This window comes from Canis lupus, chromosome 34, assembly GCF_003254725.2.
Source record: "Canis lupus dingo isolate Sandy chromosome 34, ASM325472v2, whole genome shotgun sequence".
NCBI lineage: Eukaryota > Metazoa > Chordata > Mammalia > Carnivora > Canidae > Canis > Canis lupus.
Window position 1 is genome coordinate 16,832,978 of NC_064276.1, and position 144,179 is coordinate 16,977,156.

General features: G+C 42.7%; 4 protein-coding genes and 1 pseudogene across 8 annotated transcripts; 4 read left to right on the forward strand and 1 right to left on the reverse strand.

The window, feature by feature from the left end:
* Nucleotides 1-8,778: 8,778 nt before the first annotated feature.
* On the reverse strand, nt 8,779-98,811 carry ABCC5 (ATP binding cassette subfamily C member 5). Of its 5 annotated transcripts, none has more exons than XM_049105665.1 (30): nt 98,512-98,803; nt 94,883-95,066; nt 68,409-68,566; nt 68,062-68,217; nt 67,237-67,384; nt 62,084-62,317; nt 61,760-61,933; nt 61,014-61,161; nt 58,757-58,905; nt 57,835-57,942; nt 54,093-54,449; nt 50,714-50,785; nt 48,222-48,346; nt 48,028-48,100; nt 45,310-45,513; nt 44,289-44,432; nt 41,751-41,853; nt 39,275-39,459; nt 38,548-38,694; nt 38,126-38,255; nt 36,737-36,890; nt 36,523-36,651; nt 34,504-34,690; nt 32,623-32,712; nt 30,463-30,652; nt 25,128-25,287; nt 14,876-14,954; nt 13,769-13,882; nt 13,001-13,165; nt 8,779-10,247 (listed from the first exon to the last, which is right to left on the reverse strand). In XM_049105665.1, the coding sequence occupies exons 2-30, from the start codon at nt 95,009-95,011 to the stop codon at nt 10,146-10,148; spliced, it is 4,314 nt and encodes a 1,437-aa protein (XP_048961622.1). In that variant the 5' UTR covers nt 95,012-95,066; nt 98,512-98,803; the 3' UTR covers nt 8,779-10,145. The 5 variants fall into 5 exon arrangements, with proteins under 5 accessions (XP_048961622.1, XP_025307379.1, XP_048961625.1 ...); XM_025451594.3 differs by lacking the exon at nt 98,512-98,803 and adding an exon at nt 96,335-96,548; XM_049105668.1 differs by lacking the exons at nt 8,779-10,247; nt 13,001-13,165; nt 13,769-13,882; ... (19 more) ...; nt 61,014-61,161; nt 61,760-61,933 and adding an exon at nt 64,697-64,771 and having other exon boundaries at nt 62,201-62,317; nt 98,512-98,811.
* An 11,625-nt stretch (nt 98,812-110,436) lies between these two features.
* Nucleotides 110,437-114,107, forward strand: LOC112662830 (5-hydroxytryptamine receptor 3C-like). The gene is made up of 9 exons (XM_025451466.2): nt 110,437-110,457; nt 110,832-110,876; nt 111,325-111,434; nt 111,708-111,877; nt 112,071-112,195; nt 112,654-112,656; nt 113,019-113,223; nt 113,423-113,638; nt 113,769-114,107. Exons 1-9 carry the CDS (start codon nt 110,437-110,439, stop codon nt 113,996-113,998), a joined length of 1,125 nt encoding a protein of 374 aa, XP_025307251.1. The 3' UTR covers nt 113,999-114,107.
* A 7,547-nt stretch (nt 114,108-121,654) lies between these two features.
* HTR3C (5-hydroxytryptamine receptor 3C) lies at nt 121,655-128,150 on the forward strand. Its single transcript, XM_025451428.3, has 9 exons — nt 121,655-121,721; nt 123,031-123,197; nt 123,619-123,663; nt 124,133-124,242; nt 124,522-124,691; nt 126,296-126,456; nt 126,983-127,187; nt 127,574-127,789; nt 127,921-128,150. Exons 1-9 carry the CDS (start codon nt 121,655-121,657, stop codon nt 128,148-128,150), a joined length of 1,371 nt encoding a protein of 456 aa, XP_025307213.3.
* A 1,140-nt stretch (nt 128,151-129,290) lies between these two features.
* LOC112662805 (ATP synthase F(0) complex subunit C2, mitochondrial-like) lies at nt 129,291-129,787 on the forward strand (annotated as a pseudogene).
* Nucleotides 129,788-135,014: 5,227 nt separating this feature from the next.
* Nucleotides 135,015-140,832, forward strand: LOC112662694 (5-hydroxytryptamine receptor 3C-like). The gene is made up of 9 exons (XM_035710188.2): nt 135,015-135,081; nt 136,559-136,725; nt 137,154-137,198; nt 138,221-138,330; nt 138,618-138,787; nt 139,118-139,278; nt 139,640-139,844; nt 140,058-140,273; nt 140,388-140,832. The coding sequence occupies exons 1-9, from the start codon at nt 135,015-135,017 to the stop codon at nt 140,588-140,590; spliced, it is 1,344 nt and encodes a 447-aa protein (XP_035566081.1). The 3' UTR covers nt 140,591-140,832.
* Nucleotides 140,833-144,179: the final 3,347 nt, after the last annotated feature.

Genomic DNA, 144,179 nt, shown 5'->3' on the forward strand with positions numbered 1-144,179 from the left:
TGGGCAAAAAACCATCTCCATCCAACAGTCGGCTCATTGACTTCAATAGAGAACATTTTTGGAGTAATCAGAATGTCAGGGAATGTGGTAGAAAGAGCTAAAACTTTGGAATCAGAGGGAGAAGAATTTGAAACTCAGGTAAGTCAGTTAGTTACTGTGGGTTTGGGGCCCTTACCTGAGCTCTCTAACCTGGTTTCCCTGTCTGTAAAATAAGAATAACAGTAACAACAACGTGTAAAGGATAACATTGTTAAGAAGAAGAAATGTGTCAGCGTGCCCAGGTGGCTCAGTCAGTTAGGCATTTGACTCTTGGTTTCAGCTCAGGTCATGATCCTAGGGTCTTGGGATCGAGCCCTACTTCAGGCTCTGTGCTCAGCGGGAGTCTGCTTGAGATTCTCCTTCTCCCTCTCCCTTTGCCCCTTCCCTCCTCAAATAAATAAATAAATCCTAAAAGAAGGAGAAGAAGAAGAAAATGGAGGCCAAAAAAGAAAGCAAAAGACAAGGACTGAAAACCCAGGTTTGTCAACTCCCAGTGCAGTGTTCTTCTCACTGCATGAGGAGCCTGGGGACCAGTCATCTAGTATCTTCAACCAAAACTTAATATTAAAAAATATTTAGTCAACATTGATTGAGAGCTGACTGTTGTCATGGGGAAGGGAAGAGTCTCCTGGTATCCAGAGTTCTCAGCAGCCATTCATCTCTGACTTGGACTTCAAACCCCACTCAACACAACAGAAGCCCTCCAACTGCTGAGATCCACTGGCCCTAGAAGGTGGCTTAGTGTAGCCATTGGTACTTGGGTGTGCCCATTTCCCCCATCTCCCATCACAAATGGCTTTTCAGAAAACCCCTTCCATCCACACACACAGTGCTCCCCTAGGCATGGTTCTGTTAGTTTTCCTGGTAGTGTCACGGTCAAGGGCAGTAGGCTTCTCCCTCAGAATCCTCTTCTGGGCAGAGATAGGCTCTGCACAGTCTTTTTGTTTTTTTTTTTTTTTAAGATTTTATTTATTTATTCATGAGAGGCACAGAGAGAGAGGCAGAGACATAGGCAAAGGGAGAAGCAGGCTCCCTGTGGTGGCCTGATGCAGGACTCGATCCCAGGACCCTGGGATCACACCCTGAGTCGATGGAAGACAATCAACCACCAGCCACCCAGGTGCCCCTCTGCACAGTTTTTACCTTCAATTTTTTGCAATTCCTCCAACATTCCTGCATTTGACAGATGCGGAACTGAAGGAAGCTCAAGGCCACAGAGCTAGTGAGTGGCAGGACCAGGATTCACCCCCACGTGTCTGAGCCCAGTTCCTTCCTTCTAGTGTCCCGGCTGAGAGAGGGAGGCTCATCTGCCTACCCCTTCAGGACCTCCAGTAGAGGACCGAATTCCCACCTAGAGCAGTGTCTCTGGGTATAGCTGAAAGCTTAGCTGCCATGGGTTCTCGGATGGGAAGGGGAAGGAGCCAGGAGGAAGCTCCCTTTTCAGTAGAAGGTGCCAAGTTTCCAGGGCAGGAAAGTGAGTAAAGCCAGCCTGCTGAGCAGAGGCAACATTTGGGCCTCCCCATACCCCTCGGATTCCCGGTCCCAGGGTTTCCAGTGCAATCCAGCCTTCTCCTTAGCCTCCTCTGGCCACTCTCCTCACCCACCCTGCCTGACCTCCACTTTTATGTCAGCATTCTCAGGCAGCATCACAGAGGGACACAAGTTCCGGGAGTCTTTCCCAATGGAGTAAATCCATTCGGCCGTGCCAGTCACAATGAGGTCCTGCTGCTCAGCCTGGGACGGGTTGGGATACCTTCTCTCCCACAGAAGCCTCAACTCTGGCCCATGGAGCTCAATGCCAGTCAGGCTCCTTTCAGCCTCTGCCTAGGACTCTCAGAGGACTACATGGGTAGGTTCAGCAAGGGATGGGGGACAGCCCCTGGAGTGGCGTCGTCTCCCCTCAGGATATGCTACTCCAACTCAGGATACGAAACTGGAACTCACACTTCCTGCCCTTCTCTGTCCAGGCACTAAGCAGCCTCCGTGGAGGCCTCCCCAGCATCCAGTCACTGTCCTCCACCTAGCTCCAAGCTCAGGTCAGGTTTGGACTCCTCCCTTGCCTGGGGTCTCCATTTGTTTGTCCATAGTCAAGCTCTGTAGTCTTTGCTTTTAAAGTTTCATTTGTCCTCAAGCCAATCTAGATCCTAGCTCTTCTTTTACTGGGTGAGTGACCCCAGGCAAGTGATTCAGCCTCCACTGGCCTCAGTTTTTGCATTCGTACAATTGAAAAAACTATCTGCCCCATAGAACTCTATACCCTTACCAGTGCCAGCAGGAGGTAGATGGTGCACTCAAGTTGAGTAAATTAAGGATAGTCTAATAAAGAGATAATTTACAAAGATGTGTGGGCAGGGGTTAGGGGAACCACAAAGCATAGTGCAGTGCTCAAGCCTAGCCACAGTGGGGAGCTTTTACCACTCAAAAAAGTCAAGGAACATTGTTTAATGGGTAGAGTTTCAGTTTGGGCAGATGGGAAAATTTTGGAGATGCTTGCTGGTGGTGGTTGACAACAGTGTAAATGTACGTAATGCCACTGAACCGTACACATAAGAACAGTTAAAATGGAAAATTTTGTGTTATGTATATTTTACTACTTTTTTTTTTTTTAATGTAAAAGGATAGAGATGTTGGAAGAACCTGGAGCCCCTAGCTCGGTGGAGAGGGTCACTGGCAAGAGCTCAGGCCTTTGCTAGCCAGATGCAGCTGGTTTATGGCAATTCTACGGGGATAAATACCCAACCTTTACTTTCCTTCACTCTCTGATCTCTGTCAGTGCCTCCCACTGGTCAAATCCAATTAGCAGCTGGAGGGTAAAATATCCCATAGAGAACGTAAAATGGTGCAGCTCCTTTGGAAGCGGTTCCTCAACTAATTAATTATAGAGTTAACATATGGCCCAGCAATTCCACTCCTAGGTATATACTGAAAAGAAACGAGAATATGTGTTCACACAAAAACTTGTGCACATATGTTTATAGTGGCATTATTCATCAAGTCCAAAAAGTGGAAGCAACTCAAATGTCTATCAACTGATGAATGGATAAATAAAATGTGGTATAATCATACAGTGGAATATTATTTGACAACAAAATAGAATGAAGTACTAATATATCCTGTAACATGGACGAACCTGAAAACATTATGCTAAGTGAAAGAAGCAAGACACAAAGAACATATTGCATGATTCCATTAATGTGAAATGTCCAGCATAGACCAATCTAGGGAGATGGAAAGGAAATCAGTGATTGCCTAGGACTGGGGACAATGGGGGGATTAGACAACACTCCATGGAAGGGCTGTGGATAATGTTCCATGCTTGTACAATATTTGTTACTGATGCCATTCCCACAAAACTGCTACCTGTTTGTTAGAAGTTGCCTTTCCCTCTCCAGAAAATCATGTTCCTTCCTCCTCATAACATTTTTTTTTCAGAAACTTCACCCCTCCAAAATCTTCTCTAGTCAACCCCACCAATCCCTCGCCACTTCCTGAAAACATGCCAGCTGTCTCCCGTGGTGGTCCTTGCCTTATTCTGGATTGATTCCTTGGTTTTGTTGTCTACGTTTTGTGTCTACGCCATCTTTCCCACAATATGTCAAGCTCCTAAAGGCAACCAGATCTCCCTTTCTTCGGGTTTCTGCTCAGAGTCGTGAGTAGCCATTGAGTGATGTGGACTCACTGACAGAAAGACTTGGTGGCCCTGGGATCCAATCCCACAGTGCACAATCTTCCTCTCTTGTGAGCACACCAGTGGTCCATTTACAGGAGCTTCTACATGGGGCTCCTTTCATGCATGCCCAGACTCTTGGACCGCCTCCTCTCCCCACTGCAGTGTGAGCTACTCGAGACCAGCGACCATTCTCAACAGAAATATGTCACCTAGAATAACGGTCTAGCCTCCAATTTAATTCAGATGGTTTGGCAGTTTGGGTACATGTGGATGGTAGTTTTGGGGTGCTGGTGGTCATGAGGGTTTTGATAGAGGCTTTAGCACAGATGAAGGTAGTTAGGCAGCGCTGTGACTCTGCTTTTGGAGATGGGGGTAGTTTAGAAAGATGGGTCTATTGTCTGCCTGTGATCTCAATGACCACATTCCATTTGGCTTCAGCTGTCGTCTCTGTATCTTGGCCAGGAATGCTGTCCAGAGCCTCCTCCAAATCAGCTATGACATTTGAGGACTTTTCTTGAAGTTGTAGAAAGGTATTATACAAGTGGAAGACTTGTCTGCTCAGTGCTTCCAAGTGTGTTGAACCCTGAACTTGCCCTCCTCCCTCTCTTGCCCAAGGTCACACTGGCTGCTGAGGATGGGATGTGGCTCCTAAGCCAGAGACATCCAGCACACAGGGCCAGATGACCACTGGATTCCAGGGATGGCAGATCCAGGGATACAGATCTAGAATGGAGGCTCCAGCAAGGTACTAACTTCTTCTTCATTGCTGGGCCAAGCCTTTGTTGTCAGATTGTGAGGTGGGGGCTCCCAAGTGAGATGTTGGATGTGGACCACAAAGCTCCTACTTAAAGGGAAGCCCTCATGCAGAGTATGTCTGCCCCTCCAAAAGCTCCTTCATAGGCAGTCTCGTGATTCTAGCCATCATCATCACCCAAGCCATGGGGTTCCCTGTTTTCTCTTTCAAATGCTAAGCTGAGGATGGATGAAACTCAGACCCCTCTCTCCTCGTCCTCTAGGAACAACTTAAATCAATAAGATGTTTTAGTTGAGCACCTTCCTTGTATGAAGTAATTTCACATCAAATTTCTAAACCAGTCCTCTCTAGGATACTGTGAAGAAAGTTATTGCTTCCACTTTCCAGATGAAGAAAGTGAGGCTCAGAAGGTGAGCTGATTTGTTTAATAATCCAGGTTTTCTGTCTCCAAATTCAGTTTTCCCATTCCACAGCTGTCTCCCAGGTGGGACAAGCCAGCATACTCAAAAGGAAGCTTGCTAAAGGCAAAGAGAAAACGGGTGTGAAACACTCAGTCATGTTTCCAGAGGTTCTTTTTTTTTTTTTTTTTTTTAAAGATTTTATTTACTTATTCATGACAGACACACACATAGAGAGAGAGGCAGAGGGAGAAGCAGTCTCCATGCAGGGAGCCTGACATGGGACTCAATCCTGGGACTCCAGGATCATGCCCCAGGCTGAAGGCAGGCGCTAAACCACTGAGCCACCGGGGCTGCCCTGTTTCCAAAGGTTCTGATGCAGCTGTAGAAGCCTTCTGTGCAAGGGCTTGCTTGGCTTTGGGTGTGCCTTTGCATCCTCTCTGATGCTGACCCAGGAACCGTGTCTTCAGAGCTGAAATGCCCTTTCCTCTCCTCCTCCCTTCTCTGCCCACAGGCCCCCATCCAGACCCTCTTCTGTGGCCCTTGGAGAAACAGTGGGTAAAGACCACATATTGCAGCTTCGGCCCAGGGGCCTATGCCCCAGGCAGGAGCCATGTCCCATATCACACTGAACACCAGTGGAGATCTCTCAGCTTCCCCCAGTAGGCGGGGCTCAGGTGGTTTCTCCCACTTCCAGATCTACCCAAAATCAGTGCTAAATCCAAGCTCAGTGCCTGAAGGATGTTCCATCCCCCCAACCCCCCATCTCCATCCACTACAAACAGGAGAGGAGATAAATATCAAGAGATACAGAAACCACTAGAGATGGAAGAAATGAGAGGTGAGGCAGGAGAGGTCCCCAAACTTCACACACCCGAACAAAGAGGGGATTTTATTTCTTATGCTTGTGTTTAATTTGTACAACGTGCCCCAGTAATTCATGGAAGTGAATGCAAACAAATACATGTGGCCTGACTGCCTCTGGACAGTTAGGTCAAGTCCTCAGGGGACTGTAGCTGTTACTAGGGAGGGTTGGGAGACCCAGGAATCCCTAACCAAAGGAGGATTCTAGACTCAGACACCACATGCAGGCACTCAGGGCAAGGGCCAGTGCTAGAGCACAGAGCACTGTTTTGTACATTTTATTATTAATTGTGCCTTCTTTCACTCTTGCAAGTATCCCAGTTTGCTCCCCATCAACACTCCTCAACTGCTGACTCTAGTCTCCAGGCTTTGTAGAAGAGGAAATGATACTGTGACATCTGACAGTTGCAATAAACTTGGCATCTAGAATTCTGCTGAGTGTCCATTGGGGTTCCCACAGGGAGCCGCTTTCTTTCAACCTCAGCTTTGAAGGGGGGGTGGGGAGGACAGCCCTATTCAAGAGTCAGCTGAGTAGTGTGATACTTACGAAGCATCTACTATACGTAAAACATAATATTTAAGCCAGGAGTTATAAGGTACACAAAGATGATTTACTGCCTTTAAGAAGTTTATATTCATGGGCAGATATACGAAAATAATGTTATAATATGTAAGGAAAAAGGAAATAAACGTAGATGTGTAAGCAAAGGGTTATAGGAACCCAAGGGAATCTGAAGAGAAAGGCTAGTAAAGGAGATAATAGTTGATCTGAGTTTAAAAAAAACATGGCTTGGGATGCCTGGGTGGCTCACCAGTTTAGCATCTGCCTTTGGCCCATCTGCCTTTGGCCCAGGATCCCAAGATCGAGTCCCACGTCGGGCTCCCTGCGTGGAGCCTGCTTCTCCCTCTGCCAGTGTCTCTGCTTCTCTCTTTCTCTCATGAATAAATAAATAAAATCTTAAGAAAAATAATAAAAATAAATAAATAAATAAATAAATAAATAAATAACCATGGCTTATTTATTTAAGTGCACTCAATGCCCAATGTGGGGCTTGGACTCACGACCCCGAGATCAAGAGTCATACCCTCCACCAACTGAGCCAGCAGGTGCTCCAAAACATGGCTTTTTAAAATTTTTTTTAAAGATTTTATTCATTTATTCATGAGAAGCATACAGAAAGAGGCAGACATAGGCAGAAGGAGAGGCAGGCTCCCCGAGGGAAGTCTGATTCGGAACTTGATCCCAGGTCTCTGGGACCACGCCCTGAGCCGAAGGCAGATGCTCAACCATTGAGCCACCCAGGTGTCCCCAAAACATAGGTTTTTTAAACAAGAGGATTGGGGCACCTGGGTGGCTCAGTCTGTTAAGGGTCAGACTCAATTTCAGCTCAGGTCATGATCTCAGGGTTGTGAGATCGAGCCCTGAGTCAGGCCCCACAATGGGCATGGAGCCGGCTTGAGATTCTTTCTCTCTCCCGCTCTGACCCCCACCCCATCCTTCTCAAAAAAACAAACAGGAGAGGATCAATTGTTTCCAGGCTAATAGCAACGACTTCAAGGTGTGAAAATATTGGACTGTTTCTAGGAATACCGAGTAGAAATAGAGGGTTGGAGCCAGGTAATGGACACCGCGAATGCCAACCTAAGGAATATGGGCCGTTTTACGAGCAACTGTCCCCTGAAAATTTTTGCTGGGCAAAGTATTTGACCAACTTGCATTTTTGGTCAGCATTTTGACAATAGTATATACAATGGTCCGGAGAAGGCCACTGAAGCAGGGAGACTGGTTATGAGCTGTAGCCACAATATGAAAAAAGAAGGGAGGTGGGCCTGAATTAGGGCAGAAGCAGAGAAGAGAAGGGGGTGGTGGTGGGAATGTGTAGGCCCTGGAGTGACGGATTTTATCAGGAAGGGACAGGAGAGCTGAAATCATTCAAGGTTTCTAGACTTAGTCTAGAGACTAAGGAGGCCAGAGGACTGCTGATTGAGACAAGGAGCCCCGTTAGACTTTTGAGAGGCTGTCTGAGGCCCCCAGAAGATGCCGCTGGAGGCGCTCCCACTGAGGAGGAGACAGGCCAAGCCCGCAGCTGTGTCTGTAGGAGTGAAAGATCCATGGCGGGGGAGGCAGTGGGCAGAAGGTAGGAAGTGCCTCCCTTTAAGGGGCTAAGCAGTGAGAGAGGTGAGGGAGACAGACGGGGAGATAGAAGAGAAGGGCAGTAAAGGAGGGGCTCCTTAGGGGGGAGTGTCTCACATGCAGCAGGGACTCGCTCGCTTGAACAGGACAAGCACACAGGAGCTCTTCCACTGATACCGTTACCTTCTTGGAAGGCAAACCCAGGGAATCAAAAAAAGTGGCTGTTTACCTTAGTGCCGTCCAATGGGACATTGTGCAACGATAGGGACGTTCCATACTTGCACCACCCAGGACATGTGCCACGGTCACAGGTGCCTACTTAGCACTTGGTACATGGCAAGGAGGAACCGAATTTTAACTTCAGGGCCAGCCCCCTGAATTTTTAAGATGGCAGTTTACAGAAATGGCTAGGTTTAAGATATGATTTCCACTGATGATCAGCAGAACCAATACAAAGAGTTTAAAAGCCTTCTTGGCTGCACTCGACACGATATATTGAGAAGCTTTAGAATGAGTACCTTTGGAATGGTGTTTAATTCTCAAGGAGTTCATCTGAATGAACTGGCTGAAAGGGCAAATGCATTGTTTGAATCACTGAGAATTCTCAACAAACCGCTCGTTTAAAGTATATTTCAGCACAACTGCCTGCCTCCCCACAACCATTCACACACCCCCGCCCCACCCCCCATTAGCAGCAGGGCAGCTTTATCTGGTGACTAGGCCCAGGAACACAGGCTGAAGGGACTAAAGCCCCTGCCATGATGATTCCAGGCATGCTGGAACGCTGGTAACCAACCTGCTCTGGCAACCAACCTGCTCTGTCACTGGTCTTTCCAGCATGGGACTCCATCATTGAATATTCAGAGCCAAGGCTCTAGGACCCCAAAGCCATTCAAAGACATCTTTTAAACACCAAGAGTGCTACAAAATCCAAAATAATTTTATTCACTTTTTCAGATTTTTGCTTCCACAAGGTGTTCAGCAAACATGCTAAGGCGACAGAATGTCTAGTTGGTCACGACATGCAACGCTGACCATTCAGTTGATGACAGCAGCGACCACGCCCACCTGAGCTACTGGTCCCACAGCACAAAGGGGGTTTGCGGGAACACACGGAACCACACAGCAATCAGCAACCTGAGGTAGGTCTCTTTACAGTACAAAAAACTTCTACACCAGTGTGAGACACTGATTAGCAAGAGCTGCTTAAAGTTGCAGACTTTGGAGGGAGACAGACTGTGTGACAACTGCAGTGAGAGAGAACAGACCCACAAACTCCTGAACCCTGTCACTGAACTGCGGAGGTGCGGGACCAGGCAAATGAAAAAAGTACCACTGACGAAAGCAGCAGCCGGCCCCGGGGTTTGGAGCCAACAGGTGTAGGAGCTGGAGAGCTCTGTGCATTGGCCAGCGTTAGGAACCTGAGGCAGTGGGACACTCTGTGAAGAAGAGACTTGATTCTGGTTAAGAAACAACAGCAAAAAGAGGAAGGCAGGAAAGAACCTCCCCCCGTCCAAGGAATGTTCTTCCATGATTCTCATTCCTGACAGAGGGAGTGAAGGGGGTTCTGGGGGTCTGGGGCTTTGCCCCACTGCTCTCCCGACGGAAACAGTGAATGACAACAGGACAGAAAGCAGGAGCCCTGAGAATTCACGGCGCTCTGCGTGGCCTCCAGCAGCCCCCTCCACCCGCCCTGGGTGTGGCTGTGCGGGGACACAGAGGGGGCCCTTGGAGGGCCCACTACTGCCACACATCTTCCTGTTCAACACCCACAGAGCCCGGCACCGTGAAACCACCAGCCGAAGAAGAACAGTATGCTACCCTTCCTACAATCTAATAGCAAAATCAGATCTCTAGTACAGCAAACTGTACAAAAATGATAGAAAGGAATTTGCACTGTTATCAGGACAGTGCTTATTTTAATATAAAATAAACAGCTTACATTTTCACTGTAAATATAGGCTATGTACAGAATTATATATAGATATAGCTACACGTATAAAGCTTCATTATAGGCCTCTGATACATTTATAATAACGGTTCCCTGAACCTTTTAGAGTGCAATTAAGAACAAAAACTAAATTTTGTTTACATGAATATGGAATAAATACAATAATCAAAATATGACTCTCCCTAAAATTGAAACACACAAGCCAATCCTGAACTGCTGTGCGAAAGATAAAATTGGGAAAGGCAAGGTTTCGGCAGGAGGACGCGATGAGGGGCCTGCCCAAGGCAGGGGATGGCAAATGCTCCAAGGAAAGAGACGTTGGTGGCGGGGAGGAGTTAGCCCTTGACAGCAACCTTGTTCTCCACAGCAGCAAACATGGCATAGAACCGGGAGCTGTCATTGGACAGAAGGACTGATGGGGTGTCGAACTCCACCACCTGCAAAGGAAGGAGACACGTCACTCAGGGTCATTCAGAGGACCACTGCCCCAAAGCCCCCTGGGGGCAGAATCACAGTGACACACAATCCGATGAGTCCTGCCATGCCCCTGTGGGTTCCACTTTTGATTTTTTGTTTTTACTAACCAGGGCATAAGCAAAGGGTTAGAGACAAAGACATCCAGATCTCCTTCACATCAGTCTCAGGGGGAAAAAAATTACAGCTCAAGTCAAGGGCATAGTAGGCAAATGTCATCTTGTGTAAACTGACCCACTATAGATGGAAAAGGAACAGCTCAAAATACCCACTTCACAGAATAAAAAGGAAGTAAGTCATTTGGTCAATTATCCATTCCTATGATGGACTTCTATGCAGCCACGGAAAATCATATTGCAGTAAAAAAAAAAAAAACAAAACAAAACCCTGAATGATTTGCTGGTAGAACCTGCATTCCATGATAGAGGCAGAAAATGTCACACACTCACTTTCCCAGCCTTCTTGCTAGCGGGCCAAGGCATGGGGCACAGCCTTGACCAAGGAGAAGTCTCTGAGATGCTTCTAGGAAAGGCTGTTCTGCCCAATATAGGCATGAGGACAAAGTACACTTCCCCAGGACTGCTTGTGTGAGGATGTGATGTTGGGTGCTAGCACAGACATCCCACACCATGAGGGGAGGGAAGGTGGGCCCTGGGTGGAAGCTGACACAGAACCTGACCTTGCTGAGCTGCTGAAGAGCCACCCCTCTGGCCTCTGGCCATGGGATGACAGACTCCTACTATTCACCTCTTTCATTCCAGAATTGTGCGTCCACAGCAGAGCACATCCTACCCACTAGAGTCTGGGTATATAGGGGCATGAAAAATGCTGGCAGGGGATAAATTAATCTATTATGAATTACTGATGCTTGTCCCTGAGGAGGTAAATGACTTAACTTATTTTTGCCTTTATGCTTTTTTCAGGTTTTCCTAAAATTACAAGGCAATTTCAATTCACGAGAAACAAAAATTAAGGGAAAAGAAGGACAGAGTCCTTCATAAAGAGCCAAACAATCCCCATTCCAAAACATTAGGCCACTCGTAGAAACAATGTGGTCTAGATGTGCATCTTTTTTTTTTTTTAAGATTTAATTTATTTATTCATGAGAGACACCGAGAGATAGAGAGGCAGAGACATAGGCAGAGGGAGAAGCAGGCTTCATGCAGGGAACCCGACGTGGGACTCCATCCCGGATCTCCAGGATCATGCCCTGAGCCCAAGGCAGACGCTCAACCGCTGAGCCACTCAGGGATCCCTAGATGTGCGTCTTTAAGAAAGAACTTCCCAACTGTTCTTGGTCCCCTCTACTTTATTATATTCTATTTAATACCTATGTACAGAGCAGTAGCTCTGTGTATCTAATGCATAAGAATCACAGTAAACATTTAGGATAATGCAAACAAAGATAGTAACAAAACACACTAACATTAATATAATTTCAAAATGAGGAGAAAAATAATGAATTCCTATGTTCTCTCAAACTCCACTCTGAAGCCCAGCTTACACCTGTTATATTAATTGCTTTTCTCAGTACTTCTCCACAGAAGGACAGAGTGGTCCTGCAGTGTAAAACACTGGCTTTGGAGTCACTGGCCTAGCTCAGCTCCAACTCTTCCTTCCTGTGTGCTGGAGATAGGTTCAGTTCCCTGAGCCCATCTCCTCTTTTGGAAGGCAGGGTTAAAACATCTGTATCTTTCTCAGTGGTTGTGATGATTAATTACATGTTGAGAGACAGTATGTAAGGCCCCTAGCATGGTGCCTGACACGCAATAAGCATTTGATGGAAGTGGCTATTTTGGTGGCCATTATTATTAATCAGAGTCACACATTGTAACTGGCTTGTTATTTCTGCTGAACCATTAATCTATTGCCATCCCAGGTGCACACAAAGGAGGTATCTGTTCAACATAAATTTACTTAACGTCGTGAGTGACATACTTAACATCTACCATGTGCAAAGAATGTGGTATGGAGCCCTGCCCTAAGAGAGTTTACAGTCTAATAGGGGAGATGGGGCATTAGCCAGCTACCATCAGAGGAGGCAGAGGAGCTACACGAGAGGGACATATCAAGTTTAAGGTGGCAGAGGCAAATCAGGGTATTTAAGCTGTGTCTTTCAGAGAGACAAGCAGGCTGTAAGCAGACAGATGTGGGGATGTAGAAGAGGGAATGAGAGGAAAAGGCATTGGGGGTAGATGGAACCGAGTGAGAAAAGACCTAGGGGAACCAGCTTAGGGAATGCAAGATTGTCTACAGTCATTGGCACCTGCAAGGAGAGAGTGGGAAAGGAAGGCAGTGGGGCTGGGCCAGATTGTGGGAAAGCTTGGAACACCAGTGTAAGAAGTTTGGCACGACCAAATGATTGCAAAAAGCAAACATGAGGTGGCCGGACTCAATACACCTTGGGCAATTCTTGTGTACATGAGTTAATTAGTCAAGTGCTCGAGCTCTCTGACCTAAGTCAAAATGTCACTTTTACAAGCAACAAAAAAGTAGGTATTAAAGCAAAATGAGAACCCAGTAAGAGTGCCCCTACTCAATCTCTGGCTTTGGAGGGCTCTGTCCCTCCCAGTGGCAGCCAGATTAGAGTTGCTAAGGCTGCTTATCTGAAAGCTAAGAATAGCACTAAGATGGCAATCAGCCCAATCCTGCCAGTGGCCAGTTTTCCTCCCAGATGAGGCCACATGCCAGCCTCAATCCCCCAGGGGCTCAGTACCTGTCCCTGGGCCAGCACCATAATCCTATCAGAGCCTAGGACTGTATGTAGGCGATGGGCAATTGTCAGCATGGTGCAGTCAGCAAATGCTTCTCGGATGGTCTCTTGGATTAGTAAATCTGTCTCTGTGTCCATGGCAGCAGTGGCTTCATCTAGAATCAAAATCTGACAGAAAAGAGGAAAGAAAGAGAGATCCAATCAATTCCTTAGGCATTCTACTTAATCTAGGTTTTGCTGAAATATATTTCATTGCTTGAATTTTATACCATAATCTGTCTTTCCTAAGTAGGTACACACGTGTAAAAGGATCATTTTGCTTAGAACAGGTACAACTCCAAACCCATGCATTTGCCTTCATTTCCACAAATAAAAGGCTATGCATGTGATACTGATCTAACAAAGTGCTTGCCCCTACTTGTTCTGTGACTCTAAACATGAATAATCTTTCTGGATCTTCCCTTTCTGGTTTACAAAACAAAGTGACTGACTGTATTTGATAGCCTGGAGGTCTCAGTCTATAGTTTCTAAGAGTACTACAACTACTACCTGGCCAGAAACAAAATTCACCCTTTGGAAATTAAAGGCTCAGGGAAGTCTGAAGGCTCAAAAACACCTGTATACTCAGATTGGGTCAAGGTGAGTTTAAAAACATCTTTGGGCATGCTCCTAAAAAGCTCCACTGGGCTTGGAGCCAGGAGTCCCTTTGGACCTCATGCCGCAGGGAAAGGCCATCCTTCTCCTTCCTAGCCACTCCACAAACCACCTTACCTTACAGTGACGGAGCAAGGCTCTTGCTATGCACAGGAGCTGCCGTTCCCCCACTGAGAAGTTATCTCCATTCTCCATCACTTCAGATTCAAGTTTCAGAGGTAGCTGAGCAATCTAGGGAGAAAGGCAGTAAAGACTAGAAGAGTCAAAAAGTAAATTTTTGGGGAAAAAAAACAACTAAATTTTGTCAAAAATCCAGTGGCAAAAATAAACTATTTTGAAACAGCTGAAACAATTAGCCAAGAATCTGGCTCATCTAGTAAGAAGGTACAGGCGTGATGATCACATGTACTAGGACTCTCATTTTCTATGACATTCCATATTTCAAATATACTATTCTGTTAGCCTCATACCATTAAAAGGTCTTAGAAATTCCAGTATTTTCATGTCCCCAAATCCTGTCAGATTGTGGCCCTAATTTTTGGTTCTGAAAATACGGTCATGGAATAGGAGATGGAGATAGCGAGATTGCTTTTCCTGTATTCCAAGGTTATAGGTTTATGGCTGTCAAACTTGCCTTTATAATAAGCTATGAGCTTACCCGTCAAATGAAATTGTTTGAAGAAGCCCAATATATAAGTGATTAAGGCAGAACTGACCTAGTTGAATCAGGACAGGGGATCCTGAGCTTGACTCAATTCAGGGCCATGAAAGATCCTATTCCAGGTCAGGGATATCATGTAGACTGTGGCCTCAGGAAGGTGCGTGCTGAGTTACTCTAAGAGGTTAATGACTCCCTTTGCATGCTGCATGCTTTCTGTAGGCTCGGTGCATATACAGATGTTTCAAAAAAGCATGTTATACTGTTATGATGACTAAAATAGAACTTAAAAGAATTATGGAATCTGAGTGTTGGTCATTAATATCTTTGTTAATCAATGGATAGCAAAAGGGCAATATGACCATGGTCAAGAGATATCAACTTTTATGCCCCTTCTGAAATGCCTGGGAAGCCTTATCTAAAGTGATCCTACACAGCTATCCTGGAAATAAAGGGACAGGCCAGGCTAGACAGAGGCAGCCAGAGAAGCCTGAGGAGTGACCACAGCATCACTACATTTCCACTCTTGAAATTCCAGCAAAGCCCTTCCTCATTGCTTCACTTACACATTCTTTCATGTGTGTCCTTTCTAGGGCATCCCAAATCTGGTCTTCAGTGTACTGGTTGAAGGGATCCAAATTTGACCTAGAGAGAAGCACAGTAGAAGTTTCTCAGTGATCCAATACGTAAGTGACCATACCACAAAGGCTGTCTGTGGTATAAGTTGAAACACACCTGGGAAAAGGAGGGATCAAAGTCCTCAAAGTCACAGAGGACTCACTCCCCAGCCAGCCTTAGGTAGACGTGCGGCTGTTTGCCTGTTACAGGAATGTATCTGAGAACAGGTTAGGACTCTCTGTCTTCTTTATAAAACTTCTTTTTAAAAGATTTTATTTATTTATTCATGAGAGGCAGAGAGGTAGAGAAACAGGCAGAGGGAGAAGCAGGCTCCCCACAGGGAGCCGTGGGACTTGATCCCAGGATTCTAGGACCACACCCTGAGCCAAAGGCAGACGCTCAACCGCTGAGCCACCCAGGCGTCCTCTTCTTTATAAAACTTTAACTTTTATTACTTTTATTATGTAAATAATACATGTTACAGGAAAATTAAGAAATACAGATACAAAAAAAAAATACAGATACATGAAACATAAAACCGAAACCAATGTTTTAATCACCTCTAATCAGACCATCGGAAGCAAACACAGCATTTTGGTATATACATGTTGAAATACATCTTTGTGTATTTGGAAAAACAACTTCTTTCTTCTTGATGCACCAGGGTGAGAGCCTATCACTGTGAACAGACTTGAGGGTGACTGGCTGACCAGGAGGAGGAGCTGATCCAGCAGAGCAGAAAGGAGAGAGTCAAGAGCAGCTCAAGAGGAAGGAATTTACTGGTACAGAAAATCAGTCTGGGAACTATTCTTGCTTACTGGACCAATAGGGGCTATATCAAGAACATCAAGGATGATACCAGAAGAATAGAACTAGACATTTCTGGAAAAGGCTCTTTGTCATGGAGGATGAAAGTGGAGAGGTGGTAGTGGAATAGATAATTGGTGGAAATTGGGAGATTACATTAATTTTGGGGTGTCTTGTTTTCATCTAAACATGGCATTTACAGGTTTTAGGTGTAATTTGCTTAGTTTAGAAAATTATACTTCCCATATGGGAAACAAAGTCTTTGGGAGAACTTTAGCTCCATGTCTCATTTGTCTCCATGTCTGGGGTTACTAATCCCAGGCAAGGCAAATGCAAGCAGGACATTACCCCAGAACTCCACCTGACAGGAGGAAGAATAGGCTGGCACCTACCTTGCCCATCCCTTTGGGCCCCCTCTGGATTCTCCAGGGAGACTGTAACTGGCTCTGTTTTCTTGTGCCTCTTGCCCTTTGCACATGAAACATGCACCTCACCCCCATCCTTTTGCTTAAGAGACGCTGGTGAAAGCAAGGGCTCTGGGGCCAGACTTACTGATTCCTACACAGGTTCTGTTACAAGTGTGTGACTCTGACCAAGTTAGCCTAACTTCTTTATGCTTCAGTGCCCTCAAAAGGTTGTGACAGCTGCATGTCACATGTAGAAAGTATTCAGAGCTGCGCTCGCTGCATGGTTGTGTGTGCAGGAGCTACTATTAAGATGCTATTATTGTCATTGCTGTGACTCCTTGCCTATGATTCTTTCTTGTCCTTCAGGTCACAACTTAGATGCAGAAAGCGTCTCCTGGCCCTTAAAGCCTGATTTAGGTGTCCTCATGCTCACTCTCATTATGGCACTTGTCACTCTGTTCATTTGTCTCTGCCCCCATTGGATCAGGATCCTTGTCTAGATCTTATTTACTGTTGAATCCCATGTACACGGTCTAATGTTTGTTGTAAGAATAAAAGAACATATGGCCTTACTTGACTTCCTGATAGGAGGCATCAGTATGTGACAATTTAAGCATTTTCTGTAATAACAGAGGAAAGGAACAGTGTGGTGGAGCATATGTACATGTAGATCCAGGCAGATTGGGCTCAAATCCCCACTCTGCTTCTTATTACCTCCACAACCTGGGGCAAACCACTCCTCAGTCTCTTCTATACAATGGAGATATAGTGACATGACTCAGTAGTTTCCTGTAAACATTTCAGACAGGATGTACAGTACCTGGAACACAGCAAACATTTACTCAGTGGCAGCTATTAAATTCACAAGGTACATGTGGACATGTTAGCTGCCTGGTTCCAATGCTTGATGGTTTTCTGATTCATATATTCAATGTACTTTCCAAAGTACATTGAACTTTGGAAGAGTTCAACTCTTTCCTTAGAAAGAGTTCTGATAAAGTCCTATCTGAAAAGTCTGGATGGGGAAGACCAATTTTCTATAGGCATACCATCTAATATCTAACATCTTTGCAGGCATAATTCTTAAGAAGGTGGTCCAGTTTACTGATAATCTAAACTGTGAAATGACAGACCATGGGCTAAGTCTAAGGAGAAGTACACCTGTTTCTATTCACACTGGAAGCCCCAACCCTCCCTAACACTCCAGAGTCTATCTGCACAAACATCCGGGTTGACAAGATTAACATTTATTGTTCTGTTTGTTTTTTTTAAAGATTTTACTTACTTGTTTGAGAGAGAGAGAAAGCACGAGCAGGGGGAGGGGAGGGCCAGAGGGAGAGGGAGAAGCAGACCCCTCGCTAGGCAGGGAGCCCAGTGCAGAGCTCCGTCCCAGGACCTTGGGATCATAACCTGAGCCGAAATCAAGAGTCGTTTGCTTAACTGACTGAGCCATGTAGGTGCCCTATTGTTTTGGGCGTTTTCTGTTGCCTCTTAGGAGAATCTTCTACACTTACACACTATCAGTTTAGGGACAGACTGAAACCCATGCTCGCTGTCCCATGTCTGAAGGATAAAAGATTAATTATACTTTTGCCTGGTTCAACAACGACTGCTGAGAATTCTCGTGGGGCAAAGTTAGCAAGACAACTTTCTGAGTGACATTTATCTATGTGATGATGCAAGTTTTCACAATATTCTCTCTCCTATTTGTGTGGCCTCATATTCGACCTCTTCATGTTCTATAGCAGAATTCCTGACCTTTGGGGTCATAACAGAGGTCTCATTTTTGAACCATAAACTTCAGAGTTCTTTAAAAAAACTCACTTTATTAACTTATCATTATTATTATTGTTCTACCTTTAAAAAAAAAAAAAGTTCCTCAGAGCTCTTTGTAAGAGCCTTTTGTAAGTTCTTACTAAACCTAGAAGGAAGGGTACTCCACCAAGGGGAAATTATGACCAGTTACAAATAGAGGTCATGTTCTAGTTTGCTTGGTCTCCTGCTCATCACCCGCACCATGGTCTACATGCAGCCAAGCCACAGACCCAAGCTGAAAAATCACCCTTGCCCTTTATAGGGAATCAACTCTGATCTTTGACTGTAAGAGCTGAAGTCAGGATTAATATGTGCTTTAGTGCTGGGCTGCTCTACATCTGCATTCTGCTCTGACTCTAGTTCTCATTTAGAGCTTCTGGTCCCTCTTCATGAGCCTGAATCTCCTCTTGGCAATCCAGTTCCAGTAATTCAATTCCTGTTGTGCTTCAATGTACCGAGTTCTCATCTTGACAGTCTGCTCAGGCTCCCAAGGTTTGGGGCACACACCTTGCTCTGGTTCTACCCCTAATCTCCCTGCTTATAAATATCTGCCTTCTTTGGTCTCTGAATGCTGTTCAGTCTCCACTGTTGAGGTATAGTTGCCTGTGGAAAATCCATATTACTAAAGACTAGAATTTCCAGCCCCAGTAACTTGATCAATTGTCACCTATGGTTTGACATTTCACTTTCTCAATTTCTAGTTGAGCCCATCACCTACTGCTTAAATCTGCCCCTTCTTTACCTGTTCCTGGCAGGATTGTTTAATTTTAGGTTCTGGATTTTACCACTCGTTCAGGTTCCTTCTACTTCTTCTAAGATGAGTCCTTTGCACAGAGGAAGACTTCAATAAATATATGCTCAAGACCGAAGGAGTCTATAATGCTAGTTTCCAGGCTAGGAACATGTAGATAATTCTCCTAGACTTTTAGTCTAGGAAGTGTTCTTTAAAACTGCACAGCAATGCCTATTGTCATGGGTTGAAGTATGTCCTCCCCCAAAAGAGAAGTTGAAATCTTAACCGCCAGTATCTTTTTTTTTTTTTTTAATTATAGTCACACAGAGAGAGAGAGGCAGAGACACAGGCAGAGGGAGAAGCAGGCTCCATGCACCGGGAGCCCGACGTGGGACTCGATCCCGGGTCTCCAGGATCGCGCCCTGGGCCAAAGGCAGGCGCCAAACCGCTGCGCCACCCAGGGATCCCCAACCCCCAGTATCGAAGAATGTAATCCTATTTGGAAATAGGGTCAGTACAGGTATTAATTCATTAAAATGAGGTCATTCGGTAGAGGGGAGTAGAGTGGGCCCTAAATCCAATATGACTGGGGGCACCTAGGTGGCTCAGTGGTTGAGTTTCTATCTTTGGCTCAGGTCATGGTCCTGGGGTCCTGGAATCAAGTCCTGCATCAGGCTCCCTCCATGGAGCCTGCTTCTCCCTCTGCTTATGTCTGTCTCTCTCTCTGTGTCTCTCATGAATAAATAAATAAAACCTTAAAAAAAAATCCAATACGACTGGTGTCCTTATAAGAGAGGGTCACATGAAGGCAGAGACACAAAGGGAAAAGGCCATGTGATGATGGTGGCCGAGATTGGAATAATGCACCTATAAACCAAGGAGCACCAAACACTGGTGGCAAACCACTAGAGGGTAGAAGAGGCAGGGAAGGATCCTCTCCTAAAGGTTTCAGAGGGAGCACAATCTTGCTGGCATCTTGATTGCAGACATCTAGCCTCCAGAACTGTGAGAGAGTAAGTTCCTGTTGTTTTAAGCCATCCAGTTTGTGGCACTTTGTTGTGACCTCCCTACGGAACAAATATACCTAGGAAGCCCATCATGTACCTCTTACCAGACACAGTACACACGCAGTAGCCTGCTCACTGAGGAGCCTGCCCCTTCAGATTCTCTGTGGGTGACGACTCAGCAGACAACATGGATAGGATTGATGCTCAATCCTCCTAAGCCCATCATACCAGCGGAAGGAGCCACCATAAACCAAGCAATGGGTCCCAGATATATAAGGAATATTTACACACACCAGGAGGTGCCATACACACATTAAGCCACACCAGACTGATCTCAACAGGGAGCTCAATCAGGAATAGAAGAAAATACACCCTCTTTACAGAAGCCAGATGGCCCGGAGTCTGATCCACAAACAGAAGTGAAAGCAAAGTTATGCATCCATAACATCAAGAGTTTTGGCTGGGTGGATAGATAGAGAAAAAAAGGCATCTGAACAGGAAGGCACCTATTTTTAGTAGTCTGAAGTCCTAGGGTCCTAATGTTGCCAGAACTGCATTTTCATCTTTGGTCCTTCATATTTTATTTTTAGCAGTATTCTATGCTTGCCTTTTGGCCACTGCAAAATGAGGCCACGAATCTCTCTGAAAGTATGAGAGGAAGCAGGAATGCCTCTCTGACACGTGGGGAGACACTGCTGCACCACACTGGCCTGTCATCATGATGGGTGCCTCCTGGACAGCCTAGGGCCTCAGAGCAGGAGACCTGGGACCCACAGTCCTTCTGCTATCCGGGAGCAAAAGGGGAGCTCTAAATAGTTATTCAGGAGATTTTGAAGATGCCGGAGGGGGAAAAAAGGTAACTAAAAGTCAGGCCCTGGGGAAGCAGGCTTACCTCTGGCTTTGGAAACACAACCCCTCCCATCACAGGGTTGTGATGGAGAGTGGGGGTCATGAGAACATCAGGAGGGGATACAGCATGTGGTGTGTGAGGGCCCAGACAGCCCAGGTTCAAATGCCTATCTTTGGGCAAATTATCTAACCTCTCTGGATTTCCATTTCTTCATCTATAAAATCAGAATAATAGTACCTACTTCATGGAGTTTTGAGTATCTGAAGAATTAATCCATTAAAATGCTTAGGACAACATCTGCCACATACTAAGTTCTCAATAAGCTTATCTACATTCATTACTGTTGTTCTTTAGAGCAGCAGTGTCTGGCACAGAATGACCTTTTCCCTTTTTTTAAGATTTTATTTTATTTATTTATTTATTTATTTATTTATTTATTTGACAGAGAATGAGAGAGAAAGCTCACAAGCAGGCAGAGTGGCAGGCAGAGGGAGAAGCAGGCTCCCCGCTGAGCCCAATGTGGGGCCTGAGCACCTCTTCCCTTTTTTTAAAGAGCCAATTTAGGTTCACAGCAAAACTGAGAGGAAGGTAAATATTTCTCATATATCTTGCCCAGAATGACTTCAGCAAACGTTAGAGAACACTCTGTGTTCTTGATACAGTTATTCTAGACTTTGTATTATTTTCTCATATTAAGACTAAGAAGCTTTTGGGAAATCCCAAGTTCCAAAGAAACTAAGACTATCAAAAACAAAAAGAAAAAAAAAAGAGGGAGAGAGAAAGAAAGAAGGAAATAAAGAAAGCAAAAAAAAAAGTTAAAGGGGCCCCCTTCAACAACAGAATTATTCAGAGAAAACCATAAGACCTTGAGGTTCTTTTTTTTTTTTTTTTAGGATTTATTTATTTATTCATGAGAAACAGGGAGAGAGGCAGAGACATAGGCAAAGGGAGAAGCGGGCTCCTCACAGGGAGCCTGATGCAGGACTTGATCCCGGACCTCAGGCCCTGAGCCAAAAGTAGACGCTCAACTGCGGAACCACCCAGGTGTCCCAGACCTTGAGATTCTTTTTTTTTTTTAAGATTTTTATTTATTTATTCATGAGAGACACACAGAGAGAGAGAGAGAGAGAGAGAGAGAGAGAGAGGCAGAGACACAGTCAGAGGGAGAAGCAGGCTCCATGCAGAGAACCTGACGTGGGACTTGATCCCAGGACTTTAAGATCACACCCTGGGCTGAAGGTGGCGCTAAACCACTAAGCCACCTGGGCTGCCCAGACCTTGAGATTTCTAAGAAAGAAGCTGCTTCAAATTTAGAACATCTTCCATTCCCCCTAGAGTGCTAACTGCTTCCATGTGAAGGCGTGTGGGCCCAGAATGAACCAAAGAAGAATGGGTCAGTTGGGCTCAATTTTGCTACGATTTTGAGTTAGGAACTAGAAATATTCCTCAAAAAGTAAAAATTTCATGGGTAGATCAAAAGGGAGAGAGGGCATCTGAATAGGAAGAAAGAACACTGCTTCTTGCTAATGAATGGCCACCAACAGAGATGCTCCAGGTGATGAGAAGATGCCCAGCCCCTGGAAGCAGAGTGAGGCTCACAGACAGTGATAGCTGAGGACACTTAGTCTTACTGCGAGTCAGATTCACTGCCAGCCACGCGGAGCTGTCAACTATCTCAGAGGGTGGAATACACTGCAGGAGGGGCTGGTTAGGGCAGAGGGGAAGGCTCTCAGGAAGCACAGGATCCTCTGGGGAAAGGAAAGGAAGGTACCATCAGAGCCATGAAGGAGGGAAGGTCGGCAAAAATGTTTAAGGTCAAGATGAGAAGAAACCTCTTGTCTTGGAGCCAGCTATCACAGCAAGAGGCACAGTAAAGGGACTAGTCACAGAAACATAGGCCTTATAGCTGGATAAGGGAGGGCTAGATGCAGCTATTGTAATGGACAGAGAGTCCGGCTAATCTAGGGAGCAGTATGGCCCCAAATGATCTGGTCTGTAATTTAGATTATATTTGTATGAGAACAATTAGACATTTTTATTTCATCACCTTAAGTTTCATTTGATTTCGGTTTCATCTTGCTTTCACTCTGAGAGTTCCTTATGTTTTTTTTTTTTTTAAGATTTGTCTTATTTGTTTTTTTTAAAAAGATTTTATTTATTTATTTGAGAGAGAGAGAGCAAGAGAGTGAGCATGAGTGCGCGAGGCAGAGGGAGAGGGAAAGAGAATTCCAAGCAGACTCCGTGCTGAGCACAGAGACCCAATTTGAAGCTCAATCCCGTGACCCTGAGGTCATGACTTGAGCAGAAACCAAAAATCAGATGTACAATTGACTGTGACACCCAGGTGCCCAGAGAGTTCTTTATGTTTTAACTGCATGTTGGTATCTCAAGATGAGTCCACCCTCAATGCTGGTTAATGGCAATAAACATAGTTTCTCAGTTCAGGGTCTCCAGGAGACCTCTGAGAAACAGCCGGTCTACTCTGTCCTTGCCTTGGGAAATTTGTCATAGGCTTTCTAATTTTCTAAGAAAAGCAAAAGAACACCAAAAGCTGAATGTTCTTTGGGATTTGTATGAGGCCTGAGAGAATAAAAGGAGGAAGATGATAGGTCTGGGATTTAATTTGTCCTCAGTCTCTACTACCGATTTAAAAAGCCAAAATTACAGCTAGCAGAACATGAAACTTACGTGATTTCCTAAATTTGTGCAGCTGACTGCCCAAATAGTACTCTGAGCTCAATAACTAAAAACTCAGGGCAGTAGCACACCAATTATAAGCTTGTCCATCAAGTAACATCATGTCTCTAGAGCCAATAACAAATGGCCCCAACTCCCATGAAAGCTGCACTTCCATGATATTCTACGAACACCAGCTGCACATTCCAGCAGGTCAGTTCTTAACCATTAATGCTAGTATATGTGCTGCCAAAACAAGCGCTTATCCATTAAGCCTCTGATTCACAGCCCCAAATGAAATGCTATAAAATTTAAAAATGAAAAGTGAGGCTTCTGGGTGGCAATGCATTTAAGAGTCAAGTTTAACAAACTATGTTTTTAATTCTTTTCCAAATGATGACTAAAAAATGGTTCTTTTGTCCTGGCCAAAAACTGTAAGGCCAATTATATTCTCCAAGGCATTCTTCTGGCATCTAAAAATAGAGATTTATGGGAGGGAAGAGCAGATTTGGCGACACCTCTCGATTTCTTAATTTTAAAACCGAGTCTTCAATAAATTCTAATTTTCTTCTGACATTTGTTTGACCTTGTTATTTCAGTTCCCAAAGGGAATGACTGAGCATCATCAACAGATCCAATCTATGCCACCCAAACTAATTAGTGTTTGGAGAAAATGCCAAAATAAATAAACCCAAGAGTGTCGACCCTACTTGCGGGTAGGTGGGAATTCATTTTATCTACCAGACCTCCTTCAATCAGTGAGTTCAGGTGGCATTTCCAAAGGAAGGGAGGGGACCTAATTTTAAAGACAAGTCTGTGCTTATCTGAAATTAAGTTGGTACCAATTTTTTTGAAGACTGCTAAAAATTAAAGAAATTTAATTTAAAAAAAAGAATCCAATTTAGGTCAGCTATATAGTTAAAGCTATTTTTAGTTCAAAGGAGAAGCAACTTGAATAGACATGGACATGAATCATAGAACTTCATTGTTTCAAGAAGGCAAAAGCTGAAGTCTAAGGGTGAGGAAGGATAAGGTATAGAGAAAGTCAATGGGATTATATTTCCTTCTTCATGACTACTTTAACAGATCAAGAGGAGGAATTTTATCTTAGGTATCCTGGCAGATTTCAGAAAGAGGCATCATTCCAGAGTCAGAACCAAAGGTGGGGGAAGATAATTGGAAAATAAAAACACATGAGTAATAACAATGCCTGAAAACCACCGTGAGGACTGCAACTTAGAGCGCACATGACACAGATGATAATATGGAGGAGGAAGATGAAGGATGATGGGATGAGGCTGCCAGTTGCTACTGCTCACTGAAGCTCACCATTGGCCAGAGTCAGTGTGTGCATAATCTGTATGAACCTATTCAATCTCCACAACCAGAGTTCTTTTTTTTATTTTTAAGATTTTGTTTATTTATTCATGTGAAAGAGAGAGAGAAAGAGAGAGAGAAGCAGAGGGAGAAGCAAGCTCCATTCAGGGAGCCTGATGTGGGTCTCGATCCCGGGTCTTCAGGATGACGCCCTGGACTGAAGGCGGCGCTAAACCGCTGAGCCTCCCGGGCCGCCCCACAACCACAGTTCTTAATAATATCCCCACTTTATGGATGAGAGAATGAGCTTAGGCGGGGTCAGGTAACTTGTCTGAAGCCACAGAGCAGAGATCTGAGCCCAGCTCTCTCTGACTTCTTCACCACCATGCTCTGGGGCCCTCAGCCCCCGTTTCATTAATGAGGTGGCTAGTATGGTGGAGCTGCCCCTTACTTCTGCAGGAAGAAGCACCCAGTGGTGGGAAAAGCACGAGATCAAAGGCCACTAGATGGTAGTCCCACACAGGGGCTCTGAAGTGCCCATCTGGCCTGAACTGCAGCACAAAGCACACGCACACTCAAGATCCTTACCTGACAGTGCCACTGAACAGCACTGGTTCTTGAGGAATAATGGACAGCTTGCTTCGGAGGTCGGCAAGCCCAATATCACTGATTCTCACTCCATCAATCTTGATGCAGCCTCCAGATAACTCCACCAGACGGAAGAGGGCCATCCCCAGAGAGGACTTGCCTGAGGAGTGAAAGATATGCAGAAAAGTAGTTCAATTAGCAAATTTTGTGACAACAAAAACTGGTTTATTCTCCTGGGACAAAATCATCTGTTTTTCAAGTTCTATGCAATTATTTCATCTGATTAACTAAGATAATTGACTAAGATAACTAAAATGATAGCCAGAAACAGGAAAAAAGGCACTCTACTGAGCTACCGAGTATATACATTCAAATCTCACAGCTTCAGCCTGAGAGGGAGTCTGAGGTACTACCATACTTTCATGAGAGTAAATAGGAAAAATGCCTGCTTTTCACCTTAGGAGTGGGTACACAGGCTTTAACACATCTCAGGCAAAGTAAGAACAGAGTTCTTAGAGCAAGGAGCTAGGGGCAAACCAGAGGACAGGATGTTTTCTCTCTCTTTTATCCTCTTATGGTAGCTGAAAGAGAAATAAGACAAGACCTTCCACAGTTCTAGGGAAAACACACAGGGAAGGAGTAAATAAATGGCTATAAATGACTCCACCATGATAAGGACCTGTGATAGAAAAGCAGGTCTGAGGGAGAAACTGATGAGGGCAGTGTTACAGTGATGAGCAGGACAGCTTCTCGTAATTGAATATTTTATTTTATTTTATTTTATTTTATTTTATTTTATTTTTTTAAGATTTTATTTATTTATTCATGAGAGACACAGGGAGAGAGAGAGGCAGAGACACAGGCAGAGGGAGAAGTAGGCTACATGCAGGGAGCCCGACGTGGGACCCGATCCCGGGACTCCAGGATCACACCCTAGGTAGAAGGCAGGCGCTAAACCGCTGAGCTACCCAGGGATCCCCTGAATCTTCATCTTAAAAGTTATATAAGAAGGGGGGCACTTGGGTGGCTCAGTCAGTTAAGCATCTGCCTTTGGCTCAGATCAAGGTCTTGGGGTCCTGGGATAGAGCCCCACATTGGGCTCCCTGCTCAGTGGGGGGCCTGCTTTTCTTTCTGCTCCTCCCCCTTGCTTGTGCTCATGCCCTCTCTATCTCAAATAAATGAAATCTTAAGAAAAAAAAAAGTTATGTAAGTAATCCAAGAAGATAACATCAATCTCCCATAATCTCACTACTGTTACTTTTGATACATTTTGTTTCAGTCCTTTTCTCTAGTGTAATTGAGATTACACTAGAAAAATTGCCTTTTTCTACTTGACATTATATAACAAGCACTCAACCATATTATGAAAAATTTTACAAATTAAAGTTTTAGTGGCTACAATATATTCCATAGTAGGGATGTCCTCCTACTTATTTGACCAGTCCTCTAACGTTGGACACATAGTTTATTATAATAATGTTATTGCATATGCGTTAGTACTCAAATTGTGCTCTTGCTTCAGATGATTTCCTTGGGATAGATTCTCAGATCTGAGATTACTATGGCCAAGGATATAAACATTTAAAAAGCTATCTCTATAGTGCCTCCACCCCTGCTCCCCCATCTAAAAATTAGACATAGTTGGGTCTGCCTTTCTGCAACTCAGATCCATGGTTTAGATTTACAACTATAGGTTTTTAAGGATGCCTGGGTGGTTCAGTGGTTAAGTGTCTGACTCTTGATTTTTGGCTCAGGTCATGATCTCACAGCTGTGAGTTCAAGCCCCACGTTAGGCTCCACCCTGGGTATGGAGTGTACTTTTAAAAATAAAGAGAACTACAGGTTTTAAGCTGTTAGACAACTTTACCTTAGCTAGATGCCTGGTTCTCAACCTTCCTGCTCTTCTCCTGCCTCCATGTCCTGAAAGTCCTCTTGTGAGAGCCTCATGACTTTGTCTACTCAGTGTCTATTCAAATACCCTGCCTTGCCCTCACTATTTACTGCCATATCTCCACTGTTGGGATTTGTTCCCTGGGCAGACCCCTGTCAAACAACTAACGGGGACCCTGAGAAATGTCCACGTTCCTTTTTTTTGGTATATCAATTTATTTTTTATTGGTGTTCAATTTGCCAACATATAGAATAACACCCAATGCTCATCCCATCAAGTGCCCCCCTCAGTGCCCGTCACCTCCACCCCCTGCCCACCTCCCCTTCCACACCCCCTAGTTCGTTTCCCAGAGTTAGGAGTCTCTCATGTTCTGTCTCCCTTTCACTATTTTTTATATTCGCCAAATGAATGAGACCATATGATGTTTGTCCTTCTCCGATTGACTTATTTCACTCAGCATAATACCCTCCAGTTCCATCCATGTTGAAGCAAATGGTGGGTATTTGTCATTTCTAATGGCTGAGTAATATTCCATTGTATACATAAACCACATCTTCTTTATCCATTTATCTTTCGATGGACACCGAGGCTCCTTCCACAGTTTGGCTATTGTGGAATGTCCACCTTCCTAAAGCAGCAATCCTTGCAACCATCTATTAGAAATGAGCTGGGAAATCAAATCCATGCAGCAGGAATCTTTTATTTATTTATTTTTGAAGATTTGCTTATTTGAGAGAAAGAGGGCATGAGATGGGAGTGGTGGGGGCAGAGGGAGAAAGAGAGAGAGAGAGAATCCCAAGCAGAATCCTCACTGAGCACAGAGCTTAATGCCAGCTGGATCCCAGGATCCTGAGATGACCTGAGCTGAAATCAAGAATCGGGCACTTAACTGAGCCACCCAGGTGCCCCACAGCAGGACTCTTAATGAGGAGTTTTCCTCATACAAGTGAATGGCTTTATTCAGAATTGGGGGGTCTGGTTAGTGGCCCCCTACCCTCATTTAAGGGATGCAATGGGACTCCCTCACTGCCAAGGCAGTGCTTTGTTTTAAGATCTGAACTAAGGAAGGAACTGTCCTCAGATAAATAGACCACGCTGTTCCACTTTAACAAAAGATGTCACCTGGACTGGAAGACTTTATAGTTCTCTGGATCTAGATAGCATATACTAGTAAAAGAGGCCATGAAGTCCTCACAGTCATGTCCATGGTCTAAGAGTCTTTGAAGAAGCTTGTTAGGATTAGTGTTTAGACTTTGTAAGTCAGGCTATTTATAATCTTTTTTTTTTAATTTTTCTTCTGTCACTGTTTATAATTTAATAAAGTCTTTTTAAAAAGATTTTATCAAAAAAATAAAAAATAAAAAAATAAAAATAAAAAGATTTTATCTATTTATTTGAGAGAGAGAAAGTGTGCACACATGAGAGAGGGGAGGAGCAGAGGTAGAGGAACAAGCATACTCTGCTCTGGATGCAGACATGGGGCTCGATCTCATAACCTGAGATCATGAACTGAGCTGAAACCAAGAGTCAGTCACTCAACTGACTGTGAGCCACGCAGGCACCCCTGGTTTAATAAAGTCTTTTTTTTTTTTTTAAGACCTTATCTATTTATTCATGAGAGACACACAGAGAGAGAGAGAGGCAGAGACACAGGCAGAGGGAGAAGCAGGCTCCATGCAGGAAGCCCGATGCAGGACTCGATCCCGGGACTCCAGGATCACACCATGAGCCAAAGGCAGACGCTCAACCACTGAGCCACCCAGGCGTCCCAGGTTTAATAAAGTCTTAATAGTTCAGTCTGTCTTACCCATATTAAAGGGAATCACAGGAGATATCAGTCAGAGCTTTCAGGAGAGCAGTGTACCCCCAGGAGCCAATGTAGCGGAGGGAATTTGAGGGAGAAAGCAAAGGAAGAGCTTTGAGGACAGCCACCCTCTTTGGCTGACCATTATCCTTCCAGCATAAAAAACTTACAGTGTATTGTTTGGACATGAAATAACTCCTTCAAATAGAAAGCAAGAAATGGCTTTTTCTTCTCATCTTAGCAAGTTCTTTAAAGTAAATTGGCTAGAAACGATACAAGGCTTTCTTTCTTCTTTTTTATAATGGAGAGAAACAAAGCTAGAAGAGTTTTGATGCCAAAGAAGCATGGAGCCCAAAAACTGATGAGGAGTTAACCAGAGGAGACTTCTCATACCAAGTAAACCAGTTAGTAAAAGAAAACAAGACTCAATCTTTGAATTGAGGAAGGTAAGAGGGAAAGAAATGAATTACTCAAGTCTTGACCCTAGAATTCTAAAGGGCATAGAAGTAATATGAGAAGCTTTCTTTGAAACTATTATTTTAAGAAAATAATTTGTCTTAACACAGGTTCCTTATTTAGAGCTGCATTAGCATCTGATAAACATGAGGCAACACTAGCAATATGTCACAGATGACTTAAATTTTTTGTGTATTTTGACCTCACAGAAATAAGCATATTCACTGCAGTACTACTCATAATAGTGAAAAATTGACAACAACATCAATGCCCTACAATCGGACTGGTTTTGTGTGTGTGTGTGTGTTTTTTAAGATTTTATTTATTTATTCATGGGAGACAGAGAGAGATGCAGCGACACAGGCAGAGGGAGAAACAGACTCCCCATGGGGAGCCCAATGTGGGACTCAATTCTAGGACCTCAGGATCACACCCTGAGCTGAAGGCAGACACTCATCCACGGAGCCACCCAGGTGTCCTGGGGACTGGTTAAATACAAATTATGGTACATCCATAAAATGGAATTTTATATCATGCTGTGTAGAATTCATGTCATAGGCCACTAATGGACATAGAAAAATATTTGAAAGATTTAAAGGCACACCATGAGACAGTGTTTGTAAAATGACCTCGTTTTTGTAAACATACTTGTAGATAGAAAAAGGCTGACAAGAGGTGCCTGGGTGGCTCAGTTGGTTGGGCAGCTGCTTTCGGCTCAGGTCATGATCTCTTGGTCCTGGATCCAGCCCCACATCAGGCTTCCTGCTCAGGAGGGAGTCTGCTTTTCCCTCTCCCTCTGCCCCTTCCCCTGCTTGTGCTCTGTCTCTCAAATAAATAAATAAAATCTTCACACACACACAAAAAAAGCCTGACAAGATACCCACCATTGTATTAACAGTAATTATCTCTGGGTTGTGGAGATAGGGTGCTTTTCTCCTTTTGTACTTTGCTATATACTCCCAAGTTTTCTGCACTGAGAATGTATACTTTTATGATCAGAAAAAACACTAAGTGTTACAAAAACAAAGTTGAGAATACACTGAGAAAATTGGCTTCAGAGATACCATTAATACAGAGCTGCTTTGAAGCAATGAGAGTAATATTCAATACACAGCAAATCACAGACCCCAAACTTAACTCAGATAGGTTCAAACATTTCCACAGAGGCCTCTGCATACTCTTACCTGATCCGGTCCGCCCCACGATGCCAATCTTCTCCTTGGGTTTGATGGTGAAGGACACTTTCTTTAGAACCAGAGGGAGATTCTCTTGGTACCTCATCTCTGCATTCTCAAAGGTCACCTCTCCCTCCTGGGGCCAGTCAGGAGAGGGAGCCTTGTTCTTAATTCTGGCAGGTGCTTCCAAAGAGAGAGTCTGGGGAGACAGAAGTGACTGGGTCAGACTGACCAGATTCTGTGGGAGTTGAAGGCTTCTGAAGAGAAATAAAACCCAGACAACAGCCCACACAGAAGCAGCTGCTGCTCTCTTCCCTTCCTATGGGAGATGCTCTCGGCAGTAAGTGCTTCTTACTGCTAAACTAGACAGTATGATAGTGACTAACTTTACACTTAGCAGTTTACAGTGGCCACCAAGCAGCATCTAGGGGAGGGCAGTCGGCTTTCAAATTGTTTTCTATCTTACAGAATTTCTCCATAAAACTGAAGGTCAAGGGTGGCACATGAAGTCTTCCATGAGCTCCTCAAACACACCACTTTTTATCGGAATTCTTTCAAAATATTCTACTTGAAACAAGATTCCACCATTTGAAAGCCAATGGCCCAAACCCAGAGGAAGGAAACTACCATTTACTGAGCATTTTATCAGATCCTGGCATTTGGATGTTATCAGTCACCCCAGGAGATATAGGACCTAATTCCAATTTGCTACCAGTTGCTGTGTGATCTGGGTATATCTATCACCTCTTCACTCTAGGTCTTAGTTTGTCATCATGGGGACTGGATTAAAGAATCATGAAAATCCATCCAGCTTTAAAATGCTGTGTTCAATGTAACTGGGTAGTTTTTGTTACCAACACCTTGCAATGTTTTGAAATTTTCTGGCGACTAGTCATAGGGCTTTACAGCCTTATGGGGAAGTGAAAGCCAATGGCTACGGTGCTCTGGGCAGGGGTAGGGGTGTGGGTGTGAGTGCAGGTGGAGCCTGAAGTCTTGAACTCCAAACTGGAAGGGCTCCATGTTGGCAGTGGCATCCAGGCTAGGAACTGGCAGTGAGAGCCATTCCTCAGAAATGTGACTGGTTTGTGCAGGGTCCACTCTACTATGGCTGACCATCACCCTGACTTCTCCAGCAAGAGACTCTCACCAACAGCAATATTAAATGCTACATACACATATCGTCCACAGACATGAGCACTGGGCAAAGAAGCCAATGGATAAATAAAAGGAACAGCTATTAGCAGATATATTAGATAGCCATCTGCCATTCTTTCTGAAAATAATAATAATTTGTAAGCTTAAGAAATATCCTACAATTAATGAGGTTCATTGTCAAAACAATTCAGTGAAGCATGTCTGCTGGAAAATGCAGTTTACATAATACACTAGTTCTCAGCTGAACATAATATACTAGTTCAAAACCATGTTTTCATTATTCAATTATTTGGAAATTGATGATAAAGTCTCTGGGAAATCCACAAAATAGGTAACTCCTATGAACTGAGTTAAGTTGGAGAATCTTAAGTACTCGTGCCTCTGCTTCTCTCTATAGAAAACGGCCTTCAGAGTTCCAGGTAGGACATGCCATGGCAGCAAGATGCTGTAACCCCCAGCAACACTGCAGGGGTCACTAAGGCAAGGTGTGGGAAGAGTCAGTTCATCTTGGTATCAACTAAGTTAACTGGTTTCTAAACTATGAATGCAGTTTAGAATTGGCTATGGAGCTTTTAAAACTTCAGAAGCCTGGGTCTCACCCCAGACTGACTGTATCAGAATCTCCAGAGATGAGTGAGGCCCAAGCCTATCTCTGCCTAAAGCTCAGCAGGGAATACAGATGGCCAGCCCCAGGTAAGAACAAATGAAGTAGAGTAAGATTTAAAACAATACATGGTTTTAAACGATGTTAAGGAAAATGTTACAGTAGTCAGCTAACAAAATTCTAGACATTTTGTAAATTAGCTGATGAACCCACATCCTTTAATCACAGTTCACAAGAACGTTTAGAAACCCTTAGGATAATCTCTTCTCCATTCCACACATGTTGAAGAGAGTGCTGGTCCTCCCTTGTGAGAAAAAAAGCATCCTCCTTGCACAGCCCCCTGAGGAAGCCAAAGGGTGAAAGGACCCTGTGAAGGGTCGGACCACAGTAATAGGCTTTAGCATCCTGACCTTGATGTAGTGGTTGATCCTCTCCACTGAGGTGAAGCGGGCTTCTGTCTCGGATGCCAGTCTGACGGTAAACTGGAACAGCCCCGTTAACTGGTTAACAAGAAGCAAAATCCAAGAAAGAATTCCTTATGAACACATGTCAGGACACCACTAGAAAACCTCTTCCATCTAGAGGATGACAGTTCAATATATGAACTGAATTGGGCACCTGCAGCAGCTGGTTTTACAGACCAAGTCATTCTCTAAATGTTCAACACAATGCTTATTATCCCCCAATCAACTGTAATTCTCAGTGAATGCAGGTGGCATTGTGGTACTGCTGGCACTGGCTTCCCTGTATCCAAAGGCTTTCCATCCATTCTTACATTTCCAGTACACATATCTGCAGCTGAGTAACTTCTGGGCTTCATTCAGAGAAGCCTGCACCTGCTCTGGCTATCACAACAAATGGAGATATTTATCAACCTGTGAGCAACTACTGAGAATGCAGAACCCCTGTGTGCTTCAGACTGAGGATCCTGAACCACAGTGCATACAACATATATTCTCCCCCTTCAAATAATCAACTAATAAATAAAGAAAAAAAAAAAAAAAAAAGGGATCCCTGGGTGGCGCAGCGGTTTGGCGCCTGCCTTTGGCCCAGGGCGCGATCCTGGAGACCCGGGATCGAATCCCACGTCGGGCTCCCGGTGCATGGAGCCTGCTTCTCCCTCTGCCTATGTCTCTGCCTCTCTCTCTCTCTCTCTCTGTGTGACTATCATAAATAAAGAAAGAAAAAAATATTAAAAAAAAAACAAACAAATAATCAACTAAGTCTGTGTAACATGGACAGACATCTTTGGGAATCTGTAAAGATACATATCTCTTCTTGGTTCTCATGGCTACTTATTTATTTTGATCTTTCTGATATGGAAAAATATCAAACATAAACAAGAGTAGAAAGGGCAGTATAATGAACTCCCAAGTACTTAAAAACCTGTCAACCTATAGACAATATTGTTTTATCTATAGCACACCACCCTCTGTATGTGAAAGCAAATCCTAGACATCCTATCATTTTATCCTTATTTTAGCTTGCATCTCTCTAACACATACTTTTTTTTAAATTTTTTTACGATAGTCACAGAGGGGGGGGCGGGCGCAGAGACATAGGCAGAGGGAAAAGCAGGCTCCATGCACCGGGAGCCCGATGTGGGATTCGATCCTGGGTCTCCAGGATCGTGCCCTGAGCCAAAGGCAGGCGCTAAACTGCTGCACCACCCAGGGATCCCTCTAACACATACTCTTTAAAAACACAATACCATTGCCCAATACCAGGATGATATCTAAAAAATTAATCATAATTCTTTAACATCTTCAAAATACTTAGAGTTCAAGTTCCCAATTATTCTCTGAGCTATTTAAGACCATATACTATCCCTAGGGGCTGGGTCTGCATATGTAACAGTTTTGGGAAAATCAGAGGCCTGATAATAAAATGCATATAAGAAGCATATTGAAGACATAGTATTTCTTAGAAGACCAGGAAGAGGCCAGAGATGAGAGGGTGGTGAACACAGAAACCCATAATTAAGAAACTATTTTCAAAATCATGTTTATTTCTAAATACATAGCACCTATTTCTTTTGTTTTTGTTTTTTTGTTTTTTAATTTTTTGCACCTATTTCTTAAACACGTGCAACAGCCTTAAATCCCTTTGTTCCTACATACCACCCGTACTGTCTCCCATCCTCCCCACCCTAGCCAAGTCCAGGATGTTACTAGCAAAGCAGGTGGGCAGAGGCTCTAGGAGTCAAAGACTTAGGGAGAGCCCCCTACCGTGCTTTGCAGAGGACTCAAGCGAGCAAAGGTAATGCTCCAGCCCCGGGCATGGAGACTGACCTGGACAGCATAAGAGATGGCAAGACCCGAATAGGCAGGGGGAATCTGTCCGTGCATGAGAACGATCATCAGCCCAGTGGTGGTGATCAGGGCAATGCTAATGAGGTCCAGCCGCACAGCCAGCCACCGCATTGCACACGTGAACAAGAAGAAAGGACCTTGGTTGTTATCCAGTAGCTCCTGGTACCTGTGAGGGAGACAGAACACCTAAGAGACAAACAAAATACCACAGTACCCTGGGAGTGAGTGATGTCAGAGCACTGGTGAATTACGGATAGAGCGCTTTCAAGTATTTCCTGTTTGTCACTAGGAGGATATGGGAACCTAAGGACTACAAAGGATTCCAGGTGCCACACATAGGACAACTTGAGGTTTTCTAGTTTTACTAGTCTCTAGTTTTCTTAGTTTCAAAGAAACATGTTCAAAATATTAGTGGAAAAAATATCTATGTTGAAAGTACAACAAATGCACAGGGAAAGGAGACCAAATAAAGAGGTTGGTTAAGCTTTAGAAAAATATCTTAGATCTGGGGTGATTTCCTCAAAGAGACAGGCTACATAGGCAAATTGCAGAAATGCCCTAAGACCTGGAAAGATAAACTTGCAGACTGAACATTGTCAAGTAGAAAACATCTGCTGAGGCATTGCTGTTGGGTAAAATGGTACTTGCTTCCAAGACCATGGAGCACAGAACCAGAAATTAAATGACAGTAAAAAAGATCTGGACAATCTTTGCCACTGAAGGAGCAAGACACTACTGTCAGCAGGGGTCCTAGGGAGCAGAACAGACCCCATCCAAAGGCTTGGGTGTCACATACACATATAACTAGAACTCCCTTTTTTTTTTTTTTTAAGATTTTATTTATTTATTCATGAGAAACAGAGAAACAGAGAGGTAGAGATACAGGCAGAGGGAGAAGCAGACTCCATGCAGGGAGCCCGATGTGGGACTCGATCCTGGGTCTCCAGGATCATGCCCTGGGCTGAAGGTGGCACTAAACCACTGAGCCACCCAGGCTGCCCATAATTAGAACTCCCAAGCAGGAAGTCTTGCCAGGCAAATAATGCTTTGCTTTAAGAGAGACAGATGACCGACAGACACACAGACAGATAAAACCACTTTTCCTCTTCATATAAGATGTTTGGAGAAAATTTAGGAAATGCAGTAAAGAAGAAAATGAAGTATTCTCACCACTCAGTTAAAACCAGGGTTAATATTCTGCTGTATCTTCTCTCAGCATTTTTTTTCAATACACTTCAATGTATTCATATGTATGTATGTACATATACCTATTTGGAGCTTATTTTACTGTATTTCTCTTAAAGTTAGGAATATTTTTTTGAATTGTTTAACCTAAACTCACTTTCTTTTTTAGAGAGTGAATGTATGCACAAGTGGGTGGGACAATGGAAAGAGAGAATCCCAAGTAAGCTCCAGGCCCAGCACAGAGCCAGACACGGGGCTTGATCTCAAGATCACGACCTGAGACAAAAATCAAGAGTCAGATGCCTAACTAACTGAGCCACCCAGGCACCCCTATCTCATTCTTTTTAAGGGCCACATAATAATCTATATGGGTATACCATAGCTTATTTAACTAGCTCTCTCGAAGAACATTTAAGTTAGTTCCAATCTCTTGTTAAAATAAATCTCCACAATGACAGTCTATGTATATAAATTTCTCATCTAAATCATATTCAGTAGCTAATATGTCAGTCTAATGTCAATGACCCTCACTATTCCAAAAAGAAAAAGAAAAAGAAATTAAAAGAACCTCCTTCAATTATAGCCATTTAGAGTCCAAAGCCAATAGACTCCAAACCTATATTTTTGTCTTCTCATTTGCTTCAAAAGGACTTCTGGGAAGTGAGTGAATTTTAATCAGAGACCATTAGATCACTAATCCTCTCGGTAACAAGCTTTCCAATCCCCAACTCTGGCCTTGAAAGGCCTCTTAGGCTTATTAAATGCTGGGATGTTGACTCCACTTGGAGCCCTCCGGCCACCATCAGCACTGACCTGTGCAGAAATTCCTGCCCTTTGTTGTAGGCATGAATGGTGGCAAGGCCCTGTATGCTAGATGTGATGTGGGAGAGGAAAGGCGACTGTGTGATATTGTCCAGACGCTTCAGCTCTCGAATCAGGACCCTGGAGAGAGAATGAGTTCTGTGTCAGAGCAGTAGACAAGCAACCCTGGCTTCATCCCTGGGAGACATGAACACTTCTTCTTTACCTGGAGACAATGTGCAGAACTGAAAAGAGGATGAAGAGGGGTCCCACTGCCACCAGGAACCACGGGAAAACTCCAGCGATCATTCCAACACAGAAGAACACCAGGATGACATTCTGGATGAACATTTCGGCCTGGAATGGCAGGCGTACATCCACTGGAGAAACCATAAAGGAACAAATGTCAGACTGTTGGGATCCACAAATAGGAAAAATGAGGCCAAAATTTTTTTATAAACACAAAGAGATTCCACAAATTCTCTTTCTGAAATGTCTGTTGTCTTTTAAATCAAAGAAAAATCTAGAAATCTGGTTGATCTAATTTTCTCTTGTTCCAAGAAAATCTAAATGATCTTTCTCCCCCAGGCCCCCTCCTGGGTTTACTAGGCTACCCAACCCCTTTGGGTTTTCTTCATCTCCTCTGGGCTATCTCCTATTCCCACTTTTTTTTCCCACTTTTGGCTGGAGTATTTTCATAAAAATCCCAGACATGTTGGTATCACTGATTTTTTTTTCTTTCCATCTTTTCTCCATTTGTGTGTGTGTGTGTGTGTGTGTGTGTGTGTGTGTGTTTAGCAGAAATGGGATTATATCATGCATCAGTTCTGTGTATCAGTGATGGTTCTGATCCCTTGTTACCTCCAGCCATGGCTTTCTGTTGGCTTATCAACATCTGAAACAAACTCCTGTGGAGGCAGCACAGGGTGATAGTTAAAAGCATTAGCTCTAGGGTGAAAAGATCTGGGCTCAATTCCCAGTTTTGTTATCTAATAGCTGTGAAATCTTGGGCAAGTTATTTAACCTTGCTAGACATCAGCTTTCCCATGTATTCAGTGGGTGAAACAATACCCATCCAATAGGGCTACTGTGAGGATTAGGATAATGTATCTGGAACATTCAGCACACTGCTGGTTACACAGTAAGCCCTCAATAAATATCAGGTGCCATTATTATTATTATGGGCCATGAGAAGTATTTAAGTTCTGGTGCTGGCACAGCCCATGCAGCATCCAGAAAACCTGCCAGAGGTTGTAGGTGTCCAACATCCAATGTACTACCCTCGAAGTAAACATGTTTTGGAATCTCAGATGCTCCCATCCAAAGCATTTATGCAAACTCAGTCCTCTGAACTTGTTTTCAGGTTAAATGAAATCAAACGAGAACTTAGACAACAGGTGAAAACAATCAGATGGGTCTTTAGCCTAAGTACAAGCTGTAACCCAGAGAAAGTCCAAAAGCAAAATGTTCCTGGCGTGGATGCCAGCAACTACCACACTCTCTCAAGAGTGTAAAGATGGACAGATGTGTACACCTGGCGAGTCACCTAGAAGGCTAGAGAGCACAAGAAGCTGCAGCTTGTGCTCCAGAGCATAAAAGAAGCAGTGAGAAATACCTTCATCCATGTCTTTGGAAAACCTGTTGAGAATCCTCCCCGTGGGGGTGGTGTCAAAAAACTTCATAGGGCTTCGAAGGATCCTTCGGAAAAGTTCATCATGGAGCCGGGAGGAGGCTCGCAGTGTGCCCTAGCAGCAGGGGACAAAGTGATCAGAGCACAGAAACTCAGGGACTCAGGAATACTCAGTTCCTATTTATCCAGATCACAATTCCATAGGACATCCACTCCCAAAGCTGGAGAGGGGCAAAGGGTCATGGAAGAAAGAGGTGGGTACTAAGAAAAGGCTGAGACTAATGGGCTACAGATCATTTCAGCTACAGCCATCCTGCTTCAGAGGAGCTCCCCTGTTCAGAAATAACCTGAGAGAGGCCATGCTGGAGCCTCACCACATAGTCACCACTGAAGCCACCACTGCCTACCTTGACAAAGACCACTCCTCGAATGGCTTTCAGGATCAGCATGACTGCCATGGAGAGGGCGTAGATGCTGGCATAGTACTGCATGAGAGGATTGTCCTTCATGCTGCTGCTCATAGAGGTCTTGTTCCCCTGAGTCACTGTGGTGTTCTGTTTGGAGGCAAGGCTCTGTGAGGCAAGATTCCTAAGGGCAGCCAAGAACTCCTACTCAGGGCCATTCTCAGCTCAAAGGAAGGTGCAGGATAATGACTGTGCAAGCTGGTTGTGGCAAACACAAGGCAGGCTTTGCCCCCCACTTCTCTCTTTTCCAGTGGATGAAGGCAGACAACCTTCAGGTGTCCTACTGCTCCATGAGTTGATCAGGGAGCAACTATTTTTTTTAAAGATTAATTTGTTTATTCATTAGGGACACACACACACAGAGAGACAGAGACACAGGCAGAGGGAGAAGCAGGCTCTTCGCAGGAGCCCAATGCAGGACTTGATCCCAGATCCCACGATCACAACCTGAGCCAAAGGCAGTGCCCAACTGCTGAACCACCCAAACGTCCCAAGGGAGCAGCTATCTTGTGAGATTACATTAGGGGCTTGTGTTTTTCATCCCGGGTAATCCTTGTTCATTAGTTCTTTCAATTGAAAACTAGAGCGGTTTTCCTAAGAACAGCCAGAGAACACAAAGAAACAGCCACATTCTTAGGCATATAATTTTCCAATTAATGAGTAACCTTACCCCACTTCCTTGCTTGATCCAGTAACTCAACCACCAATTGCTGAAGGCGGTGCTGCCCACATTCAGCATGAAAAGGGAGATAATGACCAGGAATGCCAAGGGGCCCCCAGCAGCCTGGATGTAGACACCATACACTGACCAGGGCACCGAACCCTGCCCCTTTTCTTCCAGTTGTACCAGCTGCCCTAAGTAGGAAAAACAAAAACAAAACACATGAACTCAGCAAGAAAAGGCTACTTTCCCAAAACTAAGTACCTATAGAAGAGCAGAATCAAAGAAAACCTAGTTTCACATGGATCTAAATTAGAATTACTTCATCCTTATTAGAATATTCTTCCATTTAACACCTACTAAGCACTACCATGAACCAGGCCCAGGATGAGGCCTTGGAGCAGTAAAGACAATTAAGATTATGTCCCTGCCCCTTGAAATCTGGCGGAGGACTCTTCTGTAGGACAGACAGATAAAATAAAACAGATAATTATAATAAAATATGCTAAATACAATGCTAGAGATATATGCAGGGCAGCATGGGAACATCCAGGTGTACCTAACCTCCTTGGGGGAGCTGTTTCAGGGAAGACTTTCTGCTTTCTGTATAGCCTCAAAAGGCACAGCAGGTTTAACCAGGGAGGGCAAAGGTGATCCCCGAGACAGAGGTGGGAAAACAGCAGTATGTACAGCCAGCCAGTTCAGCAAGCTAGAACATGAAGTGCACCTGAAGAGTGGCAGGAGATAAGGATGACCAAGGAGGCCGTGGTCAGAGGATAAAGGTATCTGAACTTCATCCTTCAGACAAGAACTTCTTGTGGGCTCCACACATGTGAAAATCAGACTTCCAGGCTGTGGTTGGCAGGATCAGCCACCTCTAGCAGTGAGCAGCCTCATCTATGCATCCCAGTGTCCCATACAAATGATGACATTTTTCTATGTGTGCCCTATCAGGACCGAGATTAGAAAGCACTGCTTTGAAATGAGAGGCTGCCACAAGACTTCCTGCAGGAGAGTGAGTCGGTTGGTCTCAGAGAACTCAGTTCTCTGCATAGAGGACAGATTTAAAAGGAAGCAGCAGGAACACTCTAGGTGCAAGATAATGGCAGCCAGAACCAGGGTCATGGCAATGGGGCTGACATTTCGGGAGGTAAATTCAGTAGGCCGTGTCAATCAGCTGAGGAGGGTACCTCCTGGAGGCTCCCTGGGATGGTCAGGTGACTGATGCTGATGCATTAACCCAGAGAAACAGCCCTACAAAATGCCAGTGCCTCTCTATCACGGGCAACATTTAATTATCTTGGAACAAGCCTCACGTGCCTGGAGTACCTGAAGAGTTGTGAGTATCCAGGTCAGGGGCTCTGTATGAGAACAAATGCTCCCTCAGGGTTTTCTGGGGTTTTTAATACTGCCTTTGCCAGGAACTGACAGATGACTCAGCCTTCTGTGCGGAGTTTGTGTGCGTAAAGGTATCTTAAATCACACCTAATTCAAAGTCTCATACACGGTTTAAGGAAAGAAAGAAAAGTGGCAGGGTGTGCTAAATCAGGATGGTCAACTCTTAACAGCAAACATCTGTGCAGTTTTAAGAACAAGGAAATGAAAACAGGCCCAGGGTCAAAGCAGCCACAAACTCAGAAGTCCTGGATTCATAACATGAGATGACATGGTGACACAACAAAAGGAGAGCTTTAAAACAGGGCTGCATTCTTTTTTCTTTCTTTCTGGTAAACTGATAGGCAACTTAAAGTTCACAAAGGTGATATTGCCAGAGGTATTATAAATAGCCTTCCTAACTCAGTATTTTTTTTTAGTTGATAAGATAAGGGATTTAAGAAACCAGAGCCAGGACTCTGGCTGGGGAAAGTCAGAAGGGAAAAACCTGCGCTGTAACTCTTCAGCCTGGTCCTGCTGTAGCCTCATCAGAAAAAGCCATGAGTGTATCATTCTAACAACGGAGCCATTGAAGATATAGGCATTGCTGGTGCTGAGCATCTCTGCCTAGACTAGCACCAAGTTTTATTTTATTTTTAAGATTTTTATTTTTAAGTAATATCTACACCCAACATGGGGCTCGAACGAATAACCCTAAGATCAAGAGTCGCATGCTATACCGACTGAGCCAGCCAGGCGGCCCCATAGACTGGCACTGACTTTAAAAGAGCAGAGGTCAATCACAGGAGGAAGGGTGTACCTCAACCCATCATTCCGTTTTTCCTTACTCAAGATGACTCAGCTATGATTACAGACACCTGACCCACAATGTGTAGAGAAGAGGATTAAAGGTCATTCTTACTGCTTTGGTCTGTTTAAGCAAACAGAAAGCGCCTCATGGTCTCCCAAAGTTATACAAGAGTTTGTTATTCCAGAAATATAAGGCAAGAGACTCTACAACACACAATGCTGTCAAACATTATGAATTACCACTTGGCATACTTTCTGATAAACTTGAATGATAATCTAAAATCTTGAAAAAGGTCATTACCTTCTTCCGGCTTCACTGCTTTCTCCTTTTTTACTGATCCTGTTTTAGGACCCTTGTCTTGTGATTTCTTCTGTGAACCACTGGTTTCTTTTTTTGAATTAATCTAATATTAAAAAAAAAAAAGTGTCTCCAGTTACAGTATGGCCATTCAGAAAAATGCCCACAGGACATACTGGAGAATGATCTGTCAAGCTGCTGCTATTCTTGAGAAAAGATACATCAAACCTCTTAAAAGGGCCACCGCCTCGTACTTTCTCAACTTCTCCAGTCTTTGAGATTTGGGTTCCTATCCTGTTATTCCATTGACACTGCTCTCTCCAATGTTCTCATCCACTCCAACTTGCCCAAAGTTTTAGGGCTGGGGTCATTTCCATTCCTCTCATCTCTGATCTCCACATTACTCAATCAAATCCTAGATCTGATCATTTCCCACTGCTCCCACAGGATACATTCAAACTCCTCAGCCTGGTTTTGCAAAAAAACTCCACATTCTGGCCCTTGCCTGACTCCACATGTTCCTCTCCCACTCCTGTGGCTTCTACTCTCCAGCCACACTGGATTTCATACCATTCCTCACACCACACTGTCATTCTCCACTTCTGGACCTTTGTCCACACCGGTTCTTCATTTGGAATGCCCCTCCTCTTGTCCCAACTCAGTTACAGTTGTTCTCATTTGGAAGGATTCAAATCTTATATCCTCCCTGAGGCAATTTAAACTCCTCTAGAACTCACCCCTCCCCTGTTCTCCCAGGCACTTGGTTAGTACTCCATTATAGCATGTTGCTGCAAATGTGGCCTGGTGTTTTACAATTGCCTGTAAAAGCATAGAGCATCGGTCTTTCCTAGGAGATGGCAAGTCTCTCAAGGACGAGATGATGTCTGATGCGTGGTGGTAACCTCTACCAGGCATAGCACCAAGCACTGACTGTAGTAGGGCACAAAGGGACTTAATAAACATTCATCACTGAACCTGAGATAATGGAAGCTGCTTAATGCTCTCCTTTTTTTTTTTTTTAAAAAAAAAGATTTTATTTATTTATTCATAGACACACAGAGAGAGAGAGAGAGGCAGAGACACAGACAGAGGGAGAAGCAGGCTCCATGCAGGGAGCCCGATGTGGGACTCGATCCCGGGTCTCCAGGATTACACCCCAGGCTGCAGGCGGCACCAAACTGCTGCGCCACCGGGGCTGCCCAATGCTCTCCTTTTGAAGTTCCTCTTATTATCTTTATATAGAAAATTCCCTTCTATAGTTTACTTCATTTACTTCTTAAAAGATTTTACTTTTAAGTGATCTCTACACACAGTGCAGAGCTCAAACCTATAAGCCTGAGGTGCCTCAGTGGAAGTTGGTTGAGCATCTGACTTAGGTCATGATCTTAGGGTCATGGGATTGAGCTCTCCCTCTCATTTTCCCCTTCATGTCTACAGTGAGGAGGAAAACTTCTGAAGAGTCCAAAGTACTCTGAGAGTCATAGGGAGAGTTATAAAATGGATTCAGGTGTCTCTATGGAAGTTCCTGGTGACACTCTAGAATGCTTGTTATTCCCAGAAGCCTAAAACACATCGGTCACAAACAGTTAGTGGTACTGTTTGTGAAATCAAATAAGATGACACCCAAAGACTGAAATAGGACTCCCAAGAAGTCCTGATACTCTGTTTTTATCCTGTGCACACATCAAAATGACCTGGTAGCTAAGAAGTAGCTTTTAGCCTAGCTTGAGTGCACCCCTAGGATCCAAGGTGACCACAGAATAAGGAGCTCAAAATGAGAGCAGGTTGGCAAGAAAAAAAACAAAAAAAAAACTCTTTGGCTAGCTCTACCTAAAAATACTCTATTTTTTGCCTAACTTGGAGTCTAGAGTAAAGCTCTGGTAAGCTGTCATCTTTCTGTGTTGCCACAAGAGGCAGGATAGCAAGGCAGAAGGAGCACTGTGGAGTCAGGCCGCCCTTTCAGCAAGCAGCTTACTTTTCTGATCTTCCATTCCCTCAGCTTGTAAAAGTGGGGGATAATCCTACTTCACCACAGAGCTCTGTTAAAATGACTAAATGGGATGACATCTATAATGTGTCTCATCCAGTAAGTGGGACACAGTAGGTGTCAGTTAATGAGTGCCAAGTTAGCAGCCAAGGCACCAGGGATCATTTTCAAATGTATGCAGTATTTCACTTCTCTTCCCCCACTCTTTATTCACTTGTTTATTTAAAAAGGAGAGTCATAATGCTTCAATCAGGAATGACGGAGTTTACAAAGCTAGGTTATGACTAAACAACAGCACACACTGAACCTATATCCTTCTCCCTGTCATTGCCTCAGTAATTTGTTCTCAGTGGCAGAAGACATCAGCTCAACCAGCCCCATAATCCTGCTCTCATAGAGCAGCACCGGTATGTGACCTAAACATAGGACCCTGGTCGCCAGAAAATAGGGCCCCTGCCATAAGAGTTCAGCTGAGATCTCTCCATCATCTCGCTATGGTCATGTCTCCCTTGCTAGAAAAGAGGAGATGCCCACGAATGCCATGAGAATCTTACCTCAACAGGTGGTGTCTCTCCCAGCAACAGGTTATTAAAAATGGTAGCATAATCACCATTTAAATTCATCAGTTCCTCATGGGTGCCTCTTTCTGTAATACAGCCCTCTTTCATGAAGATCACTTCATCACAATCGGCCAGGTACTGGAGACAAAGGCAGGGACAACACAGTGTGGCTGATATTGTGCAAATACGCTGAATGCCCACACCCTCCTTCAGAGGTTCTCATCTGGAGGCAACTGAGCCTCCCATGGGACATCTGGCACTCTAGGAGACCTTTTTGGTTGCTGGGGACGAGTATTGCTGTCATCTAGTAGATAGAGGCCAGGGATGCTCAGGACAGCCCCCCACAACAAAGGGCTATCTGCCCCAAAATGTCAATAGTGCCAAGAGTGAGAGAATCCCTGCTTTAGTTTACTGTGCCTTGTGATGCGGTTCAAGGAGCATCACCTCTAGTGTTTGACAGAAATCTGTTGACAGAGCCACATGAGCCTTGCATTAAACTTCACATCCTTTCGCCGCAACCAGAAGTACATATGACTACAGACTTTCTGCGGCAGAGTGGGGGATTAGCCCCCTAAACTTGACAGCATATGCAAAGCAGATGGCAACATCCTGGAGCTGCTCTCCAAAGTGGCTGCTTGTCTTGGCATGCCAGAGGGAGAAGAGCTTGTTTTCCTTAAACAGTTCTCACTTGCATATAGATATTAACACAATGCTTTCCAAACCATCTCATACCCAAACTCCAGTTGCAGCCTACTCCTCTCAGCCCTTTTACTGACTGATTTATATGCAAAAAGCTGACAGGCTCCAAGGCTCTCTCATTCAGATGGCCATCTGGTACATGGGTACAGTGAGCTTTATTGGTACAATGGGCTGGGGGCTATTTGCTGAGGAAATTAACACTGATGATTCCAGGAACCTCTAGGGAGTTCTAGGGAGGGACTCAAATCAAGCCCACCTCCCTGTTCCTGATTTCCCAAGCCAAGGTGGGCAGCCTGGGAAAGGACCCGCCCCATACCTGTAACTGGTGGGTAACAAACAGAACCGTCTTAGACTTGAGGTGCTTCTGGATAGCACTGTTGAAGATATGGTTGCCCACATGGGCATCTAAGGCACTGAGGGGGTCATCCAGGATGTAGATGTCCCGGTCACTATACAAGGCCCGGGCCAGGCTGATCCTTTGGCGCTGCCCACCACTCAGATTTGCTCCTCTCTCACCAATCTATAGGAGTCCAGAAAGCACAGTGAGTACCTCCAGCTCAAGTCCAGTACCATGCTCAGTGATCACCGTGGTCACTGCTCCTCTCAAACCAGCTCCTTCTACTGAATTCCCCACCTGGAGGAATTGCCACTCCAATCCTCCAGGGTTCACATTGGAACTGGGGGAGCCAGACCAGAGGAAGACAACTCCTCCTCTCCCATAAACAGCTGGTTACTCATCTTACCTCTGGCCTTACACTCCCCCTGGACATACCACTCCAATCCATTCTCTGTGGGCAGAAAGATCTCTCCAACACACAAAGCTGACCATGTCCCACCTAAAAAGTCTAACAGCCCTAAAAATAGAAATCTAAACAAACATGTCATAGAAAGCAGGCCCTTTACCATCTGGCTCCATGGCAGTTTTTTAGCCTCCATGGCCAACCAACCTCTCTTCCACTCCCTGGGATCTAAGCCATTTTTTAAAAAAAATTTTTTTTATTTATTTATGATAGTCACAGAGAGAGAGAGGCAGAGACACAGGCAGAGGGAGAAGCAGGCTCCATGCACCGGGAGCCCAACATGGGATTCGATCCCGGGTCTCCAGGATCGCGCCCTGGGCCAAAGGCAGGCACCAAACCGCTGCGCCACCCAGGGATCCCTCTAAGCCATTTTAAATTATGTGTCTATTATGAACCTTTGCACGACTGCCATGCCATTTTTTTTTTTTAAGGATTTTGCAAACTTTTATAAAAAATTTATTTATTCATGAGAGACACAGGGAGAGAGACACAAAGAGACATAGGTAGAGGGAGAAGCAGGCTCCCTGCGGGGTACCCGACGTGGGACTCAATCCCAGGACACCAGGATGGTGACCTGAGCTGAAGGCAAATGCTCAACCACTGAGCCACCCAGGTGCCCCTTCATGCCTTTTCTGTACTATACCTGCTCAGCTCCAGAATCCTATCCTCTGTGAAACCTCCCCCACTCTTTTCTTTACTACTGCCCAAAAGAAAGGGTGCTCTTTATTTTCTTTTTTAATTTAAGTTTTGAAAGTGGACTCTTTTATCAGCTTATTTTGTGCTTATTTTGTCAAGTATCTTATCCTTTCCACTGTAAGCTCTTTGAGGGCACAGATCATTATCCTATTCCGTTATATTCCCAGTGCCCAGCAGTTCCTGCACATGGGGCTGGCACACAGCAAGCATCTGATAAAAGTTACTAAATAAACACATGGATAAATCAATTGTCAAAAGGTAACTGGCTCTATAATTTAAAAACAACTTGTCCTTAAAAAAAAAAAAAAATTCATCGAATTCAGAGATTTCAAATTTGAGCATGTATCAGAATACCTGCAGGGCTGTTGAAACAGATGGCTGGGCCCTGGCCCTAGATTTTCTGATTCAGTAGCTGTGGGGTGAGGCCTAAGAACGCATTGCTAAACCACTTCCCAACAAAACTGTTGCTGCTGGTCTACTATGGATCTGGGGACTAAGATCTGACAACAAGTGAACGAATGAAACCATTCACCAAATCTGGTTTGAAGGATTTCATTGAAATCAGCTGAAAAAAGTGCCAGCCCCCAGAGACCTTCAGGGCACGTCATGGGAAAGAAGTGTCCAGCCAAAGAACACAAACCAGTGTTAAAGACGCACCTCTGCAAACTGTTCCAGGGCAGAAAGCCAAAGGAAGATAGACTTTTGCTAAGGCCTTTTCCTTTCTAATTGAAGAGGGCTCTTCTAAAGACTGTATATGGGTAAGGAGGCTGGCTGACAGAACCAAGTTCAGAGAAGAACAAGCACATACTTGACTTATGGTTTTTAAAATGAATAGTGTAGAAAACATTAACTCCGAAGCAACAATGGGATGTTGTTTAAAACCCGCATGACATATGGAGCGCCTGGGTGGCTTAGTCAGGCAAGCATCTGACTCCTGATTTCAGCTCAGGTCATGATCTCAGGGTTGTGAGATCAAGCCCAGCACTGAGCTCTGCAACGAGTGTGGATCTGCTTAAGATTCTCTCTCTCCCACTCCCTCTGTCCCTTCTCACACCCTTTTGTGTGTGTGCATGTTTGTGCACTCTCTCTTAAAAAAAAAAAAAGATTAAAAAAATCCACATGACATATGAAATATTTGGGGCAGCCCAGGTGGCTCAGCGGTTTAGTGCTGCCTTCAACCCAGAGCGTGATCCTGGAGACCCGGGATTGAGTCCCATGTCAGGCTCCCTGCATGGAGCCTGCTTCTCCCTCTGCCTGTGTCTCTGCCTCTCTCTCTCTCTCTCTCTCTCTGTCTCTCATGAATAATTTTTTAAAATCTTAAAAAAAAGAAAAAATGTATATGCTTCAAACAAGTAGCGTTGATAACCCTGCCCTAAGGATCAAATGCTTTCCGATATAAAGTCCCAATGAAAGCAAAACACCCTGTGTAGGCACTCCCACACTTAAGATACATTACTAAGGGGTGGCTCTGGCACAGGCCTGCCACCTATCTTCCTCTCTGCTAAACACATTGTCCATCAGGGGCAGAAGGTCTGTACCTCAGTCAGGTCACTGTTGGGAAGAATGGCCAGGTCAGGCCTCAGGCAGCAGCTGTTCAGCACAGAGTTGTATCTGAAGGACATAAAGAGACTTAGCATCAGGGTCATGGTTGGAGGAGAGCGTGCTGACTTGGGCTGCCTTGCGTCTCACACGGCCAAGACGGAAAGCATGACAGAAACCAAACATTCCTTGCCTTTCTTCATCAAATTCCTTCCCAAAGAGGATGTTGTCTCTCAGAGTGGCATTGAGGATCCAGGCCTGCTGGGCCACATAAGCGAAGGTTCCACTGACTGCAATGCTGCCCTCTAGAAGTGTCATCTAGGGAGACAGACACCATCCAATGGCATCATGATGCAAAACCACCACCCTAAGCCAACAGAACCCCCCACAATTCCACAATGGAGTTCAACATTTGGGTAATTTCCTTGGATGCTCTTTGGACCCGAATCCAGACCTTGCCTTCATTCCACAGAGAGCTACAGCAGCAAAGAAAATAAAAGTACTCCTTGCTAAAGTGTGATACAAACCCAGCATAATCTATGACTTGAATGAACAAACAATTCATTCAGCAACCCATAAGCTACTCTATATCCTTTCTTCCTAATTGCAAACTATTTTAACTGAGGGAAGCACTAGAGCGGAAGGCCCTTTCAGAAGGCCCCTGGGGAGGATGCTGCAAGGATTTAGAGCTAGTTCCTGCCTCAATTCATCTATAGAATTAATTAATCCAGGCTGTTGGCTAAACCAGCTGCTTCTGCAAAATGAGGACCAAAGGGGAAAAAAAATCGTTAGACATCAACTAGTATTATGGAGTATCCATATAATGAGGATGGACCCTCTGGTTCAACATGAAGAGACTGCATGATGAGCCGTGTGCTTTGAGTTGTGTTTTCAGCCACAGTGATTGATATTATTTATCCATTTTATCCTGTCGGGGTTCCTTTTGGGACAGACAGTAGATATCTGTCTTGGATAAGGGATGTTACAGCTTGAAACAAAGTTTTGTTACCCATCCTGCACATCCAAGCTTGCCCTCTCAAACACTGTTAACACACAGTGTACGTACATGGGTGCACCCACCACACATCATAACAGCGGTACCAACTGCCCACAAACTGGTAAGTGCCCTGCTTTGCACCCAAAGTGCTCAGAAACCCATGGAGGGTCTACTGCAGAAACTCAACTCCTCTGGCTGTAGCAGCAGGAACACCCACACTGCAGACTGCCAACACAGAATTAAACTCCTAAGAAGTGAGGCCAACCAGCATTACCAGCCTCCCTGTCAGAGAGATCGCTGTCAGGATTTGATCTAGAAGCAAAGCCCCACTCATTTTCAACCTAACCATCACCCACTCAATATCACTTCCCCGTTCATTTCCCCTGTGTCTCTTATCATTGACCCTTAAATCTGACGCCGAAATTATCAGAACACCTAGGAGGTTTTGGCTGTTTCCAAAGCCCAACCAATGAAGAGTCTCATGAAGCAGTGGGGTGGGGGCGCTATCACTCCAGATGATTTGAATCCAGCTTTCCTCAGACCACACTGGGTATCACTGCTCTGGAGGAGAGCCACACTCTACCAACTGTGACAGTGACACTGAACAAGACAAAATATTCCATAACCAGGACACCACAAAACAATCTTCCGCAACTCCCTCTTGCATGTGTTTAATTTCCTCAATATGGATAAATAATTCATTGGACCTTATCCGCAGGCAGATAAGAATAAGTTCAAGTTTATCTGCATCTTGATCATCTAAGCCAAGCTAGTTTAATTCAAGATTAAAAGCAGGTGGAGGGATCCCTGGGTGGCGCAGCGGTTTGGCGCCTGCCTTTGGCCCAGGGCGCGATCCTGGAGACCCGGGATCGAGTCCCATGTCGGGCTCCCTGTGCATGGAGCCTGCTTCTCCCTCTGCCTGTGTCTCTGCCTCTCTCTCTCTCTCTCTCACTGTGTGCCTATCATAAATTTAAAAAAATAAAAATAAGAAAAAAAATAAAAGCAGGTGGAAGTACCTTGTTCCTTTTCCCTATTATTTGGTTTGAAAACATAGGAAGACACACATTTGTCTTAGCTGGATGACCCTTGCACCTGCCCCACTCTAAATGCTGACAGCCCTCTGCCGGCCCCTCTGCAAACCATTCACATTTTGCCTTGTGCTATGCTTGTATGTCTAGAAGCCATAGCTCCCAAGCTAGTCCATCAGCTCCCAAGGGCATAATTCTTTTAATGGTTAGGTTGAAAACAGAGTGGTGCTTTGCTTCTAGATCAAATCCTGACAGTGATCTCTCTGACAGAGAGGCTGGTAATGCTGGTCAGTCAGTTCTTGGGAGTTTAGTTCTGTGTTGGCAGTCTGCCTCTCATCTCTGACATTTCCCAACACGCTGTCTGGCATACATGCGGCACTCAATAAATACATGCTGAATAAAAGAAGGCAGGAGGAGTAGATGGCTCCAGCTATGTATCAATCATTCCTTAGGTATCCACTGAACCCACTCCCAGATGCGATGCTGCTAAGGGATGGGAATGTGGTTGGGGGGCAGGGGGCATAACACAGACCAAGGGTTCATTTTGTTTCTACCTTTCCTGACTCCCTTCGGGAAGTAAATTCATTCTTCCCAAGACTCTTGTTAAACAGATTACAGAGAAAGAAGCAGAAAAGGCCAAGGACAAAACAAAAATATTACCTGGCCTAAAATGGCTGAAATGAGAGAGGTTTTTCCACTTCCCACACTGCCACAGATTCCAACCAGTTTACCCTGGACAAAGCACATAGAGAAAGGAAGGTCATTAAAGGGCCACTGACCACTCATCTCTAGGTACTGCTACTTCTTCGAGGAAAAACACATTAATGACAGTCCATCTAGAGGGGAACTATCCTCCTGATGACCCTGCAAGTCACTTACCTGTCAGCCACCTACTTCACAGGGTTTTTGTGGGGATACATAGGAGAAAATATCTGTATAACATGTAACATGTTAAATGTTATATGTAAGCCATTTAGAGAACTTAAATATGCCACACACAGGAAGGTATCCCACATCACTTTTAGAGAGGCCCAGCCTCTTTCTTACTTTTTTGGCAACCCATGGTTTTTTTGATTCTTTATTTTTGTTGTTTTTAGAAATGGGGGCAAGGCTCTTGAAAATTACTGCTTTGCATTTGATTTTATAGGATTTTTTTCTCTAGGGCCTATGAATTATTTTCAATAAAAACTCTGTGCACCACTGTTTCCATTTTTCTACAAAAGATTTCCAAGAAGTCATCAATCTCACTTAAAAATTAAAAGTGAGGGGAAAGCCTGATTTCCCCCTGATTCAGTAATTAACTGAATCTCCCCAGGCAAAATAATGAGTTCTTAATAGGTGGTGTTGAAAGTTTTCAAGAATGGACAGGCAATTTCAAAAGGGCCACTCGTTAGGGCAGCTGGGTGGCTCAGTGGTTGAGCATCTGTCTTTGGCTCAGGTCATGATCCCAGGATCTTGGGATCGAGTCCCACATTGGGCTCCCCTCAGGGAGCCTGCTTCTGTCTCTGCCTATGTCTCTGCCTCTGTGTCTCTCATGAATGAATAAATAAATAAAATATTTTTTTAAGAAAAAGAGTATGAATTCTGGAGGCAGACAGGTCTTGATTTGAACCCCCAGCTCCAGGAGCACCTGCTAACTATGTGATCATGGTCTGGTGACTTACAGGGTTTCTCACTGGGCTAAAAGCAACTTCAGGGAAGGAGTGGTCTTTATAGACAAAGTACAGTGTCTTGGACAATATTGGACAAACGAAGTTTCTGACACGGTCCCAGAGTTTGAAAGATTACAGCCTTGTAGGAATGAGGAAACCAAGTCAAGGGTTCAATCTCTACTTAAATCAGTTAGGTTTTATAGATCTCTACTTAAATCAGTTAGGTTTTACAGAGAGAAAACTCTGTTCTCATGACTCGGTGGTGACTAATAGAGATAACAACAATGAAGTGCCCCGGGCCCAGAGGATCTCATGCAAACATTAACTTCCCTTCCCCTCCCTGAAGAGGGGGGGCTGGAAGAAGTAAGGGTACCCCTCTCCAAATAGCTAAAGGTCTATCATGTGAATGTGGGCTCTAAAGGGTAGCATGAGAATCAAAAGAAAGAAGAGTACATTTCAAAAAAAAAACAAAAAAAAAAAAAAAAAGAAGAGTACATTTCAGCTGAATATAAGGGATAATCCTCTAAGAGGGCTGATTATAAATGTAATAGAGCTGCCTCAATAATCAAGAAAACTCTTATTAAATAAGAAGCCTGTTGTTAGAAGTTAACACTACACTAGTGGTTTCAGGTGCTCTCACTAAGGACCATCGCCCGCTTTTGTTTACAGCTTTCAAGAGCTGGGAGCTTTGTTGTTCTCTCTCCAGTTTGGCTCTGGGTCCATGTAACATACCTCAGCTGATATTGATATACGCTGCATTGAAACCCACCACTCCCTAGCTCAGTTATGTAGGTAAACATGTCTCATCACCACTCTTGGTCCAAGATATGCTTCTCCTGGATTCACTGTTCTCCTACCTTGTTTCCCTCCATACTCTTCTGAAGCCAGGAGCTAGAATGTTTCTCTTCATATGTAAGTCAGATCTTATTCTTTTTTTTAAGATTTTATTTATTTATTCATGAAAGACACAGAGAGAGGTGGAGACACAGGCAGAGGGAGAAGCAGGCTCCTTATGGGGAACCCGATGTGGGACTCAATCCTAGGACCCCAGGATCATGACCTGAGCCGAAGGCAGATGCTCAACCACTGAGCCACCTAGGCGTCCCAGATCTTATTATTCTTCTCCAAACCTTGCAATGGCTTCTCTTCCCACTCAGAGTAAAGGCAAAGTCACTACGGGAGGCTCTGGCACCCCAACTGCCTCTCTGCCCCCAGCATCTGCTATTCTGTCCCGTGCTCACTCTGCTCTGGAAGAGGCACACTGCAGACTTCAGGGCCTCTGTGCTTCTGTTCCTTCTGCCTAGAATGATCTTCCCAGATATCCATATGGCTCTCTCCTTCACCTCGTGGCTTTTGCTCAAATATCACTTTTTAAATGAGGCTGCCCTCAGGCAGCCTGTTTAAATTGCAACCACACCTGCTGCGGGTCCCAGCACTCCATCGTCCTCAGAACTCTATCATCCTCACAGCCCTTATCACCATCTGACATACCATATATTGTGCTTGTTTACTATCTGCCTTTGCCCACTAAATCATAAGCTACAGGAGCACAGAGAGTTTTGTCTAGTTGGTTTTCTGCGGCTCTAGCCCCAGACCCACAACGGGGCCTAACATAAAGCTGGCATTCCAAAAACAGTCAATGAACAAATAGATATACATCTCGGACCTTCTGAATGGTGCAGCTGGTTCCCTGTCACAGACTATCTGCAAAGGCCTGACCTGGAGTCTGTTGTTGTCACTCTGCACAGAAGCCCCTCTGAGAGACGCTAGTCCTCTGCTACCCGGGCTGTGACATCATTCATCATAATGATCCTTCATTATTGCCAATTGTTAAAAATAATTACAGAACCAATACATTGTACACTAATACATTGTGTACTAATGTACACATGTAATGTAATGTACACTAATACATTGGCTATTAATTATGCTTCAATAAAAATATATAAATAATCACATAGATTTGTCCATAACAGCATGGAGAGTTCTTATATGGACCAGAGTCTATGCTATGCACAGCCTAGTGGTAATGAGAAGCTCACCCAGAGTTATAATAACCAGAAATAATTATTAGAACTTATAGGCAACTGTAACAACTAGAATCTATTCAGGGCAAAGTCTTAGAAAATCTACTTGAATGCTTCATTTCCTTGCTTGTAAAATGAGCATCTCATGAGATCAGTTGGTATTAAGTTCTCCTATTAGATGCCTAAATATTCCTTTGTAGAGTTGGAGCTGGCCAGATTTGCTCTTTAGTTCAAAACCAGTCCCAGCCACAAGGTACTCAGGTGTAAGGAAAGCAGCCACCGGCTCTTGCGGAGGAGATGCCCTCAGATACCTGCAGACAGATGGGTTGCACGTGGGGTATGGGGAGGCACAGGGCTTACCTCCTCAATTTCCAGGTCGATGTTGTACAATGTCCTCTGCAGGCGGAGGTTCCCCAGGTGAATGTGCTTGCCCTCATCCTCCTCGGGACTGGGCCGCTCGTCACTGTCCAGGAGGAGATGGCCTTTCTGTTCTGCCAGCACTGCCTGCTGCTCAGCACGCTGCAGCTGTCTCACCTTCTCTTTCTTGCCCCTGGCAGCCCTCTTGTCTTTTTTCGTTTTGGGGGTCAGCTTGGGTGAGTTCTGGATACTGGAGTGGGAGGAGTCCCATGCCAAGGTGGCATTTTTCACCTCTATCTTGATGTGAGGGCTGGCTGGTTTTTTCTTTATCATGTGAACCTCTTCCATCAGAAACAAACTCTGATAGGAGTTGTGAGAGAGGTGCAAAGATGAGACACTGGATCAAGACCAGGGGGACAAGCCTAGGGCGCACACTCACGTGGCAAAACACATCAGGCTATACAGTGGAAGGAAGCTGAAGGGCAAAAGGTAGCTCATTAGTGTAGCCTAGTCTTGGGCCCGGCAAGAGGTCATGGGGGTGTGGGGACACCCTCAGGAAGGACAGGGGCCTGCTCAGTGGCTCAACTCTCTATGCTACCAATCACATCCTAATCTGCCTTTTCCTTTCTACCAATCTACTGTGGTCAAAGTGCACTTAACTAACCCGTATATGCAGCCCTTTGTTCTCACCCATGACTTGCTGAAAAGCAGGTAGTAAAATGCAAGCAGAAAAACCAAAAGGCATGTTGCTCTCCTAGACGGGCCCTCAGCACACCATTTCCCTTCCAGAACACTCCTGCAGAACCTCAAAGTCTGTACACATCCCTTACCAACAACGTGACATGTGTGTATGGGGAGAAGCAAGCTGAGATGTGGTAACCAGACCTAGCTTGCTTGGGTTAGAAGGGAGTACCAAAGGTTTTATCACCAGCAGAGTGCCTCTTTTTTTGCCAAGTTCTCATGTCTTCAAAGTTCTGCTTTGGAACTTGTGAGGATTCAAACACCCAAAGGAATGGACTTGGGAGGAAGTGAAGGATCTCTCTCTCTCAGAAACATCCTTGGGGAGACAACAAGACTTTCCATCCACTCATTCTCAGAGTCCCTTTGAGTTATGTTAGGGAATAAAAGTGGAACGATTGAAAAGCTAAGTATTTCTGAAATTAGATTTGAAGCACTGACCATAATAAACCTAATTATTTGTGCTCATGATCTTGAACCCAGTTCCAACAGCTCTCTAAACTGCAAATCTCCATAGAATGCTATCCCAGTTGGATTCCCAATATGATTTTTAAAAATTTTTAATAAAAAATATTTTAAACATTAGACTTTAGATAAAAGGTGACTTTCAGGGTCAAGACTCTGCTTATTTACTGAGAACCCTCAACTATTTTAAAGTTTGAAGGTGTTATTAAATGTAACATATAATCTCCTTCCCCTAGAGTAAGCCCTTTCTCCTACATCCTAAACTTCAAGCTTTGATTGCCACATTCCTAATCTCCAATCTTCCCAGAAGTGTCATGGTTCTAAATACCCTCGATAACCTTCACTCTTCATCAAACTTAGGTTTAATTTTCCAAAACAACTGTTGCTTTCACTCATTCAGAGCCTTCTGGAGAGACTGAGCTAAGAATAACCTGCCAAATATTTTGACCACCTTCACAGAGTAAAACCATACGCTGATAGAATTCTCATCATTTGTCTTCTACAAGGAGTTATTAAAGGGATCCTTCAGGCCTCAATGGACTATGAAAAAAACAAGCCAGTGCTCTACTTTGCACAGCTCCTTCTCCACATTTCCTTCCCATGGGCTCCTTGCAGCTTGACTTCCTCTTGAGACATGCAGAGGCATACAAGGGCCTAACAGCACTTGAATTTATATCTACCTGGACTGGACTCTGCCAGGACAACAGAATCTTAGATGTCCATAAACCATAAACCTCAATTTTACTATAGAATACCGACTATCAAAACACAACCCTCATTCACTCAGAGTGTATCTGTTGAGCAGAAAAGAGGACAGAAAGTTGCAGATAAAATACAGGACATCTAGTTACATTCTGATTCTAGAGAAACAATGAATAATTTGGTAGTGTAAGTATGTCCCATGCAGTTATTAACTAACTGGGTGTCCTACCTGTCCTACCTTTTTATTTGCTAAAAATGAGCAACCCTATACTGACAACAATCTTAACAGAAAAGTCTCAAGGTGGCTTCTTACTGTCTTTCTACATGTTATCATCCTCCTGATAGAAGGCGGAGAAAGAAGGGGAAGGGGAGAGAGAGAAAAGAAGAGAGAGAAGAGAGGCAGGAGGAGTCTGCCAAGAAGAATAAGACAGAATGGAACTGAAGTCTCAAGGGGCATATAATACAGCTATGGGTGATTTTGCTTCTATTATTAACTCTGAAGTTTCCTGGATAGAGGAAGGAGCAGTGGTGTGAAAAGCCACCTGCTAATGCAAGTCCTCATTAGTAAATGAAGAGAAGCCTGTCCTTGAGAAACAGGGAAAACAAACCTATACTATAAACCCTTATTCTTTCATCCAAAATATTACCAAATCCCTTCATTAACAAGGACAGGGGGACAAACTTATGGTCAAAACATATGCTTTCTTTCATGACTAGGTATTGTAGGTTTAGCAAAATAAAGCTCTGATTACAATTAGACCATTTCTTTTATATGGCTCTGGCTCTTAGCCTTCTAGCAGCCAGCCTGGAGTGAGAGAGGGCACAGGGCTGGGGGATGCATTATTGAGGACTGGCTTTCTTGCCCAAACAAAATTCATCTTGTTAACTATAAATAAATAGCGTATAAACAAATCTTGGAAAGCTATTCTCCGTTCTTCATATTCTCCATTATTCTCAATTGTTTTCTCCTGGAACATGTAAGGTGAGGATGTTAATGCCTCAGACACCTGAGCCTCAAAAGCCTTCAAGTGACCAACGTTGCTTTTGCATTGTTCTCACTAGTTAAGAAGGCTTGGCAGGAGTGTAGGAGCTACTCCCTATAGGGGCATTGTCACAGAATTCTAGCCCATACAGGTGCTGCTCCTTTTTAAAAAGTATTAACCACTTTCAAATATCCTCCCACCCTCCAGAATCTATATCTCTCTTATATCATCTATTTGTATTGTTCTGAAGGCATAAAGAACACAGTTGAAGTGTGATCAACTAACCACCTCTAGAAAAGACCTGATACTTTCCTAGCTGCACTTGCGACATGATCTCATTGTATGACTATTCCCAGGTCACTGCATTTCCTGCATCATGAGCAGCAATTACAGGGAAGGAAAAAGAAAGTATCGTAAACGGCTTAGCATCCTGACCAATCAAAATGATGACAGCATTTTGGTAGAGGTTGACAACAGATCAAGGTGAGGAAAAGCTGACAGTCACCTAACAGTTCTGTTCTTCAGGGTTTGAATTACTGAAAGTCCCAGGAAGTTAGGACATGTACCCATGTCAGGCCCAAGAAGGGCCTGCCTCTGAAGGGGAACACAAATCCTGGGAGCACAGAATTGATGGGCTGTCCACAAAAGGTAAAACTTCACATTCACTTGAAAAGTTAACTAGCCCCCTCCCTTAATTCACTCTCCTCCACTGCTCCCTTTCTTACCAACTTGACTGAAGGCTAAAAGTGAACAAAAACCAAGTTTGGCCAGCCTTGTGTGGCCCATTGGAATAAAGGCAGCAGTTAGTTTTGCCAAGGATGGCTCCTGCCACGAAGGAGGGGAAGGGAGCCACTTACCTTAAATCTGTCAACAGCAACTGATGCTTCCGAGAGGGATTTTACAGAGAATGGTGTTACTTTCAAAGCAAAAGTCATGGAATTGAAGACAGTCACCACTGTGAAAGCCTGAAAGTAGGAAAAGAAAAGAAACTAAACTGGATTAGAGTCTGCAACAAAAATAACAAAACATCATCAATTTTCTTTCAGATTTAAGGAAGGCTGCAACTTTATGTCAAAGTTGGTATGAGTCACATATGCTTTTTTTTTTTTAAGATTTATTTATTTATAGGGAGGAGAGGCAGAGAGAGAGGGAAAGAGAATCCCAAGCAGACTCCCCACTGAGTGCGAACTCAGTGCAGGGCTTGATCTTGACACTGAATCATGACCTGAGCTCAAATCAGTAGTCGGATGCTTAACTGACTGAGCCACCCAGGCACTCCACATACACTTTTTTTTTTTTTTTTAAAGGTACAGCTTTTATGAGACCTTCAGTTAAAATTCTAGTAAATCTGGGACACCTGAGTGGCTCAGTGGTGGAGCATCCACCTTTGGCTCAGGGCGTGATCCCGGGATCCCAGGATCAAGTCCCACATCCGGTTCTCTGCAGGCAGCCTACTTCTTCCTCTGCCTGTGTCTCTGCCTCTCTCTGTGTGTCTCTCATGAATAAGTAAATAAAATCTTAAAAAAAAAAAAAATTCAGTAAATCTGAACCAAAGGATGGTCTGAATTTTCAGAATTAAATCCAAAGTTGGGTTAACTTAAAACAACCCATATGTTATTTATATTTAGGGCTGAATCTCCACTCTTCTACTTCTTGGCTTAATCCCATGAAAGAAAAATAATATTACTGGTAGCACCTCCAAATCCAGAAACAAGAGGACCAGAGCATCTCTATGTGCGGTATTTCTAAAATCTTCCCGAACCCTGAGAATCCACTGACCTGTGCTGCTGTGAGATCAAAGCCAAGGGTCATATGAACAGAGAAAGTCACCACACTGGCAATCACCATCACAATGGGAGCCACACCAACAGTGATGCTCTGAAAGTACCCAGCTTTTTCCAATATCCGACGTTCCTCCTCTCGGATTTCTAAGAATAAAAAGCAAGCCAATTGCTGAAAAGCAAGCCAATTTGAAAGCAACTCAAAAGAAACCATGGGACATTGGTCCTCTGTCACTAAAGAACACTCGGTAGGTCTTCAGGCACATAGGGTTTAAAACAACTCTTTAAAACCTGTGATGCAAAAGCTAGGTCAACATGACTACCAATTATTACTACTAATACCAGTACATAAGCCTGGGGTTTGAAATGGAATCAAGTCACAGAATGAACCTAACAGAAAGCAGTCCCTACTTATCAGTGCAATGATCATCCGCCTTACTCTGATTTTGCTTGCAAACATCTTCCATCTAGAAGGAATGAACACAGTAATTGTATCTGCAGTTGGCAGTTTCGTTTGCTTGCCTGGTTGTTGTGTATTTCTGGCCAGGTAATCACAGAAAAGACCATACCACGGTAATGGAGAATTAAAAAGAACTCAGGTTAAAAAAAAAAAACAAAAAAAAAAACTCGGGTTTATGACCGTGCCTACCATACATCAGTGCTGGGTAGAGGCTTTCACACAAAAAGCAGCGAGGATGATTGACAGAAGGTGAGTGAAATACAATTTTTGTAGGTAGAATGATTTTTCTGAAGTATTTGCAAAACTGAGATCCTTATTAACAGAGCAACCCTAGAGTATTAAAGACCATGTTGTAGGAAGTAGGACAATAGTGGCGAGTTTTGTATATGTGTTTTTTTAAGTTTTAAACATAAAAGCAATTCTTCTGAGCAGCTTTGCGCTCACCTTAAAGGTATTACCACTGCCCAAGAAGTTGGGAACTATCTTCAGAGCTAGCTCCTAAATCATATTTGAAAAAAATCTAACCCATTGTTTTCACATTTACCATATACCTTGCCTAAGTCCATAATGAGAAAGAATACTCTTTTCAAACTTACACAGGTAAAGATACCAAATTCAGGGGCTGAAGGATAAGTAGACTCTCAGAAAGAAAATTATAAAACCATAGAATAAGAGAGGCAGAAAGGACAGCTGCCTACAACATGCTTGGCAGATATCCAATTAACATCCATTGGTTCCATTCTACTGGCAATGAATTCACTACTTAACAAGGCTGCCTAAACCACTGCTGGACACCTCTCAGTGGCCACCTCCTACTGATGACCACTGATAAATAAAGTTTATGAACTGGACACAATGTTCCTGAAGGTTTAATCGACAAGCCAAGCAGTTAAAATAAAACAGCTTCCTTGATCTGAAGGCTGGATTTCTATTCAACGGAAAACTCCATTAACTGTTGCATCCACCACGTATTGAGTTTAGCTCACTATGAGGTGGTCAATTAACAGCCCATATCTTTTATACTTAAGTTTAAATGTAAATATGTCTTCTTTTTTCAGTTGTGAAGTGTCTTTAAATATACCCCTCTTAAATGTCATCTTTTTTAAGGCCCATCATTCTAACTTTTGTTGAGACCTTTTTGAATGTTCCAGTCTCTAATTACTCCTCCAATCATTGTGGCATTTACATATTAGACATGTTTATGTCTACGTTGAATTTACTGATAGGATAACCAGGATAGGCCTTGTTACTCAACATAAGTCTATTGTTCGAAGATAAAAATAAAAAACAAGCCAAAAGCCCCAGTGGCTGAGCAGCTGAGCTAGGCCGAGTCCAGCTGTTCTGACCCCTAGTGTGGCACTTCTTCCGCTCCTCCAGGATCTCACACTTCACTTACTACCTGTGATGCACATATACCTGTGGCAGGGAGGAAAGGGTGGAGCTCTCAGGAGCCACTTGATATTGTTTTCTATGATGTCTTCATGGCCAGGCTACAAAATTATGGGCAGGATGACAGTATAGATAGGGAGCTTTGAAACTGAATGTGTTGCTTATAACTAGTGTAGTTATCTTGGGAAAAATCACAATTTTCTGGTCTTAGTTTTCTCCTGTGTGAAATGAGATTATGAGTTCAAGTCTCTAATATCCCTTTCAATATAAAGATTACAAGATATTATAATAATATCTGTAAAATATTATGATCCTATGATATTAGGATTCCTAGCAGCTAACATGCTCAGGAAGCAAAGACATAAAGCTCTTCTACCACATGCACATATGAAATCTGTAAACTCACTTTGAACAATTTGAGAAAATGCTTTGACCCAGGCATACATTTTAATAAATTTAATATAAGTGAGAACTTCATTCATCTTCTGGACACGTTCATCTGTGGTAGTCACACATTTTCTCCTGAAATATGCAGTGATTCGTGACACAAACATCTGAAAGGAAAAGCGAGGTCATGCCAAGTCAGAGTTTATTCAAACTTAAGAACTGTCTAGTCTTTCTGGGAAATAAATTTGCTCAAGATTATTATAAATAAAATGAGTATCTGTAGTTGTACTGCCCTTTAGTAAAATTGGTCTATTAAATTATAATAAAATATTTTTAAATTCTTATATCTTTGTAAGGAAGTTAAGATAAGTATTTGTTCTCATAGTAATTGTGGATATTGAGTGCTACCAAAGGGAAGCAGAAGAGCCATATCAGTTAGCATCAAATTGAGACAGACTCAGACACTCCCATGTTCTCAAGGGCAGAGTTCACCTGCTGGCCTCCTCCTTCTCTCAGACTCTCTTTTTAAGTCTCAGTGAGAGTCTGGGCCTTTATTCACAGGACACCTTCCTCTCAGGACAAAATTCTGCCAACATGGACTGAATACTGTATAGCTCTTTTCAGACTTTTCCAAACCAGGTACCTGCTCTGAGGAAATTTCCAATCAGAGATGTGATACCTCAGCAATGTCTACTATATAAAACCTAGTGGAAGTTAACTCATGTAAGGAGAAGCTGCTGTGATACAGCAAGGAGGCTTACTCACCATTGCTGGATAAAAGAGGATAAAAACAGCTGATCCTAGGAAGCCTGTTGGTCCTAGAATAATTACGTTATAAATCATGCCTAAAATGGCAACAATGGGTCCTCCAGCCAATAAGCTGCCAACTGCGGCTGCTTCGAACATCCTCTGCCCGTCATTGGAACACAGGTTGATGAGCTATAAGACACAAAGGGCAATGAGAGGACCCTGAAAGAATGCTGGCCACTGGCCTCAGGAGGAAGAAGAAAGACAAAGCAGAGATCCAACAGAAAGGAAGAGCTCAAGCAGGGAGCTCTCTCTGTTCTGAAGCAAACACCCTTTACTCACCTCACCCACAGACTTCTCTTTAATGTTCTTTAACTTAAGGATCTTCTTAAACGCCATGGTGAGGATGGCCCCCCGCAAGCGGACACCAGTTCGGTAATTCAATGCCCAAGTCAGTGCCAGTGACCAAGAGCGCACGACTTCTGTCAGGAGGAGGCCCAGGACCAACAGCAAGCTGTACTTGAGGTTAGAATCTGTGACCTGGGTGTATTCCAAGAGGTGTTTCACCACGAAGGCCTACAGGGAGAAACACATGCTGCTGTCAACATCTCCACTGCACCCACACACCACGCCACAGTTTTATGTTAAGTTAGAAAGAGAAAGCAGCTCCACCGTACAGTGGCACATACAATATGCAGAGGAAGACCCTAAAGGACCAGGTACGACTGACTCTATGCCTGCGGATATTTATTCAGGGCGTTTCGCAGGAGGTAGGCCTAAACTGAGTTTTTCTTCCTTAAGGACACCACCAAAACCGTTACTCTTTCTAATGTAACATAAACCTGTCCAAGAGCTGAAATTAATTCTAAACACCGGTCATTAAAAAATATATATTGGACCTTATTCCAGTATCTCCACACATTGATACATGTCTTTAAAGGAAATTAAGACCTTTTTTTTTTTTGGATCGTTTCAAACGTGCTTATTTGATAAAAAGGAACAGTGTACCTACAGTTGGACTGGGGAAGAGTGAGAAGTGCATTTGCAAAACATTCCTGAAAATAAACATCGGCAGTTTAATAGTACAGAAGAAAGCAAACAAAGCAGACTATCCAAAATCCAGAAACCCACCCGTGTGCCCTCCCCCGCTCCCCACTCCCTCCCAAAAACAAAAACATGTTACCTCAGGTAGCATATGTCTAACACCACCTGCAGTGAGGGAAGGCAGCCAGCCCCCAAGAACCACCGAGTGCCACCTCCAGCTCTGAGGTCCTGCAACGCCGGAGCACACACTCACACAAGGCACATTCAGCAACAGGATTAAATACCAGGAAGTGGGAGGTAATGTACTTTTATTGAAAATGAAAAAAAAATAAAAGTACCATCTTCAAAGAGCATCTCACAGACACTGTACAACAGGAGGAGCATTGCGGTAACATACATGGGAACATACAGAGTCGAATTTTACAAGGCTAGCCATCTAACAGGTCATCTGGCCTCCGACTGTCGTTTTAGCTACACATAGTGGAAATACAGAATAGAACCGATATCTGTTTCCAGAGTCCGGAGTAGTACATCAAGCTGACAGCACTTAATCGATTAAGGCTCCTGAAGCTGCAGTGAGTCTGCAATGGAGTAGATTCTCCAGGAATAAGACCTTGCTGCTTAAGGAAAGAGAATTAAAAAACAAAGCAAAACTAAAAACTCCCCAAAGCGGTAACTCTGCTTAAAATCACTGGGTGCTACTGGTTCAGCAGGCTGTATGACGAGTGACTTCTGTTCAGGACAGAATACAAAAATCTAGGCCTCAAGGAAAAACTGGCGGCATCCTTCAAGAGTCTTTTTTCAAGTCCTTGCAGCTAAAATTGATCTTGCCGAAAATGAAATAAAAACAAGCCACAACAAAAGAAAGCCAAAGCGATCCCCCACCCTGAAGGAAGGAATAAAAAAAAAAAAAAAAAAAACGAGGAACCCATCCACCCAACTACCCCGGATCCTCATAGCACAGGGTACTGTAGGTGGAAGCCAGCTCTGAGTGACAGACAAAAATGGAGGCCAGACACAATTGTCCTGAGGCGGCTAATGCTGAATTCCAGAACCCAGACGCTCTCTGGGCTAACTGGCATTTCTCATTTTTTCCTGAAAGGAAATTAATACCAGATGTCCGCTAGATCCTAAGAGATCCCCACCAATCAGATTTCTGTCAAGCGTCGGTTAAGTAACCTGATCAAATAAATAGGAGGTTTCAGATTCCGAGAACTATTGTATTCCACCTCTCCCCTCCCTCAGATTTTTAGGTTTATATCCACTGTTTGGGTCACCACTGCATACAGCTGGGTTGTTGGTTTACTAGCAAGAAGATTGGCTTCTTTTCCAGTATGCAATCCAAAATGTGGAACTGAGTCACTGAGTGGCAAGGTCAAGACCCCATTTTTCCTCACGTGAAGCAACTCAGTAAGATGGCGGTGCCGTAAAGCATTTTCTCACACACCTCGGCACTGATGGAACAGTCTCCAGAGGAAGGCGTGAAAGGACAGCAGGTTGTAGTTTGGGGTTCCTTCCTTCCCATACCTTTACAGTGCCATTTTTCAGCACTGGGTAATAGCATTAGTACCTCCCAGAGGTGGGGAGCCCGGAGGGAAGGTAAAAAGACATAATAACGAAGGCTTACATTATGTAAAACTTTCAGGGGTGGGGGAGGGGAAGAGGAAACAGCAGATTAAAAAATTTCCAACACAGAGGGTTTTTGTTTTTTTTTTAAAGAAACAATTACATTTCAAACCATTTTGTATGGAATAAAGAAAAAAAGGTTCTCATGAAAAATCCAAGCAAAATTTAGCTTTAAAAAGTTACAAACTTAGCATTTAAATGTAAATAAACTGGGAGAAAACTCGAGATTGTCAGCATAGCTGTCTGGCTGTGGAAAGCATTCCCAGTGAATAAACATTACCTTACCTGAACTCTTGGCGAGAGATTCTGCTCAGCTTGACTCTCTCATTCTGACCGCAGAATACAGCCATCCTGAAAATTCTAAAGAACAGCTTCTGTCACTGGTTCCACTACAGAGAGACTCCCCCCAAATCCAGATCCTGACAGCACCAAGCAAGCTGCAGCTGGGGAGAGGTTGGGAAGGTGGAAAACTTACCTCTCTAGAGGCTATTCACTGCTCTTTCCCCAAAAGGCCCTTGAGCAGAGTTAGCATTCACCAAGATATAGCACTGCAGGAGGTAGCCTTCTCTTGCAGATCTACAGGGTGGATGCTAATTCTTTACACAAAAATCAGAGGTCAGGCCTGGTCTTTTTAAACTGTTCAAATCCAAGAAGGCCACATATCATCTCTGTAACTTTAGCAAGTCTGGCCACTCTTCATGTTAGGTCAGGACCATACCCTTATACATTCTGGAACTCCATTAACACTATTGTGACCTCTGGACACTGCACAGAGCTCTGGTCCACTGGCATCACTAAAACCTCGGATCATCTTGATGTACAGATGTCTGGCCAGTTAAAAAACATACATACACACTAACTTGGTGGTTTTATATATTCTGCATATGGCTATCAAGGTTCAGCGATGCCTGAGGGGAGAAAAGAACTATCCCCGTATTTGGAGAGTAAGTTCTTTACATGGATTTCTGTAAGGACAGACTAAGCCAGTTGGAAAGTTGTGCCATATTGGAAAATGTGCAGAAATCTAAAATGGATGTCCTTTGAAAGGATTTAAATCCACAGAACAGAAGGTACGCTCATTGCTAGCATGAATCTCAAAACCAGGCTGATTCTTTAATTTCCAATTAAAGAGAAATTTATTAGAATTGGTACTCCAAAAAAAAAAAAAGAAGAAGAAGAAGAAGAAGAAGAAAAAGAAGCTTGCTTTGCTTATAGTTTTAAATCTTTCTATCATTTAGAGAGACTATGGATGGGACCATTGCTTTCTCAATTGTTCGAGGATGGCATCCCATGAAATAACACAGGCCTTAAGTTGCTCTTCTCCAACAGGGTGGAGAGAAGGAAAAATGTGTTGCTGTTTTCCTATTAAAGGAAGGCTCTCAGTGTTTCCCTGGCATCTAGAAGAGTTTACTAGAGTAAGCATTCCAGTATGCTGTAGCTTAAAAGAGAGAAAAAGGAATATGCAGATGCTCCAGGGAGTGACTGTAGGCCCCCAAACTGAAAATGCATAGGTACGTTTTATTCCCAAATAAAAAATTAAAATCTCAACAATCTTTGGAATTTCTTCCCTTTTTGGTTTTGTTTTTTGTTGGTTTTTCTTTTTCTTTTTTTCTTTTTTTGGCATGGGGGGAGCCAATGAACTTCTTGCACTGGCCAAATGGAATCAAGAAAGCCTACATATTGTGCTACCCAGTTCAAAGAATTCTACAGAAGATTCAGAGCAGCCACCAGCCCTGTAGTGAAACAATGACAGAAGCTCTTCTTGGGGGAAGCTGGTCCTATGAAAATGTTTGCCATTTTGGTCAGTAACATAATATTCACTCACATGGTCTCTCTTACTTAAAACTTATACAAAAGTGTGTTAGTTGGTCAATTAATATAGAAACCTAATACCAGAAAAGTAGTGTTCTCTGCTTGAGAAAAGAGATCAGAACTTTTAAAGGCATCAAACATTTAAAAAACAAAAAACAAACAAACAACAACAAAAAAAAACAAAAAACTGCAAATTAGTTTTACCTAATCACCATGCATCTTAGGCATATACTTACCAAAACCATGAACCTCCAGCTTACCCACACACGGAAAATGCACAGTATAAGTAGTACTACTGCTCCGATGCCTCAAGGCAAATATGTAGAAAATAGATTTAATCAAAGTCTCAAGTGTAAAGCAGCACAGCAGGTGTAAGAAACAGGTGTCCAGAAAACAGTGTGAACATCACTCTCTTACCTACTCTGCTTCAGTACACGCTAGGAAAAAACCACGGCTGCCACCCCGACACCTGCCACACAGTTTACACTATAAACCAAAACTTAAAATAGACTCCAGGTTGGACTCTAAAAACCTCAACACTCATCTAGTTTCTTCGGGCTCATTGGCCACAGAACCACCAAACACCTGACAACTCTGCCTCCAGGCATTCAGTGTGTCACCAGCACTAGCTCAGCAGCCTATGCCACACAACACTGCTCTCGCCCACTCACAGCACCACAAGACACATCTTCCCAAACCAAGACTGTCGTTTCATGTCAACACACAGCAAAGAAGCACAGTCCTGCGCGGAGCCAGAATCATTCATCTTCACCCGCCCCAGGAAAGCAAGCCAGTTCCAGCTCTTCTCTGGCAACACGGCCGCTCATGCTTTCAGCTGCTGACCAGCTACCATTCATTCCAAAATCAATGGTTCCCTTCCAACAGACCTAGAGGCATCTCTAAGGCTGCTAACTAGCCCAACGGTGAGCACAACCCCTGCAACAGAATAAGAGTGTTAGAGCTGGCCATGGCCGGGCCCCTGGAGACTGTCAGAAGGGATGGTTAGAACTTACTGGTCCACTGAAGCCAGCCAGCTGCGTGATCATCAGGCACACGATGGAGAGGATGAGCCTTGTACGGCAGAAGATCCACACAACCCTTCGGAGGGAAGCAGCGTCTGGCCCAACTTCATTCAGCTCTTCTTGCCACAGTCTCTCTAGTCTTAACAAGGGCACATGTCCTCTGTTACACATCTCCCCAGGTGATCAGACACCCTAGTTTCCCTCTTTCCATTGCTTTTTGTCTCCAGGCTTTGACACCACTCACACCAGCCTCTTCTTTGAACTAATGAACTATGTACACAGACTTCACCTTCTGGGGAAAAATATCCTTCCTGGGCAACTACATATTTACCCTCAGGAGCCTCTCAGGAGACAGGAAATGATGAGAACAAAAGTCCTTCCTTCCACCCAAAAAAATTATCCCTGAATAGAATTCATTTATGGCTAAGAACTTCCTTTCTCAAGGGTCCCCAACTCTTTCTGAAGGATCCTATGGTCAACTGCAAAGTTGCAAACTAAATTTTAATCATGATAATCAGCTACCACAAAAATGCATTCTGTCACAAGGCAGCAACATAATTTCCCTGTAGACTCAGGAAGAGAAGCAGGGCTGAGAGAGAGAGAGAAAGCCCGTGGTTAAAACAGGATTAAAGGTGAAATAGGAGATAAAGCAGAAGAGCAAAGAGAAAGTCATCCCCAGGCTACCCTCCCTCCACAGGACAGCTCAGATCCTAAAAGAACACAGAGCTGAGGGCGTCACACTGCTGGACTCCCCCTGCTAGCTCAGGCCCTATACACCCGGTATGTGGGAGACGAGGGTGGACCAGAGACGCCTACCTTCTGCAGTTCACGTCAGAAGACTCGTGCTTGGACAAAGACCACACATCCTCCATTGAGAGCTCCCCCTTCCTGTGGGCCATGCGGGCCAGAGGAGAAAGCCAAGAAAATGTCATGCAGGAGAAGAGCCCAGCATTGTCCACTGGGTGCTGGTGTCTAAGGAGAGAAAACCCAAAGCACGAAATTGTCAATGACTGAGAGAGGCTAGCCAGCATTTATAATACACTGTTTATTAAACAGAGTTCCTGACTAAAAACAGGTCTTCCCCAGTAGTCGAATCCTAGCCCAAATTTTCAAAGATGCTTTTGATGCTTCACAGCAAATCATTAACCGGCAGAGTCTCTTACTTGGAAGTGGTCCGGATGGGCTTCAGAGCACTTAAGCTATGATGGTACTTTCCCTTGGGATGTTCCTCATCCAGGATTCTGAGCTGAGAATGCATGGAGGCATCCAGAGAAAGGCCCTCAGCTCGGGCTGCTGTTTCCAAGGCATCTTGGCATTCCAACTGTTTCAACAGATAGCGAAGGCAAAAGATAGAGAGAGGGGGCAAAAAAGCACTGTTAATGAACGTTAGAGGAACAGAGGGGCAAATCTACCTGATGTAACAGTTTCAAACTGCAAACCAGATTCCCCTCATCTGAGAAATCCCAAGGGTCAGGGTTAAACATGAATTCATATGCTAAGAACTTACTAAGGAACATTTAACCACTTACTTAAAACTTTTCTTTTTTTTTTTTTTTAAAGATTTATTTATTTATCAGAGACAGAGAGACAGAGAGAGGCAGAGACACAGGAGGAGGGAGAAGCAGGCTCCATGCCGGGAGCCTGACGTGGGACTCGATCCCAGGACTCCAGGATCGCGCTCTGGGCCAAAGGCAGGCGCTAAACCACTGAGCCACCCAGGGATCCCCTTAAAACTTTTCAATTCTTGAGCACTTTTAGGTTCAGAAAAATTGAACAAAATGTATAGAGAGCTTCCATAGACCTCCTCATCTCCCCGTCTCTTCCCCCCCATTAGTGACATCTTGCATGAGGGTGGTACATTTGTTACAACTGATAAACCAATATTGATATGTTACTATTGACTAAAACTACAGTTTACATTGAGATTCACTCTTTGTGTTGTACATTCTAAAACTTATGTTTTTATCACCAATGTGTTTTATCTTTCATTTCCCAATGTGGAGTGAGAGTCAATCATTTCACTAACTGCAAATTCTATTGCCCATTTTCTATGACAAAAACTTCACAATCACCCCCCAATTAAACAGCTCTGTCACAGAGAAAAGCCAGTATGAACACATATCTCCCCTCTCTCTTCTTTATCAGCAACAGGGACAGCAGAATAGGGGCCCACACCCTGGCTGCACAGCTAAAGAGCTCCAACAGTTAGATGTCTGCTCCATGAAGCAGAGGGTCTCATGACCTGAAATACGAAGTTAACCATATTTACCATAAAGCTTAAAATACCAATAAATCACATTAACAAAAATACATATAACCCAAACTCTAACTGAAGCAGAAGAGGGTGGGCCAAGAATCTGAACACTTCTCCCCTTGTTTACTCTAAAAGTACTCAAAGTTTACCCCTTCTTGTTGCGGAAGCAGAAGCATTGTTTTCCTCAGATAAGGATTATAAGTACGCCATCATTTTTCTCACATTATCACAAATATTTCCAGCAATGACTGGAAATAGCAAGAAAGAACAAGTCCTCAAATCAAGAAAAAGTTAAATGGTGCAGCCCTTTCCACACTGTGTCTTACACAGGCAAAGTCTCTGTTTTTATGCACCACCTCTTTTCCACACAGAGCAGAGGCCACTCAAATATTAGCAGAAATGGATTTATTCATGGAGGTACCTATATGTCTAGGTGGCTCTCTCCTCAAACACAGCAGCTTTAGTTCATAAGACAGTTATGCATCTTAAGATAAGGTATTGCTTAGTATCAGTAAAGTACACAGCCTTGGCAACTGGGAAACACATTTTTGTCCTTCTGACAAAGGCAAGGTAGACAGTTCAAGAGAATAACAACACACCATAACAACAACAACAAAAAAGTCAATATCAAGAATTAACTCTTACATAAAGTCCTTAGGCATAAGGTGAACACTTATTTCGTGGTTAGGGACTGTGGTACCTAACAATGAACTAAAGGTTGCTGAGAGTCAAGAATACAACAAAGGTAGATTTTTTTCTTTTTTGGTTTTGTCTGTTTGGTTGTTTTTTTTTTTTAATATTTTATTTATTTATTCATAGAGACACAGAGAGAGAATGAGAGGCAGAGACACAGGCAGAGGGAGAAGCAGGCTCCATGGAGAGAGCCTGACGTGGGATTCGATCCAGGGTCTCCAGGATCACACCCTGGGCCGCAGGCAGCGCTAAACCACTGTGCCACTGGGGCTGCCCTGGTTGGTTGTTTTTTGAACCTTTAAGCTGCCTATAACCACAAGGAGAAGAAAATCATTGGATTAAGAAAGGAGAAAGATACACTAAAAATACAAACATACCTATTATAAGGAAATAGAAACTGGGAATATGTACAGAGTAGGTACAGAATGTTGTAAGGATATCAAAAAGATCTCCAAATATTTAGAAATTATGTAGGGGTGCCTTTTTGGCTCAGGCAGTTTGGCAACGGGCTCTTCATTTCTGCTCAGGTCATGATCTCTGGGAATCAAGCCCTCCAACAGGCCCCACGCTCTGCAGGCAGTCTGCTTGCAAATCTCTCTATTCCTCTTCTTCTGTCCCTCCCCCTGCTTGCACACTCTCTTTAAAAAAAAAAAAAAGTTTTGCAACACACTTCTAAACAACATGAGTTAGGGGCGCTTGAGTGGCTCAGTCAGTTAAGTGTCTGCCTTTGGCTCAGGACATAAACCTGGGGTCCTGGGCAGCCAGGAGTCTGCTTCTCTCTCTGCCCCTCCCCCTGCTCCTTCTCTCTCTCTTGTTCACTCTCTCAAATAAATATATAAAATCTCTAAATAACATGAGTTAAAGAAGATGTCAATTGGAAATTAGTAAATATCTTGAACTAAATGGTAAGTAATTATAGCACATCAGAATTTGTGGGATAAAACTAACGCAGAACACAGTACAGATGTGAACTCTTCAAAATAATATATTAGAAATGAAGAGAAAGTGAAAAATCAATGCTCTAAACTAGGGGTCAGCAAAATTTTCTGTAAAGGACCAGATAGATAGTAAATATTTTAGGCTTTGTGGGCCAAGAGGCAAAATCAAGGGCATTATGTAGGTATTTATATTACAAAGGAAAAGAAATTTCCACAAAATGTTTGACAAAATTCAAAATACAGTAATAATTGAAAAATTTTTGGTAATACAGATCTACTAATGAGAAGAATGGAGGACTAATATTTCACTTAACTGGGGTTTAAAATAGTTTTCCCAAAAAAAAAAAAAATAGTTTTCCCTAGAATTAAAATCGATCAAAACTTTCATCTCTTAATGGCTGATTTGTAATAAGATTTTACAATTTCATCTTTGAAAATGTCTTTTCACAGAGACAGGTACTGCTAAATACTGAACATCAATCCACGAGTACATGATTTTAGTTGAGCATATTTATCTTTTGGAAGGCATAAGAGAATTCTATTAGACTTTTCTCTTGACATTTGCTTTTATTATGTCATTATATTCAGATTAATCACTTCCAATTGAAAGGTAGAAGTTTCTAAAAGACATCATTAAATGGATTTGTTTATTGTGGTAAAACATATATGAAAACTGCCATTTTGACCACTTTTAAGTGTACAGTGCAGGGGCATTAATTATATTGAGAATGTTGGACAACCATCGTCACTATCTCTAACGTAAATGGATCTTGAAATATGGAAATTTCCTTTGTCTTTTATTGAGGGTCTAAACACACTGCCAGAACCGTAACTTAAACTTGGCAAATATAGCCACTACCTATCTGTATGGGAATGGAGATCTCATTTCTTATTTTAACTTTGAAAGTATAAGAAGCATATAAAGCAGCTTGACATTACCTGTGATTCAAACATAGTTGTCACTGAAATTACTTTATTGCAGAATCATTTTACATTCCCACTCACAATGTATGAGAGATCCAGTTTCTCCACATCCTCACCATCACCTGGTATTATCATTATTTTTTTTTATTTTAGCCACTCATTTAGGCATGATTCGATATCTCATTTTGATTTTGATTTGCACTATCTTAATGGTTAATGATGTGAAACATCTTTTCCTGTGCTTATCTGCCACCTATACTTCTTTTTTTGGTGAAGTATCTGTTTACATCTTTTGCCCATTGTCTAAGTGGGATGGTTCATCGTGTTGAGTTTAGAGAATTTTTTATCTTCTATGGACTCAAGTCTTTTGTTAGATGATTCGCATATATTTTCTTTCTTAATTTACAGAGCACGAGTTTTATTTTTTATTTATTTTTTTTCAGAGCACAAGTTTTAAATTTTGATCAAGTTTAATTTGTTGATTTGGTTTTATGGATTGTGCTTTTTAATGTTATGTCTACAAATGCTTCATCTAGCCCTAGGTCATGAATATTTTCTTGTATGTTTTCTTCCAAAAGTTTTACAATTTTTACACTTAGAGCAATATTTCACCTTGAGTTAATTCTTATACAAAGTGTAAGATTTAGGGCAGCCCCAGTGGCTCATCGGTTTAGCGCCGCCTTCAGCTCAGGCATGATCCTGGAGACCCGGGATCGAGTACCACATCAGGCTCCCTGCATGGCGCCTGCTTCTCCCTCTGCCTGTGTCTCTGCCTCTCTCTCTGTGTGTGTCTCTCATGAATAAATAAATAAAATCTTTAAAAAAAAAAAAACAAAGTGTAAGATTTAGATGAAGATTCTTTTTTTTGCCTATAAATGTCCAATTGTTCCAACATCATTTGTTGAAGACTACCATCTCTTCATTAAATTGCTTTTGTACCTATGTGAAAATCAGTTGCCCATACGTGTGTGAGTTGATTTCTGGACTCTATGCCACTGACCTATTTTTCTCTCCCTCCAATGATACCACTAACTTGATTACTATAGCTAGATAGTAAGTCTTAAAACAGGGTAATGTGATATCTCTAACTTTATTCTTCTTTTTTAAAATTGGTTTAGCTATCCTAGTTCTTTTGCTTTTCTAGGAGAATCAAGTTTAAGAGCTAAGGGAGTTTTGTAAAATCTTTTTTTTTTTTAAGATTTTATTTATTCATGAGAAACACACTGAGAGAGGCAGAGACATAGGCAGGGGGAAAAGCAGGCAGACACTCAACTACTGAGCCACCCAGGTGCCCCGTAAAATCTTTTGACATTGCAGCATCAGAAAAGGAAAGCTTGGTATGCCACCTCTTACTATTCTTACATGAGAATGGCACAGTAGCATTAAGAGGAAACAAAAATCTTCACATCTTGTTTAATGCATTCTTTCAAGAAATGACTTACTGAGCACCTATGTACAAGACTGTTCCAGATGCTGGGAATAAGAATATGCCAATTTCTATGTGTATAGTACACTAATTTTTCTTCATCTCTAAAATGCCAACTTATAGTTTTCAACAAAACCTATGAACAGAAAAGTGAATGGACTTAACAAAATCCTCTTGTTGCATGAGTTTTGTTCCTTTGATTATTCATAATGATGTCATATTCCATCACCTCCTGGGTCATAAGTAGCTTTCCGTGATGGAGAATGTCAAATACAGAGCCTTTTTTTAAAGACTCAGATGAGGGATGCCTGGGTGGCTCAGTGGTTAAGCACTTGCCTTTGCTCAAGATGTGATCCCAGATTCTTGGGATTGAGTCCTATATCGGGCTGCCCGCAGGGAGCCTGCTTCTCTTCTGCTCATGTGTCTGCCTCTCTCTGTGTGTGTCTCATGAATAAATAAATAAAACCTTAAAAAAAAAAAAAAGACTCAGATCATGGGGCACCTAGGTAGCTCAGTCAGTTAAGTGTCTGACTCTTAATTTCAGCTCAGGTCACAATCTTAGGGTTGTGAGGTCCAGCCCCACTTCAAGCTCCACACTAGGTGTGAAGTCTGCTAAAGGCTCTCTCTCCCTCCCTCTTCCTCTGCTCCATCCTCCTCCTTCTCCTAAATAAATAAATAAATGAATAAATGAATAAATGAATGAATGAATGAATGAATAAATAAATAAATAAATAAATAAATAAATACAAAAAGACTCAGATGAATGTTGACAGGAAAGATTTCATCGCCCCAGAAATACCTTGAGTACCATTTAGCATTTAGTAATTTAGCGTTACTAAATATCTGCAACATAACAGCCACTGAGAGCTCTTCTACTGCTTTTGATTTTAGAACAAGAAACTCAGTATAATTTTACCCTGACAAAAATTAAACTCCCATTAATATGGTTGAAATTGCACTAATCCTCAAATTTTCACATAATAATAAAACAGGGAGGAGGAATTCCCACAGTGTAGATACAAAGAAGTCGACATTGTTGACCTAAGAGAATCAAAAGCTGCCACTCTAAACCACCCACTTTCCAAATCATATCCCATTTTTCCTATACTGCTTCCTATACTGTCTACCTTGTCATATCTTACCACCTCAGTGAGGATAAAGAAATATCTGCACCTAGCTCCTTCTCTTGAAGGTCTCTCAAAGCAATAAGCAATAGATGTTGTAGCTGATGGCAAGAATTCTTGAATGTTAAAATAACATTAGCAAGAAATCAAGAGAAAATCCTCTTACTCCAATAAAACTATTTCTCTTAAAGTAGTATTAATACCTCCATAGGTACACTTTCCTCACAATTGGACGTCATTGTGAAGTATAGTGACTTTGAACATGGATGTTAGAAGACAGACGACATGGGTTCATGTGCTGATTCTGGTGCTGATTCACCAACCTTCAGCATGTTACCTAGCCACTTTAAACTCGTTTACTCATTTTTACAATGGTGCATGCACCTACCACATAGTGTTGAGAGGAACTAATGAGATAATGAAAAGTGCTTAGCAAAGTATGTGCATATAGTAAACATTTAACACATACTAACTACATTACCAATTTATTCATCTGATAAATCTTACAGCCTATCTCAAATATTTCCTCTCTTCTTTAGCTTTCCCTGACTCTTTTATTTATTTTTGCAGTTGTTATTCTTTTCTTTCTTTCTACAAACCCTTGTGTCAAGTGCTGACTCTTCATAGATCCCAGCAATGGAGGTGTTCTACTGGATACAAACCCAGACCCAGAAGCAGCTTGTCTACGACTGGTTTAGCTCAGGTGCCCCACCAATGTGTGTGATAGGTGAGGGAGTGACCCCCTTTCTGGCCCCACCCTGTTTCTCCTGAGGAGCTGCAGTCTCCATGGGGTGGCCCTCCTGCAGGGAGGAAAACCAGTTACCCTAGTCCAACCAAGGCCTAGCGGTGCTGTTGATCCTTTCACCTGAGCCAGATTCTGACTTAGAGGAATTCAGTCATAATCTCCTGACTCTTCTAGGATCAGAAAGTTTATTTCCTCCCTCCTATGTCTTTTCTGTACCTGTGGTTTTCTAGTAGGAGCTCCTGAGATATAGGCTCTTACTCTTGCTTGTATCCGCCCTGTGTGTGGCTCGGAGTTGAGCGTAGAGCCTGCATAGAGACTCTCTCTCTTTCTCTCTCTTCCTCTGCCCCTCCCTCCATGAGCTCACTCATGTGTACACTTTCTCTCTCTCTCTACATATATATATATATATCAATTAAAATATCTTTATGTTGACTCACAATCTACATTATTATCATTTAATGCTTCATGATATACCACTGAGGAAACTTCTTAACCATCTTATTTCTGTTTAGATTCCCCACTGTTTTTGCTTATCATTAACAGTATGATAAATAATTATAACTTATTTTTCTCTTTCTGAATTATTTAGGATAAATTCCTAAATAATGGAGGATTACAGGATTAGAGAGTATAGCTCCTAGCAATTAGACATCTATCCCATTTGCCTGATTAACCTTATTACAGAACATGTAATCCAGAATTATTGCAAAAGAACTGCTGTGTTGCAAACTGGTCCCTGTACATGCAAGGCAAGGGGAGCCTGAAGAAAGAGGCAGATCACTTCAGACTGGTAGGTGGCAAGTTCAAGCAGCAAGGGAATTTACATGAGGCTTATCTTAGGCAGCCGCAAGACAAGTAGATCTCTGTGCCTGCCCACTAAACATAAGAGTTTATGCAAGGGCCTTCACTGGGTCTAGTCACGTATATCATCCAATAGTCTCAGCAACACACTACCATCTCACAGCAGTGTCCTAAGAATAGCTTTTTGGAGTGGGTAAGACAAGTAGAAGCTACATTCCAAGGACAGGGGAGTGGGTAAGGAACCTGTGATTGCCTAGGTCGAGCTCACAGGTCAGCTGGCAGTCATATCCTCCTGATGACCTTCCCCTAACACTCTAGCCTTTACCTCCAGCTCCTACAATCTCACATGTCCCTTCTTCCACAATGTGCCCTGAGTAGTAGTCAGCAAGGACTTTCCTTTGCATGGTGGTAGCCTCTTTGATAGCTAACTGGCTGCAGTGAAGGCAGATGCCACAGCAATTACACAGGCACATAAAAGAGAAAACCCAAATTAAGATAATGACCAAAATCAGTGCTAACTTTTCCACCAAAAGCCCCATGTTCCAAGCCACTGATTTATTAAGTCCCCTGGGCTGGGGGTTGGATCACTCAGGGCATTTACATGTGCCTTCATCTGATTTAATAAAAATGATACATTAGAGACTCATCGGGTATGCACATGTAGCATTCTGTCTGGATAATGGTACAGGTGCCTCATTGCAAGGCAGTAATAATGTCCAAGGCCATTCTATTTTGGAGGACAGCTTTTCTCATTAGAGACATTCAGTGTTCAATAAGGATGGGCATTGTTGGCTATCATTTCCTTAATGTCCTCCAGGCCAATGGAGGGAACAAAGAAGGTGGTCAAATGATTGTGTCAGGGGAAAAGAGAACCTACCCACTGAGCCTTGAGGAGAGGGAGGCTGGCAGCCTTAGTAACTTGACCTTGTTATACAGACTATATACCTGGCCAGGGAGGCATCACTGTTAGGCATGAGGGAATGGACTGGGGGTGGGATATACCAGACCAGGATGCCCACCTCTTTCCTTCTTTCAATGGCACAGGTTCTACTCTAGCATAGTGGGTTTCAACAACAGGATCCCAGTGGAAACTGAATAGTTCCCCATCATCCAAGGATATGAACTAACTTGCCAATCCAGGTGAGACATCTCATTGCAAACTCCAGGCATGATGGGGCTTGGTGTTCTCAGTAGCACAGCATGTTAATCCATGGTGAAAGTTGGACAATGGCTCTTTACCATGTCATCCATACCTGTACAGTGTTGGGTGCCTGAGCAGGGGTCCCCAGTCTGGCATATGGGACAAGAGGGCCTAATGGCTGACCATACAAATGTATTAAAGCCTGGGGCAGTACTTGAGTCCACTTGGCCGAAGTGGTTTTATCTATTAGTAATTATATCTGCTGCTTTAAGATTCCATTTTTCCTTTCTACCAACCCTAGTACGTGCAGGCAATAGGGGCGATGGAACATGAACATGTCCATTCAATGTCATATTCTTTTGTTCAGGCTGAAACACCATGACCTTTGCCATGTGACCTCTGATCACTGTCTAGTTGATTGAGTATCTGTACATGGTACTCAACTTCTCTAATCCCCTTCTCTAATTCCCTAATGGTGGCAGCCAGTTTGTGTGGCAACAGGGGAAAGCTTGGGTGAGATCAGATGCAGGGTTCACACAAACCAAGGCATATTTAGAACCCTCACTCTGACGGAAGCTCAATAGAATCAATTTGCCAATCTCTCACAAGTTGAGAACTACAGTGGATTGCCCCAGATTCCTTTGGCAGTTGCCTTGGGTATTGTTTGGAACACAGAGAACATGCTGTTCTTACATTAACCAAATCACTGTATTTCAAGAGCAATCTGGCATCCTGAGCAATACAGCATCCCACCTGAGCACAATGGTGGCTCTTCCTTCTATGCACCTAGTCTGCTATATCTACTAAAGGGCTCATACCAGAGTTAGGGCATCAGTTTCTTAACTGTAAGAGGGTGTCAGTACCTTATAAGCTGGAAGAGATTGAGGATTGTCTCAGGCTCTTGCAGGTGAACCCAAATGTACCCTCGCACATCCTGACCACACAAAGACCCACTTATAATCATCTACTTCTCAGCTTCCTATTGTCCAAACCACAGGGCTAATTCCTTTAGAATAGCCCAACTGTTGATGTAAAGGGTTAACAGTAGGATTCAATGAATGACCACCAGCCAAACCACTCTGAGTTCAGCCCACTGGCTGTCACATTGGCTCCTGTCTGAGATGCTCTACCTGGAGGAGTGTTCTATACACTGCTAGAAACTATTGGTGTAAGGGGTTATATCAGGTTTCTGTTTCTTTACACAGCTGGGACCAAATTCTATGGGTACTCTCTGCTGTTGTCTTTGCCACAACACCTGACTCACATCTTCCAGAGTCACAGACATATCTAACTCAAATGGCAGTCCTCTTTGGGAGATGCCCACAGCTTTAATCTACTTCATTAGGTTTTTGTCATCTCAAAGGAGGCTAGCTACTCTGTCCCACACTTGTCTTTCCAGTCCCACACATGTCCTTTCTTTACCAGGTAGCAGTGGTAAAGGGGTAAGGGGTGGAGGCACTGTGTCAGGTGGGGAATAAAAGTCCTCTGAAATTCTCAAACCTCTACAAAAGTTTATAGCTCTTTCACATTCTTAGAGGATGAACAGACTTATACCTTATCAATGCAGTTTCTGCGGGATGCCTGAGTGGCTCAGTGGTTGAGCATCTGCCTTCGGCTCAGGCATGATCCTGAAATTTCGGGAATGAGTCCCACATTGGGATCCTTGCATTGGAGCCTGCTTCTCCTCCCTCTGCCTATGTCTCTGCTCCTCTCTGTCTCTCATGAATAAATAAATAAACTCTTTATAAAAAAAGAATACAGTTTCTAGGAATATGCCCATCTTGACTCCCAAAAATTTCACAGCCAGTGCCTGGGCCTTAAATTTTCTATAGGTACACTCCTATCCTCTCCCTCACAGATGTTCCAGCAAAATCTGCAGAGTGTCCTGCAGCAGAGGCAAGTCTTCACGTGTTAACATTATATCATCAATATAATGGGCCTGTTTTACTGATGTGGAGAAGGTGAATAGGGTCAGGTCTTGGACTACTATCTCATGACATATTGTGGAGCTATGTGTGTAGCCTTGAGGAAGCACATGAAAGGTCCATGACTGCTCCTCCCACTTAAAGGCAAACTGATCATGGCTATCAGAAACCTGTACTTGTCAGTCTTTTCCGTGAATCTCTTTCAAGATGAAGTACTTTTGCAGGAACACTTTGGCAAAAACATCAAAATAAAACAATAAATGTCTGTAAATGACAAAAGACTTAGAAATGGCCATGGTTAAGGATCTGATGAGAGTTCATTATAACATGATTGACATGAAAATTTGGTTATTTCTGTGACACCCTTTTGAAAATAATGAGAATTATGACTGAATTTATATCAGATTTTTAGAAATGTACAATTCTGGAACAATAAAAAAAAAGAAAAGAAAGTTTAGCATCACTTATTTGACAATGCTTCCCATGAAATTTAATATACCAAATAAGCCCAATTAGTTCAATGTCTTCCTTTCACAAGGACAGAGAACACATCTTTTGCGATGTCGCAGGGATCCTCTGAAAAATCCCAAAGTTAGTTCATTCAACATCAACAAAACTTCATTAGAATTTTATTTATGGGAAGTTTGTCAAAAATACCAAAAGGTTTAAAACACTCAATTAGATTACAAGCCACTGTGAAACAATACTTAGTTATCTGTTCTGCCAAAGTGACAGTTATAGACTTCAAAGTCTAATACAGAAAGTTACAGAATTGTAAAAAAGAAAAAAAAACAAACAAAAAAACAAAAACAAAAAAACAAAAACTAGCTCTTTTAATAGAGAAGACTCCGTTTTCTAAAATAATCAAAGACCTGATAAAGATAACATGAGGCACAGGAAATTATTTCCAAAAAAACATAGAATCTTTGTTCTCTAGGCAGATTACTTGAAAAGTAAAGAAAAACCATTCACAGTCTCATCAAGAACGTCAGACCAATAGTCCTAGAAAACTTTGTCCTTTTAGCAAATGAAATAAAATGGTTTCAGTTTTACATGAGTACATTATTGATGTTAAAAGTTATTTTTCCTTAAACCAATTAAATAGAACTCCCTTTACATAATAATTTTGGCAACGCCCTCGGGAGATTAAAAAAAATCACATATGTAATATATATCCAGAGACATACATAATATGCAGACAGACACAGATATCCGATAGCTTTCATTCCAAAAGTCTAGCCATGAATCAGATATCACTCACATGGCTAAAGCTTTTTGGGGCAAGGGAGCTTCTACAGCAGTTTGTATTTTGAAAAGTCCCTTTTTCCGCATTTATAAATTCAGTCTCTGTGGGCAGTATTTATTTTGGTTATCTCTTGGGGTGTTTACATTTCAAAGACATGATAAGATTTACAACCTCAAGGGGGGGGGGTGGCACAGAAAGACTGTAAGTTTTCTCCTAGGAGTTTTTTGAGTAATTGCTATTTAGAGCTTTCTTCTGTATTAAGGGTTAGACAGCACTGGGCATTTTGTCTGTTTCACTATCAAACACCACAATATCATCCCTTTCATTCTATTCTCTTCACTTTCTAGAAATCCCACTCATAGAGTCCTAATCAGGCTTTGTCACAAGAGCTTAGACTTCAATCCATGGCAGCCCGTACCCTCCTAGCTTTGCAAAATGGCACACTATGGTCTCTAACCCTACTCATCTTGTAGCCACTCAAGAACAGTCCCATATGTAAGTTCCCTTGTTTATTAAACCACCTACCAATCTGGAGTGGTCTGCCTCTTTCTTTGGTGTCTTCTTGCCCTGAATGTATGGGGGCTGGTTTACTGCAGGAGAAGCCAGCTCACTGTGACAGCCATTCTCTTCCCTCCTTTGCCAGAGTGTGCTATGTGTGGTTTCTCAAACATGCATCAAACCTACTGGCATTTTCAGGGTGTCCCAGGACTCATGTGGGGGTCCACAAGCATCTAAGATATGGGTCTTCACTCCCTATATCAAGGTTGATAGCCAACCAGGGTTCTATCCCAAGGAGGATGCCTCTTTCCCATTGTCATTTCTTTGGTCTCCTGGCTGGCTTGCCAACTGTATCAGCCCCAAACCAAACCCGCACCCCCAAGGAGACACCAAAGAGGTGTCAGGTTTAACAAACCAGGGAACTTACATACGAGACTTTTCTTGAGTGGCCACAAGATGAGTAGGTCTCCATACCCACCTGCCAGAATCTTAAAAGTTTCTATAGAAGCCATAACCAGGTTCAGTCCTGTATACCATATAGATGGTTGGTCTCAACAACACATTACTATCTCAAGCCTACTGTCCCTGGGGCAGCTTCTGGGAGAGGGGAAGGCAAGTGGAAGCCACATTCCAAGGGCAAAGGTTGGGGTGAGGAGCTTCCAATTTTAAGGGTCCAGCTCATGGGTCAATTGGTAGTTGCATCCTCTTGATGACCTTCCCCCAACAGACTATTAGCTTTAGTACTTTCAGGTTTATTTTGTTGACCTGAAGCTACCTCTATCTAACCTACCCTGGGGCTTTAGCAAGAAATAGAGGCAGCTAGTGTAATCTTTCTTGTTTGTAGCCAGATCTCATGACTAACATGTATCTGTAAAGGCAAACTGCTTACTCGAAGATGACAGATTATTTGGGCAAATTAATTTATAACAAGCCAACACAGCACTTACTATATGCCAAGCATTATGTCAAGTACCTTATAGATATCACAATGCCACATTCCTTTCAAAGAAAAAAACAAGCCAATAAACCACCACTCTACAAGATGACCTTAAATGTACCTTTATAGACAGCTCTCCTGTTTTCCCCAGGATGAGTATCAGATTAAAATAAACTATGACTCTAACTCTGACTCTTTCAACTAACCTCATGATAAGCAAATGGTAGTTTCCAAAGTCAAAGTCACAAGTACATGATTAGAACACTAGAATGTACATAAACAATTTTACTTAATTGCAAAAGAGTACTTCTTGTTTTTAAACCAAAGATAAACAGGTGTTAAAAGATAGATACATTATACTTATATTGAAACATAAAATTAAAAAAAAAAAAACATAAAATTATCTTTATATCACCCTGCCAGTAACTGCACAGATGTCTCATCCTCCTAACTATTCTACTGGAGGCCTAACTTCTCTCTAGGCTTCCCACAAAAGTTTATGTGGCCATGCAAGGCAGGAAAAAAAAAAAGTTTATCTGTTTAAAGGTAAAGGAAAACTAATCCTACCATATTAACAGTCTGTAAAGTGAGTTGTCAACATTCTAAGGTTGAATGGATTAAAAACGGAAATGAAGCAAGAGAAAAGACTTAATATATTCAAACTATAAGGGCTTACTATGTGAAAGTGTAAATAATATAATAGAGAAAAATGATTCAGTGAATATTGTGGGACAAATAACAGATTAAAGATGAATAAACTGAGATCCAGGTTTCACACTGTGATACTGTGATTTATAAGAAGTATATATCTGGTGACTTAGATAACCAAAATATATTTCTCCTATGTATTTGATCTTCATCCACAGCTATTGGATCATGGCTCCAAAACCTCTTAGAATTTTCTCAGTGCTGAGAGTGATAAAAGCACCTTTTACTGTCTTAATCAAAGTGACTTTTGGCACCCAAAGTTGGGGGCTGGCTGCTGAGAGGACCAACCATGTGATTAAAGGGTTGGAACGTTCAGTCTTGCCCCCACCATGGGGCTACAGGTTGAATTAGCCTATGGCCAGTAACTTAGTCAATAATGACTATGTAATGAAATCTCCATAAAAACTCAAAAACCACTGGATTTGGAGAGCTTCCAAGGATGGTGAGCACATGGAAATTTGAAGAGACTGACACACCTGGAGGTCCATGCCCTTTCCCCATATCTCGCCCTGTGTTTCTCTTCATCTGGCTGTTCATTCAGATCTTTTATCATACCCTCTACTAATAAACTGATAAATGTAAAAGTCTCCCTGAATTCTGTGAGCTGCTGTAGCAAATTAAAAGGACTTTAAGGAGGAGATTGTCGGAACCTCCCATCTGGAGCCAGCCTGTCAGAAATACAGGTAACAAACAACCTGGGGCTTGCGGCTGGAGTCTGAAGTTGTGAGGTGGGGGCTTGTTTTGTAGGACTGAACCCTTATTCTGTAGAATCTGATGCTGTCTCTGGATAGTGTCAGAATTGAGTTGAACTCTCAGACATCCTGCTGGTGTCCAAGAATTACTTGATGTTGTGTATAGGGGATGCCCCCGCCCCCCATGTTGGAAACTGGGAACACCAACATCTAAAGGATATGCCATACATTAATCCATTTGGGATTAACTCCAAAAAGTTACATTAAAAAGATGAAATAAATAGAAGAAAAAGAATTAAATAGCTCATTTAAGCTGAGCTATGGGAGAGAGGTAGTCTCCATTTTCGCCCAAAGCCAGAAACTTATCAAAGGCAAAATGGATGGTTTTAAATATAAAAAGGAAAACTTCTGCAGAATGAAATTTACATTAAGGGGAAGGGAAATAAAGCTAAAGAAATGACAAGGTAACATATATTTGAACAGCCCACTTTTATTGAAAAATATATGATTTTTTTTAACCTATTCATTCAACAAGCATTTATTGAAAGGCCTCCTGTGTGCCAGGCATTGCTCTAGGTGCTGGGGATGCAAGAATGAACAAAGAGACCCCATACCTCTATATCACTACCCTCTAGCAGGTTACTTTCTTGTATTTATAAAATGTCAAAATGCAGAATAATCTACTAAATTGGTTCAAAAGCTTCTATCTCTCAGCCTCTAAATTCAATGTCACCAACTAAAAATTCTAAATTTTAAGATACAATTCTACATACCTCCAATACAAGGAGGGAAGTGTTAAGACAAACATACATCATCTGAACATGATCTAATTTTTAATATGCCACCAGCAGAGGTGGTACCCACCAGCAGGTACTCAGAAGAGTAAACTGGTAATATGTAGCACTATACAAGCTCTTTGTCTTTATAATAGTAATGTATGAAGGAAAATTTACCAAAGAAAAAAATAATTTAAATCCAATGGTTCTATAGGAACTAAATACCTAAAACAAAATTAATGGCTAAAGTACATTAGATCAAGTACATCAGGCTCATTGCTGTCCAATACAAATACAATGCAAGCAACAAATGTTAATTTAAGTTTTTCTAGTAGCCACATTTTTTAAAAGGTGAAATTAATTTTAATAAAATATTTTATTTAATCTGATACAAAATGTTTTCTTTTAAATATGCAATCAACAAAATTGTAATAATGTAAAATTATGTACATTTTAATATATGTAATAAATAGTTCATTAATTACATAATGTGAAAGTGTAGTAATTAAAATTATTAATGAGATGTTTTACACTTTTCTGTCCAAGTCTTTGAAACCCAGGGTATATTTTATATTCTAGCACATCTCAACTTGGACCTCATATATTTCAAATGTTCAGTGACACATGGCTACAGTATTTCACAGTGTATGCAGTCCCTTAGTTCTCAAGTAAGGGTGCTTTTGCTTGCCCCAGGGGCATTTGGCTATGTTTGGAGACATTTTTGTTTGTCACAACTATGCATCCAGTGGGCAGAGGCCAGGGATGCTGCTGAACATCCTACAATGCACAGAAGAACCTCCCACAACAGAGAACTAACTACCTGGCCCCAAAATGTAAGTAGAGCTAGGGTAGGGTAGCCCTAATTAGCTAACCAGCTCATATAGTATTTGATATATGATGATCTAGGGGGATGTCTTTTATGAGGCCTATTTATTTTTTATGTTAAAGTATTTTAACAGGAATTTAACAGTATTTTTAAGGTATTTTTTAAATCCTTTTTAGAAGTAATTTTTTCAAGTTTCTCCTGAGATGGGATAAGGGCACCTATTTCTCTAAATGTGCACTGCAGACTGAAAAGACTTTCCACAGCCAGATGACTCGGCCAGAGAGAGGCATCTGCAGCAGTTGATTCGTTCCAAAGGGAAAAATACTGCTTGATCCAGGAACTGAGAAAACATTAAACAAGGAAATACTACTGCCATTTATATCCTCCTGAGGCTTTTGTAGCTAGGAGATGCTGAGCATTTTCTGTCCTACTAAGGCAATGGTGAGGGGGCACAATGCGAGCTAAAAGGGGTCCCTGAAATCCAGGTTCTGCTCGGTTCAAATAAAGGTCAGGGAAACACACAGTGATATTCATGTCCATCTGGTGAAGTAAACAAGGGAAATTTGATCCATTAGCAAACGGAGATACTTGCATAAGAGACTTCCCCACCTCTTTGCACTCTAACACCATCCCCATGGCTGGGATAATTGGCGCACCTATCGCACAGCATGACCACCGTTTAACTGGTTTGTCCCATCCCATTTTAATAGGCTGCCACAGCGGAATGCCTGCTGACAGGGCAACCATGGGCTTTTCCCTGCATGGAGGCCACTGGGACAAGATACCAGGGGCCAGAAATCATTCCCCAGACTGAACAATCCCTTCCTGACAGCAGGACAACAGCAGGACAGCCTTCCTAAGCCAGGGGGCTGAGGATTCATCCAAGTTGTCCCTGAATGCAGGGATGGCAGGAATCAACTGGCAGTGCAGAGGCGCCTCTCAGCTTCTGAGAGGATTAAAGGCTGCAACACTCCTGTCTGGCACACTCCACAGAAAAGAAAGAAAGAAAGAAAGAAAGAAAGAAAGAAAGAAAGAAAGAAAGAAAGAAAGAAAGAAAGAAAGGAAAGAAAGAAAGAAAGAAAGAAAGAAAGAAAGAAAGAAAGAAAGAAAGAAAGAAAGAAAGAAAGAAAGAAAGGTATTTGGGGCACAGTCAGAATAGACTGGCTTCAGATCTTACAGCACATTCTCCCTCTCCTCTCCTTAATTCACAAGATCTTAACACAACCACAGAATGGGCAGCTTCTGGCCCAAGTAAAAGTTTTTTCTTTTTTTTTTTTTTTTTAAGATTTTATTTATTTATTCATGAGAGACACACACAGAGAGGCAGAGACATAGGCAGAGGGAGAAGCAGACTCCCCACAGGGAAGCCCAATGTGGGACTCAATCCTAGGACCCCAGGATCACGACCTGAACCGAAGCAGACACTCAACCACTGAGCCATTCAGGTGTCCCCCAGGTAAAAGCTTTTCTACAGATGTCTTGGCCCTGTAGCCACCTTTATGACAAACATCTAGAGAGACAGACTTATTAAGGGTACTCTTGTATGAGCACACATAGATCTCAAGAGACTCAAAATACTGAAAATTAAATTAAAAAGAAATTAACATTTTCTTTTAAATTAGCAAAGAAATTTAAAAAGTTGATACCCTCCCAAGACTAGCTAACTTCAAGTGTTCACATCCTCTCTACCTCTAACAAGGTAAAGAAAACTACAAAGGAAAAAAAAAAAAAAAAGAAAACTACAAAGGACATTTCCTTTTTTTTTTTTTTTAAGATTTATTTATTCATTTATGATAGACATAGAGAGAGAGGCAGAGACACAGGCAGAGGGAGAAGCATGCTCCATGCCAGGAGCCCGATGTGGGACTCAATCCTGGGACTCCAGGATCGCGCCCTGGGCCAAAGGCAGGCGCTAAACCGCTGAGCCACCCAGGGATCCCCCAAAGGACATTTCCTCTCCCAGTTCCCATCCCATCCTTATTCCAGTGGGTTAGGGACATGATCTTGACTATCTCAAGCTCTTCCTTTAAGAATTTCCAGATAGGGGCAGCCCCGGTGGCTCAGCGGTTTAGCGCCGCCTTCAGCCCAGGGCCTGATTCTGGGGTCCTGGGATCGAGTCCTACGTCGGGCTCCCTGCATGGGGCCTGCTTCTCCCTCTGCCTGTGTCTCTGCCTCTCTCTCTCTCTCTTTTTCTCTCTCTCATGAATAAATAAATAAAATCTTAAAAAAAAAAAAAAAGAATTTCCAAATAGTGGCCACTTCAGTCCAAAGGGACAGCAAAATTCTAGAAGGCAACGTTCATGGATTAATCCATAAGACCAATGGATAGAACTTAACACCAACACCATGGTAAACAGGTATTTTTCTACAGTTCATAACCTAGCATTATCCAATAATCAGCAGGAATTTGAGGGCTTTCAGTTGTTTCATAAGCTAAATTCCAAGGAACTTATTCAAAGTTCCTATTACACTGGGGTGTGAGATTAACGTTGCTATTACAATGATAAAGTCTTAAAGGATTAAACTGAAAAATCCATCAGAAGAGAAAAAAGGACTCAGGAAACACTTGGAACCCCATTGGTTGAGGGGATGGAAGAAACTTTATTCCATGAGATCTACAACAGAGATTCTCTGCAATGGCTACATATTAGGATCACCAGGGCAGCTTTAAAACATGAGGGCAGCCTGGGTGGCTCAGCGGTTTAATGCTCCCTTCAGCCCAGGGCCTGATCCTGGAGACCCGGGATTGAGTCCTGCATCCGGCTCCCTGCATGGAGCCTGCTTCTCCCTTTGCCTGTGTGTGTGTGTGTGTGTGTGTCTCTCTCTCTCTGTGTGTGTGTGTGTGTCTCTCATGAATAAATACATTAAAAAAATTTTTTTTATCTTTAAAAAATAAAAAAATAATAATAAATAAATAAAACAACACAAGACCTACTCCAGAGATTGGTTTAATTGGTTTGGGATAGGGCGCTGTATTGTTTTAATATTTTTCAAGTGATTTTAACATGCAACCTAGACTCGGATTTAGATTTAGATTTAGATAGAATTTTGCTCTTTTGCATTTGACAAAATCTCATCAAGACTGTCAGGCTTTAGCTTTCAAAGAAAAAAAAAAAACAGAATCCAAAGTAAAATCTGTACATAAGACTTCCCTTAGTGCTTAGTACCACACATACATCCACATCAGATCCTTAGTGTGAGACATTAGCAGTTCCGTCACGTGACCCCAGTACTGCAGAGCAAGGCTGTAACCGCCAACCATGATGAGAAACAAACACAAAAATAAAGATTTGGGCAGCTTGGCTACTTTTCTGCTCAACACTGTATCTGCTTTGGTAAGCAGAAGTTTTCACCTGATATCTAATAACAGAATTAAGTTGATTCCCTGAACAGCTAATTCACAAAATAATCTTAAATAATTATAATATATATAAGATCTAATTACCTAAATAGGCTAACTCCCTAAAAAAGAGGATAAAGAAGGGATAGACAAGCTTAATTCTGCTAATTAGTGAATGTTGGTGCACCAAATTAACTTCACATTAATCTGTAATTTTGATAGTGAGAGGTTTGACCAATGCAAAGACTTCTAGAGGCCTTGTTTCCTGTTCCCGGTATTGACCTTTTTATTTTTGATTAAGAGAAAGGGAAATAATGTTGAGACATTAAAGAGAGCATCAGCAGAAGGCGACCTAAAAGCAGAACCAAGATTTCACTGAAAAAGTTTTCATTAATCATTTGTAATGTCCAAATTATATATCTTAACACAATAAAGACGTCGGTATTTAAAGCTGCTTAAAATACAGGAAGCTGTTCCAATACTTTTCTTCCACTTTGACAGAAAGCTTCCTTAACTCAAGCCAACAGGCTATATTTATTTCCCTTAAACAGCATTTCCTAGGAAAGAAGCAGCAGCCCTACTGCAGACAGCATAAAAGAGCTCATGATCATGGCAGCAGGCCAACCTCAGGAGACCCATGGCACTGTAGATTCATTTCACCATGCAAGAAAGCCACTCAGGCTCTGAACCAGTAACAGTGCTGTTGTCACCTCCACCAGAGGACTCTGGGCTGCTATTGAAAACCAACATGTGGCACCAAGCCAGATAACCGTATCACACTTGTACTGAGCTTTATACAGCTTTATAAATGCCTACAGGGAAAAGAGGAAAAAAAAAAAAAAAAGCAGGTGTTCTTACTCATCGTATCACTGACTGTCCAAAAAATCTGCTGAGTCACTAAGTACCAATCAAGAGAAAAATAATGCAGAGACTACAAATACTAATCTCCTTTATCCTGCTCTCCTTCCTAACAGCAAGTGGACTCACAGGTAATATTCTTGACTCTGAAAATACAAGGACATAGACAAATTCACATACCCTTAGTCCATACAGAAAAGCTTTCAGAGTCAAATCTCTCATAACAGTAGTTGTTCTAGGTAGAGGGGTTAAGGGTAATCTATGTTTTCTGCTATCACCTTCTACAACTTTGCACAGTTTCTACAGTGAGGCTATAATTCTTTCTTAATAATATGTCTTAGAATCATATTTCTCAGTAAGAGATTAGACTCACATCCTTGACCCCTAGGATACAACTTCAGCTCACCAAAATACTTCAAATCACTAATTATGAAAACTCCAACCAAGGTTAGAGGGCCAGTCTCACACGGAACTAAGAGAAACACAAGTGAAGATCACTGGACTTCATGAATACTTGCTTTGTTACCTTTTCTACAGGCAAAACATTCTAACTTGATAGAAAGAAAATTCCACCACAAATTTCCACTTGAGAGAAGGGAAAAAAAGAGTGAGCAGCCATAATGGCATATGAACTTGAGTTAACTTCTGCTTATTTTCCGTTCTTCCTCTTTTCCTGGATTAGACATGTTTTGTGAAGAACAAGTCACCCTTGGCTTTGGCTTGAGAGCAGCAAGCAAAAATGACTACCTTCAATAAAAAAAGCTTATAGAAATGCCAAATAGCTTTGTCTTGCTCAAATTCGAATTTTAAGCAACTAAAATCCAAACTCTTTGGCCTATGATTCAAGAACACACATCATCTGAAACTCACTGACCCATCCCTCTACATCTGTGACTCTACACTTCATGCATAAAGTCAACAGGGCCTAGTCCTCTGTATCTGCAACAATTTCTTCTGCCAGTTCTTTACTTCTCCACCACATTACCTATACCTCAAGTACCGGTGAATGCCACCTTCTCCTGAAGTATTCCCTGACCTCAAAAACCGAAGCACTCTTTCCTTCTTATTAATTTCCACAGCACCTAAATTACAATAATCTGTGTATGTGCCTATGAGTTTCAGGTTCTACAGCAGGGCAGGCAGGACCCACACCAGTTTATTTTCATCTGTACCAGACCACTTTGTTCAGAGCTGTGTGTGCAGCTTGGAGAGTGCTGAATAAAAAAATGAATAAACATCTCATCTTAAAACAAACCAACCAGCGCTTGTGGAGTGGCGTGATCTACATGTGCATACTGAAAGCAATTGTAAGAAAAGGAGCCATGCCAGGAGAATCATGCTTCAGACACAGTCAGTGTTTAGGAGCAGTCTAGACATAAATCTTCATGTGGGTTCAAATAATGCCGGCCTAATGCCAGCCAAGGTTAGGACTTAGACTCAAAAAATTTACAGCAGCAGAAGACATGCCACATGCACTTCAGGATTCAAGGATGTCTGCTAAACATTAAATCATGTGTGGCCACAAGCATTAACTCAATAGTCCTAAACAAAGGTAAGTGTAAAGATGAATGATTTTTACCTGAATTATCTCTATGCTGATGGGATACAAATATTTGAAGATGTGACTGATGAGAGCATTTTTTCCAAAGGGTATTCCAAAAGTTTCCGCCACAATATTAAGAAATGGGCAAACTGTGTACTATGACTTTGTTTACAGCTTGAGAAAAAAAATCACTGGCCAGTTCAAAATCACAATTTGTTCCTTGGTGCTTTGCTTCTGATTTATGGTTTGACACAGTTTCATGTTTCCATGTCAACTGAACCCATGAAAGGCTAATGGTGGTAAATAAAACCTTGTTTGCCAACTAAGAGCCACAGATGTATCCTTATCTTTTGTTACTCGGAGGTGCTGTTTTTTATTTCTGATGGATACCTGGCATCGGAGAGGCCCTATCCCAGATTTCCTCCTTAACAGCTAATACAGAAATGATAGTTAGCAATCAAGTGACATGAAATTGTAATCTCTAACCAATTAGCTCCTTACATTTTTAAAAAATGTATGTTTATATAGCCATCCTGCTTCCCAACTACTTAAATTATCCATTTTTATACCATCTCTGAGCCAGAAACTTTTTATCATCTTGCTAGTTCTCTCAGCAAACTGCTAACATATGATGTAAGTTCAAGATAAACGTGTCTAAGAAATTTAGGGTTTCAACAGGTAATAAGATCCTAGGGGGAATGTGAACTTTTAAAAACACCTGATAGTTATATATTCATTTTAATGTATATAAAAACCAGCCTGCATAAACCTATGATTTTATTGCTTAGGTCAAGGATGAACAAAAAATAGAAACCTGGTAGATTAAAAGAAATACTTAAAAAAAAAAAAGTTCAGAGGGTACAAGGATAAGATAAAAATCATGAAAACAGAACTCAAATTTAAAAGTCTGGGAAACATGAAAGGATAACGAAAACGAAATTCATGTGGACTTCCGAAATTTTATCAAAGTGGTATTAGCCTTCCTGTTTCTTCAAGATAAGACTTAATCACATGAAGGAAACTTGCTGTCTGGGAGCTGACTTAATAATTCAGGGGACAAAAGGCACAACAGTGTCTCTATTTCCAGCTCTTCTCCACCTGCAGAGGAAAAGCTGGGCTGTCACTACCACATTCTAATGTCAATTTTACTCTAACCAACTAGATAGAGACCCTGGCCCCAGAAATTTCACCAGACCACACATAGCTTCCCAGGTTCCACTTCTCTCTGGTCTAGAAGACATCCTTGAGCAAGCTTGCTCACTCTCAAGGTTTCATCTACATGATGCATTAATGACTTCAAATTTTTCCCCCTACTCCTTGCCTGTGTTCTATCTACTGATCACTTTATCTGGACACACTCAAATTCAACTTGTTCAAAGCAAACTCATTCTCACCTCCTGAATCTTCTTTTCCCATACGTTAGTTTGGGGATTCACAGTTTTAAATTCTTATCACCAATCCCATGCCCCAACCCCAGTACTTCCTTCTCCTTCCAGAGATGTCCCTAAGTCTCTCATCCATCCTCACTATTATGCTTGGACACAGACCCCTGGCCTCTCTCATGTAATTTGGCATAGGAGCCTCCTGACCACTCCTTATATTTTTGTCTCTCCCTCCCATATGGTTTTTTTCCACACTGTCTCAAAACTAATCTTCCTAAGATAAAAATCAAGTCTTAAAAATCCCTTCTCAGCTTAGTATCATTAACCATCAGGTAACACAAATGAAAACTACAATGAAACACTACAATGAGATATCAGACATACCCATCAGAATGCCTAAAATATAATAATAATAAATAAATAAATAAATAAATAAAATAAAATATAATAATAATAACACCAAATACTGGCAAGAATGACAAGAAACTGGATCATTCATACATTGTTGGTGGGAATGTACAAGTGTATAGCCACTATGGAAAAGAGTATTGAAGTTCCTTATACAACTAAACATGCACTTACCATATGACCCAGCAACTGCATTCCTGGGCATTTATCCAAACAAATGAAAGCTTATTCACACAAAATCCTATACACAAATGTTCGAGGCAGCTTTATTTGTAACAACTACACACTAGAAATAACCCAAAATGTCCTTCAACAAATGAATGGTTAAACAGACTATGGTTCCTCTATAACATGGAATAGTACTCCCAGTTAAAAGGAAAGAACTATCTATAGCATAGAATGCTACTCACAAAAAGCACGGATATGTACAACAAAGTAGATGGATCTCAAGGGAATTATGCACAGTGAAAAAAGCCAATCTCAAAAGTTATATACTATGTGATTCTATTTATATAGCATTCTTAAATGACAAAATTACTGAGGTGGAGAACAGATTAGAGGTTGCCTAAGGCTAGGAGAGAGGGGCAAGTAGGTGGCTGTGGCTCTGAGGAAGGTGAGGGTAGCATGAGAGATCTCTGTGATGCTACTGTCGTGTGTTCTGACTACAGTGGTGGTCACACAAATCTACACATGTGAAAAAACTGCATAGAATACACATACAAACCAGTGCCCACAAAACTATAAAACCAGTTAAGTCTTAATAAGGTAGATGGATTGTATCAATGTTGAGATACTGTACTACAGTGATGCAAGAAGTTACCATTGGGGGAAGCTGGAAAAAATGTATATGGAATATTGGGGCACCTGGGTGGCTCAGCTGGTTAAACATCTGCCTTCGGCTCAGGTCATGATCCCAGGGCCCTGGGATTGAGTCCCAATTTGGGTTCCCTGCTCAGCGAGGAGTCTGCTTCTCCCTCTCGCTCTAGCCCTCCTCCCTGCTCATGCTCTCTCTCTCTCAAATAAATAAATAAAATCTTTTTTAAAAAAACAAGTATGTATGGAATCTATTTGTATTATTTTTTGCAAATGCATGTGGATCTACAGTTATCTCAAAATAAAAAGGGGGAAAAAACCCTCCCCAATAACTTCCAAGAGCTCCCAAATGGCCATAGTAAAACATTCCTTAGTATGGCATGCAGAATTTTCTCCTTCACACCCTAAGCTCTAGAAAACTATTCTAAGATCTAACATTTACTGAGCACAGGCTATGTGGCAGGCATCATTCTAAGCATTATGTATGTATTATCTAATTTAATCCTCAGTGATCCCATGAGTTTGGCTCTACTACTAGTACTATTTTATTCATAAACCACTAAGCACAGATGACATAGTAGCTTGAAAGCATCTCCACCCAATCATTCTTCGAAACCCATTTCTAATGCTACCTTTGTGACTTTTTCCAGAGTTAAGAGCTATACTAACAGTGCCTAGCACTCAGAAGATATTCAAAGATGTTTAATATAAGGCCCTGATAAATGACACAAATCAGTTACAAAACTGGCATCTTAAGGATTTGACAGTGATTACGTTGACTATGTTTCTCCAAAGTTAAGCTTGAATAGGAAAGCACTGTATAATATACACTGTGGACAGAAAACACCTATTAGTGAGAAAATGTTGATTAATAAAGCAACAGCTTTCATATATCAAAGAGGGACAGATAATGTCAGGCTAATGAAACTCCAGTGTCAGCTGCAAAGTCACATGATTCTCAAGTTTTCACATAACAAATACATGAACGCAAACTTCACCTTCCCAAATCCAATCACCCCCATCTTCCTTATTAGTTACTTTTGCAATTGAAGAAAAGGTATAATTTTTTTTCAGAAGAAAGATATCTCTTCCAGTTTAAAATGTGTATTTCATTATTTCCCTTGGAGAAAACTAGATTCTTATCTAAAGGCTCCTTCACATTCACGGATTTCCTTAGAAAACTTAAGAATTCTACTACAACAATCTAGAATTGTTCTAATACTCTGAAATCTGACTGAGTCCCTCCAAAGATTCACATTTTAAACACAGAAAACAGAGGTAGAAGGAAAAAAACAATTTTAAGTACACTCATGAAGTTTAACGGTTCATATTCCCTCTGGTCCCTCCCCAGCACCTCCACCCCCATCCCCATAAGCTGACTTCTCTTAAGCAAAGCCTTTTTAGAAGGCACCAAAGGGCAGTATAAGCCAGAGAGAGAACTCAGAGGAAGAAATAGGTGGGAGGCCGAAGCCAACCTCTCCTCCTTCACATGCAACCATAAATTCTTACCAGTGACCTAGAGCCAACAACAAAAATGAAACTTCTTTTTAATGATGCATTAAATGAGAAGAAAAAAAAAAAGGTGTGGTCTAGTATAGCAAGTAGGTAAGAAAAGGGATTCAGGAAAGGAAATACTGACCGGTCGAGTTCTCTTATATTTGGAGTCCTCGCGGTCTCTATGCTGCCCAGAAGTACTGGTTCTCTCCCTCACATTTCTATAACCAGGACTGGGGATGATATACTCTTTTCCTATGTCGATATCCTTCATCTTCTCTGAGTGGAGGTGCCAGGGCTCACAGACTTTTGGTTTCACTTGAGAATTTCTGAAATTAAAAATCATCAAGGAATTACACTGTATGTTAATTATACCAGAACTTTCAAAATACTTTTAAGAACTTTAAAAAATTTCATCAGAGAAAGATATTTCCTATGTTTTGCATGTTCCTATGCAAAAATACTTTAAAATAGGAAAAAAGAGGGATGTCTGGCTGGCTCAGTCAGAAGAGCATGCAAATTCCAGCCCCATACTGAGTGTAGAGATTAAATAAATAAATAAACTTAAAAAAATAGGGGAAAAAGGACAAAAGTTTTCTTATGGTATCTACAAAAAATAATTTTTCAGAACTTTTTCAAGTGCCATTTCATTTTTTAAAGAAAGAAACTTCAGTGTAGGAGAATCAAGAATGACTACTTCCCACCTCTAAAGGGGGAAAAAATTAGAAAAAAATAAACACATTAGTAAAGAGATACTGACCCCTTCGAACTAAGCTCAAACCCAATGTATAGAGAGAACTTAGATAAGTCTCTAAAAAAAAAAAAAAAAAAAAAAAGGCTTTAAGCCTGTTCCAAGCATTCCAAACTCCACAATTTTAAAATGGATATCATTCCTTCTGCTAAATGTTACTAAATGAAAACTTGCAAAGCAATTATTCTACCAACGATAACTCAGCATTTTTATAATCGGGTAACAGATTTGTTGATGTTATTTTAAAGCTCCATGAATTTACACGGATAAAATACAAAACAATATTGCACCTTAACTTTACAAACAAATTCCCCTTGGGGTACTGAAAGTGGTCTAAAATTAGACCGTGGTGATGGTTGCACAACTCTGTGAATGTACTACTGAAACACTGAGCTGTATATTTTAAAGGGGTGTATTTCATAGTATATAAATTATAACTCAACAAACCTGTTATTAAGAAACAATAACAAAAACAGATTCCCCATCCTGTCCTACAAAATCTTAACGTAGTATCTCCCTGAAGCTGTTCTAAACCCCTGCTTGCCTGCCTAACTTTAATCAATATCCTGTAATGACTCTGGTTCCTTCCGAGAAAATAAAGCACATACATGCCTCTTGAAAACGTTTTTCCGACTCAGAGACTGTTCAAAGTTTCCCAGACACAAGCTGAGAAAACACCTTTCGTACCAGCCTCACGAACAATTAAAGAAGTGTAGCTGTCTGTGCTGCCTTTCGGATGCCATAAATTCCTACCTATCACCACGTCTTAAAAGTACTACTCTGCGGATAAAATTCTGACAGCTACGATTCATTTTTCAAGATATCAGAGAAAAGGAAAATACTTACTAAACAAAAAAGGAGTAACTCTCCCCCATACAGACACACTTCTAGCACACAGAAAGCTTGACTTCTGGCCTCTCAGAAGTCTGGTTCATGTACCCTGAGTTGATACTGCGAGGTTACTTATCTTTAAAAAAAAAAAAAAAAAAGAGTCACCTTGTCCAAGGACAAACTGCAACATAAAGAACACCAGCTCACCATCGAGAGCACAGCAATCACGTCACTGAGACCTCATTAAGCCTAAACTATAAACAGACCTGGCATCTGCCAGGGTCCCTGATGTCGGATGCAGCTGCGGATCAGAGTAATCCCTCTTGTTTTAAGGACCACAGAAGTTCAGCCTTCCTATCAAAAGGTTCCCTAATGTAGCTGATTATGTGGAGGCTGACAAGATTAGACCTCCTTTGAAAAAAGGCAGGAGAGAAGTGAGTTTGAAAGGGACACAGCCAAACTAATTCACAATACCAAATGCCATGTCAAGAGGAACATAAAGCACATCTCAATTGTCTAAGAGCTCCTGATACCCAAAATGTGTTTTCAATCACTTTATTCGAGTTCTGTATGTACAAAGGGGGTGGGGAACAGCGTCCTATTAACTCTAACACTCTGGTTTCCTTAGTGTCCTGGGAGAAGAGGCATAACAGTGAGAGGGGGCAGGCCTTCAGGAGGTACAAAGTTACTATCTCTTGGCCTTGAACATAAGGAGGATTCCATCTTCTGTGTATCAGGGTTATAACCAGGGCACCCCACATGGAGGCCACCCAAGAGCTAGGAATCCCTATAGGCTGTAGAAAGAAACAGGCTCAAATCTGAAGAAAGCAACCAAGAAAGGATCAGTAGGCTCAACTATTTTTTATTCTACCTGTATTTCTCTATTTTCCTCTCTTCTCCCTCACAGTTGTTAAAAAGTTGTTTTTCAATGGTAATTTGCTTCAGCTTTCAAGAAAGGAAAAAAGGATTTTTTTTTTTATTTTAATGTTGGAGTCACAGCTATACAATGGCACTAGCAGAATAACTAAAGTGGGAGAACCCCAAAGAAGTGACCAGACTCAGAATCAATAGAGTGGAGGCCATCCGGTCAGCTGCTTTTTTTTTTTTTTTTTTTTTTTAACCAAGGCTCTCTTCCAGTGGTAAACGTGTAGACATTCACCCCGCACAATGATGCAGAGGAAACTGCATGGGGGGGCGGGGGGGGGGGGGTTCCACAGGACGACAGGAACTATAACCAGCCAGACTGGTGTGTCCAAATTGCCTTCATTACAACATTCCTTAGGTATCCGACCTTAGGAATCTCATTCAGGCCCTGAAGCTGCACAAGAAAACCTGAAGCTATTTACCACCCTCCAGTACTCCACTTGTTGTGCCTCCAACCTTCCGCTCCTTTCACTCAGGCCACGGACCCCATTAAAACCCCTCCATCTCGCCCTTCAAAGCCTTCTGAAACTTGGCCAACCATCCCTGTGCCCCGCTGCCTCCCGCCTCCCCATGGAGCCAGATGACCCCCCACACACACCCGTGCAATGAACGCAAAGCAACATGCAGCCTTGTGTGGTGGGAGTGGAAAGCGACTGATGACAGCCAGGAGATTTGGATCCCATTCCGGGGGCTCTGCCCGGGGTTTGCTGTGCGCACTTAGGTCACGAACCTCCATTTATCCATTTGCAAAAAAAAAAAAAAAAAAACACAGAGGAGGACTTCTAAGGTCGCTGGCAGCTCAGAGTCGCCGGCGTGCGGCCTGAGCACGGTGCCCCAGGCCTCCCTCCCGGCGAGCATGAGCGTGGGGGCTTCTCCGCGACCAGCTCGGCCTGGGATGCCCTGACCCTGGGGCGTTCCCACGGCCGGCTCGGGCGCGAGGAGGCCACAGCGACCCACACCCACGGGGCGCGGGCGCAGCACCCCCTGGTGGCCGCAGCCCGGAATGTAGCCAGCGCTCCGACCACTCATCCCACCCCACCTGCCTCCAAACGCCAGGACCTCGCCGCGAGCGCTGGGGTGGGGGGGCTGCATCCCGCGGAGGGGCCGGCAGCAGACCAGAAGGAGGCCAGACTGCGCTTACAGGTCTCCGTGTCCCCGGGACCGCTCTTACCCCCGATCCCAGCCCGCCACCCCCGGAGGGAACACGCAGGGGTGACCCCCGTGACAAGCCAGGGAGACGGAGGGGGTGAGCGGGAGCAGATACCTACCCGTGCCCGGCTCCAGGACGACCGCACCGGCCACTCGACCACGCTCCCGAGCATCAGCCCCGGAGCAAAACAAGCCTTTATAGCGGCATTGGCCGCCGGACTGCGCAGGCGTGCTGCACAAAGACTCCCCAAGACTGAAGGGAATTGTAGTCCCCCTTCCCGAAGCCCGAGGCTCGACACACTGCAAAGGACTATATTTCCCAGAAGCGCCGCAGAAGCCCCGGAGGAGGTGTAGGCTGCTCCTCCTTTCCAGCGCGTTCCTGGCTCTGCACCATCCTTCTCAGAGCTTCTGCGAGCCTGTCTGGAATCTTCTCCGAGGCCGTGTGCCCCAGTGGGTGGCCCGGAGGCTTGACAGTGGCCGTGAGTGGGCGGGCAGCTCGGTGTTTGTAGGCAGGGCGGACCGACGGTGTGCGGCCGTGTCTACACCAGGAAACACTGTGAAGGTCATCAGCCATCAGCCAGCCCCAAATCTTATCTTCATATTTTAACGATTGTTTGCTCAGGGTTCGATACTGCATTCTGCGCTGATACCACCTTTGTCACTTTTATTCCATTGCCCTTCACATATTCTTGGGCTACCTGGTTTCTAGATACCAAAAGGTGAGGATCACAGTCTCTAGAGTAGCAAGAGCCTTAGACTCCTTTTCGTAAATCAAACTGAGGTTCCCAAAGAGTTTCATCACACTATTTCTCTTTGTGTTTCATCAACACGATCATAACATCACTAGTCTGTTGAGTGCCTACCTACACGTATGTGGTGCTTTACATGAAATTCTTGTTTCCTTTAATATCCATAACAACACTATGTGTAGGTATAGATTTTCCATTTCAAAGATTAAAAAAAAAAAGAAGGTAAAGTGACTTGTCCATCTTTATACAACGGGCTAGTGTGAAGACGCTAAAGTATCATAAAGCTGAATTAATTAACACGGTGTTCCTGCATAAGGATGGATTAATAGGCTGATCCAACAGAACAAAGAGGCTAGAAACAGATTCATGCATATATGTAAACATGAACTGTGATGGAGAAAACATTACAGATCAATAGAGAAGAGAAGTTTGGATAAACAGTGCTGGACAACTGGTTATCTGTATTTTTTTTAAAACTCGGGGAATTACGTTAGCCCACATAGAAAGATCAATGTAAGGTAGATCAAAGGCCTACCTGTGAAAGGCAAAACTTTAAAATGTTTAGAAGAAAATGTAAAATATCTTGGTGAATTTTGGAATAGAGAAGAACTTCTAAAACAAGTTGCAAAAGCAAATCATGGAAACGTTGACATATTTTTACTACATTAAAATTTAAACTTCTGTACAAGAGCCATAAAGTGAAAAGTGAAACCACAAGTTGTAACTGACAACATTTTTTGATAACAAAATATATAAATAATTTCTACAATTCAATAAGAAATGGCAAATAACCCAGTACAAAAATAGACAAATATGAGGTACCTGGGTGGCTCAGTCGGTTAAGCGTCTGCCTTCAGCTCAAGTCATGATCCCAAGATCCTGGAATGGAGCCCTGCTTCGGGCTCCCTGCTTGTCCCTCTCCCTCTGCCCCTCCCTCTGCTCACCTTTGCACTCTCTCTCTCTCTCTGCCAAATAAATAAATAAAATCTTTTAAAAAGAAAGGAAAATGGTAGTAACAGTTTACACATAGTAAAGAGATCTGAGCAGCTATTCAAACATGAAAAGATACCCAATTAGGAAAATAATCAGGGAAACTGAAGTTAAAATATCAATGAGATACTATTTTAGGCCTATCTTATGGGAAGACATAAACACCTGACAAAACCAACTGTTGTCCAGGATCTGGAAAAACAGAATATTTCACATGTTGCTGGCAGAGTGAGTATCAATCAATAGAACCACATTAAAGAGCAATTTTGCCATACTTTGTAGATTGGAAATGGGCTAGAGGGCTTTACTGTTAGACCCCTAGCAAATGCCCAAAATTTAGTGGATTGAAGTCAAGTTTATTTCTCTCATAAGTAAAACTTTAGGTAAGTATATCAGATTAGTACTATAGTCCTGCTCCTTGCAAGCAGTCAGAGACCCAGGGTGTTGGTGGCTCTCTCAGGGTCAACATATAGCTCCCACAGTTGTCCTACTCATTGCCACCACCAGTCACCCAGGTAGAACGAAGGAAAAATAGAATATGAAGAAGCGTGACCTGGTGTTGAGGCACCAGCAGGGAAGCAACATACATCATTTCCATTCACCTTCTTTTAGTGACAATTTAGTCGCATGGGCACATCTAAGTGAGAGAGAAACTGGAAAATGCAATCTGGTTGGGCAGTTATGAGCCATCTACAATTCCATTACAATGGAAGTAGGAAAAGACTAATAGTTTCCACCTCAAAAGCCTGTCCTTAAACCCAGCAATGCCACTTCTACATATATGCTGTAGGGTAGCCTTTCTCAATGGAGGCTTCTGTAAGTGAATAAGTTCTAAACAAAATTATCAGAGTTGCTCTTTTCTTAATTCTAAGGATAGCATATCTAGTATCATTCTAGATGTCCAAGGGAGAAGTTAATTCATTCCACACAGTGAATACCTTAGGGCATCAGGGCTTAATGCTATTAGCTGAGAAAAGCCGCTCTAAAGAGCCTCCCCCAAGGAGGTATATTCATTGTGCATTGTTTGTAGTAGTGAAAATAAGTTCCGTTAACAAGAGAACAGATAACTAGATTATGGTATTCGTACAATGAGATACTATGTAGCAGTTAAAGAACAGAGGCTATAACATATCAGTATGTATAAGTCTCAAAAACAATGTTGAACCAGAATAAGTTACAGAAAGACTCAAATTGTATAGCCCCATTTGTCTTAACTTTGTAAATATGCAAAAGTGTGATCTGTTGTTTATGGATACACGTATATGTACTTAAAAATATAAAATATACCTGGACACGATAAACAACAATTTCAAGGTATAGTTGGAGGTAGAGCTGGTGTTGGAGGTACAAGAATAAGATCAGAGAGGGATGCACACAGGCTTTGTCTGTTTCTGTAATATTTTATTTCTTTTTTTTTTTTAAGATTTTACGTATTTATTCATGAGAGACACAGAGAGAGAGGCAGAGACATAGGCAGAGGGAGAGGCAGGCTCCCTGTGGGGAGCCCGATGCAGGACTCAATCCCAGGACCCCAGAATCACGACCTGAGCCAAAGGAAGACGCTCAACCACTGAGCCAGCCAGGGCCCCTATTTTATTTCTTTTTAAAATAACTTGTAGATGGGGATCCCTGGGTGGCGCAGCGGTTTGGCACCTGCCTTTGGCCCAGGGCGCGATCCTGGAGACCCGGGATTGAATCCCACGTCGGGCTCCCGGTGCATGGAGCCTGCTTCTCCCTCTGCCTGTGTCTCTGCCTCTCCCTCTCTCTCTGTGTGACTATCATAAATAAATAAAAATTAAAAAAAAAACAACAACAAAATAACTTGTAAATGTTAAAATTTAATAAAGCTTCGAGTGGGTATACAGGTCCTTCTAATATCTTTTGCTATATTTTTATTAGCCTTTAAGAATTTCACAATAAAAATGTTTTAATATCATAGAAACAAACCATTTCTCCTCTCAATGGATATATGTGCAATTAAACAGAAGAATCTTGCAGATACCTGTATTATATTTATATCTACTGATGAGGATTCCTGAAGCACCTCTGGCCATCTGGTTGGATAAAAAACACTTTTCCTCAGCACACCTCAAGCCACCTTGCCGAGGTATACTAGTACTTCCAACCAGGCCTCAAACACTGTAGAACTCAAAAGCTGCATATCTGAGACCCTCATATCAAATGAAAAGTTTCTAAATTCTCCCTGAAATACGTCTAATATACTGATTATATGTTAAAAAAAAAAAAAAGCAGCAGATGAGCATTATGCAGCCCTGGTGCCAGGCCTCAATATGCTATGATACTGTCTATATACTGTCAGGCCAATGGCCTGAGCCAAAGACTTATTTATAAGTATAACAAGATTTATACTTATTTACATGGTATTGATTACAAAGCATCCCCTCCTATTTTAAGGGGATGCAAAACACATTTTAGTGTTTGTATCGTAAAATGTTTTGGGGGATGATATTCTCCAACCCTCAGGCAAGGCACTAAAGTGGAGAATCTATGTAAATCCAGACTTGTGCATATATTCTAAAATAATATTTATGTTGTGTAATATACTAAAAATATTCATTCAATATTTATGGAGATACAATGGACTAAAACATACAAGTTTCCTGCCCTCATGGGGCTTAGAGTTATAAGTAAACATTAATCCAAATTTAAATTATAACCGTGGTAGGTACTAGACAAGGAGGGTATGAGTTGCATCTGAAGGGTAGTAGGAGCTAGTGAGGTGAAGACAATGGAGGTGGGCAGAGCATAGAACACTCTGCACAGGGGGAAAAACAAAAACCAAGTGGTAGGAGAAGGAAGGGAACGTCTCCAAAGGCATTACAGACCATGTTACAAATCTTAGAGGAAGAGCAAAAGGCAACCACTGTAAGGTTTTGTTTTGTTTTGTTTTAAGATTTTATTTAGTTATTCATGAAAGATACACAGAGAGGCAGAGACATGGGCAGAGAGAGAAGCAGTCTCCCTGAAGAGACCCCAGTGCAGGACTCGATCCCGGACCCGGGATCATGCCCTCAGCCCAAGGCAGATGTTCAACCACTGAGCCACCCAGGAGTCCCTCACTGCAAGGTTTTAAAAGGTGAGTGGGTTAAGGGTTGAGAAATCAAACTTGCATTTTCAAAACTGTACCATGTCTGGCAGACCAGAGGAAGAATTAGAAGCACCTAGAATGAAAGAGAAGAGTCTAGCTAGGAATGTGTACTGTCATCCAGTGAAGAGATGATGGTGGTTTGGACTAGAATTGTGATAGAAAAGATGGAGGGAATTGGATGGCCTCAAAAGAAATTTAAGAGGTAAAATCAGCAGACCTTGTTGATGGATTAGATAAAGTGGTGTGAGAAAGAGGCAACACCTAGGTTTGTGGTCGCAAAACTGGATGGATGGTGGTACCATTGCTCACTGACAGGAGAAATGTTCTACTGTGATATCCTCTGATAGCCTCCTCTACCCAGGTTACCAGGACCTAAAGTCAAATGGCAACAATCACTCCATATCTGCTCTGACACTCACATTGAATTCTCCTGCCACTTATGAAGACAAAGTTTTGGGGCACCCGGGTGGCTCAGTGGTTGAGCATTGCCTTTGACTCAGGTCATGATCCTAGGGTCCTAGATCAAGTCCCACATCAGGCTTCCCACAGCCTGCTTCTGCCTATGTCTCTGCCTCTCTCTCTGTGTCTCTCATGAATGAATTTAAAAAACTTTAAGAAAAAAAAAAGACAAAATTTCACTTTTACAGGTCAACTACATAATGAAAGTCTTTTTAATGAAATAAAACTTTTTTTCTTCAAGTTAGCTAATAAATTGAATCTTTATTTGACATCACAGAAACAACAATGTGAGAGAATGATGAACCTCTTTAACGATCTCCGGCAACTTAGAAAAGAGAAGAGGATTTAATATGTCAAAGTGCCAAAACAGGTGCAACCACTGTGGAATACAGTATGAGGTTTACTCAAAAAATTAAATATAAAATTACTATATGATTCATTAATTCCCCTACTAGGTATTTACCCAAAGAAAATGAAAATACCAATTTGAAAAGATACATGCACTCTATGCTTATTGCAGCATTATTTACAACAGCCAAGATATGGAAACAACTCAAGTGTTCATCCATAGATGAATGCATAAAGATTATATTATTACATAATATATATAATAGAATATTACTCAGCCATAAAAATAATGAAGTCTTGCCATTTACAACAACATGGATGGATCTAGAGAGTATAATGCTAAATGTAATGTCAGTCAGAGAAAGCCAAATACTATATGATTACACTCATATGGAATTTAAGATACAAATGAACAAAGAAAAAAAGACAAATAAATAAAAAACAGCCTCAAATATGGAGAACAACTGGTGGTTGCCAGAGGAGTGAGGATGGGTGGTGGTGAAATAGGTCAAGGGGATTAAGAGTCCCTTTATCATGATGAGCACTGAGTAATGTATAGAATTGTTGAATCACTATATTGTACACCTGAAACTAATATATCACTGTATATTCATTATACTGGAATTGTTTTAATGTTTAAATAAGTCAGAAAAAAAAAGATGTCAACAATGCCGAATGAAAGCCAAATGACATCACTGCATGTTATACAGACAAAGGTTTCACAGTATTTTCAACAGAGAACCACAATGAGTAGGGTAAGTGTTCATATGGTACACAGCAGTATAGAGCATTATGATAAATGCTCACATAGTCACTTTATGAAGGAAAGAATTACATACTTCTCATCTTCACAGTAATAACGTCCTAAGTTCATTAGCGGTAAGGATAGTAGTTAGAAAGAAACGAACTGCTATAAAAAAAATTTTAAGTACTGTTATATTGAGAAGCACTATCAAATTGACCCAACACAAAATAATAGATAGGTGTTCAAAAATTAGCTCCTTGTTAAAAAGAGGGGAAAATAGACAGCAATTATCTAATTTTAGCAAAACAGTATTATCCCATTAAATTAGTGTTGTGTTGATTCTACAGTCTTATATAATTTGCTAAATTTATTCTGGTTTTATAGTAGTATAAGAGCTGTGAGTATAAGGACTTTATACATGATTTTATGAATATACATATTTAAGTGATATTGCAAATAATTCAAGTCAATATCAGGGGCTTAGGAGTTTTGTTTCCCTTAAAAGAGGTCTGAACCTTATTCAACTTTGAGAACCAGTGAGTGATAGAATAAAATCAAACTCCAGCTTCGTATGTATACAAGGCCTTCCATGATCTGGCCCCACTTAATACCACAGTTTCATTTCCTGTCACTCTCCTACTCAAATCTGAGGTCCTCACAACACTGTAATTTCCATGTTTTTACTTTAGCTGCCCCTTCCACATGAACAATCATCTAAATCTGCTCAGCTAAAATAACCATCATAGCCCATAGACAGACCTTGGGATTTTAATCCTTCCAGAATGACAACTGATGGGTTACTTACTCAACTGAATAAAATGATGCTATGGGTCTGACATCTCTCCTGGTAAGAAGTACATGGGGGATTCTCTTACATTATGGAGAAGTGTGGAGTGGGCACCTGTCAAGCCACAAAGTGGAAGGCAACAGGGTCCCACTAAACCAGAGAAGCCAAACCGGTAGTGCAGCCAAGATGGTGCCTTCTCTCTAAAAACAGGCCTTCACAGGCTGGAAGAGTGGTCACTCCCAGGCACTCCCCCAAAACTTCTCAAGTGTTTTACTTTATAAATATGGGCTTCTGGTAAGAAAAGATAAACCACTTCAGTCTACGTTTGTGATAACTTTTTTTGGGCATGAATATCTGTTCAGGAAAATTAGAAATCTATCCAGGCTGTATTTATTTTTCACTCAAAGTAATTCATTTATTGAACACCATGAGGAAAAAAATATGTACTCTTAAACACAAATCATATACTTGATTGATTATAAGACTACCAAGGAGAAAAATCAGCGTTGCTTTTCGGCTACTGAAATGTTACTGTCTGAGCATATTTGAAAAGTAACAATACCAAAACATGTTTTTAAACTCTCCTAAAATTAGATCTAGGTGAATGACATGTGGTCTACAGCTGGTAGATCACTGATCTAAAGAAAAAGAAAAAACAAAAAGATTCCTTCTTGAGCCAAAGTTTATATGGCTCATGGATTCAGAAACAGCTTGAAATTGTATCTATTTTACTTTTTATTTGTTTGTAGGTTCTTACATATCAAACTTCAAGTTTTATAATGCTTATCTAAAAAATACTTATCTAATTTATTTTTTGATCTCTTGATTTATTTATATATACCTATTTGCATTCTATATCTCATCTGTAGAATTTTCAAGTTTTTTTCTTCTACATTTATTCTATTTACCTAAAGCAGTGGTTCCCCAAAATTATGGATGAAGTGTTAGTCTTGCAAGATATTCTGAGAAAAAGAAATTCCCAAAGTCAACTAAGTCTGGGAAATTATATATACGATATTCAAGTCACGTGAACATTTTGGCTAAATATTCTGAGAAATCCTAAAATAATAAAATCTATTTAGCCATCTTAATTCAGTATTTCCCAGACTTATTTGAACTTAAAGTAACAAAAATAATTTTTTAGACATGCATTCAACATCCTGTAGATATAATGTTCTGCAGAAAATGCTTTGAGAAATGCTGATCTAAAGTCACCTTAAAAAAGAAAAAAAAAAAAAAAAACTTCCCATAGGAGAAAGGATTCTCAAATGATGCAAAGGGTTGCTGAAGAGAATGAGGGATGACGCTTTTGGTGACCTAAAGCTGAGCGAAGCTGGGAGAAAAGATGATGCTCACAGAGACCAGGATTGTTTCAGTCAATGCAGACATTTTAAGTCCAGAAGATTCCATTCAGGCTGAAGCAACCTGAGCAATCTAAAGAGAGCCAGAGTAACAATAAGAACTACTATTACTGCCATTTTTACATTTATTTCTACTTCAATTCAGTAATTGCTTTGAATTGGAAAGGTACCACACAGACATTATCTCTAACCACAATATGAGAGATAAGGAAACCTTTGTTAGTGAATCATTCCAGTTCAGTCTGTAAAGCTTCTTCATTGAAGAAATTGCTGTCCCTCTTTTTTAAAAAATATTTTATTCATTTATTTGACACAGAAAGAGAGAGAGAGAGAACATGAGCAGGGGGAGGGGCAGAGGAAGAGGGACAAGCAGGCTCTCCGCTGATCAGGGAGCCCTATGTGGGGCTCCATCTTAGGACCCCAGGATCATGATCTCAGCTTAAGGCAGATGCTTAACCAACTGATCCACTCAACTTCCCCTTCAATTGTTTTCCCTTTGTTCTCTAAGGCACTCATTACCCTCTCTAGAGCCTTCCCTAATGCAATTAATTCTAGTATAAAACAGGTTAAACCCCATTGATGACTTTGGTGTACTTAACCATACCATGTCTGGTTTCCACCATGAATCAAATAGTTGTACATACTAGGGGCACCTGGGTGGCTCAGTGCATCTAACTCTTGATTTCTGTTCAGATCATGATCTTGGGGTCATGATCTCAGAGTTATGAGATTGAGCCCCATGTCCAGCTCTGCGGCCAATGCGTATGGAATCTGTTTGCGTCTCTCTTTCTCCCTCTTTCTCTGCCTCTCCCCCTGCTTGAGCATGTTATAAATAAATAAATAAATAAATAAATAAATAAATAAATAATAAATAAAGTCTTTAAAAAAATAGTTGTACATGCTAAATCTGATGAGACCTGTGATCACCTAGGCATGGCATGGTATTTTGAAATTACTTCCCAAAGCTCTTTTAAAACTGTACAAGAAAATCAATCTTCACATTCAAAGCAAACTCAAAAGCCTAGAGAGGCCAAGCAGGTAACATAAATGAGGGGAGCTGGTCAGGAATAATCAATAGTTGGTGACAGACTGTGTTGATCTAGAAAGAATGTTCCATCTAAAGGGCATAACCATTAGCTTTAGCAGATTGTTGTCAACATGAGCTCAGTATTGCTTAATTTTATTTTTTCAAATGAAGCCAGAAATACAGGTTTTGCATGAAATCTCCCAATTTTTAACATGTTGACAACTAACTAATTTCTTACAAACATTAGCAGGGCCAAAGCAACATTAATTTGCAAGCTGTTTGCTCATATTCTCATAAGTCAACTTCACTAAAAATTGTGTTTCTCTACCACCTCTTGTCTACCCCACTGATCACTCCCTCCATCTAGTAGACCTGGGTTGCTTTTGACACACTCAAAAAATCAAAAGCTTGACATACTGAAGTCATATTTAAAACCTCAGAGTCAGGGACACCTGGGTGGCTCAGTGGTTGAGCGTCTGCCTTTAGCCCAGGGTGTGATCCTGGAGTCCTGGGATTGAGTCTCGCATCCAGCTTCCTGTAGGGAGCCTGCTTCTCCCTCTGCCTATGTCTCTGTCTCTCTCACTGTGTCTCTTATGGATAAATAAATAAAATCTTTAAAAAATAATAAATAAAACCTCAGAGTCAGAAGTCAATTATAAAAAGGAGGCCCCCGTTTTTTGTTTTTTTGTTGTTGTTTTTTTTTTTTTTGGTTTTTTTTTTTTTTTTTGAAAGATAGTAGCAAGGTTAAAGTAAATGCATGTACCACTTGAAGACTGGCAATTATTATGTGCCTTTTCTGATGCATTATATGCCAGACTGACTCAAAGTATGAGGAGACCATTAGCACTGCTTTAGTTACCAAATATTTTTTCTTCCTCCTCTCCAAACTGATTTGCCAAATTACTTTTGGAGATGAGATTCAGGCTTACTAGGGCACAGGGTAGGGTAGTCCTCTGTGATATTCTCTTGTCACCGGGGGTGCTTGTTAGAGAGTTGGCCAATGCCACCTGATACATGTATTATTCAAAGCTAGGGTTCAAGGTGTGGCCTGTGGTCTTTTAAGATCAAAATCATCACTAAGTCCCCAGAGATCAACATTATCTCCGAGAAGAGCCAAAGAGAAGAAGATGGGAAGAGTTTGGCTCCGTGAGAATGGATTTTTCCTCTGCCTCATTCTCCACCTGCTTCTTCAAGGTAAGAAGGGACAAGAGCAAAAACAAAGCAAACATATAATGTCTGAGAAACAGACAAACCAGGCAAATTTTTGTTACTCCTAGATAGCCAGTTCCTGGATATCCATTTTGGTAAAAACAAAAACTCAGGACGCTGGCAGCTTTGTACCTCTTTAAGATCCTTCTCCCCCTGCACTTCTCTTGGCTTCTTCTCTTTCCCCACTTCTTTCTCTTTCCAGGCACATAACCCAGTTGCATGTTTCTGAGTATCAACTAATGTTAAAAAGAAGAAAATTCTTTCTAAGCTCTCTTGAAGTAAATTAAATGGAACAGAGAAAATGCTAAATGGGAGAAGGTGATGAGAAGATCTGTCATGTAAAAGGAAAACATTTTCAGGAAAAAATTTTCAACAGATTATTTTTTCTCATTCATTATTGCAAATGAACAATGAGGGTTGGTACAATATCAAAGACATATCTGAATAGACTCTACCAGAAGATGCTATCACATAATTCTCTATTTCTGCATCACAAAGTATGACTAGAAAAAGGCCAGGTATAAGATGGGCAGGGAAGTCTCTTTAAGACAGTCTCAGTGGTGGGAACCACTGTGGTTTAGAAGAGAACAATTGAACAGCATAGCAGAAACACAGTAAATTCTTATTAACTTGAAAACCTGAGTTCCTTCTGCAAGGTCCCACATACCTCATCCTGCCAACCTGATTGCCTTCGTCATTAATTGATGATCATCTATGCTGTATTAATGTATTTAGGAGAAGAACCGTGATTCCAAAAATTATCACTGACATCACCTAAGTGTATCAAGGACAGAGAGGAGCAATAGAAGGACACTGAATAAAGGTGGAGAGGTTTGTGGTAAGATTCAGGACACTGAAAAGTGGTGGTCAGGGCTGAGTTTGCCTATATGTTTGGACAAGTTTTGCATAGGTACAGAAACAATGGAATTGAGGATGGAGCCCTGACTCAGTCACCTCATCAACTTCCACCATTTGCCTACCAGCCCAGGCCACACTCCCTGGCCCAGGAAGGAGGAGCTCACATGCTTCTCTCATGCCCCCTGTTTTCTCTGTGCAGAAACACTAGCCAGTCCCAGTCCTGACACTCTTCTCACAGGGTCTCTACTCTCTGCAGGAAGAGGAAACACATTCACCATCAATTGCTCAGGCTTTGACCGATATGGAGTGGATCCTGCTGCCTTCCAAGCAGTGTTTAACAGAAAGGCCTTCCGTCCAGTCATCAACCACAGCATCCCCACTCTTGTCAACATCTCCTTCACTATGTCTGCCATTGTGGAAGTGGTGAGTCCTGACTCAACATAGCAATGGGATGAGCAGTAGTAAGCAGTGGGTTCCCTGCTTGAATTTTATAAAGTGAAAAATCTCATTCTTTGGCGTGGGAAGATATGATAGGGCATAATGCTTCAGTGACATCATGGCAGATAAAATCTGTCCCTTTTTGGACTACTCCATAAGAAACATAACCCCAATAGACTTTCATACTTTTAACTTCACTTATTGTACCCTGGGTTATTTGACCTCCATTTTTCAGTGGTTTATGATTAAAAATCATAATTGCCACATAGAACAGCGTTGGAAATGAGTAGGAGGTAGGTGGTGGCATTGGACTTGATCTCATGGAGACCATGATCCTAGATAAAAACTGTTTTTTTCAGGACGCACAGCTTCAACTGATGACGTCTTTCCTGTGGCTAAACCTGGTATGACAGACTGTTTCCCCTTTACTATGGTACCTCTCATTTTCCACTCCTGGGTGCAGATTACAGTGGATAAAGCTGAGAATACTCACGAATCAGACAAGTTTAAACACAGCCGGACTAACAAATGAAAACACAAAACTTCCTGATTATTTTGCCAGTTTTGGAGTGCAGAGATGGGGCACAGGGAGAAAGTATAATAAACCAAGATCATGAAAGACGAGACTCAAGTGTCTCCATCCCAGGGACTCCAAAGCTAAGGTCAAGGTCTTCTTTGAGAGCATCAAGGGAGAACTAGAAGGACTTTGTTAAGGACATAGTGGCAGCTGTCACCAGAGAGGGCGTAGGAGAGTGAGAAAATGAGAGAAAAAAAGAAATGTAAAGTACAGGAGGCAGAGTGCGATTAAAACTAGTTCCCACCCCATTTGTCCCACACCATGGTTTCCTATAGATTTGGTACAATCCATTCATCAGGTGGAACCCAGAGGAATGTGGGGGCATCAGGAAGATCAGCATAGCAGCTGAGAATCTTTGGCTTCCAGATATTTTCATCGAGGAGTTGTGAGTATCAGACCTGGAAAAAAGCAAGAAGGAAACCCTATCTCCAAGGAAGGAATTGATATAACCAATAAGGGACATGCAAAGACTCAACTTAGAAGGAGCAATGTCTGAATTGAGCGTACACACACCCCCTCCCAGAATATGGCTATAGGTGGAAGGGGGAAGTCAAATGAGAGGAGTTGGAGCACAGGGATGGTCTGCCCTGAGAAAGAGGGCCAAGATTGACAGGGAACCCACAGTGTCCATCTTCCTATCCCTCTCCCATACATACAGCATGGATGTGGATCAGACAGCTACAGGTCTCATGGCTTATATCAACAGCGAAGGTCTCATCAAATATGATAAGCCAATGAGGGTGGTCAGCATCTGTAACCTGGACATCTTCTATTTCCCCTTTGATGAACAGAACTGCACACTCACTTTCAGCTCATTCATCTACACAGGTAAGTGAGGCTGTTTATAGTGGCCTATTGAGAGGCAGAGAAAGGGTTTTGAGAAAGAAGACGCCAGGAAGCTGGGAAGAGTGAGGGGATCTCACTGAAAGGGGTGTGGAAGCTAAGTGGTAAGGGATCAACAGTCTGGGCAAAGGGTTTGGGAGCATTCTGCGAGGCTGAGTTGTCTGGGTCTCCTTTGCAGTAGAGAACATGGTCCTTGGCATGGAGAAGAAAGTGCAGGAGATTTCGGACACATCACGGAACCTCATTCGGAGCAAGGGGGAGTGGGTACTTCTGAATATCCACCAGAGAATGGTGAAGATGACTGTGGGCACCAACCAGTATGACCAAATCATTTTCTATGTGAGCTCAGGGGCCATGGTTGTGGTCTTCTCTAAGATGCATAGCTTATGTCTCCCACCAGAATTTAAGCTCTCCCACTAGAAAGTAAGCTCCATAAGGGTGGAGATTTTTATAACTTTTTTCACTGATAAATCTCCACTACCTAAAACGGTACCTGGAACTCAGTAAATCTTGATTGAATAAATCCTCCCTGAGGAAAAAACAAAGTTCCTATGGGAGTGACTCATAGTGAAAATGAGCTTCCCAACTCCCATGTCTATCAGAACTCTTTGGAAAACAAGAATTTTTATATTTATTTTTAAAAAGAGATGGTAGAAAAGTTATGAAACACTAAGTGATATTATGCTTTCAAATCCAAATTATCTGCCACTGCCTTGCTTTACCTCCCACTGGTCTTGAATGGCCACCGACAAGGTCACTAGAGAGTAGACCTTGATAAGGAAAACAAGCAGAAATACAAGGATAAAATGTACATGATACCTAGGAATTTGGTCCCACAGTCCTGCTAAGAGCCCTACATTGGTAGGGCTAAAAATGGAAGTGAAGAAAGTTGACACCTTGGGCCAACAAGGTATGAGATACATTTCAGTGGTAAGCAGGATGGCAGAAGCAAACCCTGGAAAGGGAGACTGGTGATTAAGATGACTTTGTTGGAAAGAGAGGAAAGTGAAAGGGACTTGAGGTAACATTTCCTTCCTAGACAGTTTGGTCTGAGACGCATCTCAACTCTTGCTCTTAACTGGCTCAGCAGCCTCCCAGCCTATTCCTCACTTTCTCCTCCCTCCAGGTGGCTATCAGGCGCAGGCCCAGACTCTATGTTATAAACCTTCTGGTGCCCAGTGGCTTTCTGGTTGCCATCGACGCCCTCAGCTTCTACCTGCCGGCAGAAAGCGAGAATCGTGCCCCATTCAAGATGACACTTCTCCTGGGCTACAACGTCTTCCTGCTCATGATGAATGACTTACTCCCTGCAACTGGCACCCCCCTCATCAGTAAGGCACCCCCCTCATCAGTAAGGTCCCTCCCTCCATCAGAATAATAAAAGCAAAGTGGGGGATGGGGTGGGGAGATGGTCCAGTGGAACCAGGTCAGAGTAAAAAGAGATCCTGGAAAAAGGTTCCCTGGGAAAAGAGAAAACACAAAGTCCTGGGAAGTACCTCTGACCCTCAGGCAGACTAATTTTCCCTCCAGGTGTCTACTTTGCCCTGTGTCTGTCCCTGATGGTGGTCAGCCTTCTGGAGACCATTTTCATCACCTACCTGCTGCACCTGGCCACCACCCAGCCCCCACCTATGCCTTGGTGGCTCCACTCTCTGCTCCTCTACTGGGCCAACCCAAGGACATGCTGCCCCACTGCACCCCAGAAGGGAAATAAGACCCTGGGCTCCACCCCCACCCACCTGCCTGGTAAGGGAGTCAGCACTGCCCACACTTCCTTTTCCCACACCTCCACTCCTCTGCTCCTGCCTCCTTCCCTGGCCCCTTCCCTCCCTAAGCGCACTTCATGACCCATGGCTGAGTCTCTTTCCCTCTGTAGGTGTGAAGGAGCCCGTGGAGTTGGTGGGAAAGGTGTCAGGTCCCAGAGAGGCAGAGTTAAATGGGTGTCCTGAGTCCACAAGGGCCCAGCAGGAAGATGAAGCTCAGAGGCAGCACTTGGTCGATTTGTGGGTGCAGTTCAGCCACATGATGGACACCCTGCTCTTCCGACTCTATCTGCTCTTCATGGCCATCTCCATCACCACGGTCATTGTCCTCTGGAACACCTAGGCAAATGCCCACCTACAAGCTCTAGTCTGGAGCTTCTCTTGCCTCTGGAACCAGCCAAGCTCCCATGTGTGCCCAAATCCCAGCCTCACAGCCCTGGCAACCACCTTGTTTTCAGGTGTTTCAGTTGTTTTCAACTCAGTCCTCTGCAGTTTCAGACAAGACCTGGATGATTGCCTGTGCCTCCTAGAGAGGGTCCTTGCTCCTACATGCCATCAGCCCCCTTCATGCCTCCGGTACATGCTGCCTGCCTGACTCCTCAAGATTCAAGTTCCTGGAATACTTTCTTGATTGACTCACTCCAAATAAACCCCTTTGCAGAAGGCATTGGCTCTTTCCTGCATTATATTACAGTATTAAAAATCTTGAATTGAGAGTCTTCTTGGAGAAGCTACTCATTACCAAAGTAAAAATGATTTTTAAGTCTATTAGACAATTTGTGAAAACAGGGAGAGGGGAGAGAAGGGTTCAAAACCAATTATAAGAAATTATAATAAAATAGAGATTAATCTCCTAAATCTAGTTTTTCTGGATTTAAGCTTTAGAAATTAATAATGTGCCAGAATCAGGCATCTCTTACTTAAAGTGTGAAGCATTTTGTCACAGCCTGACATATGACTCATTCATCCTTAAGCATTTAGATGTTAACATAATCCCAAATTACCGTTAACTGTGTTGCGATCAAAGTGGATGTGCCCTTAATTGTGTGAAGTAAAGAACATGAGGCCAAGGACAGCACATTTGAAAATGGCATCTGCTTTACTTACGAGTAACACAAATGCCCCCATGTGAACTGGAAAATTCCCCTTTCCAGCACTTGCCTTATGATTTTGCAAGTGTTTGTCTGTTGACCCATCTCTCCCATCTTCCCCTGTCTGGGAGAAGCAGAGGCTCCACTGTGTCACTGTACATGGGAGCTGTGACATGATTTGCTGGACACCCTAGGTTCAGAAAAGCACAGATATGAGAGCATATGAATTAAAACTCACACAAAATCGTTTATTTTTAGCAACCATTTATTTTCCTTTCTTTTATTCTATGACTTTCTATCGCAAGATAGAAGATTAACGTAATGTTTACTAAACAGCATTTAGCTGGTTCCTCCTCTGTACTGCTCTTGCTCAAACTTCTTTGGCTCCCTCTTCAGGGAGCTGTAGATGCCCAAAGGTTAGCAAGGCTATCAATTTTCACTGGAAGTGGTGCTGTTGGTGATGCGGGCCAAGGTCCTACCCCTTGTTTGCTGCAGGAGCCCAAGCCAGTAGGGGCAGACGTCCCCAGCTGGGTGTTGAGTCACCAGGACCAGCTATGACTTGTTCTTTCCTACAGCTGGCCCTCGGGCAGAAGTCCATAGGAAACTGGAATATTGAGGCAGAGGCACCCTGTTAAGCTCTAAATTGCTACTTGCACCCAGGCCCATGGTCTTCCAACTCAACTTGTGTTCCTTAATTCTTTTTCTTTCACTCGCATTTTTTTTTCCAAGAATGTCTTTGGTTTCTCAGTTTCTAAGGCCCTGTCAAGCACCCCCTCACCATCACCAGTGTTCTAGGCATGTCCAAAACCTAGTATATACACAATCCAGGCTCAAATTGGGAGGCCCTGACATTCACCCAAATAAATCAGCATATCTGTTATTATTTCTCAATTCTTCAACTCACAGCTTTCTACAAAGTGAGCCTTTAGAAAGGACACAGTATAATAATAATAATAACCGACACTTAGTAAGTTATGAATATGTGGCAGGCACTCTCCTAAGTGTCTTAGATAAATAATCGCATTTAATCCTTACAGTAACCCTATGAAGTATGAATTGTAGATCCATAAACCCTTGCAGCCAAATGTGTTTGGGAATCTGGAATTTTTCATATTTTTAAAAAGATTTTATTTATTCGTGAGAAACACAGAGAGAGTCAGAGACACAGGCAAAGGGAGAAGCAGGCTCCCTTTGGGGAGCCCATTGTGGGACTTTATCCCAGGATCCCGGGATCATGACCTGCGCCAAAGGCAGATGCTCAACCACTGAGCTACCCAGGCATCCCAGACTTTAAAAAGGAAATAATATGCATGTACTATATGGGGTACAGGGCAGCACCCTATGATCAAACACATTAACATTTCTGCAGTGAAATCTATGAATATTCACAGTAGGGAACAGAAATGATACTAGGGATAGTCTCACATCATTTCAGGTCAGGTTTAGCCACCAAATAACTTATGAAAAATCATTTGGTTTTCAAAGCTCTTTAGGTTATAGTGCTGTGGTTTTGTATTAATGTCCCCAGTTTTATATATTCAGATACAAGAGATGAAATAAACGAAGGAAATGAAGCACAGAGGTGAAGTGACAGCCACTGAGCTGTCTCCTAGGTGCCACAGCTAAGTGACTGAGCCATGGTTAGATACTGGGCTCTGAGCCTCTGCCTCACTGCCCTCCAAACTGAGGACGAGAACTGGACAGGTTCTCTAAGAGCTCCGAGCTCCATGCTGAGATGTCAGTTCTGCTGCATATCTTTATCAGCTAATGTCAGAATTAAAATAGACCTGATCAGGGTCCCAAAGACAAACTTTCTTTTAAATTTTCTTTTACTCCCTTCCTCAGGCTTTACCACTCCTCCCGTCTCCCCTCCACCCCCTTTATACATAATAGGTAAGTTCACTACTTGCACTTTCTCCACTTCTTTCTGTAGTGTGTATTTCCCCAGATCTCATCCCAAAAATCCACTTTTCCTTTGTATCCTCCATAGATTTCGTTTTTTGCTGCTCATACATATTCTACAGCCAAATACTTGGATCTTCTTCTCCTATGCCCTTTCCCAAGACAGTCATCTCACATGTCACCTGGAAACTCATTCTTGACATTTCTAAGTAGCTCAATGACCCAGCTTTTGGGGGGATTCTGAAATTCTTTAAGATCAATATGTGGCATTTTAGTTTTCCCACCCATCTTCACGGTACATATTTTTACGCTTATTTTCTTCACATTTGTTCTGGCACATGAATTAAGTGTTTCATTTGAACAGGAGCTATGCGATTTGTCTTTTTTGACACATGAATTAAGAGGCTAGATCTCCTTTCAGTAAGAGAAGGCATAATATAATTATGGTGATTTTATCTTCTCCTCAAGCAAAATCTGAACACACGCTCTTAACACACAAACAATAATCATGTGGAACCTTGAAACCAGAACCCTCCCAGAAAATTGACTGATATGGTTGCTGCCTTTCTGTTCCATCTATAATAGAATTGTCTGATAAGTACACTTGGTGATAATGACTCTCCTCTTGTTATGGGGCAAACGTCTGAAAGGCTTTGCAAAGTAATTTAGGAAAATCTTTAGAAAAATCTGCTGACAGGAAACTGGTCCTGCCTGGGCTGTCTTGCATTTGATGGTTTGTCTCTGCATGGTAGCCATTCATCTTATCCATTCATCAGCAGTGTTATCCGTGGTTCTTGCACATACCTGTATTCACTTCCTTTCTCTAAACTATTATAAGCAGTATTTCTCCATGTTTTTCACATTTTCTTTCAGGTCCATATTAACCTGGCATTAAAATGTATTATCTCATTACTGTCTTTGCTTTCTCTTCTCTCCCTTCAGGTCCACTCTCCCATGTGAAGTCACAGACTTCTTATCAAGCCCATCCTTTTCCTCTCCAATTTCTGACCTTCCTTTGATAACCTCTCCTATTTGATCATTCATTAGCACTGCTTCTTCTAAATGGCAGAGGGAAAAATAGTTTAAAAGGGAGACTTTGGAATCTGGCAACCCTGGGTTCTAACCTGACTTTGTTACTTGTTGGGTAAAAACCTGTATAGGTGGATTCACCCCCACAAGTTTCAATTTCATTTATGAAGTGTAACTAATAACACAGATTAAATAATTTTAAAAATATGGATTAAAAAATCATTTACAAGCTTACAGAAACTAGAAAGCCAAATGCGATGCACCAGAGAACATCTATTTATCACGCAGACTGAGACTCAGTATGCAAAATCGACTTCTAGGTGGGAGGCAACAGACATAAAGAATTACTGACTTTCTGGTTTAGCCTCCTCATTTTTCAGATGAGAAAAATGAAGTGATAAGTGTGGGGTTGTCTGTCATATTTCAAGAAAGCCTAGGATCAGAGTCTGGGCCTGTCAGAATGGCAGGTCAGATGAGTGTTAGTCCATGCGACTCTCTTTCCAGGTGTATTTCAGAGTCCCAAGACCTTCCTTCTCTCCTGCTCCAGACACCACAGCCAACCTGACCCCAGTTAGTGACCCACTCTGCCGTTTGGGTGTTCCAGTTGCTTCTGTATTCCTGGATCCTTAGCCCTGGCCGATGGCCTCTGTGTGTGTCTGCAATCCATCAGGGCTGCAAAACTAATTTCCCCCTTCCACCATCTAATTCTGCCCTTGCCAGGTTACAGCTAGATTTCCAAGCCTAATCCACCAGGGTCCTAGATGAGTAGGACCATGTAGTGTGATCCTGCTTGGAATAAGCTAAGGAGAAAGTTATTGGTGTCTGTGACTTGAAAAACTACAGCTCCTGTCCTCACTGATTACCCTGGAATCCAAGGATTGTCTAGGGATTTCACTGGTGGGAAAACCAGGGGCCTAATAATCCAGTCCACAAGACTTCCCAGCTGTGGAGTAATAAAAAGAGCAAGGAAAGAACACTGGAATCAGATCTGTGTTTGGATTCTACCTATTTCTACCTGGGCGGACAATGAACAAGATTTTTTACCTTCTTTACCTTAGTTTTCTTAATCTATAAAATGGGAGTAATACCACTCAAAGCAGTTGGGAGGATAAGAATACTGTAAGTAAAGTGCCTAACGCAGTGTAGGGCACATGGCACAAACTCAATAAATGGTAGCTCTGGTTAGGCCTTCATTGGAAACTTGGAGGGGCAATCAGAAAGAAAAGGCTGGGCCCGGGCTCTAGGCCTCTGCACCTCCTCTGTAGTGCATTTTCCAAACCCTATCTCTACCAAACTGCACACAAGATGGAGGGCCACACCTTAGCAAGGTGGGAATAGCAAGCAACTTCTCTGATGTGGCCTCAGGACCCCCAAGGGGTTCCCTACTATTTTTCTTACATTTGCCCAAGGTGCTTGTGTGTAACTGACTGCTAACTACTATATGCTACACCCTGGGTGGGGACAGTGGGGGGGTCAGTGGATAGAACAAGATGTGCCCCCTGCTTTCTATGAGGTTATAGAGTAGGAAAGGAGATGCCTTACTGCTCTATTTCTTCTGCCTCTATCATATGCATTTCCTGGCAGCTAAATCTACTTTTTTTTTTTTAAAGATTTTATTTATTTATTCATGAGAGGCGCAGAGAGAGGCAGAGACATGGGCAGAGAGAGAAGCAGGCTCCATGCAGGGAGCCCCACGTTGGACTCAATAGGTCTCCAGGATCACCCACGGGGCTGAAGGCAGGCGCCCAACCGCTCAGCCACTCAGAAGTCCTGAACATGTTGTTTTGTAAACAAATTAAAATATTTATCTTTTCTCCCTACCTGTGACCCTCCAGAATTCTGAAACTCTCCGCAAGTAATCTTTCTTTTATGGCCGTTGGAAATCATCTGCGGAAGTTCCACGGGAGGGCAGCCTGGGTGGCTCAGCGGTTTAGCGCCGCCTGCAGCCCAGGGCGTGATCCTGGAGACCCAGAATCAAGTCCCGGGTCAGGCTCCCTGCATGGAGCCTGCTTCTCCCTCTGCCTGTGTCTCTGCCTCTCTCTCTCTCTTCTCTCTCTCTCTCTTCTCTGTGTATTCTCATGAATAAATAAAAAAAATCTTTTTTTTTTTAAAGGAAGTACCGTGGGAATCTGTTCTCATTGTAATCAGACATCATTGGAAGGATTGGTTGTATTACCAAGGCCTTGAATAGAATGGCATCTGTTTTTCTTTTTCTTCTTCCCCCGCCACCCCCCACTCTACTTTTGAGTCCAACCTTTTGACTTAGGTCCAGTTTTTCATCCAACCTTGATAAAAGCAAGATGCACATCAACTGTCCTCAGCTGCCTTTCATCAGGGCTTGAAGTCAACCCCCTTTCCTAGACTCAAGGTCTGATAGCCAGCCTACCTGTGAAACTCAAGTGTACTTGAAAGACTTTCACTCTTAGCCAATCCAGGAGTCCAGTGCATCCATGTGGATATAGACACAGTAGTACTTTGGTCCTATATGGCATGATGGCCCAATCCTCTGGCCAAGTTTCCAAAACAGAGAAGAAATACCTTACAGAGCTGGCGGGGCTGAAGCACTGCAGATGTCTCAAACCTTCAAACCAGACAGAAAATATGTCTTTCCTATGTTTCCCTAGCTTGAGCCCCTCAGTCATTCCTGCCTTCCTCAGCTCTTTCAATTTAGAGCCGTCATAATCTTCTATTCTGAACAAAGTTTCTTTTGTATTCTAGATCTGATTCTTCCCCCTTTCTGCAAGAAAAAAATTTCTAGGGCAGCCCGGGTGGTTCAGCGGTTTAGTGCCGCCTTCAGTCCAGGGTATGATCCTGGAGACCCGGGATTGAGTCCCACGTCAGGCTCCCTGCATGGAGCCTGCTTCTCCCTCTGCCTGTGTCTCTGCCTCACTCTCTCTCTCTCTCTCTCTCTCATGAATAAATAAATAAAATTTTTTTTAAAAAAAAAGAAAAAATTTCTAAGTCTTTCTGGAAATGTAACTAAGATACTTAATATAACAATGCTCCAATTCATTCATTTGGCCCAAGTGTGTTTTCTTTTTTTCTCTCTTTTTTTTTTAATTTTTATTTATTTATGATAGTCACACACAGAGAGAGAGAGAGAGAGAGGCAGAGACACAGGCAGAGGGAGAAGCAGGCTCCATGCACCGGGGGCCTGACGTGGGATTCGATCCCGGGTCTCCAGGATTGTGCTCTGGGCCAAAGGCAGGCGCCAAACCGCTGCGCCACCCAGGGATCCCCCCAAGTGTGTTTTCTATATAGAGATGTCACATAAGACATACTACTGATACATGCCATGAATATTGATGTTATCTGAGATTACTAGTTTATGATACTGCATAACTCTACAGACAACACAAAGACATTAAAAATGGTTCTGCTACCTTAATTTTATAACTTCCATAACCATGTAATCAATGAATAAAGTAAAAAAAATATAGAAAATTTGGTTTACGGGAAATGAATCAGAAAGGCAAAGGGATTGAAAGGAGGAAATCTTGGTAGGGGCTGTTGAAAAAATATAGACAATAGATGATGAAGGCAGGAATCAAGCTTTATAATTTGGTATTTGTAATTACCTTTAATGAATACATAACAAAATCACTAAATATTGTTACCTCTCTAAATCTGAAGATTCCTTGGCCTTAGAAGAACTTAATTCTTACTTCCCCAGCCCTCACCCTCTCATTAAAGTGAGTTGCTTTGTTATTGATCTCAGCACATTGCTGCCAAGCAGGTGCTTCTCCCTTAGTCTTGGCCCAACTCCCACCCCTGCCTGGAGCCCGGAAGGCATACCAACACAGGGGCAAAGCAGGACACTCTGCTGTGACCTCTCTGGCCACAGCCTCTAACCAGGGAGTGGTCACCTGTCATGAGTACTATTCAAAACCAGGAACCAAGGTGTGGTCTGAGCTCCTTTAAGTTCAAGGTTTTGGGGGCTCATGGTGAATCCCCAGAGAGACGTCCAGAAGAGAAGGATGAAAGGGGGGTGGCCTGTTGGGGGGAGAGTCCTGCTCTGCCTCACTGTCAGCCTTCTGCTTCCAGGTAAGATGGGCCAAGAACAGGGAAGACCAAAATGTGGTTCTAAAGGACATCTAGGAACTTCCCTTCAGCACTTGGAGGACATTCGGAAGTAACATGTTAAATACTTCTTCCCTGATATCTGTGTCTTGACTGTGTGTGTGTGTGTGTGTGTGACCGATAGACATTCCGCTGATCAGATCACAGCCTTCTGTATTCCTGTCCATATAGAGATCTGCCAAACTGTCCTACTTCACCACCTCTCCATTTCCACCTTTTCATTTACTACCAATGTCCCTCCCACCACACCCTCATCCTACTCTCCCTGTCTTCTTCCCTTGATATGGTATCTGTGAGAAGAGTAGCCATAGATTTTAAACATGCCATGAAGGAATAAGTGTAAAACACTGAGGGAGGCTAAGCATCAATCTGAGAAAAAAAAAAAAAATCAATCTGAGGTAGGAGTAGATACTTTGCTTCCATGAGGGAATATCTGTTCCTAGTCAGGATATATACCTTAAATATTATGGAAAGAGATAGAGTTGTAGAGAAACAAGCAAAGCAAAATATCTCACAAAGCTCAAATGGGGAAAGATTCTGCCCAGGTACTACCAAGATGGGTTCCTGGTCATAGCGAAGAGACAACACCTGCAGAGGCCACATTATATGACTGGCATGTGGTATAAGCTCAGTGATATCATCTAATTATCCCAATGCTGGAAATAAACCCCAAGATATCTGGTCACTAAATCTGAGAAGGGCAAAATAAATGCATAGTGCCAAGGTACATACCAATTCAGAATACCTACTACATGTTACCCATATCTACCTAGAACGTAAAATTATTTACTTCCTTTATTTTCTTGATAAATCACTTACTGTCTTCAGAAAATGGAAGTCTCTGAGAATAAGGAAGAGAAATGCACTATAGCAGATTTCTAAGTGATTTGGATGATGAGTTTTAGGGCAGTGCTGAGAGGTGCTACTAGGTAGATCCAAGCAGTCTGTGATGGATACACTTGAGGACTTGTTGAAGTAGCTGCCATTGCACCAAGGCCAAGTTTGCATACAGATTTGGGCAGGTTTTGCATGAGGACGAAACAATAGGAATGAGAATAGAGTTCTGGTTCAGCTTACCACATCAACTTCCACTATTTGCTTACCAGACCTGCCTATCCCCTCTGATCTGGCAGGAAGGGATTTGGCCTTGGGGAATCTTGGCCCAGGAAGGAGGGCTTCCCACTCCTCCCAGTATGTCACCCGTTTTCTCTCTGCAGAGAGGCTTCAGCCCTAGCCATGGAGGCCTCTCTCACAGGGTCTCTGCTCACTACAGGAAGAGGCGACACTTTCACCATCAATTGCTCAGGCTTTGACCAATATGGGGTGGATCCTGCTGCCTTCCAAGCAGTGTTTGACAGAAAGGCCTTCCGTCCAGTCCTCAACTACAGCAACCCCATTCATGTCAACATCTCCTTCACCCTGTCTGCCATCCTGGAAGTGGTGAGACCTAGTCCCCACTTTCCATTTTTCTAATAGGGAACAAGGATCCTCTGCCCTATTAATACAACATTGTACTGGTCTGGTAGTGAACAATAGGTCTTCTAAATGGATTCTACACAAATTAGAGGATTTTCCTACAGGATGAGGAGAAATAAAGAAGAATGTTACAGTGGTATTTTTTTTCAGGAAGGATTTGTTCTTGAGTCCTGTCCTTTCTGGAATGCTCCAGGAAAAAGTGATCAGTATGTCAGTTAAAACCTGAATTGTCCCTAGATACAGGGGCAGACAAGTGAGGAAAAGACAGTCGAGCATCTAGAACTATGCCTGACCCAATAAATTAGTAAATATTGGTAAGAATATGAGGTGGGCATGAGCCAAGTCTTTTTGTACTAATGATCCTGGATGGCAATCTCTTTACCAGAATGCACAGCTCCAGCTTCTGACGTCATTCCTGTGGATGAATGTGGTAAGGCAGATTCAACCGTCCTTTTCCCACTTCCATTTGTAAGTATAAAGGTGAGGAGTAACTTAGAGGTTTCCTAGTCCAACCTCTACTCATGTACAAATCTTTCCAGGACCAAATAATTCCATCTAGAACTGGACTGACCTTGAGGACACAAATCTCCCCAGGCAGCTTGCAAAAATGGAAATAGTGATCCAAGAAAATGGCCAAATGGTTTGCAGGCCAATATGTTGGTGTGCTCCTGGGACCAAGGGGGTTTTAGGTTATAATTAAGGTCTATCCGGAAAAAAGGCCATTACCGGGTACATTACCAATAGCACTTAGCTGGATAAAGAGAGGGAGACCCGCTGTGGTCACAGGGACATGAGTGGGAGAAAGAAGATCAGAGCTCAAAGAAGAACAAGAAGGTAGGAGAAGCTGGCTGAATTAGCTGCACCACTGCTCACCTCTTTTCCCATTGCCCTGGCTACAGATGTGGGATAATCCTTTCATCAGTTGGAACCTGGAAGAGTGTGTCAGCCTCAAAAACCTCACTGTATCAGCTGAAAACGTGTGGCTCCCAGACATCTTCATTGTGGAATCGTGCGTATCTGGGTTGGGGAAAGCCAGCACAAAGCCCATCTGCAAAGAACAGCTGAGGGTCAGTGCAGAGCACAGGAAAACCAAGACACTCAGACAGGAGAACAGTTAATCTCAATTAATTGACTTGCACAAAATACTATGAGCTGTACAAGAGACAAGATGGCATGACAGTAGAGAAAGGGTCCAAAAGGGGAGCACAGTAGGGAAAGATATGGGAAGAAAGGGAAACAAAAGCTAATGAAGGCACCACAGCACCAACTCCCTCCCTCTCACGAGCAGCATGGATGTGGATAGAGCACCTCCAGGTCTCACGGCATTTGTCAACAGTGAAGGTCGAATGAAGTATGACAGGCCAGTGCGGGTGACCAGCATCTGTAACCTGGACATCTTCTACTTTCCGTTTGACCAGCAGAACTGCACTTTCACCTTCAGTTCCTTCCTTTACACAGGTGAGCAAGACATGTATTGCCAGTTATTCAAGATTTGGGGAAGATATTTAAGTGGTGCAGGTATTGTTAGGGAAGGTTTTAGATCAGTGTTTCTTAACTCTGGCCACCCACTAAAGCTTTTTTGAAATGTCAGTAACTATGCATCACTCTAGGGATTTCGAATTAATTGTTCCAGGTGGGGCCCAGGTACTGATTACTTTTTATATGTCCTCAGGAGATGCTAATGTGCAGACAGGGTTAAGAATCACTGCTTTAATTTCTCAATACAGTTTATTTAAAAAGAACTACAGAAGGGGGCAGCCCAGGTGGCTCAGCAGTTTAGCGCCTGTCTTTGGCCCAGAGTGTGATCCTCGAGACCTGGGTGGGCCGAGTCCCACATCCGGCTCCCTGCATGGAGCCTGCTCCTCCCTCTGCCTGTGTCTCTGCCTCTCTCTCTCTCTCTCTGTGTCTCTCATGAATAAATAAAATATTAAAAAAAAAAAAAAGAACTACAGAAGGGCACTCGGGTGACAGTTGGTTGAGCGTTGGACTTCGGCTCATGTCATGATCTCAGAGTCCTGGGATGAGCTCTGCATCAAGCTCTACACTCAGTGGGGAGTCTACTCTTCCCTCCCCCACTGACCCTCCCCCTCCATGCACACACACACACACACACACACTCTCTCTCTAATAAATAAATAAAATCTTTAATTAAGAAAAAAAACTATAGGGGCACCTGCGAGGCTCAATCACAAGTGCATGTGACTCTTGATCTCCAGGTTGTGAGTTTGAGCCCCACAGTGGGTATAGCAATTACCAAAATAAATAAGTAAATAAAAGAAAAGAAACTTTTAAAAAAAGGACTGCTTGAGATCTTGGGTGGCCCTTATGCCAATGAGGCCTATCTGACCTTGAGCTGCTGTAGAGCTGCTGCTCTACAATTTTTAGCTGAAAACTTAATTTTGATAGCTAACACACTTAAACCAGTAAACACACTGAATACCTCCAAGTGTCATGTGGCAGATTTGGATAAATTAATCATTATAGTGGGCATGCATGTAATTATAAAAAGGTTGAGCTGTTCGAGTTTGATACCACTAAAACAACATCATACAACTGGGAAATGGAGAAGGAAAATAGGAATGATTGCAAAAGTTCTTGACTCACTTTGAGTCATACCCAGTATTCCCATAAAAACTTTGATTCATTCTTGTTTTCAACCGGAAAAAAAAAAAATCAATGCTGCAGCCTGCATATACATGAATTGTGGTCCTATAACCCACTTTTGAAAAAACTTTCTTTCCCCCTCCATTCTTTCTCTTTCTTCAAAGACCAGCTGTATTCCCTTGTACTTCCTGCATTGAAGTCCTCTCTGAATACTTCAGACTGCATTCACTTATTCCTTCTTAAAAAAAAAAAAAAAAAAAAGTCTACCATGAAATCCAGCACACTGAAGCATTTTCTAATTGTTTTGTCTGGTCTCCCAGGTAGGTTATAAAGTTCCTTGAAGAAGAAAAGGAATAGAGAAGAAAGTTTGCCAAAGAAGCTCAGGGGGGGGAAGTTAACTTGGGTGCAGGAATCTTGGAAGCACTTCTGGACTGAGCTGTCCCCGGTCTCCCTTGTAGTGGATAGCATGCTACTGGGCATGGACAAGGAAGTGTGGGAGATAACAGACACATCTCGCAACCTCATCCAGACTCAGGGAGAGTGGGAGCTCCTGGGCATCACCAAGGCCACCCCAAAGATGCTGGTGGGCAGCAACGTATATGACCAGATCATGTTCTATGTAAGTCCAAGGGTCCCTTTCTGACTTCTGAGCCCAGGTCCTCTGTGATTTTCCTCTTGACCTAAGGCACTTTGGAAAGTAAAAAGGATTTCCAGGGGGTTAAGCACCTGCTCCCCACTCTACCCTCTATCCTAACTGCCCTAAAGAAGGATCACCAGGGCCTCCTCCTTCCCCTCCTCCCCTCTTTCCCCCCTCTTCCACCCTACAAAGAGGAGGAGTAGCTCAGCTGTAACAAGCTCTACTGTTCAGAATGGAGCAGCCACCTCTGTGATGGCCCCAAGGGCCCTACTTGCCCCTGAAAGTCTGCAATTGTTGTGTTCCCAGCAGGTTGGACACATTTACCACTGAAAATTAGACAACAAAGCAGGACACTTCAGTAGAGGATACAATTAAATACATGTGTTACCTAAAGCAATCATCCCACAGCCAGCCTAACAGCACATCAGCAAGGACTATAGTCAAATATACAAGAACCCCTTGGCATCAGTATATTTGCTACCTTCTCCATAATCTCTCTGCCCCACAGGTGGCCATCAGACGCAGGCCCAGCCTCTACGTCATAAACCTTCTGGTGCCCAGTGGCTTCCTGATTGCCATCGATGCCCTCAGCTTCTACCTGCCAGCAGAAAGCGAGAATCGTGCCCCGTTCAAGATAACCCTTCTACTGGGCTACAACGTCTTCCTGCTCATGATGAATGACTTACTCCCAGCCAGTGGCACCCCCCTCATCAGTATGGTCCCTCCCACTTTCCAGGGAAGCAAAGGCAGCAGGGCATAGGGAGGGGAACCAGAAACTGGCTGCTTCTCCACTTAAGGAGGGAAGAGGTTCTGTGGAAAGATTCAATTTGGAGATGGATGCCTGGGTGGCTCAGCAGCTGGGCTTCTGCCTTTGGCGCTGGGCCTGATTCCAGATTCTCAGGATCAAGTCCTGCATTGGGCTCCTTGTATGGAGCCTGCTTCTCCTCCCTCTGCCTGTGTCTCTGCCTCTCTTTCTGTGTCTCTCATGAATAAATAAATAAAACCTTAAAAAAAAAAAAACATTGGATTTGGAGAAAGTCTTCAGAAAAGTGTAGAGATGAAACGGCCCTGGTTTACTTATAACTTGTTTTGCTTTCAGGTGTCTACTTCGCCCTGTGTCTGTCCCTGATGGTGGTCAGCCTGCTGGAGACCATTTTCATCACCTACCTGCTGCACCTGGCCACCACCCAGCCCCCACCTATGCCTTGGTGGCTCCACTCTCTGCTCCTCTACTGGGCCAACCCAAGGACATGCTGCCCCACTGCACCCCAGAAGGGAAATAAAGGCCTAAACCTCCACCCTGCTCACCTGCCTGGTAAGGGGAGGCAGCACTGCCCATACTTCCTCTTCCCACAATTCCACTCTTCTGCTCCTGCCTCCTTCCCTGCCCCCCTCCCTCCCTAAGCGCACCTCATGACCCATGGTTGAGTCTCTTTCCCTCTGTAGGTGTGAAGGAGCCCGTGGAGTTGGTGGGAAAGGTGTCAGGTCCCAGAGAGGCAGAGTTAAATGGGTGTCCTGAGTCCACAAGGGCCAAGCAGGAAGATGAAGCTCAGAGGCAGCACTTGGTCGATTTGTGGGTGCAGTTCAGCCACATGATGGATACCCTGCTCTTCTGCCTCTATCTGCTCTTCATGGCCACCTCTGTGGTCACAGTCATCATCCTCTGGAACACCTAGGGAGACATCCACATCCACTCCTCCATGAAAACCACAGCTTGAAGTTTCTCTTGGTGTTAGAGCCAGCCAGACCTGGGCTCCTTTTCTGAACTTCTTCACTTACCCCAGTGACTACCATGCCCCATCAATACCCCCCAAACTCCAACACAACCCTACTGTACAGGTTCAGAACTGCCCCCAAACAATTTCCTGATTTCTCATATGCCTTGGTCCTCATTCCTACACACTTAGTGTTCCTTAGCCACACCTAACTTCTGACTCTGTTACCAATGGAGGTCAGGGTCAGCAGTCTCTCCTTCAATGATTGTCCCAAAAAACAACTTTTCACAAAGCACTGGCTCTTCAGTACATTTACAATAGGTCCATAAACATTGGGGCAGAGAGTTCTCTTGCAAGACACTGATAGTTCACTCTAAGTGAGTGTAATCCAATTTGATTTGAAGTCTTTCAGACACTCACAGTTTTAAAAGAATGAAAGGGTTAAGTCTCATTTGTAAGAAATCACTATAAAATATTTACAATTGCAAAATGTTTCTTTCATCAACCACTTTCATTTCACTTGCCTTTATCTCTCTCATTCCAGAAATTGCTCTTTGAAATAAATGATATATTGTATCTTCCCCACCACCACCCAGAATTCACAAAATCAAACAAGGAGGGCCTTCTGAATACATGTTTGGAGGCACATGGGTGGCCAGTTGGTCAAGCATCTAACTCTTGATTTCTGCTCAGATCATGATCTCAGGGTTGTGAGATCAAGCCCTCTGTAGGGCTCCACATTTAGCGGAGTCTGCTTGAGCTTCTCTTTCTCACTCTGCTTTTGCCCCTCTCCCTACTTGCACTCCCTTGAGCTCTCTCTCTCTCAAAATAAATAAATAAAATATGATATACTTGCTTGGAGGAGGTCCAGAAATACTAGTTAGGGACCTTAATTCAAGGATTCAGGTTAAATAAATTGTCATACAGCCACACAATTAGATGCTTTGTAGCCATTTAAAGTGAGAATATAGGTCAATGTTAATACCATGGAAACACATTCATGATATATAAAGTGGAAAAAAACAAGTTATAAAACAGTTTTTATACATAAGTTCTGTTTAAAAAGAAAAAGAAGGCTGGAGAGAAGTGCAGAGAAAGCCTCTCGGTCGTCTCCGCTCTGGGAGCAGCTCTCCAGCTACAGCCCTTCATCCCCTGAAAATGTACGCCTGTGCAAAGTTCGTCTCCACCCCCTTCTTGGTCCGGAGCACCTCTCAGCTGTTGAGCCGATCACTGTCTGCAGTGGTGCTAAAACCACCAGAGACACTGCCAGATAAGAGCCTCAGCAGCTTGACAGCCCCACATCCCCTGACCTCACTTATTCCTAGCCGCAGCTTCCAAACCAGCACCATTTCAAGGGACATTGACACGGCAGCCAAGTTCATTGGGGCTGGGGCTGCCACTGTAGGGGTGGCTGGCTCTGGGGCTGGAATTGGGACTGTGTTTGGGAGCCTCATCATTGGTTATGCCAGGAATCCCTCTCTGAAGCAACAGCTCTTCTCCTACGCCATTCTGGGCTTTGCCCTCTCGGAGGCCCTGGGGCTCTTTGCCTGATGGTGGCTTTTCTCATCCTCTTTGCCATGTGAAGGAGTCGTCTCCACCTCCCATAGGTCTTTCTCCCATGTCTTGTCTGCCCTGTATCCCTGTATGTTCCTTTTCCTATACCTCCCCAGGCAGCCTGGGGAAAGTGGTTGGCTCAGGGTTTGACAGAGGAAAGACAAATAAATACTGTATTAATAAGAAAAAAAAAAAAAAAAGAAGTGCAGAGAAAAAAGATATAGATGGCTAGAGACCAAAGCACAAGCAAACTTTGTCCTGGATAATAGGATTAAAAATTATTACTATTTTCTTTTATATCTTCATCTGTGTTTTCTTAATTGTTTTTCAATGAGCATGTATTATCTTTACTATCCAAAAAAAAAAAAAAACCCTATTTTTTAAAGTGTTCCTTATAATAGTACTTCACAACTTCATAGGCAGATATGATCTTGGGGAGGATTCTAACAGCTGGCCCTGAGGAGAGCCAGAAATTGAAATGGGAAGTTAAAAGAATACCAAAGACAAATTTCTGAATTATATTTCAATTAGGTGAATACATTTCAGAGATTTATTTATATTTCTGCCTTCTCTAAGAGACTATGTTTTTGGGTGGGTCAAGTACAATGTCTCATTCATTTGTCTAACTCAGAATACGGCATTAATGCCTGACACACAATGGGTGCTTAATATAGACTCACTGAATGATTAAATGTATGCATGAATGCCAGTCAACCAAGAATCAGTATTTTACTATTTCTAGGTATAATCCCTTTATCCCATCCTGGTATATTTTATTTTGTTTTTCCATATCTAATGTGGAAAATTAGCAACCCACTTTTATGCATCAACTTTACTTTTGAGTTCTTAGAGATATTAATTATACACAGACAGGTATTTCTGCTTGCACATTCTCATGTTTCCTTCTTTCCATTACTCAGAACATATTTCTCATGCAGAAACTTGTCCTTGACTTTTGCCAGTAGCATAAAATGAAGAATGTTTACCTCATCTTTGCAGAATTTCAATTTTTTTTTGAATTTCAATTTTTTAAGATCACTTTTGCATCATTTCTTTTCCCATCTCCACACTTGTATTTCTCTACATGTCATTTTGCAAGTTTTTTCCACCTCGTTGAAATTTGACTTTAGATTTTCTGTGCCAAGACCATTATAATTGACAATATCCTTTGCGAAAGAACATCCTGTTCATATGTTAGGGTTGAGATGAACTTTGTGATCTAAAATATGATCTAAAAAACAAAGCAAAATATTTTAAGCTAGTACTAGCTCAGACATGTCATCAGGAACATTAGGAGTATTTCACAATTTCAGAGGGGGTGCTTCTGGTTCCTGCCATCCTTCTCCCGTTTAAAAGATATATATAAATAGTAGCCCTTGGGCAGCCCGAGTGGCCCAGCGGTTTAGCGCCACCTTCAGCCGGGGGGTGTGATCCTGGAGACGGGGTTGGGGGGGGGGGTGGATCGAGTCCCATATCGGGCTCCCTACATGGTGCCTGCTTCTCCCTCTGCCGGTGTCTCTGTCTCTGTGTGTCTGTCATGAATAAGTAAATAAAATCTTTAAAAAAAAAATAGTAGCCCTTGTGATAATAACTTTATTTCCTTTTCCTCCAATTTCTCTCATAAATCTCTGTTAAGAGTGTGCATGGAAGTTTATGAACTGTTTGTAAAAACCAACCCACTGGCCCTGGATATATTACTGTCCTCAAATGTTTGATCATATTTCTAACTTCTTGGGTTGTGCTTTCTACTAGCTTCTCACTCTCTTTTCTTTAGCAGCATCCAGCAGTATCCTCACAACCTTTTCACATCTCAGTGTTTATTTTCTTATCTTTTTTATTTTTTTTTATTTTTTAAAGATTTTATTTATTCAGAGAGAGAGAGAGGTATTGGTATTAACATTGACCTATATTCTATTTTCTTATCTTTTTTAAACTCAAGTATAGTGGACACACAATGTTACACTAGTTTCAGGTGTACAACATAGTGGTTTGACAAGTCTATATGTCATGCTGTGCTCACAAGTGTAGCTACCATCTGTCACTATCCAATGCTATTACAATACCCTTGACTCTATTCCCTATGCTGTGCCTTTCATCCCCGTCACTTACTTACCATACCTGGAAGCCTGTATCTCCCACTCCCCTTCACCATTCTGCCCATCTCCCTCCTCTGTGGCAACCATCAGTTTGTTCCCTGTTTTTGTGTGAGTATCTTTTTGGTTTTTGTTGGCTGATTGTGTTTTCTCTTCTATAAAGTGCCAATTTATGTCTTTAGTCCATTTTCCTGATAGGGTTTTGTTTTGTTTTGTTTTGTTTGTCATTATATGTTTTGTGTATTTTCTACTATTCTTTTCTCAGTTATATGTTATAAAATTATTTTCCCAGTTTATGATTTGGCTTTTCATATTTAGTGTCCTTTCATGAAAATAAGTTTAAAATTTTTTTAACTGCTGTATTTATCAATCATTTCCTCTACGTTTGTGATTTTAGGGTCCTATTTTCAGAAGTCTTTCCTTATCCAAAGTCCTAAACCTTGAAAAATGCAGAGGAACTGGATCATTCATACATTGTGGGTGGAATGTAAAATGGTACTGCCACTCTGGAAAAGAGTATTACAGTTTCTTTAAAAATCATACATGCAAATACTATACAATCAGCAATTCTACTTCTGAATATTTATTCCAGGAGACTTGTTCACACAAAAACCCATAGACAAATGTTTATAACAGCTTTCCATGTAATAGGAAAAAACTGAACAACTCTGTGAAAAAATGTATATTTGGTCTCTGCTCCCAGTTTCTGACACAAAGTTCATAAATCCCTTGGAATTTTGTGGATAATAAGAGCATCTTTTATTTTAATGAGGTGACTTTCGTTGGACTCCTGGATAGCTTCAGGATGGGGACTGGTCACCAGAAAGACCAAGCCATGACTAAAAGCTTGAAACTCTCAGCCCTAATCCCCATCCTCTAGGGAGAGGAGAGGGGCTGGAGATTGACTTAATAATTGATTGTGCCTACATAATGAAGCCTCTGTAAAAAATCTTTAAACTGAGACACCTGGGTAGCTCAGCCGTTGAACGTCTGTCTTCGGCTCAGGGCATGATCCCAGAGTCCCACAATGGAGTCCCGCATCAGGCTCCCTGTGTGGAGACTGCTTCTCCCTCTGCCTATGTCTCTACCTCTCTCTGTGTGTGTTTCTCATACATAAATAAATAAAATCTTTTAAAAAAATCCTTAAACTATGCAGTTTGGAGACCTTCCAGATTGGTGACACATCTACATGTTGGAACTCCATAGAGACAGAAGCTCCTGCCCTCAGGACTGTTCCAGATCTCACCCTGTGTACCTTTTCATCTGGCTGTTCATCTATATACTTTATTATATCCTTTTCAGTCAGTTAACAGAAGTAAATGTCTCCATGAGTTCTGTGAGCTGTTATAGCAAAAAATTGAATCTGAGGAGGGGGTTGTGAGGCTCCCCCAATTTATTGTCAGTTGGTCAGAAGTATAGAAGGCCCTGACTTATAACTGGCACCTGAAGTGGGGCTAAGTCTTGTGGAACTGAGCCTTTAACCCAAGGGGTATGCCAGAAGGGGAGCGTCAGAATTACTTGGTATGAGGGGAAAACCCACAATTTGGTGTCAGAAATATTGTGGGAGCACCTGGGTGGTTCAGTCGGTCAAGCATCCAACTCTTGATTTCAGCTCAGGTCATGATCTAAGGGTCATGAAATGGAGCCCCATATCAGGCTCTGTGCTTAGTGGCAAGTCCGCCTGAAAGTCTCTCTTCCAAAGTCTCTCTTCCTCTCCCTTGGCCCCTCATTCCTTCAAATAAACACAGACACAGACACACACACACACACACACACACACACACACACACACACATATATATATATAAAGTGTTGTAAGTAAAGTAGAGGAAATAAGTGTTTTCCCTTAAAACTCAGAAGTCCTTCAATTGGTCGAACAATTGAACCACTCAACAGGTGAGTGGTTGAACAAACTGTGGTACATTCCTATCATGGAATACTAATCAGCAATACAAAGGAACACATACTGATACACACAACCATCTGGGTGGATCTCCAAAGAATTACACTCAGTGAAAAAAAAGCCATTCTCAAAAGTTTATACTGCGTGGTTTGACTTACGTAACATTCTTGAAATGACAAAATTATAGAAATGGAGAACAAATGAATGGCTGCCAGACAGCAGGAGATTAGGGAGGAAGGGAGGTATTTACAGCTATAAAAGGACAACATAGGGATCCTGGTGTTAAAGTTATGTATCTTGACTATATCAGTTTCAGTATCCTGTTTGTGGTACGGTAACATAGCCTAGCCCAAAGGTTTTCAGTGAAGTTAAGTGTGAATCAAAACCATCTGGGGAGCTTTTAAATACACACACACACACACACACACACACCTCCATAGGGGCTGGGGGTGGGAGGGGGAGGTATTTTCAAAAAGATCGCTATGATTTTTAATTCAACATTCCCCCACAGCCCCAGGTCTGTAGGCCTCTAAGAGACATAAGATAAGGAAGGGCGTGTAGGAGAGTTCTGTGTTAGGAGAATGGCAAAATGAATTGGACTGGGAGAAAACTAGACAGAACAAGCCTTATGAAGATGTTTTAATAGTGCAAACAAGGGATGTTGCAGATCTGCACTAGCTGTGCTAGCTGTGGGGGCAGAGGTCTGCTAGTCAGGCTTTCATCATAAAAAAGGAGCTTACTCTCTCAATATTTTTAACTCACTATTGACAATAATCCCTAATGTCCACAAGTGGATAAAGGATACATTTCTAGGTCTGCAGCAAAATAATTATGTGTTCTTGCCTTGTGAAATTAGCAGGTGTCTCTACCATCTCCCTTTCTGAGTGATCCATATACTTTCCCTGAGGCATAGTTAGTTCCTGAAGGACCTGAAGACCCCTTACCTGACGACCTTACCTGCCCAATCTCCCATGTCTCCAATTTTCTCTGAAAAAGTACTTGGAATTCAGATTTAGAACCACTCATCTAGACAAGGCTGCTAAACAGATGCTGTTCCCCTGGTCTTGGCCTAACATCCTCCCTGCCTGGAGCCCAGAAGGCATACCTGCGGAGGGGCAAAGCAGAACATTCTCTGGCCACAGCCTCTCACCAGGAAGTGGTCACCTGTCATGAGCACTATTCAAAATCAGGAACCAAGGTGTGGTCTGAGCTCCTTTAAGCTCAAAGGTTTGGGGGCTCGTGGTGAATCCCCAGAGAAGAGTCCAGAAGAGGAGGATGGAAGGGGGGTGGCCTTTTGAGGGGGGATTCCTGCTCTGCCTCACTGTCAGCCTTCTGCTTCCAGGTAAGATGGGGCAAAGAAAGACAGAAACGCTGTTCTGGGCAAAATCCATAAACCCTTTCATTCTCCAGACCTAGAGAGCATCTAAAATAGCTAGGTTAAACATTTTATTTCTCTGTAGTATCTATGTTATGGCTTCCTTGGAAACAGACAAAAACCCCATTCCACTGATCAGTACACATGGCCCCTCTCTCATTTGTCTGCCTCGGCATCTACTATCCTGTCTATCCTTCTATTCATCACCTCTCCAATCCCACTTTTTTTAGTCTCCAACTTTTCCTTTCTACCAAGATACAGTTACTATGAACAGGGTGGTTTGAGTCCTGTTGACTGTAACATAGCTCCTTTCCTACCTCACTCAGAAGATCTTGCAGAGGAGATGATGTAGAGGGGAAAGGACAACATTTTCTTCCCCGGAATGTGTTTCTCTTTGGTTTGGAGATGTACCTTGGAGTTAGCTGGTACGGGGGAGTAATGGATGGGGCACAGAAGAACTTGCTGGGCTGTACTGACAGGAATAATCACAGAGTATATGCGGCTGGGATGTGGGTGAGAGGGGCCAAGGGGCTTCTATGTTTCATTGCATGGCTCCACCCAGCACATGGTAGATGATCAGTGAGATCTTCTCAGAATGGTAATGATGAAGATGGATCCCACAGATCTTAGAGGAAGCCACTGAATTTGGGAAGGGCACAGAGTGCAGCACACAGTGGGCAGTCAGTAAATTCACATTCAGTACAACGTTAAGTCCCTGTGTGTTTCACACTGCACTCATGTTGACTTCTTTCCAAAATTTTCTTTCCAGGAAATGGAAAGATATAAAAGCATGAAGGGGAAATTAATCGGATCCCTGGGTGGCACAGCGGTTTGGTGCCTGCCTTTGGCCCAGGGCGCGATCCGGGAGACCCTGGATCGAATCCCACGTCGGGCTCCCGGTGCATGGAGCCTGCTTCTCCCTCTGCCTGTGTCTCTGCCTCTCTCTCTCTGTGTGACTATCATAAATAAATAAAAATTTTAAAAAAGGGGGGGATTAAGAAACAAAATTTTAGGGAAATTTTGTTCAGTGACTATGAGAACAAATCATAATAGAGCTAGAAAGAAAAAAAGTATGGTCAGACAAAGCCAAAACTTCAGGGTTGGGACTGTGGAAGGAATAGGACTCCCCAGAGAGGCTGTTTACATAGAAATTTGGATAGGCTTTATACGGGAGCAAAGCACAGGAAGAAAGGTCTGAGCCCTGGTTCAGCTCACCACATCAACTTCCACCATTTTCCTACCAGACCAGCTCCTGCTCCCTAGCCTTGGCAGGAAAACTTCGGCCTTCAGAAGTCTTGGCCCAGAAAGGAGGGGTTCACATGCTTCACCCCATGTCCACGTTTTCTTTCTCTGAGGAGAGGCTTGAGGCCTCAGCCCTGATACTCCTCTTACTTAGGAAACATAAAAGCCCTATTCCCATCTTATAGGTCTCTGTTCTCTACAGGAAGGTCAAGCACTTTCACCATCAATTGCTCAGGCTTTGACAAGTATGGGGTGGACCCTGCTGTCTTCCAGACTATATTTAACCAGAAGGACTTCCGTCCAGTCATCAACTACAGCATCCCCACTCAAGTCAATATCTCCTTCATTTTGTCTGCCATCCTGGAAGTGGTGAGTTCTGACTCCTACATTCTTTCCAGAGACTGCTAGTAGGGAACAAGGAGTCTTCACCCTGGCAACCCAACTTTGCACTGGTCCAGTGGCAAGCAATCCATCCCCAAATGCTCTACAAGTTAGATGTCCATCCTAGGGGGTGGAGAGACATGAAGGGGAACATTGCAGTGATGTGTCTGCAGGGAACATTTGTCTTGAGTTCTGCCCCTATAGGTGGATAAAACATATTTCCAATGGGACTTCATGCTGTCCTTTCCCCTACATTTTCAATGTAACCTGCATTTTTCAGACCCACTTTTCTTTTGAGATTTGTAACTGAAAAACTGAACAGTCACACAGGACCATGTAGAAAACAAAGGCAAGAGGTAGAATGGGACCTGATCTCGGGGCATTAATCATCCTGAATGGGGACTTTTTTTTGTCAGGATGAACAACTCCAGCTGCTCACATCATTTCTGTGGTTAAAGTTGGTACGTAACTCCAGCTTAATTCTCTTCCCTTTTTTTCCCCTCTTTTCTGGGCTTGTTTGCAAAAATCACATTTGTTGAAATTGGCAGTGCCCGAGGGAATAGACAAATCCAAACAAAATAAGGCTCATGCTGATGACAAATCACTTTCTCAGCTGCCAAACAACTTTGAAAGACATAGATGGAAAATACAGGAAGACGGGGGTGGTATAGTTGAAAACCCCTAGGTAAGCTCCAGGGCCCAAAGGTATTCAGCACCCAGCTTAAAATTTCCTTTGAGTGGAAACTGAAAAGCTAACAAGACTGTTAGCTAGAGAAGGGGAACATTATCACATCGACGCCCTCAGCTTCTACCATTATAGGTAGAGAAGAGGAATCAGAGTTTAAAAGGAAATGAGGGTTTGTTTTTTTTTAAGTGACATGCACAAATATCAATGTGCAAAGTATAAGTCTATCTGTATAAGTAAAAATGAATGCTGGAAAAAAAAAATGAATGCTGGAATATGTATTAATTAATTTTCTAGAAAGATACCCAAGAAAAAAAAAAAAAGAAAGATACCCAAGAAACTGTTAATAAGGAGACTGAGTTGAGGTTATAAACTGAGATGGGGGGCAGCCCGGGTGGCTCAGCAGTTTAGCGCTGCTTTCAGCCCAGGGCCTGATCCTAGAGACCCGGGATCGAGTCCCAAGTCAGGCTCCTTGCATGGAGCCTGCTTCTTCCTCTGCCTGTGTCTCTGTCTCTGTCTCTCTCTCTGTGTGTGTATGTGTGTGTATGTGTGTGTGTCTCATGAATAAATAAATAGAATCTTAAAAATAAAATAAACTGAATTGGAGTGAATCAAGGAGGGAATAGCTTGATTTTTATATTATACCTTTCTGGAATGGTTAAAATTTTATCATATGCCTGTAGTCAATACATTTAGGGAAAAAAATTCATACACATGTATATATATTTAAGGTAATGGAAGGGTAGATGCTGACATAAACTAGCTCCAGGTTTCAGCCACCTGTGCTCCGTGATCTAGGTCTGGAATAACCCGTTCATCAGCTGGGATCCAGAAGAATGTGGAGCTATCAGTAAACTCACTGTGACGACTGAGAACCTGTGGCTCCCAGACATCTTTATCGTGGAATCGTGAGTGCCGGGGCTAGGGAAAACTGGAGGGGAAACCCTTCTGCAAGGAGCAAGCCAGGGCAGTATAGGGCAAACCCAGTCACTGGGGCCACCAAAAACTTATTTCCAAGAGGAGCACTATCACAGCTCATCAACAGTATCTCATTTCTAGAAGACATTTATTCTGGAAATGAGAAAGTGGTGGGCAGAAAAGATGGCAGAGGAGCCACAGTGAGCAACATTGGGAAGCTCCGCCTAAGCTGATATGAAACCCAGAGCATCTGCCTCTCTCCCCTTCTGCCACTTAGCATGGATGTGGATCAGACCCCAGAAGGCCTCTCTGCATATGTGACTAGTGACGGTCACATTGTATATAACAAACCAATGCGGGTGACCAGCATCTGTAGCCTGGACATTTTCTACTTCCCCTTTGACCAGCAAAACTGCACCCTCACCTTCAGCTCTTTCCTCTATACAGGTGAGGTGTGGGTGGGGGTTCTGGGAGGGGGTAAAATGAGCTCAATCGGTGGGGCAACAAAACATCACACACAACAAGGTTATTATTTTTTTTAATGCCTAGAGAGGGACAGTGGGGTATTTGCTAATTGGGGGTGTGTGGATGGTGGTGGGGAGTTGAATTTAGGAGGAGAAAGCCCAGAATTGAAAGGAGGTGACTGAGGAGTGAAGGAGCCATGTTACTGGACAGCCAGAGACAGGGAGCTAAAGCAGTTTTCTTGCTCATCTCTCTGAGCCCTGCACAGAGCAGATGCTGAACAGTGTGCTGAATGAGTGTTTATCTCCCCTGCAGTGGAAAACATGTTACTGGGCATGGCAAAGGAAGTGTGGGAGATAGCAGACACTTCACGTGACATTGTCCGTACAGAAGGGGAGTGGGAGCTCCTGGGCATCACCAAGGCCACGCCGAAGATGTCTGTGGGCTCCAGTCTTTTTGACCAGATCATGTTCTATGTAAGCCTAGAGATTTGTGAGATGTGTCCATCCTCCTTACTGTTCTTCATCAGATCTTTCTAAATCCCAGAGCCTCTCACGTCTTACCCCAAGACCAGAAAGCCACTTGGTGCCACAACCCTCACAGCCTTTCTCTCTCCCAAGTCCCCCAAAGCCACCCTCCTGTCTGAAACTGCCACTTCCGGCATAGGTTTTCTTTGGTGGGTGTGGCAGAGTTTTTTTTTGTCATGTGAAGGCTGCTTTTCACCCAGGAAGAGCCCCTGCTGGGTTGAGGACACCAAGGGAGAAAGGAGCTGTAATCGTCCCTCAGTCTTCCCTCAGCCCTAGTTTCACCTGGTTCTCTGCTCTCTCCTGCCTCCAGGTGGCCATCAGGCGCAGGCCCAACCTCTACATCATAAACCTTCTGGTGCCCAGTAGCTTCCTGATTGCCATCGACGCCCTCAGCTTCTACCTGCCGGCAGAAAGCGAGAACCGTGCCCCATTCAAGATAACCCTTCTGCTGGGCTACAACGTCTTCCTGCTCATGATGAATAAACTACTTCCTGCTAGTGGCACCCCCCTCATCAGTATGCCTACCTCCTTACTGTTGGAAAGTAGGGGGGGATAAAAGGAGGCAGGGTACACAAGTGCGCTGGCTAGACCTGCTGACACAGCTAAGGCAGAAAGGAGAAAGTGATCATGGTCATTTCAGAAAGGGCTTTGTGTGTGAAACAGAGAAAAGCGGGGGATTGCTGCTTCATCTGGGCCCCACTCATGCATGCTCCATACCCCCACCCCAGGTGTCTACTTTGCCCTGTGTCTGTCCCTGATGGTGGTTAGCCTGCTGGAGACCATCTTCATCACCTACCTGCTGCACCTGGCCACCACCCGGCCCCCAGCCATGCCTCGGTGGCTCCATTCTCTGCTCCTCTCCTGGGCCAGCCCAAGGACATGCTGCCCCACCAAGCTCTGGAAGGAGAATATGGGCCCAGGCCTCACGCCCCCTCACCTGCCCGGTAAGAAAAGTCTGCACCGCCTACACTCTCTACACTGGAGCCAGCTTCCTCACCTCCACCTCCCCAATCCTGTCTCCTTCCCACTTTGAAGCTGAGTCTCTGTCTTCTCCACAGGACCGAAGGATCCGGGGCAGTTGGTAGGGAAGGAGCTGGCACCCAGGGAGGCAGAGCTGAGCGGGGACTCAGGACTGACAAGCACTCAACTAGCTGGCCTGTGGGTGCAGTTCAGCCATATGATGGACACCTTCCTCTTCCGCCTCTACCTGCTCTTCTTGGCCTCCTCCATCATCGTGGTCATCGTCCTCTGGAACACGTAGGAGGTGGATTCTATGGTAGAAGAGCAAGCCAGGGTTCAAGTTTGTTCAGCTTCAACTGACCATCCCAGCCCCTGTTCCTCTGCTCCAGTTCGCATACATAGACCCAAACACACCATGATCCAGGGCTTAAGTAGAACTTCTACAGACTCTCAGAATGTACATGTATATGTTAGAAATGTAACTTTCCTTGGATAAGGAAGGCTTTGTAATAAATGACTACAAGTATTTACCCCCCAAAAAAAACCAACTCTCAAAAAAAATTTTTTAGAAAAAAAAAAAAAACTCTCACACTGGTGTAGAAAAAAGGGATTAAATTTCTTTTTAAATATAGGCTGATTTATTTATTTATTCTTTTAATAAATATTTATTGAGCACCCACTATGGCTAGGCACTATTCTGAGTGCGGAGGGTACAGCAGTGAGCCAAACTGACAAAAATCCCTCTCCTCAGGGAGAGTGGGTGGAGACTGACAATAAAGAAGATAATAAGTGAAACATAGAGCATGTGCTAAGTGCCAAGGGGAAAAGGCAAATTAAAGAAGGAAGAATGGGGGATGCCTGGATGGCTTAGTAGTCAAGCATCTGCCTTCAGCTCAGGGCATGATCCCAGAGTTCCGGGATCGAGTCCCATGTTGGGCTCCCTGCGTGGAGCCTGCTTCTCCCTCTGCCTGTGTCTCTGCCTCTCTCTCTCTCTCTCTCTCTCTCTCTGTCTCTCATGAATAAATAAATAAAATCTTTAAAAAAGAAAAGAAAAGAAAAAAAAGAAAAGAAAAGAAAAAAAAGAAAAGAAAAGAAAAGAAAAGAAAAGAAAAGAAAAGAAAAGAAAAGAAAAGAAAAGAAAAGAAAAGAAAAGAAAAGGAAGAATGGGAAATGGCAGGGGATGGAGACTGCAAGTTTAGGTGGGTGGCCAGGGAAGGCTTCATGAGAACTTGTTGTCTGGCTGGTTCCTATGCATTATTCCTCAGTAGTACCAGGGGGAGCCCAGGTGGTGCTATAAACAGATGTCCCTTGACAAATGGAGACTTGAGTATGAGTCAAACACAGCTCTGTCCTCAAAGAGCTTGTGGCCCAGCTGGACAAATAAAATACATATGTCAAATAATTGCAATTAAATATGGGATCTATTTTTAAAGTTTTGGTGAGTGCCATTGAAAAGAAACTGCTGTAAATTTCAGAAGAGAAAGGATTCTTCTAGTGGGAGCAGAGCTGTGGTTCTCGATTCGGTCTGCACATTAGAATTATCTGAAGTGGCTTTTAATTTTTTTTAGGATTTATGTATTTATTTGAGAGAGAGAGAGAGAGAAAGAGAGAGATCATGCACACTCAGGTGGGAGCGAGAGAAGGAGCAGAGGGAGAGAATCCTCAAGCAGACTCCCACTGAGCACGGAGTCCCACCTGGCCCATGAGATCATGACCTGAGCCGAACACAAGAGTCGGACGCTCCACCAACTGAGCCATGCAGGAGTCTGGAAGAGACTTTTAAATAACCCTAGCCCAGACCAATTAAATCAGAACCTTTGGTGTGGACCCTGGATCTGCTATATTTAAAGGCTCCCCATGAGATTCTGATGTGCAGTCAGAGTTGAAAGCACTGAGCTAGCAGAGGAGGCAGTATTGACTTGGACTCTGAAGGATGACTAATATATGAACAGATGGAGGACCTGCAGGGACTGACTAATCGCAATACACCTCTGGGGTTACATTAGTGCAGAATCACTGCAGGTTAGGCCTCAGGGACCAGGGGGTTTGTGCAGCCGTAGTTGAACAGCAGGATCCAGGCTGAATCACGACACACTTGTTCTCATGATACTCAGATGGCTCAAGGGCCCAGAACAAACTCATAAAATCATCTACCAGAACAGCCCCACAAGAGAATGCAAAATAGTGCAGGCACTTTGGAAAACAATTTGGCAGCTCCTCAAAAATGTTGAACATAGAGTTACCCTATAGCCCAGCAATTCTACTCCTAGATACAAGCCCAAGAGAAATGGAAACACGTCCACACAAAATCTGGTATGCAAATGTTCGTAGCAATATTATTCAAAATAGCTAAAACAACCCATATGTCTATTAATTGATGAACAGATAATAAAATTTTATATATCTATATGATGATATTATTATTATTTGGCTATGAAAAGGAAATGAAGCACTCATACATGCTACACTATGGATAAACCTTGAAAATATTATGCCAAATAAGAGAAAACCCAATCACAAAAGACCACATATTATATAATCTCACTTAAGTGAAATGTCCAGAATCTGCTAATCTATAGAGACAGGAAGTAGGTTAGTGGTGGCCTAGGACTTGGTGGAGAAAAGGCCAGGTGAATGAGGAATGACACCAATGGGTATAGGATTTCTTTGGGGAATGATAAAAATGTCCTAAAATTAGACAGGTGATGATTGCATAACTCTGCAAATACACAAAAAAACATTGAACTATATACTTTAAATAGGTGAATTTTATGGCATCTAAGTGATATCTCAATAAAGTGACTAAACAACAACAAAAATACATAACCCCACCACATAATTCTCTGTGCTCACCACTTCCTTCCTGCTTATTTCATTCCCCTGCTCCCTGCTGCCATCTCCCTGACTGACTCCTGCCTTCATATATTGAGTTTCAACAGTGTCTGTCCCTGGTCCTCCTCCATCATCATATGACTCACCAGGAGCCCACAGACTGCAGCTCCCCACTCACCTGTCAGCTCTGCATGCTTCCTTGATTTGGAAATCACCCACAACTTTAGGCTAGACACAGTTTCCACCATCTCTAACTATATAAAACATTCACCAATCAGACCAACTCAGAGACACTTGATTGGAGATGGCACATGCCATCAAGCTCAAATGAGTCTCTGCCTCTATGGACCATCTAATCATCTGGTCCCAGAACAGCAACATGGAATGAGTGAAGCATTCATTCATTCATTTATCCAATCTTATGCTTATTTATGTAGTGAGCATTTTATCTAAGAGCTGGGGATAAGCCAGTAAGACTTATAAGACTTATAGGCCAGTAAGGCATGAGGCAGCTAATCTTCTAAAGTAACAAACTGATGATTTCATGTACTGATAATTACTCCGAAGAAAATAAAACAGGGTAATAGGACAGAGAGTGACACACAGATTAACAGGATGTTCTAGGAAAGCCTCTCTGAGAAAGTGACATTTGTGCCAGCCAAGAAATAGATGATCATATAATGAGGGGATATGTCCTCAGATTTGTACTGATGTATTCATACAGGGAGGCTGAGATGAAACATGATAGACAAGCACTACATTTACAGTAGATCCGGGTAGCCAAGATCTTTGGATGAGCAAGGTGAGAAATTGAAAAGAGGTCCCATGTTGATTATTTTGATGCTCTTATGTAATATTTAAGAACTGAGGGTAAACATTTACAATCCACTCAAAGGGTTTCGAATAGAAACTTTCAAATGGCTTTAATCACTGAAACTATTTTACTTACCCATGTATACAGCCTCACTCAAAAAAGAACTAGTGAGGGGCACCTGGGTGGCTCAGTTGGTTAAGTGGCTGCCTTCCTCTCAGGAGATGATCTTTAAGTCCCAGGATTG

Excerpts from the sequence above, each read along its gene's own strand:
- ABCC5 (XM_049105665.1), bottom strand. The coding sequence starts at position 95,011 with ATGAAGGATATCGACATAGGAAAAGAGTATATCATCCCCAGTCCTGGT. Across the intron at positions 45,514-48,027 it reads CCAACAGTGACCTGACTGAG|ATTGGTGAGAGAGGAGCAAA; the intron begins GTACAGACCTTC and ends GGACTCCTATAG. Across the intron at positions 10,248-13,000 it reads TGGTGCTGGCCCAGGGACAG|GTGGTGGAGTTCGACACCCC; the intron begins GTACTGAGCCCC and ends CTTCCTTTGCAG.
- LOC112662830 (XM_025451466.2), top strand. The coding sequence starts at position 110,437 with ATGTCTGCCATTGTGGAAGTG. Across the intron at positions 111,878-112,070 it reads CAGCTCATTCATCTACACAG|TAGAGAACATGGTCCTTGGC; the intron begins GTAAGTGAGGCT and ends TCTCCTTTGCAG. Across the intron at positions 113,639-113,768 it reads CACCCCCACCCACCTGCCTG|GTGTGAAGGAGCCCGTGGAG; the intron begins GTAAGGGAGTCA and ends TTCCCTCTGTAG.
- HTR3C (XM_025451428.3), top strand. The coding sequence starts at position 121,655 with ATGAAAGGGGGGTGGCCTGTTGGGGGGAGAGTCCTGCTCTGCCTCACT. Across the intron at positions 123,198-123,618 it reads TGTCTGCCATCCTGGAAGTG|AATGCACAGCTCCAGCTTCT; the intron begins GTGAGACCTAGT and ends TCTCTTTACCAG. Across the intron at positions 127,188-127,573 it reads CAGTGGCACCCCCCTCATCA|GTGTCTACTTCGCCCTGTGT; the intron begins GTATGGTCCCTC and ends TTTTGCTTTCAG.
- LOC112662694 (XM_035710188.2), top strand. The coding sequence starts at position 135,015 with ATGGAAGGGGGGTGGCCTTTTGAGGGGGGATTCCTGCTCTGCCTCACT. Across the intron at positions 135,082-136,558 it reads TGTCAGCCTTCTGCTTCCAG|GAAGGTCAAGCACTTTCACC; the intron begins GTAAGATGGGGC and ends TGTTCTCTACAG. Across the intron at positions 137,199-138,220 it reads CATTTCTGTGGTTAAAGTTG|GTCTGGAATAACCCGTTCAT; the intron begins GTACGTAACTCC and ends TCCGTGATCTAG.